The following is a 135,694-nucleotide window of genomic DNA, read 5'->3' as shown; positions in this document are numbered from 1 at the left end:
ATTTAATAATTTATGAAGGACAACATTGAGTTCGGTATTTGACGGAAGTGGATAGGATACGTTCTTATTTCTTTACTATTATTTGAGCTGTGAACTGCCTTTACGATTTTATTATCTCATTGAGACCTTGTCAGTTATTTAAGCTATTCAATAAACGTGGGTTTTTATATGTATTTTGTGATTCCGATTTCTTCCATTTTCCTCTACCAGTGTTAGTTACTTTTTTGTTTATTTTTTTTTTCAAGATCATTGCTGTTGTTTTTCTTGGTCCCTGCTTGACCCACCCATGGTCTGTTGTTTTTATTAATAAATATATAAACAAAATATTGAAGTTAATATCGTCAGGGGCATGTAAACGGACCTAAATAATTTTTCTTTTGCTTTTATCACGTATTAGGGGGTGTACGCTCGTCAGTGACCCTGTGTCTTTCTTGTAGCATAACGAAGCGTAAAATAAGAAAGTATTCTGGTGGTCCACTCCGTAATAAAATCACGTAGGACACGACGGCGCAGTGGCAATGGCTCTCGAAAGCGGCGATCGGTAATGTTACGTGATCACGCGACGTGGTCTGAGATTGTAATTTACTTGCATTACCGGTAAAATACGCTGCTTTGCCGTCTTGGTGGCGTTTTATTTGCTGTCGTTTAACCCGTGCAGCTCGAGAGCACGCTACTCTGCGATTCGTGGCAGCTACGTGACCCACAGACAATGGACAAGGCCTTTTGAATCCATATAAAAATGATAGGTATTTATTTAGATAGCCTTTGAAGAAGCCAGTGTGACAGCCATTCTTTAATTTTAGCTTGGTGTATGTCAATGCATTCCTAAAAGGTTCGGAAAGAAAAGTGTATTTTTTTCCAGGCAATGTGGGGTAACAAATTTTAGCAATTCATTCAAAAGCAACGTGATTTATTCACATGAAAAGTTAGAGCACTCTCGAGCTTGTGATGGTGAAACATTTTTCAAAACAGAATGGCTCTGTTTTAAAAGTATTTTGCTTCGCCGCATTAATTAAAAAAAAAATAAAAACAAGTATATATATATATATATATATTTTTTTTTTACATATGGGTGGGAGCAGCAGAGCGCCCGATGGGCTGACTCCGAGTCTGCGTGATTACTCGAGGGACCAAAATATTGTTGTCGGTGAATTATGCAGCGTAAGCTCTTCCGAAAAATTAATTTCACCTCGCCAGTCAATTCCTTCTATTTTTGTGTTAATCCTCTGAATTGTTTCAAGACGCTTTTGTCCCAGACGTTCGCCATGATCAGTAACTTTATTCCGAGGGAATCGTAGCTTTAGTTCGTGGTTTTTTAAAGTTAGTCTCACTCTCGGACAAAGCACTCTACATGGGTTTGCTCAATTGTATATAAATAGTAGTTTTTAAATTACGGAAGCAGTATTGGAACAAATTTTACAGTTTTGTTTTTTCATGTATTACAACTTTTTAGGTATTTGTAACCTGCCGTAGTGTATCTACGCTCATTTTTGTCACAATTACTTCTACCAGACACAACGTAGTGCATATCGTTCGCATGAAGTCATTCGGTTGAATAGGACACCAAGACATCGCGAGGCATTCAAAGAGTTTTATTCAAGGAAACTGGCCCATGTGTGCTGTTCAGTTCATTCTACGGAAGAACTCCAAGGATTGTAATTCTGTCCAGATAGTTAAGGACATCCTGAAATGTCGGGACTGCAGATGACAAATAGCCAAATATACTCAGTGACAAAAATAAAACGCGAACACGAAGGACCCTACATTTAGGACACTGACCAAGGTGTATGCCCGAAACTGGCACTTGGCAAAATTCGCAGTCTCGAGCCGGAAAATATTCATTTATATTGTTTTCTTTTCTTTTCAATTCAAATAATAGTTTTGAATCAGATGGATGTTTTGGCTCTGATGGATGTTCTTACTCAATGGATGTTTCGACTCGATGGATATTTTGACTCAATGGATGTTTAGACACGGATGGATGTTCTGACTCGATGGATGTTTTGACTCGATGGATGTTTCGACTCGGATGGATGTCTTGACTCGTTGGATGTTCTGACTCTGGTGTCACGTGACCTGTTGGATGTTTTGACTCGATGGATATTCTGACCCAATGGATGTTCTGGCCATAAGCGAAATAAGCACTCTTAGTATCTATAATAACTTTGAGGATAATTCCCTTTCGTTTCTATAAAAAAAGAAAAAGAAACATAAAAAAAACTAGCGATCGCTTGTTCGTGAGAACAGTGTCGCGCTTTTTACCTATTTGGAAATGGTACACAAGTACCTCTCAAATTTCCCCGAACGAAATATCTTGGGTTTGGCTAGAAGTGTTATAAATGTTTATTTCACAATGAACAACAAACAAAAACAGTTGAGATACAAACTTACAAAATCAGGAATGAAATGACACACTCTAGATTCATACAAAAAAGTCAACAGTGGATCGTACAGCAGCAGAAAAAAAAATGTCCCTTTGGGGACATTTTTTCCTACTTTCCACCTCGGACCTTTTTTTTCCGGGGACATATTTTCCGGGGACATTTTTTCCCCGGGGACATTTTTTGCAGAACCCGTTCTCCCCTCTCCCAGAGATGATCCGCGCAGAGTCGTTCTCAGTCATAGCCAGAAGCAGTTGTTCCTGTTGGAGTCAGTAGCGCCCGTTCCTTTGCCTCGGTGCTGGTGTGAAAAAAGGAAGCTCTCCCCAAACCGTGCCGCAAAACGAAGTGATCTTGGTTTCGTCCGATGGTCAAGATGTGGCTGTCGTCCACTGTTACTGTGTTATTTGAGATCTTTCTGAAAAAAAAAAAAAACATTCTTTTTAGATAACGCTACGTACAATATATTGTTCGAATGTTAACACTTGCTAAATCGTATGTCCGTGTCCTGTCCATCGGTAAACACGCTATTTCTGAGCGTGAAAAATGCATTCCTTTCGGCTATCTTCTGTTTTAAGTTATTTTCGACAGTCAAGCGCTTTGTCGTTTGTCACGCGTTTAATCGGGTGGTGCCGTCAAAACTTATCGTAAAAAAGAAAAACAACTAACATTCCAGTCGCATTCGTTTTGTCGCGAAACAACCAAACAAAAATAGTTTAGATTTTCGTGTGTTTTTTTTGTTTTATGAAACGTGGTACAATGCTTTCTCAATGTCCTCGGGAGGATGCATACACCATGAAACGGGAGAAGACGAGAATTTTGCCGCCGGCTCTGTTTGAGACTGCGCCTATCGAAATCACAGTTCACTCAGTTAGGGTTAGCAGGGACGCCGGTGAGAGCCTAGCCTCAAACCCAGTGACTGGGCTTGAAAACGGTTTGTTGCCCCTGGGGTCGAGTGTTTCTTGGAAAGGTGTAAAGACCTTTTCCACAAGCGCGCCGCCATCTTGAATTGTCGTCACTTCCAGTATGGGCGAAAACAATGTTTTGCCGTAGTTACGCCAATTGAAGACATTTAGGATATAAGCGTAACCGTCACACATTCTCGTTTTGTATCCCCTCTATTTTTTTACTAGTTACAGGTTGAAACGTTTTATTATTTTTTCGTCGCCCATACCGGATAGGCCTATTATGTGGCTGGAGACGAGAGTACACGAAAAAGGTCTATATATCATAGCGACCGCGGTGCCGCCGTCCCTACGTCACTTCCGCTCGACGCGGCGTCGCGCGGATCTGGTCGATACTGAGAAAGCCGCGCGGTCGCCTGTGGCGAGCCTAGCGGCGAGCGGCGAGCGCAGCGCGGCCCCCAATTTCACCGCTCATGTGTTCCATGCTTGAGATCTTGGCGCGGCGGGACCACCAGGGAACTTTAGAATAACGTAAGCAGTTTTAGCGCACACCAGCGCTAAATTTAGCGGTTGCGTTTGTGCACGCTACGCAAGAGAGTTTTAGAATAAACTGTCTCCACCGCGACGCAAAAGCCCAAGCATCGCGCGCTTGCAACGCACCAAGATACCGTCAGAATTTTTATTTCACGCGCGAAATGCTGTAACTTGAGAAAAAACAAGATGTTTTGATCTAGAGAGAAAATCACTGATCGGAATGATAATAAAAATGGAAGATTTTCAAAACCTGATACTAGGCCAGGGGTGGGCAAACTGCGCCTCGCAATTGCATGCGGCTGTCTCAGGTTCCAAGTGTTGCTCACAACTTCCTGGTAAGCATGCTCAGGTAAGAAAAGAAAAAGGATATGAAATAAAACAGGTTGCGTTTTGGCAGACTTGTGCCAACATTCCTATACTGCCGTGAGGCACTCCTTTCAACAATGGAGAAGGTAGAATTACAATAACATGCGACCCTGACGTACAAAAACATAACTGAGCTACTCAGAACCCCAACAACATATATCTAAACTTCATGGTGCTTGTTTCACGAATGGGGATGCACAATGAAGTTACTTAATGAGCAATCGCTTTATGAGTGCAATTCGTTGTGGCCGCCAAATGAGCTGAAAGAAAAGAAAAAATAACACTAGCCTGATCATGCTTATAACGACTGCGGAGCACAGAATTCCTGTTCTCAATAAGCTGGGCGAATGCTAGGTGTGTGTGAGATGTCACATGGTATCATAAGGTCACATAAATGGGACGTCAGATGACGTCAAGCTGGGATGCAGCGTCACGGAGTCACATGACCTGATGACATTACGCATTGTCATTCCTTCGTGACAGTTCCTCGTGACAATTCCTCATGATGGTCTCCTCATAAAATTTGCCTAATAAATCAAATTTTGCGTTAAAAACCTCAGACGTCCCCTTTTCACTGTGACTCTTTAATTCAATGGTTCTCTTTTTATTGCTCTTTGTTTAGGTCTATCTGGCCACCCCGGTATTAGACCAATCTGTTGTAAGGAGAGTACGCACATTTTGAACCCAAAAACTTCTAGGCATGTAAACCAGTTCTTGCATGGCCATTAGATGTATCTTTTTTTCTTAGCTGCAATCTACAAACATGACCCTAAAAAATCCTTAGTTTCCACTTGCAGCGACAAGGTCGATTTATTGAAAAAGTATATTAAGTTCACCTTTTTTATGAGGAAAATATTAATGAAATTTAATATGTGACTTTCGCTTGCATATCTTGACATGTAAAAGTTCTTTCTGTCCTGTTGTGAGGGCAAGTGCAGCCCACATTTTATATCAGGAAGGTCATGGCCGTTAACGGGTGAAACGCTTAGTAAGTGTAAAATGACTAATGCACCACTTGTGAGGCGTGAGTGCTGTTGAAGTTCGGTGATTTTGATTCTCGGAGACTGTTCCCTTGCAGCTACAGTGGCGAGTGGTTCTATCTTTTTATAGGCAACTGAACTCACAACTTTTTATTCAGCACCTTTCTTTCTTACCAGAGGCAAGCGCAATGTTGTGAAAAATAATAGTGACAATGAAGAATATCCCTCATTTCACACCTCGCTGCTCACACTTTTAAGTTGTCCTCTCAACACATCAAAATTAGAGTAAGTAGTCTGAAATGTACTACTTGTAAAATATATAATCGAATGCACAGTCGAATAATATACTTATAAACAAAAATAGGGCCAAAGGTTCAACAGTAAGAAGAGCCGTCGGTACACTCAATAGCTGGTTTTCAAGCTCACCCTAATGCTCGAAATGCCACTTCATGATAATTTCCACATTTATTTCTTAAATACGAACAATTTTTTAAAGTTCGCGATAGATGAAAAGTTCCAACTATGACCAAACAATGTTTTGCCGAACAATATATTTTTTTTTTGTAAAGGGGAAAATGTTTGGTGCTGTACAAGAACTGAGTTCTGCATTTTTTCTTCTTGTCACCTCATTGAAGCCTTGCCGAGTATTTTCTTCCTCCCTTTCATATGTATATTCATCATCATCATATCAGCTGTTAACACACAGCCAAGGAGGCAGCCAGCACTTGGCTGTACGGGCTTCTGCCTTTTGGCTGCCTCAGGCACTCGGCTGTGTGAAAGTTGTGCCATTAAACACCTTGAACCTTGAACCTTGAACCTTGAATGCGACGGTTATAGTCATGCATATCTTGAACCATGTGACAGTGTTCAATAAGTAATGCAGTGATGAAGAAGGCAAAGCTGTTGACTTTTAGTTGACATTTACATACTGAGTGTAATTATTGCTCTGGCCTCAAATTTTGTTTCAATCTGCTATATATATTATAATATTCTTCTTCTTCTTATCCGGTTTACAACGTAATTAGAATCAACCATAGAAACATGCAAAACTTATAAATGGTAGCCAAGTTGGTGATTTTCATCCATCAGACCTCTCTCTGATAAAAGTAGCATTTGTGACATGAGGCTAGTGCACCCTCTTTCTGCATTGCTGGAACCTGTCTGGCAATAATTGCATAATAGCAATAACAGGACAGCTACAGTGATCAATAAGATATGAATACAATTGATATATTTCAAATGTGTTCCAATGCTGGAAAACCATAAATTCTTTTACAGTCGATAACTGGTGAACCTTTCATGAAATAACGACTGCGGGAGCTAGGAAGGACGTAGACACTGACCATTAAAAGCTACACACTCGTAAGATTGCCAATGACATGGAGTCGCTAAATATTTCTTCTATTGTGATCAATAACGAAATTCACCCTGAGCCGGGTTTATATTATGAAACCCCTAAGGTGTGGCAATAGCATTGTTTGTAAACCCCCACTACAATATTTCAATAATAATATCTGATGCATTTTCACTTATTGTCAAGCTTTGAGCCATTGCTAAGAAAGTGTTTTTGCCATATCTATGCAATGAATTGGCCAACGGGGCTCTGACAGAAGAACAAATAGCTGAACAGGCAATATCAGGGACAGGAAGGCATGGAGCGAACAACAACAACAAAAAAATACTCAATCCCGTAGTGGTAGCACCATATCTCCATGGGATCACTCACAGGCTAAAAAAGATCGCAGGCCGGCAAGGGGTCCAGGTGAAAAGCTCCGCGCCGAACAAAGGATATTCAATGTGCGGCACGGTAAACGAGAACCAACGTAGGCACCAAGAGGCATGTAACATCGCACACAAAACAAGGTACGCCCAATGTCAAAAAGAAGTCATTAATAACATTCCGTTAACATGTGATTGGTGTTATATTGGGCAGACAGAGCGGTGTATTATTGATAGAACCAAAGAGCATGCGACATCTCTACGAAACTTGACAGCAGCAGGACACCTTGCAGCCCATTGACGCGCATGCCAATGCGAGGCAACGCTGTGCAACGTGAACATCGTGGCGCGACATAAAAATCAACTCGCTCGTGAAATACTGGAAGCCCTAGCCATCGAAGAAAATGGCGAGGACTGCGTTAGTGCCCCTTCCGTTGCACTACACAACTCAAAGAAGATTTTCCTGCGGAGTGACATGAGTTCCGGGAAGAGGTAGAAGAAGAGGAAGACCGCGTAAAGAAGACAGAAGAAAAGGGGTGAGAACATTCCGACAGCAGAAAAGTCAATGCGTTTAAGGAAAACAAATTCCGAATTAAGTGTAAAGATAAAGAAAACCTAAATCAAGTATAAAGGATACAAAAATCTAAGTTAGTGTAAAGAAAAGCAAAACCGGAACCAAGAATTAGCAGAAAAGGAAAAAGAGGCCATTAAATGTTGCTAGTCCAGCGGTACGAATGTTATATTTTGTCTCTGTGTGTTTTTCATGTTCAGCTGCACCATTCACAGGCTATACTCCCATTAACCTCCCAGCACCATCTTCTATGCCAGGAGTATGTTAGAGCCTCAGGGTCATGACCCACTTCATTGACAATTGCTACGCTCAATTTATTCGTAACACAATACGTTATGTCACTAATGAACATACTGAATGCTCTTACAAACTGATTTAATTATTCAAATTCTTCATTAATGCAACTCTTTAAGCAAAGGATCTGCAAGTAGCAAGCCACTAAACGCTAGCTATTACTACTCTTATTGCATGTTGGTTGTTGTGATGATCCGACAGCGATTATAAAACAGAAAAGCAGCATCAATGAACAGATTTTGAGTTTTATTGAATTAAGAAGTATACAGGTAGAAACTGAGAGAGAGGAGGAGATGAGGGTTAGCAGGGATGCCAGAACACCAAGCTCTGGTTGGAATGATTGGTGGATGGACGAAGAGCCAGTTGCCTTTGTCATGAAAACAATAAGTACAGTTTTCCATCTACCCGCTAATCATTTCAACCAGAGCTCAGGGTTCTGACGTACCCACGTGCTCTTGTCTCCTCCCCTTCCTCAGCTTCTACCAGTACAGAACAAACTTTAATGAGCAGTGTTAATTAATGATTGTATTTTCCCCATTCATTTTCTAGTAATTTTTGTCTGAGGATTTCTTGATCTCGCTGGAGAGTAAGGACAGCAATTTCTAATATTTGTCTTTCCATGTCTAGTATTTGTCTCTCTTCAACTGCCTTCGTCTGAGCCACTGGAGAGCAAATTTTTGCCTCAGCTACACGGTTGTAGAAAGCTGTGGCATATGCAGCGGCGGAGCTCCTCTTCACGAACCTGTTGGGTCCCTGTCGAGGCGGGGTCTGCCTGCAGGGCACCGCTCCAGAGGGCATTGGAGTGCTTCCAGAAGGAACTGGAGTCATTGGCGTCTGATCCTGCTGGTCAGTGTCCAGTAATCATAGATACTTTTGCACAATGATACTGCAATAGAATATTCTATCGAACGAACCAGGTTAAGGGATGATGGAAACTGAAGGATTATAATATAGCAGAAATATTATTGGTGAGGCAAAGCGAGCAAAATAATTTAATTCTATTTATATGCAGTAGCGAGCAGGCCATCATGCTGCCACCCTGTTTCTCCTAATGTGAGCAGGTACAGACAACTGCGAGAATGTCAGATTTATCTTCAGGTGCATTTACGCTGCACGTGCTTGCACACTTGGGGCACCAGCCATGATGCAAAGTGCTTAGAATACTGCATAAACTGGCAAGTGCCCATAATTATCATTCGTATTATAAAAACTGTGGTATTTGACCACTTTGAAATAATAGATATTGGTGAAATCTCGTGCTGACAAGAATTGATAGGCCAGACCAAAGAAAGCCAGGCTTCTTATTTAAGTGGAACATGAGGAATAAGCATTAGTAGAGCACCTATTTTCACGACTTGATGTTTCACCTCCAGCTCTCTAATGTGTGCTGCAGTTCCAGACATACAGCTGTTTTAAAAAAATTTTGGCTTGAATTAATTGGTTATAATAATTTAGAATTTTTTTGCACAGTGATATGCGTTACATTTGAGGGTGTTGAACTTTGTGTAAACGTAATGCTGATGATAAACCAAGCAACCTGTTATGAAAACCCCTTTCATTGCCAAGGCAAAGCTTTCTAAGATAATTTTCAGCAGTATAACACTTACTAAAACCATACAAATGTAACATATTCTACGCAATGATTATGTAACAAAAAACATAAAAGGTGATCATTATGTCTTGAAGACTGAAAGTGAAAAAGTTAAAAGAGGAAAAATCCTAGAGGAGGCAAATAAAAGAAAAAGAAGACAGATAGTGATAGGCAGGTTTTTATTTAAATTACTTTCTAATATTTAGTTATGCACAACGTACATGGTGTTAATTTAAACCTTGACAGAAATAAAGCCGGGGACAAATATTTATTTGGGCTCTTCAATGATAGGGCACTCTTGAAGATCTCTACTATTTCATGTTTCAGCATGTTGACAAATATCAAAACTCATAAAAAAAGAAAAAAAGAAAGCATCACACATAGAGGTTATGACAAAGAATATCAGTGATAAAGAAAGCACAAGACACAAGCACTGTGTGCTTTTGTCCCTGCTACTTCTGCAGAGATTTAACCATATGTCTTAAAGGGCAACTCCACTCCATTTTTACAATTTTTGGGTTATGATCTGTTTAGTCAAAGCCGGCGGCCCTGAATCACGAGATCTACTTAGTTTTTCGGTAGTGTGTATAGTTTTGTAGATATCGCGAATCCAAGTATCGTTCCGGCGGCACGGCGAAACCGAAACTACCGGTTGAAGCAGCTTGGCAACACTGATACTAGTGGCGCGTCGTCGGCATGACCTAGTTCTGGTCCCGCGCTTCTCAGCCGACGCGCCGACAACGTCGGCTCAATCGCACGTGGAGTATCAAAACAAAAGGTTAGATGCACATTTTCTTTTTTTACCGCTTCACTTTGTTAATATGCACCAAATGTAGTAAGTTTTAGTGTGTATTTATAAATTTGCCGGCCGAAAAACGAATCCGACTGCTATAAATATGACGCGGTCGGTGCCGGCGCAGCGTGACTGTATTTGTGTTTTGCTCGCGGTCCGAGAGAAAACGAAATAATGGGAGATAGATGGACAGATCTATCCACAAGTGGTCTAAGTTGCTAAGCTAAGGTGCCTTTATGTGCACGCTAGTTAGATCAGCCGCGACCTGCTGCGTCCGGCCGATCGTGCTGGAGCAGCCGGCGGACGGTACGCGAACAGCGACGGCACTGCGTCGTTCTTCAAAGACGCCTGTTTCGTGGAGAAACCCGCAACGGTCAGCAGCCGCAGATCCCGTGTGTAGGTGTCTGACGTAAAGTGCTGGGAGCAGAGCTTCGCGTTGGAGCTCAGAGTCAACGGTCTTCCGAAGTCTATCCGGCGAACGGCACCGACCCACACCTTGTGCCTCTTCCGGTCTCTTGGGAGCTGGTGGAACCGCAGCTCCGGGTTGCGCACCGGGTTGTTGGTGCAACCCAGAGCACTACAAATCTTGCTCGACATCGCGCAACGCGAGTCCGGCAAGTCTCTCCGGCTCCACGACGCGCGCGTGAGCGAGCGGCACCTTTTCGCTCTCTTCCGCGCTGTCGCGGAAGCAATGCTGGAGTTAAAGGAACTGTCTGGAGGCTAATAAAAATAGAGAAACTCAAAATAATGTGGTATACACCTCGTGCCGTCAGCAGAATCGCAGAATGCCACAGGAAACGAAGCGCTCGCGGCGTCCGTACGAGAGCGTAGGACTAGAACTACGTCATTGCCCAGTGTTGCTTCACTAGCTCACCCGGTGCCAGCGTTGCTCACCCGCTTTCGGGCCGCCAACCGAGCCGGGAGAACATTTTTAATATTGGTTTTAATCGGTAATGCGGCGTCGGTTTGACGTAATATTTTGGGTATGACCGTATTTTGACCTCCTAAAGCGATATCAGTCATTTCGATACGGTCGACTTTTTCAGTGGAGTTGCCCTTTAATTAATTCTGTGTTTAGCCACCATATTAAGTCAATGTATAAAATTAAATTTTACTCAGAAAATGTGAGCCTAGGATATCATCCACAGCCATGCCATTGAGCTTGCTAAACAATTCTAATTATTAGAACAAAATAAATTAAACGGGGGGGGGGGGGGGGGGGGGGACACATGTGTGATCTCAGTCTTGATACTTTAGAAAAAGAAATGTGGCCTCGTTGTCGCGTGTTCTCAAGTGTATGTTTATTTGTGACCTGGGGTTCGAGGCTTCGAACTCAGGGTCCCACAGCAGGTAATACTGTTCTGCTGTGATGCCCTCAGTGTCTTCGTGCACTGAACAGCAAATAATAGAAACAAAACTATTAGATACGTGCCAGCGGAGGGCCTTACAAGCTAGAAATGACCAAGGTAGAATTACCTTCAGGGGGCACAATGTCAGAGTCGAAGCGGTTCTGTAGAGGCTCCACCAGCGATCCGATGAAGGCTGTCAACTTTTCGGTTTTTCTGCTAAGAGGCTTTGGGAAGAGTCCCCCACCAGTGGCCTTCATGGCCAGCCAGTTAGCAGCCAAGTCTTTCCGGGCCTTCATATTTATAGTTTCGTAAAAATGTTTCAGTTGATGCACCTCTCGTCTAGCACCCATGACCGGATTGAATTTTAGCGTAATTCGGTCCACTACCCAGTTTTTGGTTTTTTTAGTAATTTGATCGGATGTTTTGCTCTCGACAACGTTCTTAAATTCTTCCACTAGGTCTAATAATGCATCCTTGTCGCGTTCAGTGAAATTTAGAGCCCGGTTACCCGTCGTTACTTGTCTTCGAGTTTGGGAACAGAAGTAAAAACGATTCTAAGTGGCAGTCGTCTGCAAGCATTCATAATAAACCACACGTGGACAAATGTACAGATATTTTGTATTTATTCAAAATTTTCAAGAACGTTTTTGTCATGTTTGCAAAAGACGGTGTTAGAGTTGTTCAATCAAACAATGTTTCATCTGCTAATCATCGAAAAAAAAAAAAAAAAACAGCCAAGAACAACCGCTGGCGCCGACTACCGCGGCAAAAAGTGCTGTTTACATCACGTGATGTTTCCCCGCCAATCGTATTCGTCTCTCTGAGCATTCCCTAAGTCGCTCTGTTTGTCCCTAGAATCCCTACGCAAATCCAGTGTTTAGCTACGGGCCGGTTGCAACGTAGACCCAAGTTAACGTTGCAACCGGAATGTAAACCCGTGCTTATCCAAGCCCTGTTTTGGCGCTAAGCTGACTTAGGATAGAGCCGCTTTGGGTTAAGGTAAGCGACGTTGGTGCGTCCGGCCTTTAATGGCTCAAAAACTCATTTGATGATTTCGCCAACAAAAAAAAAAAAACATTTTTTATCAAAAGCAAAAATCTGCAGTTTTTTCTTTCTTGCTCTAAGCTGTTTAAATTTTGATACAATGAATTCACCCTGCACTTGATTTTCACCACGATCGTCATATGGGATCATATTGTTCTGCCTTTCACATGAGACCAATTATTCCAGGACCATTTTTTTCTACACACGCTTTCAATGCTGCCGAACACAGTGTTACGAATGCATGCTTATTTGCCATGATGCCACTTCCGGCACTCGAACGAGACGGACGGGTTTTCATGAGCTCCGTCGGAGCTGTGAAAACGGCCGCGTTAGGCCTTGGTACGTCTGTTTCTGGAACCGCTGTCGACTGTCAGATAATACGGCCCAACTGCCAACCGGATACGTTATTACCAATGCTGTGTTCAGGCACTGAAACGTAAAAGGACGACCCCACCGAATGCAAGACTTTCGTCAGGAGCTCGAGAGGCTGGATGTGAAGAAGGACCTCGCAAGCGCCGGTTCCACCAGATAAGCCAGGTCTGGATTTTCCGGTTGGACTCGATCGCGGCGAATCAAAGGTTCGTCGCCGCCAAAGAGCTGAACATCAAAAGGGGGCATTGCCTCGTCATCAACTCGGCGAACACAGCCGTGAAGCTGAAGTTTCAGTGGGTCCCGTACTACGTGCCCAACAGCCAGGTGAAGAAGGAACTGGAACGCGACGGCAAGGTCTCCGAGATCACCAGGGACCTCTTCCTGGAAAAATAATTTGAGGCTGTCGAATCCAACTCCCGCAGTGTACGCCTGACCCTCAAGGACGTCTACAGCGTCAACTGCCTCCCGCACGAGATCCGCCTGGAGGTGTGCAAGGTACTACGTGTCGTGGTCCCCGGACGTGCACCTCTCTGCCTTCGCTGTCGCCGTACGGGACACATTTGTCGGGATTGTTCCGCCCCCCGTTGCTCTGAATGCCACCGTTATTGGCATGAGGCAGACGACTGCGTCAAGACCTATGCCTCGATGGCCCGTGACCGCAAGACGGACGAACAAACCGACTAGATGATGGACGACGCCGAAGCGGAGGAGGCGGTCGGTGCTCCCGCCCTGGTCACACAACCGCCGTTCACGACAAGGCAATGATGCATTTTGACCCCGGCACGGGCGATCTTCACGATGTTCCCATTCGATTCGCGACATTATATGTCGCGAATCGAATTAGGACGGGCACTGCGAAGCTCGGAAAGCGTATCGCAGGCCACGTACACCGAGCGGGATTGGCTAGGAGAGCTCGTAGCGTCCTCTTCGTCTGGACGTAAGGTGAAACAGTATTTATTTATTTATTTATTTATTTATTAGAGTACCTACATCGTATAAACGCACTGCGGGTCAGTGCACGGCACAAATCTGCCACGACTGTTGCGTGAGCGTTGGGCCGGGACTCGTGTCCAGTCAGTGAGAACGGGACTCCAAGCCAAACGCTGACGCGGAGGTCGCGAGTGATTTGTGCCCCGCAAGGGACGACCCTAGGTGATGTGGGAAATTTATGTGGAGCGCTAGTTCGTCCGCTTCCTCACAGGGTTTGCGATGATCTAAGAACGCCAAGCACCTAATGGCTGATCAAAACAAAATAGTGGGTAAAGCTCGAGGTTTCTAGCATTGGCGCCTACCCAGAATCCTTCCAGTCAAAGCTAATCAAAGCTCGGCGTCGTTCTGAAGTTACCGCAACCCCTGAGCAACAAGCAGACGACTTGCTCTCCGAATCGGTACGGCCTTTTGTTTAGGTGATGCTGCACAATGGGGAGGACGAAGGACGGCTCGGAAAAAACTCTTGTCAAAAGTAGGCGCCATCGTCTTCCCGCCATTTCTTGATCACGTACCCTGAGCATCTATTGGGCACGAGGGCAGCGTCAGAGTTCGGCGTGAACTCGGATTGAATCAGCGCTTCGTGCCCAAGAAATGGCGACCATCGATGTTGCTCAACGGACTTCTCAAAAGGAAATCTTTTTAAAACTTCAACAAAAGATTGCAAATAACCACTTAAAGGGTGCAGCGATTGACAGCGGGAGCTGTCGCGTTGGCGTTTAGTTGACATGGTTTAAGATATTTACTTTAGCAGCGTTTCCGCTTAGTATAATAGTATAATAGCTGTCGGAGATATGCTTTAGGAGATGGGTGAAAGGAGCTTGCGCAAAACAAGCTAAATGCAGCGGCATAGCAACGCGTAAAGATTACTACAGAACAAGTATGTGATAAATCAGACGCATGGGCCGCATCACGCGGCTTCCCACTCTTCTGATATCTCCGGTTACAGAAATAACTGCTGGAACGCAGCCAGTGCATCGCGCGAGAAAACGGTGGGCTGCAGTGGGCGTCAGTCCTACCTCAACGTCCTGGCTTTGCGGATCTGAAGATCACAGGTGTGTGCCCCATGTACGTAGTTCGAAGTATTTTATGTCTTCTAAGGAAATGTTGGCCTGAAACTACCGAATTCTTCGGCCTATTAGTTGCTCTGTTATATAAGCCGCGCCTCCCTATAAAGGGCGGTTTAAAAAAAATGTATATATCTTTGTAAATGTTGTCCCTCTTTCTACGGTCGGTAGAGTCGCAGCAGCCTACGCCACCACGCTTCAGGCCGCCTTCGAACAGCCAAAAGCAAATTGCAGGGCAGCAGGGCGTCGACGGGAGTCTTGCCGTCCGTATTTTGTTGTAAGTGTTGATGCAGCCTATATCTAACAGAAATAAAGTTTGTACTTACAATAAATAATTTCACGTAAATCGCACCGTCGCATATAATGCCCCAGGAAAGTTTTCGTAAATAAAAAAGCGGCAATGAAATTAAGGTCCACTTGCGCGAACAATGCAAATAAGGGGTAGCTTCCGATCACTACATCCGTTAAGGAACGATGCAAGACACAATACGAGTGAATTGTGCTTTTAACCAAGAAGTAAACATGCTTTATTAGAACTTGCCACATTGCGGAAAATATAAATATCCGCAAACGTGTTGCAGCTTGGCGGACAGCCTCCCCGACTTGCTTTCCAATAGTCAGACAACATTCTGCCCTACTGCCTGGCGAACACGCAAACCCTCTCCTAGTCTAGTTTTGTTGTTCCTTTCGTGTTTAAGAAGCCTTCACTGGTAAGTGATTCTACTATGTTTTTGCGTGTTCGACAGTCTGAATGACTACAGGTTGAGAGCCGCTAGTGGCCACAGGGGAGCACCCTTGGACCCCTTCTGTTTAACTTATACATCAATGATATAGTAAATATAGACGACAGTGCAGATTTTATCGTTTACGCAGACGACACCAGTTTATTCTTTTCAGGAAAAGTTGTCCACCAAGTTTTATGTTCGGCAAATAGCGTTTTGCAGAAGATCAGCAAGTGGACAATCTCAAACTCTCTAGTAATTATTACAGAAAAGACGAAAGCAATACTTTTTCGATCCAAAAATACAGTGTTTTCATCTACTCAAGGGCTTTCTCTCCAAGGACGAAATATTGACTTTGTACAATATGTGAAGGTTCTTGGTGTCATATTTAATGAGAACATGAGCTGGGACGCCGAAGTACAATGCATACCTGGCAGACTTTCAAAGGTTGTGGGCATTATTTATAAATCCCGTCATATATTACCCCTTTCGGTCTTAATTCATCTTTATAACTTCCTCTTTTACTCTTGCTATAATTACTGCTTCCTTGTTTGGGGTAGCACAACGGCTACAAATATGCACCACTTGCACGTTCTCCAGAAGAGAATAATTCGCATTATGTGCAATGCGGAGTTCAACGCTCACACATTAAAACTTTTCAAAAACCATCATATAGTTCCAATTACAGAGCATTATAATTATAAACTTCTAACATATCAAACGTCTGTAAGGCAAAATCAACTTGTTTTTCAATCAATCGCCAATATGAAGCGGAGAGTACCTGCATATGGAGGACGGTCAACGCCTCGCTCGAGAACAGGCTACGGCTTCCAGATGTTGCAGCACTCGTTGCCTAATGTTATAAATAGTACACATAGGCTGGGCACGGACTTGATGGGTTTGAGCAGAAAGGATATTCGTTCATTGTTTCTCTAGTGTTATTTGTGCCCATTCTTGATGGGACCTCCGACCTGCAAAAAATGTTCGTAAAGTACGTCAGATTTGTCTTGTTTTTGTTTTTTGTTTAACGCTGTGTGCTTTGATCCTATATAAACCTTGTTCTACGGGTCACTAGTATGTGAAATAGTTTTTTCTTTTTGCTGATGGGGAGGAGAAACTCTGTCAAGCGACAACAGTCTGCTTTTTTTTCTTCCTCCCCCTCTCCCCTGGAGAAAAACAATAAAGTTGAAGTTGAAGTTGAAGTGACTGAAAGAATAGACCCTATCGAAACGTTCATCAGACAACACTGGCGGTCGCTATTCCTTAGACACGATCGCGCGATGGGATCCGAGTCCCGGTCCAACCCTGTCGCAGTCCACGTTTCCAGTGGATGCTGGGAGCCTATGTGATCAAGCAATGGCGGAAAGGTTTTGGAGTGGACTTTTGAAAATTGTCTATTGCTCCAATAATTGTTTTCCCATAATGTTTTATCAGACTGCTCTTCGCTCGCTGACAGAAGGGGTATACCTATAACAGTAAAAGATTAGTCGACTATACTTTTTGTTTAGCTTCTGCGCGGCATTAGTTCTCTCGTGTTTGAATTTTCAATCACTTATAACATTTGAATGAGATATCCGTTCGCGCTGAAACTTTTTCATCTGGTTCGGACCTCTAGTATTACCTTTGGTCGGAGATTGAGCGTTCGGCGATGCGTAGATTATTTTTGCTAGGAGAAAAAAACCCTGTAATTTTTTGTGGAACACCCGGTACTACCAACAGTCTTCACCGTACAGGGCTGATCAGCTGCGTTAACAGTGTGCTATTTCGAATTTACAACCCTGTAAGCTCAGCAAACGCCATATTAGTTTTATGTCTTGAAACAGCTTCAGATACCTGAAGTCGTGTGTAGATTTTAATTATTAAGACTAACTTTTTACTTTCCTTTCTAAATCGGGAAGTTTAGTATATTTTATAAAGTAACAAGCGCGACATTTCATTAAAAAAAAAAAGAATAATATAGGGCCGTCACAACCTGCTAATCTCACTTAAACGACACTGTGGCCACTTAATCCTGGTTTTATGTGAAGCTTGTAGATAACTTTGATGCAACTTTCCTACATAATTGCCCACTATTCAGGGTTGGCTTTCTCGAAGCGAAATCAATCGGCATTGTCCATGAATCTCAAGAAAACAGATTTCTAAGGTAGTGGCGAGCAAGAGTCCAAACCTATCTTCCCTTCACCCTTAAGCAGGGACTATAGACGCTTTACACACGCGCCAAATTACAGCCGCGATGGCTGACCTTCTCTTGTCTTACCGAGGTGCCGAGACCCTGAAACCGTAGTTGACCATCCTCTACAAAGGCCGATGCTTTAGAAAAGGACACAGTTGAATCTAATATGGCAATAACCTGGCCCGATATGGTAATGATGAAGTGAAATAAACGAAATAAGAGGAAACAAAAACTGAAGGTCAGTTATGGCGGCGTCCATGCACAGCTGCTGCAAAGGGTCTATAAAGCTCCGCATTCAGCGCGAGCATTCTGCCCTTGCTAACACAAGTGTGAACGCGCAGCCACGCGCAACCAAAGCACTGCGGATGCCAGCGAGCTCGCGCTGAAGGCGGAGTTTCAAGTCTCAGTTTAAGGGTGAATGAAGAATGTCTTTACAATGTTTTATCTAGATACTATTTTAGTTGCAACTAACCGACTGCCCCTGGACCAAGTCAACCTAGGCATTACACAGATTGCTGTCAAGGGTTTCTACAATCTAGTGTCTTAAAAAATTTGGATTGAAAAGGCATCTATCAATTAAAAAAAAATAAAAAAACTACCAATCTTTAGTTTTCAAATAGCATCGGTGACAGCTGTCTCTTTTGCCTAACGATTCGATGCTACAAATAAACGGATAACGATCTCTTTGTTCGTAAAGGGGTATTCACACGAGGGAGAAATCCCGGGGATTTCTTCTCGGCACGCGCGCATCACGAGACGAAAACGCGAGGCATTTGCACATCACAAAACCTAACGTTTTCGTCACCGGATGCGCGTGCCGTGGAGAAATCCCCGGGACTTCTCCCTCGTGTGAATACCCCTTTAGAAGCGTCAATATAAAAAAAACGTTATTGTGTTTAAAAATTGATCATTTCTTATTTTTTTATTGAACCTGAACGTTCCGTGCCTGTTGGAACATGTGTTTTACCGGAGCGCTTTCGTGTATCACTTCCGCGGGATGCATGTTAAACACTTCAGACTGGAGGTCTTACTGCACTGCCTACATTTATGATGTTAGCGGACATATGTGACGCCCTTCGGGGCAAACTGGCCTTCCCCGATGTGCCAGTTAACTTTCACGCAACTACTTACTGCAAAAAAAAAAAAGGTGCTCCTTTTTTTTTCGCCGGCGAACTGCAGCCTGTACGTCCTGAGGAGTACACTGACATTTTAAGAGCATGGTCTTCGAAAAAAAAGGATAACGTATTGAAGGTGGATAACATCTGAGTGATATAGCTCTTAGCAGGCACGCTAAACACGAAGCTAAACACGCACTAAAAATGATCGGAAGTAAAAAAAGTAACAAAAAATACGAGCAGGATGGTAGACCCTAAAAGTGGGGTAGAACAAAGTTACAGAACAAAGAAATACAGAAACCAAGTGAGAAAGACTGCGTCAATAACTCGGCTCAAAAATAGGGGAAAGTAAAATCTGCAGACTCAACAAAAAAAAAATGAATGTTATGAAGCAAAAAAAAAAAAAAGTGTCGTTTCTCTAATTGAGTAACCATACTATTATCTAGTTAAAGGATTACTGAAAAAAGATACGAAAATGAAGGACGTAAATATTCCGAGACACAAAACTAAAAATGGGGATGGTAGCCCTTATCTTTGTTTTTACCTTTCCAGTGTTTGCTGGGTGCTTAGCTGAACTTAAAACTATGTGCGTCGCTATCAAAAACACAGTCTTGATCGGGCAAGGAAGGCCTCTTTATAAAGCAGCACCTTACATGTGGTGCCTCTCACATCAGTGTGCGATATTCTTGGGTAGCCATGTTGAGTCATACGTCGATATGCAATATGTAAAGCAATGTTAAGGACAAAGATGGGCCCGCCTGAGATTTAGATTTAGTTTTTCAACCGGTTATTTTTGGCCATAAACTATGTTCAAACAGTAATTTCTTTACACTATGCCAAAATATTTTTGTATCAAATGCCTATAATACTTCTCAGAATACTATCAAGTAGTGGTACTAAAACAACTTTTTTCTTAGGGGGATGGAGGTAGGGGAAGGAGTTCATGGCAGCCCTAGACTCACAGTATGAGTGTGGGGGGCTGGATATATGTATTTCTAAGCCAGTTGTGAATAAAACCTACAAACGTGCGCACAGTTTTGCTTTATTAATCAGGAAGTCTGGGGTAAAGATCCATTCCGCCACGTAATTCACCCGTTCATCGTGCACTTCTTTCGTGTTGTCTGAAGGCCCTTGCACCCCCCCCCCCCCCCCATTTTAGGTTATCTATATACTTACCGCATTTTGGGGGTCCATGCACGAGCTGCATGTCGGTGGCGTCCGCACCATTTATCCGCGCTGCTCTCCTGTTTGGTGTGTAGGCGGTATTGGTTCTAAGATCAAGGGCCCTCCATTCTGCAGGTTTCTTCTAGTCGTCGGGCAAAATCCTGCGACTGGATACCTTGACCCTTTGAAGATGAGACCCACCTTCATATCCGGATTTTCCGACACTCTGGATTGGAGGCCCCTGTACTTCCAAGAGTCCTCCGTTGCGAACATTGTATGCTCCCTGTGTGGCCTGGTTTCGAGAAATGTTGTCAGATTGCCCTGTGAGCACACACTCTGCTCGGAATGTCACGAGGAGTCCCAGAGGCGAGGGAGCACTTGTCCACTGGATGAAGAATCCTTCGCCGACGATAACATTCTTCACCTTGATATCTCGGGAGGTTACATCCTGAACCATACGGTAAATAAATCTAAATAAAGAAGCTGCAGAAATTATAGATATGTTGTTGGAGCTTTACAAGCCCTTCAACACTTGAATATGTTTCTCTTTTTTTTATAGCCAGGACTCCGTGTTTTCGGAGTTTATTTATCGTGAAATTTGGAGGGTGTTTTTCGGACTTTCTTTATTGCCGAATATTCGGAATTTATCGAAGATTATTTTTGTTGGATTCCCAATTTTCTGAAGTAGGTTGTATATATATGCTATGTTCCTAAATTTTAAAAATTGAAAATAAAAATATATTTTAGCTGGCGTGTATAACTCTGCCCCAGATTTATAAGAACGCACGTGTACTACACGGCATTGGCGCCCTTGCCATTAGTAGTACTACCATAAAATCATTAGAAATAGCCCACCTAAAATTGAGAGAAAATTGGGAGTAGATAAGGAGCGGACTAACTTTCGGTGTGCAATCAAGAAACATTTCAAAAGTTTTATAAGTATATAATATGTTTCTGCCAAACTTGTTATCGCGGCAAGGGTGAATGAAGCAAAGATTACTGAACTTCCCAGTCAGCAATGTCATATTAAGATAAATGAACTCCTTGACGCAGTCGTTGGAAAGCTTGTTTTCTCTTCATTCTTTTCTACCGCGTCTCCCTGCGGCTGCGGTGGGTGGATTGATGAAATAGAAGCCTCAGCTGTCCCTCTTATGAAATCTAAAGGCTCGTTCACACAGTTTCGTCGAGTGCGTTGCGCTAGGTTGCGCCGTGCAGCACCGCGCCTCTCGATTGGCTCGTCGTAACTGTCGCCGTAGCAACAGCTCAACGCCAACAGTCTTAAAAAGACGCAAATGATGGCGGTCGCACTCTGACGCAACTGCGTGGATGGGCCTTAAGAGTTTATGACTTTTACGGTTATCAAATCACAACCCTTCCTTCCTTTAAGAAGTTCAACCTGTAAACCAAAGCAGTGGTTTCTGTTGTGGCCCAGAATTACGATGTCCGTCGCCTCTCCTGATGACCGCTGGACATGTGCTGTGACCAATCTTTCTCGTAGAAAACTGAACTTTTTTTTTTTTGTTGTTTGCCTACGTTTTTTTGCATTTTTGGAATAAATCTGAATTCAAGAAACTTTTACCGGCGAGATTTTTTGTTTGTTTCTGGGTTCTTTTCTGAATTGATTTGAAAACGCGCCACCCTTTCTATAGTCCACTTATATTTAATTTAAAAAAAATGCATGCTAAACATTTATTTATTTAAAAAAAAAATATTTTTACATATATTTTCCTAATCGTTTCAAATAATCAATGTGAACAACTCACGTGTTTTCGTAGTTTTGCCTCCGGTCTCCAACTCGGATATTAGCTTCTTGTGCCGTCTTTTCGTTTTCAGGTTATAATTATATAAGAGCTGAACATTTCTTTCTTCTTTTTTTCTCAGGTCGCCTGCGTCAATGCACCCAATGGTTGCGACTTCATAGGTGAAGCTTCCAGACTCGTGGATCACTACAAGCAGTGCTCGTTTCACGTCGTGCCTTGCCCCAGGTGCCAATCACCAGTGCTAAGGAATGAGCTCGTTGGTCACTGTAAAGACGGCTGCAGTTCTGCATCCACTACACCCGTGCCCATTCCGTATTATATTAACGTGAATTATGATCATTTAGAAATTACAAGCAGTGAACTGAAAAGAAAGATGTTCAAGATATCCGAAAATCTCTCTTTTCTTCAAACCAGCCTCAACCAGTGGCTTGAGGAAGTCCGAACATTGGAGAACAACACAAGCAAGGAACTGAAGGACGCAACGCTGAAGATCTCTGACCATCTCTCCGATTTGCACACCAGTGTGGAACAGTGCCGGGAAGATGCGAGGGAAGCAGCCAGAAACAGCAAAGAGCAGTCGGAAGCTCAATCCTCGAGACTTTCCGAGCAGTTGGTCAGAATCGAAACTCAAGGGTTTGCTGCGGCAAACAAAGAACTAAAAGTTGCCATTGAAGACACAATGAAGACGCACATGCAGGAGTTGCGTCCACAATGCGAAGAACTTATGAATGTTACGAAGAGTGTATCCGATTGCGTGCTTGGAATTTGCGGAGCCAAGGAATTTCACTGGTACTTTAAAGGCTGGGAAGACTCCAAAAATAATTTATTAGACGGAGGTGTACAAACAACTGACAGCCCCTTACATTATGTATGTGGCTATAATGTGTGCATCCGTATTTGGTTGGAACGATTTCCGTCTAACACGTATTTAGGGATGGGTATGTGTATCCATCCAGGTGTCAACGATTCAAAGCTGGAATGGCCCTTCAGCAAGACTTACACGCTCGGCGTCATTCATCCCAAAGACAAAGGAAAAAGAAAGATTGATGTAACCGATGCAAGTAAACATTCGGACGAGGAGAGCTTCCAGATGCCAAAACAAGGCGGTAATGTTGGCTTTGGATGCCCGACTTTGAGTACCGCTAGCGAGCTCGAATGCGAAGGGTTTGTTAATGACGATTCACTTCACTGTTTTCTCCAAGTTGAGCCGTAATGTTCTTTTCCGGTAGGTTAATAATTTATTATCGAGAGGAGCAAAAAATGTTGTGCTACCTGGAAAAAACCGCTTACTTGATCCCATTGAATATAAAACAGATAGAACGACTCTTCCTCCTCGTTCTTAAAAAAAAAAAAGAAAAAAAAAACGCGTTTTGAGGACATGACACACCCCTTTTGGTGTATTTGCCTGCAGGAAACAGGAATTTCGTCTGTGCGCACTGTAACTAGCACTGATCATCTCATTGAAGCCACGAGTATAATATAAAAGATAGGACTTCTCTTCACGACAGGCTGCCACAGTAAGCTGGCATCTGAGCGAAGCCCCAGCGTGTATATTATTGCATATTGTATATTAACAAAAAACTCTGCTCAATTTTAGATTTTTTTTTTTAAATATGTATGCACTTTCCTTAGTGAGGGCGAGGGATACCGCAACTGCCATATCAGGATGTAACTCTCTCTAAATCTGTATTAAACTTGTCAAAAATCTATGGCATGCACCAATTCAACGGATTCTGCTACTTTGGCGGGCAACTAGCCTCGCATCGAACACTGCGCTGCCTACGTCACATATATTACAAAATTTGTTGTTTTTTTGTTTTATGCTGAGCTCGGTATTTCATTAAAGTGCGCCTTTGCGAGTGCGTCGGGTGGCGGATATCCCCCTCTAGCCGTCTGCTACGTATATTTCGACGTAGCGTGTGTGTCTCTCCTCTTTCTAGATAACATTGTTTAAGGCAGGGGTCGGCAAACTTTTGCAGTGGCGGGACGAGGCGTCACGAAACCGACACGGAGTGAGCCGGAAGGGAAGTCGCAAGAGTGAAAGGGGAAGGAGGAGGGAAGCGAGTAAAGAAAAAGACACAAAAAAACACAGGCTCGAATTCGCATTAAGGACTGTCTCAAGAACTCCAATGAACCCGCAGAGCTCGATTCCTTGAACGTTGCATTCTTGATTGAGCAGTGATCCCTTGGGTAGCTCTATAAATGCGAATAGAATTCTCGAAACTTTCCAGAGCGCGCACAGGCGGCCCCGTTGCGCGCTCCTGTCGCGGCGCTCTACTGTCTCGAGCGATCCTGTCGGCGCTCTCGTGTTGCGCGCTCTTGAGTTATACAGCAGTGTAAAACATGTGGCAAAAAGGTTAGGCCACGTGAGCGATCGAAAGCGTCGCTTTGGTCGGCCCACCACAATTGGCCGAATGCTGACTATGACGTCAGCAAAGGATGTCTCATCAACGGAAATAAGAGGAATGTAAGAACTTCAATTTTTACGGTGTTGGCAGCGTTGCTTCGAGAGCGCTGTGATTTCAGGCTTTTACTATGCTTATTACAAACACCATCGAACTGTGTTGTTCACAAAGTAATGACGTCACGAAAGGTAACCAAACGAGGGCGCCACCGAAACATCTCGCTGCTAATAGGCGCTTTCAAGAAGCTGTGCATGGGCTCCGCCTTAACCGACCTTCAGTTTGCTTTCTCTCATTTTGTTCACTTCACTTCATCGTTACCACAACAGGATAGGTTATTTCTATTTTATATTCCATTGTGTCCTAATGCCCAGCATTGGCCCCTCTGGAGGCTCGTCTACGTCCTTTTTACTGGCTCGGTATAGACAAGCGACGATAAGCAATGGCGGCTGTAATCTTGCGCGTGTTTAAAGCGTCTGTACTTGAACGATTCTTTCTAGCAGAGCAGGCGCATGTCGGCGGTGAATGATGATTATTCCATTTTACTCGTACTTCGTTTCAGCTTACGTTCAGACGCGACTGACGCGACGTGCTAATGGCACCAATGAATCAACCTCAAAAGCACAGGTCACCATAAATATTCTATTTATCACTGGTTCAGCGATGATAGAACACCTCCAGAAATATGACGTGGTGCTCTTTGACGCTCTTTGATTGGTCCCATCAGCTCGTAGCGTCGGCAGCGTCTGGACTTAGGGCGAAATGAGGTGTAGTCGTCAGCCAACCGTCGGCGCACGCAGCCGATTCCCGACGAGGCGTAGCCTTCCCCGTGGACTCACGAAATCATGGGAGTGAATCGTGACGCACTAAGGGGCAGCGGAGCGGGCGTCATGGCGTCAGTACAGACAAAAGTGAATCGATAGATCAAAGAGCGGGATAAACCTCCTCCATTTCCGATTACTTTAGTTTTCATATAACTACAGAAACGGTGCCAGGGCAACATCCCCCAAAAGATAGCGACCGCTTCGAGTGTTTTTCACTTCGCAGTGAGGCGTGGTACGCGTCAGTCTTATCTCAACTCCTGGCTTTGCAGGTCCCCAGATCGCACGTATATAGTACGTCTGTAGACGCATACCGCATTCCAAGTATTTTATATCTTCTAACAAAGTGTTCGCGTGAAACTATCGCGATCTGCAGTCTAGAAGTCGCACCGTTGTAAAAGCGGCTCCTCTTTGTGCGGTTCGCAGAGTCGCTTGAGCCGCGGACTTATGCTGCAACGCTTCGGACCGCCGAAAGAGCAGGCCCTTGGTGGGGGCTGTGTTGTTCCTACTTTGCTGTTAACGTTGACAAGGCCTACACCTTGCACAGAAAAATGCCGTACTTACAACCACAAAAGAAACGCGTATGATTCGTACGGTTGTATACAACGCAGAAACCAAATTCTTGCAAAAAAAAAAAAAAGGAATCTTATACACCTGACATAACGCTCCACCTATGCGAACATTGCAACAACCGGTAGATTTCGATCACTACATGAGATACGTCCTGAGCAAACATGTAAACACGCACGAATTAAACGTGTTTTTTTAAAGTTGCCACATTGTGGCAACAAATATCGGCTAACCTTTTGTGTGATGTTTCCCAATAGGAGAACCACATTCTGCCGCACAGCATGGCGAACTCAGACATTTCCCGATACTAGCAAAACTTGTTGTTGCGCTAGTTGCCTTATGAAACTGAGTAGACATGTATGCGCAAAAGGAGGGCGAGCACTAATGCCGTCGTCCGTGTCCCCTCCTTCGTGTTCGCCCTTAGTATTCGAGCACACAAGGTTACTCATTGCCCTTATGGTTGGTTAGTTCCTTTCGGGGGGAGGGGGTGAGAATGCTTTACTTGAAAGTGTTTTGAGACACTGGTTTTTAGTTTCGACAGCCTAAACGACTGCGAGGACACCCACCAGTGGCGGAAATCGAATTGACCCACGAAGTTGTCTTCACTTCATATTGTGTCAAAATGATCTTCCCTGATTGACAGATCGGGTATAGCCCAAAAGATTAGTTCACTACTATTTTTATGGCTTCTGTGCTCCATGAATGATTTTTGCGTTTCATTTTGCACACTTATTGTGAAACAAAATGGCAATGATTGTGATACCGACAGACTTCAGTGGCATGCTATTCCTCCACGTTATGTTAGCCTTCTTGGACATGGGCAAGACTCGCACAGGTGGGGAAAGAGGGTGAAAAAAGAAGAGAAAAGGGGTTAAAAGGTGATTTGATCACCAATCTCTGGATGAGTAGGGTCGAATCAGAAGGCTATTTTCTTGAGAGAAACGGACTGTCTTTTGGTATGGAGATCACAAATTGGTCGATGACAGTTGAGACAAGAAGGCGTGGCTGGTCTACGTGGTGGGCCGGTGGGCTAGAGGCGCGTTGCGAGTCCAGTGGCTTGGAGGTACTCAAGAAGAGATTTATATACAAGTTATCTTCTTCGTCGACCTCCGGTGAGAAAAAATATTTCGTTCTTTTGAGTCACAGTTGTGCTGGCACTTAGGATGGTGGTAAAAACAGCACCGTCGAGCTTAATCGTACTGCGGACAAGTTAGGAGGACGTGGTCGAGATCGTTTTTGGACATTGCATCTGGCACAGTTGACTCTACTAGACCTGGAGATCTTGTGAAGTGTGTTTGATGTGTAGGCGCAGTTTGCAGGAACGCGATGGAGTAACGTGGAGTCTGATCTGGTTAGTTTTGACTGAGGAAGCGATGGAGGAGGATCCCCGCTATCGACTTCTGTATGGGGGTTACGCATTCTGGTAATTAATTTGCACAGTTTGCGCGCTTCGAAAAAACGTGGGATGAAAAGACTAGGTTCTTGTTCCTTGTTTGCCTTCGAAGCAAGGGCATCGGCGCGTTCGTTGCCAGGGATACCCATATATTACGGAATCCATTGAAAAGCCAACTGCCACCCTCGCATGCAAAGTTTTTGGGCCTTGTCGGCCACACATTCGGCTAGAAAAGTAGCCTGGTCTAAAGCTTTCAATTTGGACAACGCACTTCGAGAGTCTGAGAGAATAAAGGCCGGTTCACACATGCAGCGAAGCGCTAATGTAGCGCTTCTCACTTGTCGTCCGCTGCTTATTGTCTGCCATGAACAACAGTATTGACGGTGAGATACAAAGCTGGTAAACGCTCCCGTCAGCGCGCGCTTAGCGCGAGGTCAGCGCTACGCTTGTAGCGCTCCGCTAGATGTGTGAACAGGCCTTAACTGTCTCGCAAGGAGTGAGATTGTGAAGCGCGTCTAATGCCGCTGCTAGTGCAGCCAGCTCCGCTGTCGTTGACGTGGTTTCGAAATTGAGGCGGAGTGATGCTTCGATTCCGGCATCGGGAATGATCAATGCCGCTGTAGATGTTGCATTAGTGAGATTCTTTGACCCGTCAGTAAACACTTGGAGCCAACCATTGTACGTGCTTGTCAGTTGGTCAGATACAAGCGACCTTCCGACAGTGGCTGAGCTACAATTCTTCTTCGGGGAATAAGGAAGCGTTTCTCGTACAATTAACAGCGGTTGGGTAATGAAAGGTGCCGGAGGAAAGTAATGGCTATTAGGAGGTCCAATTTGTAAATCAAATTTTTGTACACATCGACCTATTTGCGAATCCGAACGCTCTTTAATGTTGGACAGCAGTGATGTCGCAGATCGTACTCCTTGGCCTCTACGAGTGTCGCCGTATTTCCCGCGAAGAGTGGCAGTCCAAGGCACTGACGGAGGGCAACTCGGTGAAAACGTTCAAGTGTGGTCATTTGATGGGCCCTGATTGTGATGATAGGAAGGCTGTATAATATTCTTGAGACGATAAGGTCACGATAGGGAATCAGAAGTCCTTGAGGAGGCAGTCAAGATTTCTGGCAATGGGAGTGACGAAGCAGTGTTCATAATTTAGTGCACTGCTTTATAAGTCATTTTATCTCGGGTTTCTAGGTAACGTGGTCATCTATTTCCATCCCCAAGTATCGGTACGTTGAGACTCGCTGAATCAGTATTCCTTTGATGGCTGGCGTACTTGCAACTTTGCGGTTTGGATGTCGACCAGCTAGGGTGGTAACAAAGAAAGGCCATTTTCCTAGTAGATAAGTAAGTCCTAATTATTCTAGAGTAGAAGTGCTGTCAAGAACTTTCTGAAGCCTTTTGCCGAAGGTCCTACAGAGTCTGGACTGACCGACACACCAAATTGCCACATCGTCGGCATATATCGTGATGTGAACGGTTGTACTGGACGTTTCTGAGGAGTTTATGCAGGGCGGAAGTTCTGCCGTGGTAAGGTTAAAAAAGCTGTGAAACGATTTTAACGTTGAAAGAATTGGCATCTTCTGCTTTTGGTATTGTTCACCTTGTCACAAATGACAGAAAGCACACTTCCTTTCATCAAAATGTTGCGATTCCGCCGTGTGATAGCGAGGCGAAACTTAAAATATTCCCCGACCTGCAGCCGCGAGCGGCGGCCTTGAGAAACACGCGGTATGACGTCAATGGGGAATCTTGTAGAAATATTACAAGTTGTGCGAATACCTGCTCGACAAAATGTAACTTTTCTATAAATCTTGTCGTTCCAACATATATATATAAATGCGTCAAAAACCTGGTATCATCGACAAAACTTTTATTATACGGAGTTTTAGTGGCGCCATCTATCCTAGATCCACAAAACCGTCAGCTCTATCTGCTACCGCGAACAGCCGCCAGAAGCCGGAGGCGGAGGGGGACAGGGCCGGATGGGTATGGCCGGACCCGGATGAGACTTTCTTCCTTTCACCATATTGTTCGCGCGGCGCCCGCCAGCACGTGGTCACGCGGTCGCGAGCGGATGAGTTCTCGCAGCTCACTCATGGCTCTAAACAGAGAACTTCACCGGAACCCCGGGACTACTGAAGTGACGTCACTGCACACGTGACCCAGAAGACGACGTACGGGTTGAGAGGCGGCAAAAACCTGGATCTTTTTCATTTTTTTCAAATAAAAACTAGGGTATCCAGGCAAGATTTGTTTTCTGTAGTTCACTTCAGAAGTGTCAGGCCTCAACTTCCAGAATTATTTAAGCAAAGCCCTGAAATTTTCGCACAGCTCCGTTAAACATAAACGGGCTCAGTGCACTTCCGTGGGGAACGCCTTGTGTCACCGACCGACGGGTGCTAAGACATTCGGCAACTCTTACTGTTAAGCTGCGGCCAGTGAGGAACGTTGCCGATGTAGTCATATGTTATTCCACCAATTCCGTACCGTGGGATTTGACCCAGAATAGTATGATGTGGCAGGGCATCGAAAGCTTTGCATATATCCAAAAAATATGCTCTAGATTGTTTGGTGGGTTGAACGTGCCTTTTCAAGGCTCGAAACGAGATCATTAATGGCGTCGAAGGTGCACCTGCTTCGTCGGAATCCGCAGAGTTGATCTGGCAGTGCTCCTTTGGATTCAAGCAGCCAGGTAAGTCTTGAAAGTATTAGTCTTTCCATTAATTACTCGACACAGCTGGTGAGAGAAATTGGCCGGTAGGATTTGATCCGATCATCGGGTTTTCCTTCCTTTCTGATGGGAACCACTACAGAGGTGAGCCATGTTGCAGGGATTTTTGCCGTTCTTCATATGTTGTTAATAGACTCCAGTAAGGCCCCTCTATGCGGGAAAGAAAGATTTCTCAGTGCTTGAAACGTTACGCCGCCCGGTCCCGGAACGGTTCGACGGCGCGAGCGTCGGAGGGAAACATCAAGTTAAGTGATGGCGAAGTCACCCTTAGCGAAAAGTCAACCAAAATCAGTAGACTCGAAGTGTACTGAAGTATATACTAAAAGTATACTTTCAGTGCGGTCTTTGTACTGATTGTATACTTTAAGTGTACTTAAAGTATACTTCCAGTAAAAATGGCGGTGGACTGAAAGTATACTCGTCCGTACAAAACTAGTACATGTAGTAGAATCGTAGTGCCCACGTTAAAAATTAGATCAAAATCAGTATACAAGAACTGCATTCAAGTGTACTAAAGGCCTACTTTCTGATGTTGCAGTCGGCGTACTCAAATTATAGTAACGGGTATATATATATATATATATATATATATATATATATATATATATATATATATATATATATATATATATATATATATATATAGTGCGATTTTTAACATCTACACATTAAAAACGCGATAGATAGGCCGATGCCGTTTTCACAGAGTATTTGCGGGGCTCGGCGAACATTAGATGAGTAAGTAAACGTCACAGTACGTCGTCTAATTAACTTTGTTTTTAAATTTACAGTGTAACTGACCATGTTGAACTTTCAATTTTGAATGGGCTATGAATAAACTCTAGCCCAGCTGAAACAATTTGCGAAAAGGTGACGAGTTTTGGGTTATTCATAGCTAAAACTCTGCCTTTCGTCGCCTGATTAAAAACAGCGCGCTGGACAGAGCGCAGGATGTTATGCTTACGAAGTCGCTTCGGACGCACCGTTGGAGGTGTGATGCTGGAGCATCCACCAAAGGCACGTACAAAAGTGTGCAAGTTTGTTCATGCTGAATGCGACAGCACTTTATGAGGTTTGTAACTTCACTGGGAAATTAAATAATGCATGAAACTCCAATATGAGAAGTTCTCGCTAACACAAGCAAACATGCCATCACCGACATGCCATGTCAAAACCGCTAAGTCACTCTCCACTTTCCCCGCCCATGCCGCGCGTATTTCTTGAATTGGGGGAAGAAAGTGCAAAATTTGATAAATAAGTATCTCAAAGCACCTTGCTGTTTCGTGAACAGTTTTGATTGGGTTAGGCTTTAATAATAACTGCCTCTAAAACAGCAATAGTAAAAAAGGTAATTCTACGGATTTTAGTTAATTAGTAAAAATTTTGCCACGGTTATTCCCCCATGTAATGTCCGCCGAGTCGCACGACACAATGAAGACTGAATCAACGTGGCAGTGAGCCCCCTTTTTCTAAAAACCTGGTAATTAAAAAATAGCACCGGGTATAGCTGACATATTGCGACAAAGGGATGCTTCATTTCTCATTTCAGTGCAAACCACGTGGTCCAAAAGTTTCCCGGGGGAACGACCGCCACTGTCAGAGCATACTTACGTCGCAAATGCAACATGAATTACACGCCTTAAAAAACACAAATAGAAAAATTATCTACATTGTACGCCACGGAAAGTAGCGTTACCTAACTTGTCAATAATTATTTTAGCTAGTCATGTCTACTATATTTATCAATTAAAAAGTCTACTTTTAGCGCAAAAATAGCTTTTATTTTCACTGAACTGTATTTGTTATCTTTATTGAAGAATAAAAGTTTACTGTAAAAAACTGTCAGCACTATTCGGAAGCTATAGACGATCGCAATTGCACCAAGTGTTTGATGCTGCTGATGCAAAAGCATGCACATGTCTTTGTTTTCAAAGTGCACCGCCACTTGCGTGCTGCCTCATAGGCCAGTAGACAAATTACGTTTGCAGGATTATCCAGTGTTTTTGCAATGCAGGTCTCAGCGCACTATACGCTGTTTCAGATATCTGCATCCACAGCAAGCAAAAGAACAGGAGGCAAAGGAAACCACGGTCAATAATGGGGACGCAAGATGCTGCACCTTGCATAGTCGCATGCAGCGCAAATCAACTTCTGAACCGCGTAAGCAAAGTGGTGTTATGAATGGAAGCTCGCTCTGAAATTGGCTGGAGAAATCGGCGCCTTCGTGTAAAAACCTCAAGCTTTCACCGAAAGTGTTTCATGGTGTAGATTTATCTTGCAAAACTCTAAGACATCTCAATTCACGTGAAAAGAGATTGACGATTGCAACAACGAACAACACCGTCGATCGAGAGTTCCACACTGTAAAAAATCGACGTAAATTTAACGTGTCTTTCCCTCGTCAAAAAAGACGGGCACGCTCATTGTTTCAAAACACGAGGTTGCCCTCATTATTTATGTGTCGCGAGAGCCGATCCTTCCAGAAAAGCCGAAATCAATCCAAGCGGTGCAAGCATGCACTGCTCAATCAAAATAGCCTTGACGACAAGAGAGAAATAGCTTGAGATAGTTTCGGTTTTACACTGAAAAAGAAAACCGAAAGTTTAGATAAAACCTAAAATAGACTAAATGCTTTGTCAATTTTTTACGAATATTATAAACTGACATTATTTTTTATTAATATATTGATTTGCTTAGTTTTGTCTTAAAAAAAAAAAAAGAACAAAAGGAAGAGACTTTTGAAAACTGCGCAAGACCATCGCTATTGCAATCAGCTTCCGTTCGGCCGCCGTTGGAGTTACGGAGAGTTCGAAAGTCGCTTCCTTTTTATGTTTTAGCCGTTTTAGCGGATATTTTAGATAGCTTACTTACGAATACCGTATTCAATAATAGAAAGCGATTACTGAGAGCTGTGAGACGCAGCGTCGCAAGTGGCGGACAGTCATGGCCGACCGGTGCAAGCTAAGGTGAGGAAGTTTCTTTTTTTTCTGCGAAGTGCGCCGCTGTATCAAACTTAGTCTTGTACCGTATGCTTGCAAAGCTATGCTTGACTCTCACCATGCTCTACCCGGTTTTATTTCGTTATTTGAAAAGAGCGTATTTTCAAAATTTATGGCTCTCTCCGCAGCGTGAAAAAGATTCGCTTGCGGCGGAACCAAGGGCCAGGCGAGGGCCTGTCCTGGGCGCCGTCCCTACGACGGTCGCCCGGCGACGCTTTTGCGGAGCGTTCAAGTACAGTCTGACGGCAGTTCAAGCAATCACAGGTCATGCTAGTTCTGACGTCTGGTTCCAACAGACTCTCGCCAACGATTTGTTTCATGAAGTGGGAGCGAGAAAAACGTTACAAGAGCGAGCAGCATGATTTCTTGTCCGTGCTGATGCCTGTGCCGTAGAGACGGACGATCTCTTTGCGTATGCCGAAGCGGCACGCTTTCCAAGTTTGCGATTGTGTATTGTGAATAAAGTGAGTTTGAATGTCACGTTTTTAGTGGCGGCGAAAGTGACAAAAGGCAGAGCAGTTAGAAAAAGCAAAAGCATGAAAAAATGTTAAAAGTACCTGAATATTCGATGGAGTTGAAAGACTACCAATGTACCAACTCGCCCAGTTCTTCCTTGTCAAAGAATAATAGCCAATACTAATAAATTAAATAAACGCCAACTTTTAACTGGTTAGAAATTTATAATTGATGCAGTACAGCCCTTCCCTGCTCTAGTGCTTTTATGATATCAGATAATGTGTAAATATATAGGATAGTTCATGGCAACCACTTATGTCCGACCCATTATATTGAATGTTTTCTCTAAAAGCTCGAAGTTATATAAAAAAAAGTGCTTATCATAAATTAAGCCGCACTACTGAATGTGTAATAGCGTATGACTTGTATGTGTGTTCTCCGCAAAAGAAAAGGAGGCATTAAAAAAAGGCCTATCATTTTGTTTGCTCTGTGTTAGAGCTTCTTTCAGGTACACGCAAAATGTGGGTGTCTACATCTAAGAAAATGTAATTGACGTTCCCCGCAGGGCTGCAGGCCTGACTCAGTTTGGCTAGCAGGTCGCAACCTATGGGACCTGAAGGGACCTGCATCACAAGAGTAAAAGTGACGTCCGCCCACTGATCTCTATTATGGGTGGCTGGATGATGCTTCGCGCAGACAGGTATGAAGCCACCGTAAGTAAGCAGTCTGTCCCGATAGCGAGCGCTTGACAGGCTTTTCAACTCTCCCGAGTGCTGGTTCGAACAGCGTTCAGGGCGCTGGGTTTTTTCTTGTCATCCCAAGAGAGCCTGCTTGTTGCGGAGTAACAGTGCACCCGGACCCGAGAAGTCTCCTGGGAAGCCATTTGACGTGAACATTTTTAGATTCTATTTTATAAAAAAGTGTGTATGTCCCCCTATTCTTGGGATTTCATCCAGAACTAATTTCTGCAGCGCACTGGCACATGCGGAGAAGCGCACTGAACAAAGCAAATCTATCGCAATGGTGACTCTGTGAGCGCTCTGAAAGGTTAGAATGGCATAAACGACTTTGTATGCGCGAGCTCAATATTTTATTAATTTTATGAAGTGTTAGTGTTGAGAATACTTTCCAGGTACAAAATTTTGCAATCAGGACTAATGTTCAATGCATTCGTATCCATGGGGTTACTTTTTTGCATGACCAATTTTGAGCAATTTCGATAAACTCGCAAAAACTAAGCCTTCGCAAAAATAAGGTTGTTTACAGTAGTACAATTAATCTTAAAACCCAATATCGAATACCGTATTATACTAAACTTCTAAAATACAATTTTATTATTAGCACACAGCCCTGAAATTGGCCATTCTCAGATGTTTTCGTTGTGGCCTTCATCAATCCATGTGCTTAAAATGTAGAAGCTGCAACCTTGAATCTTTTTTTTTTTCTTCTTTATGGTGCCTAAGATTTGAGGTAATAAATGCTGTGCCCTGCAATGAACACTGTTACCTGTAGCATAGCCCTGGGCATGCAAAGAAGGCACACCACCAATGTCTGACATATCAGGCTTTCAGAAACGATATTGTCCGATTTTCCTCACCCTTTTGTGAGGATGTTGTTACTATCTTGCCTTCCTCACATAGTGGTCCTTTGAGCGAATTATGTGATGTTATATCATAGAGTGGCATAGGGTAATTTTCTATTCTCTTTTTACGCAGGATGTAATGGCATACCATCATCACAAAGTAGAGTGTACAGTGAGGCAGGCTCGGAAACTTGAATAAAGTGATAAGTAGGATTTCAATTTCTGTCTTATCAATTACGCGAAGAACACTGATCATAATGTTTGTATGCTACACATACATACTTTCAGTTGAAAAATGCAATGCACCTTTTCTTTATGGCGTTTCTCACAGAGTTTCAGAAGACGCCGGTACGTCATTCTCACGAGGAATAGAGCTGCCAAAGATTTCCTCGTTAATTTCCTGACACATTTTTAAGATTGCATCTCCCGATGGTGGCGCCTCTGCATTATCATCATCAATTGAGTTGTCAACGGCGTTTCTTAACATTTCACGAGAATGGAGCTATATGACATGAAATTTCACAGGTTGGAATACAGCCGTTCAAAGAAACACCTTTGAAAAGTCAGCTTTTTAAATGCAGGCGCCGTTTTTTCTGGTCAATTTGAGACCGTTCTTTCCATTTAGAACACCCGACATGCACGGCTTCCGAGACAACTTGCACCATACTTAAAAAAACACCGGAGGGCTCTGCAGGAGTGAAATCAACTGTCGTTAGCAAGCGTCTTGAGAAAGTGCACAGAATTTTTTTAATGCGCCTGGTTATGTAAATAACTAAGATTAATGAGCTAACCTTTGAAATATTCTTTTAAGGGCCAAGATGTCAATTGTAAAGTTGCAGGGCGCATTGAGAAACACCCAATTAAAGTGTTTGAAACATAATACGTTTTCGTGCTTTTTTCCGACCTTCAAAGAACGCACATTCGCGGCGCGCTCGCACGCCGTGATTGGGGAAGCGAGGTTCACGCGGTATTTTTTTTGTATTTCGCGGGCGTTTTTTTGAATGCTTAGATGGGCCAGTTGGTACATCGTGGGAAAATAAGCGCCAAAAAAACACGGACAAAGAGTAGCGCCCTGTGTCGTTGTCAATCTACTCTTTGTCCGTGTTTTTTTGGCGCTTATTTTCCCACGTTTTTTTGAAGGCTAGGAAAAAGAGCATGCAAAGGGCACCTTGTTGAAAATGGTTTAATTGGGTGTTTCTTAATGAGCTCTACAACTTTCCATTTCACACCTCGGCTTTTAAACGAAGATTTCAAAAGTTAGCTTGTTACTCTTAAATAAATAGGCGCACTAAAACAATTTTGTGCACTTTCACAATAGACTTTCTAACAGCGTACAGTTGGTTTCACTCCCGCAGAACGCTCCGTTTTTTTTTTGTTTTTTTTAAAGTTTGGTGCAAGTTATCTGGGACACTCCGCATATATGTACTGGTAGTGTACATTTAGTACACTAAAAGCATACATGTAGTGTACTAAACGTGCACTTATAGTATGCTAAATGTACACTCGAGGTGCACTTATGGTATACTACATATGTACTTTGGGTGTACTAAAGATATACTATTTTGTTTCATAAAAGTGTGAAACTAATACGATTTCCGTACATACCCTAAGTTCACTATTTGTATACTTTCAGTATACTGATTTTGAACGACTTTTCGCTAAGGGCAAACAGGATACTAGAAAACGCACGACTCCGACAAACCATGAAAATTGAAGCGGGCTTGAAGCGGGCGCGTCCGCTTCAATTTTCACGATTTGTCGGAGTCGTGCGTTTTGTAGTGTCCTGTTTGGACACCCCTTTGCTCTGCATAATCAATCGGCTACACTACAGTGTCATGCCGAATTAGTGTTTAATCGCGCAAAAAATGCAATGCGAGCCGCCCTGGCTGCCCGCTTCATCCAGCCTATCCAGCACATGCCTTAGTGGCGCCCTCTTGAGCCGTCGACACGGACTACGACAGCTCTGAGCGTTTGCTGAGCTCACTACTCCTCCTCTTGTTCACGGCTACTCAAGCCAGGGCCAACGACGTCATGAAGGAGGTTATTTTTTTTCTAGTTTTTGTAATTTTATTTTGCCTATACCTCCTCAAATAAAGCGAGACTCGAAAAAAAAAAAAGTTTCATTAAGTTACTGCGTTCGGTGCGCTCAGGTTCGGTGCAAATTAAAGACCAGTCAAAAAGTCGTTGCAGGACCCCTTTGAAAAGCGAACGAGAAACCTATTTTTGTCACTTTTGATGTAGTAACAAGTAACGGTATTTAGTTACTTCTTGGGGGAAGGTGCACAAAACAAGTTCCCAACCTAGTGCTCCCCCGCTTATGGTCAAGAGGTCCAACGAGTCAAGAGGTCCAATAGCCACGTGACAGCCGAGTCAAGAGGTCCAACGAGTCAAAAGGTCCAATTTGAGTCAAGAGGTCCAACGCGTCAAGAGGTCCAACGAGTCAAAAGGTCCAATTTGTGTCAAGAGGTCCAACGGGTCAAGAGGTCCATCGAGTCACGAGGTCCATCGAGTCAAGAGGTCCAACGCGTCAAGAGGTCCAACGCGTCAAGAGGTCCATCGAGCCTTATTTTTATCTTCTCTGTTTATAATGATATTGCTATTAATGGACGGCTTGTGACGGTTACTGTTTGACCTATTTGAATTATTTTGGAGAATACAAGTACTACGTAGGCTATTGGAGACAAGTAGACAGATACTATTTGCCACAATGTATATGTATTTTCGTGTTAAATAATGGATAGTGCCTGGCGACATATTTTGGACTTGTAGAACTTAATATCTGTGTTCCAGTCTCTTTGTTCTAGGACTTATTTATGCCATTTCTACGGAAGTGTCTCTCAAACTCCCGAGATATAGAATGCAAATGTACCTCAGCATCTCGCGTTTAGCCTTCCCTTTCATGTATCTCAGTAATTGTAATCGCAAGTACTTCCTTGGGTAACTTCGTGCAGTCCCGGGTTCTCGTATGTTTGATTAAAATATGATGCACTACTATTTTATGCTTTAGTTTTTATTCACCGAGTTCACCGATTCATTAAGAGGTAAATAACACAACATGGGAAGAAGCTCAAATATCACTGGAGGGCGTCTTTAAACGAGCCCAAATTATGCCACTCGGCGTCCAATAGAGTGTTGCAAAGGAACGCGAACATTGTCTGCTTGAAACGTTATGGCCGGTGCAAGCTATAGCGGGTTAATTTGGGCCATTGGCTTACTTAAAAGCAGGGAGCAGCCACAAATACTTATAATAGCGATATGAAACTCCTTTACTGCTCTTTATTTTTGAGAATGCTGTAAAATAAACCACAAAACTGAACATTTCATGAATAAGCATTCTTGACACGAATTACCTAACACTTGTTTGTCGATATCATTTACTTTTAGTTGAAATTACGCGACGTGTTAGTCGGTTGGAATTGTAAGATGGTGGGTTACTTGCTCAATCATTTTTAGAAAATTGGGTCGAAGTCGATTGAAGAACTGTTTGTGTCGGAAAGCAGGTCGATCTCTGAAGTCGATAGATCTCTACTGTGTCCAGTGCTAGGCCATGGCGAATGAAAAATTTACTAACTTTACATGCCATGCTGCGCAAGGGCAAACTGTCCCTCCAAGTTCTTCGAAGACCAAGCACTTCAAAATATCAAGGAAGCTATTTTGACGAGACGTGAACAAATTTAAACAATTATTACAACTTTTGAAAATAATGTCACAGAAATAAAAAAAAAATATAAAACTATGTTCAGTTATCCTGACGTCAAACGACGTAATAGTGCTTCAGTGTGATAGTAGACGTCGAAATGGCAAATAACTATAGACATATCTTTCGTATGTGACGAAAGGTGTGTTCAAAATAGTTTTACAATTATTTAGAACCCGGATGTCGAAGGAGTCACGTCCTAAAAAAAAAAGGCATCTCAAATCTTGAAATGTTAAGACCTTGCCGGTTACGTGTTGGATATTCGCGGGGGAGAGCAACACGGGAGATGCAGATTTACGACTTTGTGGTCAGGTCAGGGGTAGAAGAGAGAAGGCACACAGGTCCCCAGCAGACGAATGTTGCTATAAGCTTGACAGTTTATAACAACAATGATTTCCGGTGTTTACAAATCCAGTGCCCAGCACGCGAACCCCACAGCCCAGCGCGCGCGTATCTGTCGCTTCAGAAACCAAGCAAATCACGGGTCATACGCACGAACACTGATTACATCGCCGGCCAGAATCGATGTATCAAAGCCGTGTTCGTGAGATTCCCCTGCCGTGTGGAAGTTTTCACAGCTTAATTTTTTTTCCCGACATTTTTCTTTTCCGTCTTATTTGGGTAGCATCTCTGTTGTCTGCTTTTTTAATGCGTGAGCATTACCTGGCTCAGTCAGCGAAAAAACCGACGGCAAAATCCGTCGTTAAAATCCATGACTTGTCTAACACAATCCAACGTAATAATAATAAAAAAACTCTGGCTACGGGATATTTTTGGTCCCGTGATTTCTCTGGTCACGTGACCTATCTGGTCATGTGGACAAACAAAAAAAAAAGTCTGGTCACGTGACCAAAAAAAAAAAACACTGGTCACGTGACCTCCCTGGTTACGTGAGCACGAAACCATCTCCTGCCTGGTTTCGAACCTAGGCCCTCTTCATCGCGCAACTAGCGCGCTATCTGTTGCGGACACACATCTCGGGAAAAGGTAGTGCTCGCGCATTCTCACACCGTAAGAAAAAGCTTAGGTGCCCTCATAGTTTTTTTTTTTCTCTTTTTTGCCTGTACTTATTTCACACCCCTTGCCTGTACATATTTCCCACCAAGAGATGCAACGGTCAAGCTATCCAATATTGGACCTCTTGACGCGTTGGACCTCTTGACACATCGAGGCACGAGTCAAGAGATCCAATATGGGTCAAGAGATCCAACGCGTCAAGAGGTCCAACGAGTCAAGAGATCCACGGCGAGTCAAGAGGTCCAACGCGTCAGGAGGTCCAACGCGTCAAGAGGTCCAATATTGGACCTCTTGACTCGTTGGACCTTTTGACGCGTTGGACCTCCTGACTCGGAATCGTGCTCCCCCCCCCCCCCCCCCCCGGGCTAGTGACTGTAATTTGCACGACGAGAAAGTGCTCTATAGACGATAAAAACATGCGCGCAAGGTATGTCAACATGAGTAGAGTTATCTTTGAATGAACGCGTTAAAAAAACAAGTAATTATTAAAGACGACAAAAATTGGAAGTGGCTACAGCTTTATAAGGACGACACATTCAAAGTAGCGACCAAAAGAACGCTGATGTAACGCGTTTCTTTGGAATCTCGGCAACGAGTCACGTTTATTTAGCTAATTTTTGATCAAGTCACGAGTAAAGGCTGGTGTAGACATTTGCAACGAGTGCGTTAGCTACGATTCCGTCCGTTGTGACCGGAACGACCGCTCTGCGTCGGGCGTACACACTCCTGCCACAACTGCTACAAGTGCAGCAGGTCTTCAGCACGGCAGCCGCTTCTCCGCCGACGTCAGCTGTTTCCGCGGTGCCTCTAAAAAGAAGGGAAGCCGCTGCCACTGACTGGTTTAACAGAGAATCGACAGAGAGTTATTTTATACCCTCAAGCTTTATTAATTTTAATGTTTCCAGGGTAGGCGCATGCAGGAGAGAATGGATCAAAATAAAAGAAAAGAAAAAGATCCAGTCTTGGTCCATAACGACTGTAACACACGACTTTGCCAAAAGTACAAATCTCGCCACACGCCTTTTCTACGATTAATAAAGACGATGTAATTTTTGCAGCGATATATAGCAACGTCAAAATACGATTTCTTGATCACGTGCACATAGGGCTGACACTCAGTTACTCGAACCGGCGGTTTAGTGAACGCCGATTTTTCATCGAAAGACACCTTAGCGAATAGTCGGCCGGCGAGAAGCGGCGTTTACGGCTTCACATTTTCTTGGTTCACATATTCCTAATGAGCCGCCACAGATTGCCGCTGCGAAACAGTGTGAACGCAGCGCGGGGGGGGGGGGGCAAGCTCTTTGGTACGTTGCTACAACGTCGATTCGCTCAAATGACTCCTCTTTTCTCAAACGTCACTCGCTCATTTGACATGGGCCTATAATCACATGACGTTGCGAGCGTTCCGGCATCCTAACACTACTCACTTTCTTAGGGTGATGAAAACGCGGGAAAAATTTATCCTTCATAGGCGCCTTTATTACCAGTACGCACCCGCAATACCTTGAACTTGGATGCACGCAGGGAGTGCGCAAAATAAAATGAAAAATTGGGCAATGTTTGAGGACACACATGCTAAGAAAGCACCCCTATAGCCGAGGTGAACAAGCACAACGGCACGAGCGTTTCTTCTGTCTTGAAGCTGCCGCCATAACATCGCCGCACGGGTAGATGGATCTTCTCTTCAAGGACGTGCTAGCTTATCATCGGGACGCACGACGAGAATTCACAATCAAGGGTAGCGCTCTACGCGGAACGACGAGCTTCCACCACGTCGACCACGTCGACGATCTCCAGCGACGCCATGTTCTTCAGCGAATAGGAGGAACGGCGACCGGCATGCAACGCGCGCGGCCGAGCTTTTCTCGACCTGTGATTGGTCTGTCGGTGCGTTCGGTCCGTTCGGTACCAATTATGCCGATGACGTTCAGCCCGGCTCAACTCCTTGAGTAGCGAACGAACACGAACAAAACGGCCGTTTGTCGCTTCGTTGACATGGCAACTCGACGTTCCAGCCGGTTGCATACGTTCGTAAGCATATTAGTAGCTCTGAAGAGAAATGTGTGAACGGGCCTTAACGGTATTTAGTTTACTTCAGTAACGTGTCCATGTCTGCATCGAAGTGTTCCTGTATCGAAATGCCTTTTCGACTACAATGCGAGAAGAAGTTAAAGGCACAACTGTAGCACGTTAGCGAAACTCTGGATCTTCGCGTCGTCGTGTAAGCGCCTCTGCTTCGCACTGTCACTTCTCTGGATCTTCGCGACATCTCCGTGTGCGCGTGGCACGGGCGGCCTCTCGTTGGTGGTCAGTGTGGGTGCGAAGCCGGCCGCGAACCGCAGTAACCAGTCCTTCTCTCGGCGCTCGCTCCAGGGACGAAGTACGGCAGGGGACACATGAGGGATGAAAACGGGCGCCGCGCGGCAGTATACACCTTACCAAATAACGCTCCTAGGCCGACGCCATGTTGCTTATGCTGATGCGGCTGGTGCGACTCGCGTGCCCTTTATCAGCTAGAAATTTTCTGCCACTCTCTTGGACTGTGAAACCCCGCTCAGCGCGATTCTCTAGCTATGTTTTGGTGGCTTTGCATTCAACGTTTTCTGACCCCTCTTGAAACTTTCCACTTAATTTTTCTGTTGCATGCTGCGTACACGGGAAAAAAAGTTCCCGAACAAAATGTCCCCGAAAAAAAAAAAAAAAAAGGCCCCAGGTGGGAAGTAGGAAAAAATGTCCCCAAGGGATTTTCTATCTCTGGGTTTCCCTGATCCTCATGGCCTTCGGGCGGTCCGGTCATATGTTATTGGGAAAAAATGCACCGTGCCGCAAGTAGAAAAAAAACGGGCCCAACAATAAAGGAATTATACAATTCCGCGGGGTACACATCGTGACACTGTTAGCGCGAACACGACATCGGCGTATTTTCAAACGATATTTTATCGTGTGCATTGTATCCCCAAATAAGCACTCTCAGTACCTATAAAAACTTTGATGATAATTAACCTTCTGTTTGTATGAATAAAAAAAACTTTAAAAAAACTAGCGATCTCTTGTTCGTGCTAACAGCGTCGCGCTTTTTACCTATTTGGAAATGGTTCGCAAGTACCTCTCAAATTTCCCCAAACACAATATCTTGGTTTTGGAAGTGTTATAAATGTCTAATACATAATGAAAAACAAACAAAAACAGTTGAGATACAATGTTACAAAATCAGGAATGAAATGACACACTCTAGATTCATACACAAAAGTCAAAAGTGAATCTTACAGCAGCAGAAAAAAAATGTCCCTTTGTGGACATTTTTTCCTACTTTCCACTTCGGACCTTTTTTTCCGGGTATATATTTTTCGGGGACATTTTTTCCGGGGACATTTTTTTAACTTTTACAAAAGACATGCTTTCCGGGGACATTTTTTTCCAGAACCCGTTCTCCCCTCTTCCAGAGATGATCCGCGCAGAGTCCTTCTCTGTCAGAGCAAGAAACAGTTGTTCCGGTTGGAGTCAGTCGCGCCCGTTCTTTTGCTTCGGTGCTGCTGTGAAAAAAGGAAGCTCTCCCCAAAGCGTGCCGCAAAACGAAGTGATCTTGGTTCCGTCTGATCGTCAAGATGTGGCTGTCGTCCACTGTTACTGTGTTATTTGAGATCTTTCTGAAGTAAATTCTTCGTAGATAACGCTGGATCGTGTGGTACGTACAATATATTGTTCGAATGTTAACACTTGCTAAATTGTATGTCCGTGTCCTGTCCATCGGTAAACACGCTATTTTTGAGCGTGAAAAATGCATGCCTTTTTTCACGCTCAAACCACAAACCGTGTCAAACGCTTTGTCGTCTGACACGCGGTTAATCGGGTGGTGCCGTCAAAACATATCGTAAAAAAAAACAAACACCAACTAACATTCCAGTCGCATTTGTTCTGTCGCGCAACAACCCAACAAAAATAGTTTAGATTTCCGTGTTTATTTTGCTTTTTTCTTTTTTGAAATGTGGTACAATGCTTTCTCAATGTCTTCGGGAGGGTGCATACACCATGAAACGGCAAAAGACAAGAATTTTGCCGCCGGCAGTGTTTGAGACTGCGCCTATCGAAATCACAGTTCACTCAGTTAGGGTTAGCAGGGACGCCGGTGAGAGCCTAGCCTAAAACCCAGTGACTGGGCTTGAAAACGGTTTGTTGCGCCTGGGGTCGAGTGTTTCTTGGAAAGGTGTATATATCATAGCGACCGCGATGTCGGCGGTCGCCTCGGTGGCTCCGAGGCAAGAGCGCCGGCCTACGGATCCCCAGGTGGCGGGTTCGAATCCCGACCGAGGAGCCCGCAATATGACGGAGGCTTCTTGCGGAGAAGGCGCCGTGTAACCGAGTTTTCGGTTGCACGTCAAAAGATCCCCAGGTGGTCGAAATTAATCCTCAGTCCTCCGCTGAGGCGTGCCAGATGCCCCTCGTAGGTTTGGCACGTAAAACCCCCAAATTTGACTTTTTTTTGGCGATGTCGGCGTCCCTACGTCACTTCCGCTCGGCGCGGCGTCGCTCGGATCTGGTCGATACTGAGAAAGCCGCGCGGTGCGCCTGTGGCGATCCTAGCGGCGAGCGCAGCGCGGCCCCCGCTTTCACCGCTCATGTGTTCCATGCTTGAGACCTTGGCGCGGCGGCACCATCACGGAACTTTAGAATAACGTACGCAATTTTAGCGCACACTAGCGCTAAATTTAGCGCTAGCGTTGGTGCACGCTACGCAAGAGAGTTTTAGAATAGCGTGTCTCCGCAGCGACGCAAAAGCCCAAGCATCTCGCGCTTGCAACACCCACCAAGATACCGTCGCAATTTTTACTTCACGCGAGAAATGCTGTAACTTGAGAAAAAACAATATTTTGGTCTAGAGTAACATTTTAGATTTGTTTAAACATGAGAATACGACGCGAGCGGTCGACCGGTCGTGTCCGCTTGCGTCGCCTCGGCAAGAGAGGTACCTTCGCCGTATACTTTTGCCGAGAGAGAGACAGAAAAGACTTTTATTGACGGAATATAAGAATTCCTTAGAGTGCGGTCCTCGTTGTGGCCTGGTGTCGGCGACCTCCTTAGCCCTTTCCACCAAGACGCTTTGCAGCTCAGGGTCGGAGCTTCGGAGCGAGGTCTCCCACTTATCATGGGATGGGATTGAGGGAAAAGGGTCTTGTGGGCAAGTCCATATTATGCTGGGCAGAGTGGCTTTGTCTCCACAAAGGGTGCATTCCGAGGTAGGGTACGTTAAGGTGAAGATGTGGGTGAGGGTAGCGGGGTTAGGAAAAGTGCGCGTCTGTAGTTGACGTCAACTATGGGCCTGCTGGGCAGACTTGTACGTAGTTGAACTTTTTTTACTCAAGTTACTGTAGTTTAACTACCTTTCTGAGTAGTTTGGTGTCTTTCAATTACATTTTTATTTCGGTAATTAGTACTTTACTTTAATTACTTTTTTGAGTAACTTCTACTCAAATTACAAATTACTTTCGAATTTTAGCGGTTGTTTTGTCTATCAACAAACATTCCTAAACAAAAGATTTAAGATGTTGGAAGATTAGCTGATATTTGCAAAGAGCTTGAGTCGCAGGAAGGGGGGGGGGGGAAGAAAAAAATGGTTTGGAGAGTCCGAAACCCCCAAAATTTTCACGAACCGCCCGAATTGCAACAAACTGCTACGAGGCGCGGGGAGCGAACAGATACGACGCAAGAGAGGCCGAGTAACTGCGGAATTAGCGCCAAAGACTGGTGTTTTTTTTGTGTCCCGAAGCTCAAGGAGACTTGACCCACTGGAAGAAAGGGCTGGTCCCCGCTTCTTCCCAACGTAGAAACTCTCGCCCACCACAGGAGGTGCACACACTGCATCCTTGCTCAAAGGAGGCAACGAAGTGCAGCACCTGCTCCGAAGCTCATCTGATGATCCCGTAGTTTGTGCTCTGCTGAAAGAATCACGTGCTAAAGGGCAACGCAAAGGAGACCTTTTTGCGTTGCCTTTCCTCCCGAAACTTAGAATATGCAGATCTTCAAAGATTCAAAGATCGTTCGAGAAACCTTATAATTCCCCCGACATTTTTATATAAAAATAACTAACAAGCAGTGTTGGGAAGTACGCCAAGTACGTGGTACATAAAGTACTACTGTTTAGAAAACTTGTACTTTACTTGAAGTACATTCTCTGAGCAAGTACTTGTTCTTTCCGAGAAAAGTAAAACTCCCGACTTCAATGCACATTCCCCGAATTCGAAGACAAAAAATGACATATCGTCGTGTGAAAACGCGCTCTTTCGAGACGTCATCTGATCATTTCTCTGAGTGAATTAATGGCGGCAATGAGACCGATACGAATATGTGCCTTATAAGTTGATTGTGTCAAATAGCTCGTCAGCGCGAGTAAAACCACTACACTGTGGCGACTTGACTTTATACAATATTTGCTGCCATTTCCGTAAAAAATTTATGCCCCTCCGATTACCCCAGGAGGCTGGAGCAATGCATACCAGTTAAACAAACACTGTATAGAGTATGAAAGGGCATCATGAAAGATTGTGTTAAAATTACTTTTACTTTACCTTGAAATATATTGTATTTATAGTACGTTACTTCCAGTGTATTGCACCGAGTGCACTTACTACTTTACTTGAAGTACATAACTTCTCATTTACTTTGTACGTTACTTCAAGTACCTTTTAGTTGTACTTTACGCAACACTGTAAACAAGCGAACACTGTCTAAAAAATCAAGCCCAGGCAGTGTTAAAGCTCAAAGTAGAAATAACACAGTTGCACTACATCATTGACTAAACAAACAAGTACAAAGAAATTAGGCACGCAGAAGCAGAACGAGCTATTAAAGCATTTCTGTGAAAAAAAAGTCAATTCATATTTGGCTACCGCAATTTCGCGAACGGAACCAAACCTATGTAGTTTCTTTTTACCGGAAAGAAACATATAAAAGTAACTTCAAAAGTAATTTCTAAAGTAATTCGCTACTTTTTAAGGTAATTAGTAATTTTCTCAATTACTTTTCATTTGAGTAATTTCTACTCTACTCAAAGTACTTTTGAGGTCAGTACTCAGTAACTTAACCTAATTACTTTTATTGAGTAACTTGTACATGTCTGCTGCTGGGTAAGGAACTTGTCGGCTGGGGAATAGGCCTGACTGGAGAGGGGGTAGTGTGTGGTAATTTCTTGGAAGCTGGATGAACTATCCCTGGCGGATCTCGCCCCATGGTAGGGATGGAGGCTAGTCTTTGCCCGGATGGTGTGTCCTCGGGCTTGTTCATGGGCCGCCTCGTTTCCCTCGAGACCAGCGTCCGCGGGTGTCTCCAGACCAGTCTGAGGGGGGTCTGGGGCGGGTTTCTGCCAAGAATTTTGAGCACTAGCTCGGAAATGCGGCCAGCTGCGAAATTTCGAAGGGCGGTTTTAGAATCTGTGATGATCACTGTGGGGTGATCATCGTTTATAATAAAAAAGGGTTGTCAACAGTATGTTCGTCTGGCTCCGACTTTTCTCTGCTCTCGTAGAATCTGGAGACCTGAGTGACTTCCATTGGATTGACTAAGCTTTTGTTTAGGTTCACAGTTATTAATCCATTACTCATCTCAAGCTATTACTAGGGCTAGGCAATTAATCGATTAACCTACCAATTAATCGATTAATGCTGTGATCGCGATTAATTTTTCAACCGGTTAATCCGCAGTAATAATGCGCTGCCTGCGGAGTCCCGCGTGCGGCCAGCGCACGCGGGACTCTGCGGAAACGAGTTGGCCCATTCCACAGCCCGAGGATACACCGTCCGGGCGGGAGGGACCCAGTCTCGAGACCGCGGGGCTCGTTCAGCGCGCGAACGTCTAGTCGCCTTCTATGACATTAGGGAGTTGTAGTAAATCGTTTTTCTCCTCCGCTACGTTATCCCCGAAGAAAACGCCGCAGCTGCGCATGCGCGCCGCCAGCCTTGTCTGCATAGTTCAAGGTCTTGTGGCGGATTGCGGAGCGCTATCCGGGTGCTTAGCGGGCTTCGGGAACGGTCTACTACAATTCCGTATTGCCTCACATTACCGTCTCTCCCGCCGCCTTTACCCTCCTGTGACCCAAGCCCTCTCCCGGGAAGAGAGCGTTATGTGGCGCCAGCTGCAGACACACTCCTTCCCCAGCCCTCTCCTCCTCTCCCGCATCTACCCATCCCTCTGCAATCCCTCCTGCATTCTCTGCAGTGCCATAGCTACTCTCTCCCATTTATTATGGGAGTGTCCTTCTGTCCATCCCTCTCCGTTCCCTCGGAGGAGCGCTGGGACGCTGCGCTACGCAGCTCAGACCCGACCACCCAATAGACTACTTCCATAAAGCCCTACATGCAACACGGCGCGCGTTGCACTCTGGGAACTAGTTGGCCAGCCAGGGAGGAGGGTGGCATGGTTTCGGTTTCGATCGACACGTCGACAAGAGATTATACACAGAGTGTGGGCTATTAACGGCCGTTATCTCATGTTTTCTGGTCCCGAGAGCGTCATTTGTGGTCGCTAAACTAACCTAAACGGCCAGACCTCGAAGCTTTAGACAAGCCCGAGACGTATAGCTTGTCTTAACTCATGCTTGTTGTATTTTTGTACTCGAGCCTTCCTGTTAGCGTTCAAATCGAGGTATGTGGACGAGCCAGTGCTGGGAATCTCGACGCTGCGAAGCTCGGGGATCTTGCTTGTGTACGAATCAACAAGCTGTAGCAACCAATAAGTATGCATGCATCGAGCTCGGGCCTTTACTTTAGTGTTGTTGATCAGAAAGTTTGTTTGTTTCGTGCGTCCACAGACGAAATATCACTTTTTGCAATTCCTGTTTTTCTTAATACGCCTGAGTACGCGAGGTAAAACTCGGAGGCGCCATTGAAAAGCTCAATTTTAACACACTTCTTATCTCTCATCTGTACTGACCCGCAGCACTGCACGAAGTGAGGTCCCTACCCGCTTGCGTTCCATTAATGTTCAACATGGCGTATGCGCATAAAGTTATCCTGCAATCATATAGGCACATTCGCACGCACAGACCGTTTTTAGAAGGCAAAAGTCGAGCACTTGTGTGAAGAATATGTCGCACCGTTCGCCGGGAGTGCGCCGGACGGGCATGAACCCATGCGGTGCGCCAAACGAACGAAAGTATTCAAAGCGCGTTTGTCGGTTGCTAATGGCCATAATATTTGTTATGTGTTTGCTTTCTTCCTGCCTGAGTACGCCGAGATAATTTCAGACACACCGTTGAGGCACAGATCTTGGGCGTCAGTTAAAGTTCGTCCAAAAGGCTTAGCGAGGAGTAGGGGACGCTTGTTAGGGCTTCCGTCGTAGCTCGCCGATCTCAGCGTTTGCGAAAACTTAATCTTCTATCAGCATAAAATTTGAGTGGGATATATATGATGACACGAGGAAGACATCATAGTAACTTTTGTGCAGTAGAGAGGTCGAATTTATTGCGTTTCCTTCAAAGTTCATGCGTCAACGCTGGGCTCAACTTTGATACTCCTGCGAGAATGCGGCTTGCTTTTTGCCCAATGAAGTAACAAGAAGCGGACGTTTGGCAAACAAAATAGGTGAAAGGCTTCAGATGAACAAATTTCAGTTGTTGTTAACTGGTACTAGACGGGATTATTGAAATTGAACTGAAAGATGCGCTCGTGGGGTGAGGTGACTAGCCACGTCTTACTACGGTTGCATACGCACTCATAATATCCGGTGTTTCGGGAACCAAGAAAAGTGCACCGGTCCTCGTTTTGTATCGCTCGAGAATGAGTGTATTGTACGTTCGTGAAAAGTCAGATAATCGAAAACGCAAGCAGCGCGTTCGGTCGCGGCGTGATAGCATGAGATAAAATTGCTCACTCGAAACCGAAACTGAGCGGCCAACTAGTTCCCAGAGTGCACTGCGTGGTATTTCGCCGCGATGGGGCGCGTCGGTTTTGGAAGAAGTCCATTACAGGTGGTCCGTCGGGCTGCCGAGGTCGCCGAGGCCCATGGGCTCTCGGCCACCAGGGCCGGTTTTCTCGAAGCGATGGTAAACCCATTTTGGTAAACCACGGTGCCTAGGAAGGGAAAAGTACCTAGGTACTGTAATAAAAGGCTGGATATAGAACAACAATAATTATTTTTGATTGGGCAATAAGATGCGCCATCTATCGGTGAAACAAGCCAGTCATTTTGTTTATCCTCTTTTTCCGCTGGTTGTCATCGATCTAGTATGGTATTTTAAGTCAAAATATAGTAATGTTGTACTTGAAGACCAATTTATTTGCTTCCGATGGTACGAAGAAATTTTAGCTACTATGCTAGAGTTTGTCGAGGAATATTCGAAAATGTAAGAAACATTTCCTTCTATATGTTTCGCCATAAACAACGCATAACTTTCCCGTGTTTCTTCCAGTCTGGCAACGCCGGTGCTGTAGTCTCGTTTTCGTTCCTTGCGACGCACGTTTCTGCGATTCCTGCTGATCTCAACTGTTTGCCCTCTCTTCCGTTTGCCCAACCGATTCACCGGTGACGAGAAGCTAAGCTTCTCGTCACCGTTGAATTGCTGGCCACCGGGGATATGTAGAAACCTCAATGCTGTCAGCATACTGTCGGCGCACTGTGAACAAAAAAACTGTACAATTTCTCAGCTGTTCACCCGGAACGAAGACTTTATTGAGGATAACCCCCTTTCTCCGCAAAGTAATCGCTGCTCACGAGTTGGCGTGCATAGTGTAACAAATTAAACGTCTTAGTATGAATATGTACCAACACTCGTTCGCAAAACATTTTTTTTTACTCACCATAAAAACACTTGCAAGGCTTATGTACCGTCATATGTCTTGGATCCCGGACTGCTGAAGAGTGATGCGTTCGCGGAATGCTGCCGTCGGTTAGTTTAGTAGTCCCTCTGAACTATCGCTTTGCTTGACGTGCGAATAGGTTGATGGTGAGTCATTAAGATAACAGCCAGATCGAAATGAATGTTCAGCAGAACCAAGCAGAACTATTAGCCCTCATTAAGCGACGCCGCGGCCATTTTGCTTCTAGGTACTGCTCCTCCCTCGGCGCCCCTGCTTTCCCAGTCACGTGACCTGGAATTTTCCTTTCTAGGGACAATAGTTAACTTTAACCCACGGTTCGCGTTCGAGAAAAAGGGCCCAGGTGGGGCTGACTCTCGAAGGAGCGCGGGCATAACCGCCTCCACCTCTGTAAATAAATAAAGTTATTTCCATCCGTCCAACCGGTTAATCTGTACAATTTTGACGAATCAAAAGAAAGTAAAAATGAAATGCTTTCACCACGCAGAGGTGGACGAGTAAACCTGTATGAAGGGCAAACTTTAGGGAAACGTTTAACCTGATGTAAACTTTAGGGGTAATATTTTCAACTCAAGACAAATGCAGAAGGTTTCAAGCGTCTCGGCCACTTCAATGCCGTGCGAGTGTCCGTTTAGTGCGCCATAGACTATTGTAAATATTCAAAGGAAATCGCACTATTACCAGACAGTATAAATGAACTTCTTGGCCTCATCTGGGAATGCGAGTGTCCTTCAAGTGTTCTCAACTACACACCAAGTTTGATTTAGAATCGAATTCTATATTGCACCGTTTATCACAAATATAGCAGCATAAAAAAAAAATTGGCTTTTAAGAACATTGTGCATGAAAATGAACGAGACCGAATAATCAATTAAAAGGCGGCGATTAATCGGGTTAAAATTTTAATCGATGTCCAGCCCTAGTTATAACTTTCTTTAGAAACTGGGTTGTTGTTGGTTTAAATCTAGTCCTGTGCCACTTTAGCACGAAAAGCATTCTGCTCCTGTGACACAAAAAGGGGTGAGGAAGAAACATCAATATAAAACAACATGCCTCTATAGGTACCGCCAGGGAAGGCACAACCGATGGCATATTTTATAATAAACAATGAAAACCGTTTACAACTCCCTGTAACACCGAATTAGAGCGCAGCTCTTGAGGAGGAGGAGGAAAGGGTACTGAGGGTCACGTGTTCTGGGGGGGGTCACGTGACCCGTCGAGGTCACGACGTTGGTGGTGTCACGTGACCCCCTCGTGACCTAGGGGAAGGTGTCACGTGACCTGGGGGTGTCACGTGACCTCGGGGGCGGTCACGTGACGTGGGGGGTCACGTGACCCCCCAGATAACTTTCCCCGATAGATTTAGCGGGTAATTTTTTCGGCTAGATTTAGCGGAGAATTTTTTTCCGCTAGCTTTAGCGGGGAAGTTTTTCCGCTAGATTTAGCGGGGAAAATTTTCCGCTAGGTTTAGCGGAGAAATTTTTCCGCTAGATCTAGCGGGGAAGTTTTCCCGCTAGATTTAACGGGGAAAATTTTCCGCTAGTTATAGCGGGGAAATTGTTTCGCTAGATGTAGCGGGTAAATTTTTCCGCTAGATTTAACGGAGAAATTTTTCCGCTAGATTTAGCGGGGAAATATTTCCGCTAGATTTAGCGGGTAAAGTTTTCCGCTAGGTTTAGCGGGGAAATTTTTCCGCTAGATTTAACGGGGAAATTTGTCCGCTAAATTTAGCGGGGAAATTTACCCATAATGCACCGCGCGGTTACGCCGACGGCGACGCCGCTCAAGCAGGATACGGGCGCTTAAGAGCTGCGCTCTAAAAATAGGGTGGCCGTCCACCAATCTTGTCACAGAAACCGCACAATTAATTTTTTTCATCACACGTTTTATGCTTAAATACTCCATCATAACTTCTGAAAGTTGTCTGCGGAATTGCCAGGTCTCCTAATTCTCTGTGTCATTCGGTAGTTATGGTTGATAGCAGCTCACACGCACTTTAGGTAGCCAGGTATTCTGGCTATGAAGGGCCTTCCGGAGCATGCATCGCTCTCAACGGCATGTCGACCATCTCCGGAGTGCTCAATGAATTGTACCTGAAAGTGTGATGAATATTGCCGAGCGCGCAGCGGGGCCAAGTAGGCAGCGCGGCCGTGGCTGCTTCCCACGCGCGATTCCCGGGGGTGACGCGTCTTTCATTTATTCTTGCAATTTAATGTTCTGGCACATTCGAGAACTCTGTTGCTTCTTCAAGGTACGAATGTTCTAGTCGCCGAAATTTCTAGGTCGATTGTTCCAGATACCAACGCGTGCACATAAGGGGCTCCGCGTGGCGATACGAAATCAGTTTCGCGTCAGCGTTCGAGCCTGCTGCTTCGCCGCCTTCGACGGTCGCGACTCTCTGTTTTTATCTCTTTTCCTTTTTTATTTTTAGGCACAAGTTCGCCCAATTAAACATTTCAGCTTCCCCAGTTATTCTTTGTTCCATTACCTCTTTATTCGTGACAATATTGAAGTATAAAGATATGCAATTTCTGATCAGCTCGCTAAGCCTTCATAAATCTGATGATCACACAGTGCTTCACCTCATTCAATAGCATCTTGCAGAATGGGCGAAAAGTAAAGTGATTGGTCACGCATGGGCAGAAGGGTCCTGTCTAACTGTTGGCCAATTGAGATTGGAGCTGCGCCCCGGGTTAGCAAGATAATAAAAAATCTCTGAATACTTTAGGAACTAACTTTATATGTTGTAGTTTTAGGTGCCAGGGCACCATCTACCTGGATATTAGCAAAGAGTGGAAAAATGAAAAGCTGCTCATTTTTAGCGTTTTGTTTAGTGCACTTTATTGCAATACAGAGATGCTTTGTGGGGAAACTAAGGTCATGACTGTCTTTGCTCTGTAGACTGTCATTTTTGTTAGCATATGGAGCTTTAACCGTCTGGTTAATGCCCCTTATTCGCTGTAGATAAATAAGGATAACTAACTCATCATTTTGCAAAGAAAGCAAGAAAATGCTGTTCAAAATTTTCTTTTTCTGACTTTGTTGAGCATACTTTATACGTGGGTGCTTTGTGAAGAAACTAACGGCATGGCTTCTCCTTGATTGTAACTGTAGTTTAAGGTGACATAAAGTGTAGTCCTGCTTTTTCCGAATATCAATTGAGGCTAGAAAAGCTATAAATTATCTAATTTTATGAGAACCAAAATTATAAGTTTTGTATTAGTGCTTTGGCCCCACTTTTTTTCCTAAGGTTATTAAAAGATTCCTGCTAGTGGCACAATATACATGACATCAGTTCAAACTCAAAAAAAAAAAAATTCACTGATCGGGATGATAGTAAAAATGGAAGATTTTTAAAGCATAATACTAGGCCAGGGGTGGCCAAACTGCGCCTCGCAACCGCATGCGGCTGTCTCAGGTTCCAAGTGTTGCTCATAACTTCCTGGTAAGCATGCTCAGGTAAGAAGAAATACAGGTATCAAATAAAACAGGTTGCGTTTTGGCAGACTTGTGCCAACATTCCTATACTGCCGTGAGGCACTCTTTTCAACAATGGAGAAGGTAAAATTACAATAACATGCGACCCTGACGTACAAAAACATAACTGAGCTACTCAGAGCCCCAACAACATATATCTAAACTTCATGGTGCTTTTTCGCGAATGGGGATGCACAATGAAGTTACTTAATGAGCAGTCGCTTTATGAGTGCAATTCGTTATGGCCGCCAACTGAGCTGAAAGAAAAGAAAAAAAAATAACACTAGCCTGATCATGCTTATAACGACTGCGGAGCACAGAATCCCTGTTCTCAAAAAGCTGGGCACAAGCTAGGTGTGTGTGAGATGTCACATGGTATCATAAGGTCACATGAATGGGACGTCAGATGACGTCAAGATGGGATGCAGCGTCACGGAGTCACATGACCTCATGACATTACGCGGTGTCAGTCCTTCGTGACAGTTCCTCGTGACGATTCCTCATAATGGTCTCCTCATAAAATATGCCTAATAAAACAAATTTTGCGTTAAAAAACTCACACGTCCCCTTTTCACTGTGGCTCTTTAATTAAATTGTTCTATTTTTATGGCTCTTTGTTTATGTCTGTCTGGCCACCCCGATATTAGACCAATCTGTTGTAAGGAGAGTACGCACATTTTGAACCCAAAATCTTCTAGGCATGTAAGCCTGTTCTTGCATGGCTATTAGATGTATCTTTTTTTCCTAGCTGGAATCTTCAAACATGACCCTTAAAAATCCTTAGATTTCACTTGCAGTGACAAGGTCGATTTTTTGAAAAAGTATATTAAGTTCACCTTTTTTATGAAGAAAATATTAGGGCAATTGAATATGAGACTTTGACTTGCATATCTTGGCATATAAAAGTTGTTTTGCTGAGGCCTCAAATTGCTGAGGCCTCAAATTTTTTTCATTCTGCTATATATAATGTCACGAATGACAATTGATGAGGCGATGATAACTGAAGAGACTAAATGTTTAATGGGCAACTTGTGCCTAAAACAAAAAGGAAAGGGAAGAAAACAGCAGAGCGTCGCGGGCGTCGATGTCGGCGAAATCGCAGGATCGAGCGCTGGGGCGAGACTGACTCGACAAGGTCGCGGGCGGCCTCTTATCTAGAGTGAGTCACTATCTCGAAGATTCGGCGGAGAAGGTTCGAGCGTAGCGCTCTGTGGGCGAGAATGAACACGCGCTTTCTTGAACAACAAAAGCATGGACAAACGATAGAATTTATGTCTAGAGCGAGAATAAACAAGAACCTTCAACAAGTCCGTGGCCATGCGCGCGGCAATATTATAATATTTTGCTTTTTCTTACCTTGTATACATCGTTATTAGAATCAACTATCGAAACATGCGAAACTTATAAATAGTAGCCAAGTAATGATTTTCGTCCATCATACCTTTCTCTGATAAAAGTAGCATTTGCGACATGAGGCTAGTGCACCCTCTTCCTGCATTGCTGGAACCTATCTTCCAATAATAGTATAATAACAATAACAGGACAGCTAGAGTGATCAATAAAATATGTTTACAATAGATCTGAGCAAATGATCGATTAACCTACCGATTAATCGATTAATGCTTTAATCGCGATTAAATTTTTTAACTGGTTAATCGGTAAAATTTAGACGAACCAAAAAAAACTCAAAATTAAACACTTCCATAACGCAGACGTGGACGAATACGCCTGTACGAAGGATGACCTTTAGGTCAAATTTTAGAACAAGGTAAACTGTACAGGGGCGATATTTTTATAGCATCCGATTAAGTACAGAGGTTACGTATGTCCCCGGCCATTTGAACGTAGTTCGAGTGTCTGTTTAGCGCAGTAGAGATTATTGTGAACAATGAAAGGAAGCCGCTCATTCTAGAGAATATCAACGAACATCTTTGCCTCACGCGGCAAAATTAATATTTAGCGAAAGGTCTCTGATACTCTTCTTAACTACATATCGAGATTAATTCATAATCTAAGTTGTACATTGCACCGTTTATCACAGATTCATCAAAAAAAAAAAAGACTTTTTTTAATATTTTGCAATGAAATAAACGAGACCGATTAATCGATTAATTAATCAATTAAAGGGTGGCGATTAATCGGGGTGGCGATTAATCGGGTTAAAACTTTTAATCGACGCCCAGCCCTAGTTTACAATTGATATATTTTACTCTGAGCCGGGTTTCTATTATGACGCCCCACCGGTGTGGCAATGACATATTTTGTAAACCCCACTACAATATTTCAAGAATAATATCTGATGCCTATGCATTTCCACTTATTGGCAGGATTTGAGCCATTGCTAAAAAAGTGTTTTTGCGATATCTATGCAATGAATCGGCCAACTGGGCTCTGACAGAAGCACAAATAGCTGAGCAGGCAATGTCAGGATGAAAAAATGGCTATACTCCCATTAACCCCACAGCCCCACATTCTATGCTCTAAGTATGTTAGAGCCTCAGGGTCATGACCCACTTCATTGACAATTGCTGCGCTCAATTTGTTCGTAACACAATACCTTATGTCACTAATGAACATACTGAATGCTTTTACGAACTGACTGTTTTGGATTTACGAACTGACTGTTTTGGATTTGCAAGTAACAAGCCACTAAACCCTAGCTATTGCTAATTTTATTGCATGTTGGTTGTTGTGATGATCCGACAGCGATTATATAACAGAAAAGCAGCATCAATGAACAGATTTTGAGTTTTACTGCATTAAGAAGTATACAGGTAGAAACTGAGAGAGAGGAGGAGATGAGAGCAAGCGGGGATACCAGAACACCAAGCTCTGATTAGAATGATTGGTGGATGGACGCAGAGCCCTTTGTCTCTACTCCTGTTTGAAAGCGAGCGCAGAACACCAGATGCCGGTGTTTCGCATTCGAATGCATGCAAACAATAAGTACAGTTTTGGATCTACCCACTAATCATTCCAACCAGAGCTCAGGGTTCTAACGTACCCAGGTGCTCTTATCTCCTTCCCTTCTTAAGCTTCTACCATTACAGAACAAACTTTAATAAGCAGTGTTAATTACTGATTGAATTTTTCCCATTATTTTTGTAGTAGTTTCAGTGTGAGGATCTCTTGATCTCGCTGGAGAGTAAGCACACCAATTTCTAATATTTGTCTTTCCATGCCTAGCATTGGTCTCTTCTCAACTGCCTTTGTCCTCAACTGCATCAGCGGAGCTCCTTTTCACGAACCTATTGGGTCCCTGTCGAGGCTGGGTCTCCCTGCAGGGCACCGCTCTAGAGGGCACTGGACTGCTTCCAGAAGGAACTGGAGTCATTGGCGTCTGATCCTGCTGGTCACTGTCCTGAAATCATGGATGCTTTTTCACAATGGTACTGCAATAAAATATTCTATCGAACGAACCAGGTTAAGGGATGATGGAAACTGAAGGATTATAATATAGCAAAAATATTATTGCTGAGGCAAAGCGAGCAAAATAATTTTATTCTATTTATATGCAGTAGCGAACAGGCCATCATGCCGCCACCGTGTTTCTCCTTATATGAGCAGGTACACACAACTGCAAGAATGTCAGATTTATCTTCACGTGCATAGACGCTGCACGTGCTTGCACACTTGGGGCACCAGCCATGATGCAATGTGCTTGGAATACTGCGTAAACTAGCAAGTGCCAAAATTATCATTCGTATTATAAAAACAGTGGTATATGGGCAGTTTGAAATAATAGATATTGGTGAAATCTGGTGCTGTCGAGAAGTGATAGGCCAGACCGAAGAAAGCCAGGCTTGTTATTTAGGTGAAAGATGAGGAATAAGCATTAGGAGAGCACCTATTTTCACGACTTGGTGTTTCACTTCGAGGTCTCTAATATGCGCTGCAGTTGCAGACACACAGCTGTTTAAAAAAAATTGACTTGAATTAATTGGTTATAATAATTTAGTTACAATTGTCTATTTGCACAGTGATATACGTTACATATGAGGGTGTTAAACTTTGCGCAAACGTAATGCTGATAATAAACCAAGCAAACAGTTATAAAATCCATCCATTACCAAGGAAAAGGCTTTCTAAGACAATTTTCAGCAGTATAAAACAGTAAAACCAAACAAATATAACTTATTCCACACAATCATTATGTGACGAAAAATATAGAAGGTGATCATTATGTCTTAAAGACAGAAAGTTATAAAGGTAACGCAGGAAAAAATCCTACAGGAGGCAAATAAAAGAAGAAGACATATAATGACAGGCGTGTTTTTATTTAAATTACTTCCTAATATTGAGTTATGCACAATATACATAGTGTTAATTTAAACCATATGGTTACCTTGACAGAAATAGAGCCAGGGACAAATATTTATTTGGGCTCTTCAATGATAGGGCCCTCCTGAAGATCTCTACTATTTAATGTTTCAGCATGTTTGAAAAATATCAAAATTCATAATAAAGAAAAAGAAAAAAAAAGCAGCACACATAGAGGTTATGACAAAGAATATCAGTGATAAAGAAAACACAATACACAAGCACTGTGTGCTTTTGTCCCTGCTACGTTTGCCCAGATTTACCCATATGTCTTAATTTATTCTGTGTATAGCCACATATTAAGCCATTGTATAAAGTTAAATTTTACTTAGAAAATGTGAGCCTAGGATATCATCCTGTGGAGTTGCAGTGGCTTACTTTCTAAACTCCACAGCCTTGCCATTCAGCTTGCTAAAGCAATTGTGATTATTAGAACAAAATAATTAAAAAGGGGGGGGGATACATGTGTAATTTCAGTCTTAATGCTTTAGAGAAAAAAATGCAGCTTCGTTGTCGTGTGTTCTCACGTATATGTTTACTTGTGAACTGGGGTGCGAGACTTCGAACTCAGGGTCCCACGGTAGGTAATACTGTTCTGTTGTGATGCCCTTTGTGTCTTCCTGCACTGGACAGAAAATAATAGAAACAAAACTATTAGATACGTTCCAGCGGAGGGCCTTACGAGCTAGAAATGACCACGGTAGAATTACCTTCAGAGGGCGCAGCGTCAGAGTCGAAGCGGTTCGGTAGAGGCTCCAGCGGCGATCCGATGAAGGCTGTCGACCTTTCTGTTGTTCTGCTACGAGACTTTGGGCAGAGTCCCCCACTAGTGGCACTCCCGGCCAGCCAGTTAGCGGTCAAGTCTTTCCGGGCCTTCATCTCTATATTTTCGTAAAAATGTTTCAGTTGATGGACCTCTCGTCTAGCACCCATGACCGGATTAAATTTTAGCGCAATTCGGTCCCATACCCAGTTTTGGTTTTCGTAGTAATCTGATCGGTTGCTTTGCTCTCGACAATGTTCTTAACTTCTTCCACTAAGTCTAATAATGGATCCTTCTCGCGTTCAGTGAAATTTGGAGCCCGGTTACGCGTCGTTCCTTCATTTCGAGTTCGGGAACAGAAGTGAATAACGTTGTCCTAGGTGATTACGATATCATTTCTTTAAGTGAAACTTGGTTAAATAGCCCATTTGCATCCCTGGACTATTTCCCTCCCGAATACACAGTGTTTCGTCGGGATCACGATAACGAAAAACTTTCCGTTAAATTCGGTGGTCGAGTGCTAATAGCAGTTAAGAAACATTTACCGGCTATTCGTCGGTTCGATCTCGAGTTCGATTGCGAGTCCGTTTGGATTGAAATACGTCTTCGTGATAACAATAGCTTACTTGTAGGCACTTTTTATTTTCCTCCTAAGGTAGACGGGTCTAAGTTTTCGGACCAATTAGATATGATAGGGGATAAATTGGATGTGGATCAACATCGTATACTCATACTTGGCGATTTGAATATTCCTGAAATAAACTGGAATTTGGTACATCCTGCACTTTCTGCTCAGAGTGAATCATTTAAAGCGAATGCCCTTTTTTGATTTGTTATCCTTCTCGGATTTACCCAAATGAACGGTCTTCATAACTCAGCAGGACATGTGCTCGATCTGACCTTAGCCAACTTTCCTATCGACAGCCTGATGACTGTTTCCAATCCGCTTGTTTTACCGGATGTTTGGCACGTCCCTTTTTCTGTTTCCTTTAGGATTTCTTTGGGGAAAGTAAAGCACAAGAAACCGTGAGTCGCTTGCTTTCTCAAGAGGCGATTACTTTAGCCTTTATCAACATTTAGATAATGCAGATTCGGCTTCCATATATAGTATGACAGATGTAAATCGTGCCGTTGAAGTGTTCACAAACTATATCGTAGATGCACTTGAAAGGTTCGTTCCCGAAAAGCGTCCTTACACAAGTCGTTATCCGCACTGGTACTCCAAGGAGCTTAGATCAGCTCTAAGAAAAAAATTGCATTACCATAGAAAATATAAGGTTGCGAATTCCGCTCTTTGGTACCTAAAAGTTTCTGAGTCGCGTGCGCTAGCTAAGACATTGTTGAAGCGCGATAAAATATTACACCATGAGTCAGTAGAGCGCAGCTTAAATCGTGACCCAATGCTTTTCTGGCGATATGTAAAGGATCGCACAACTACAACTTCGTCATCAATAAACAAAGCTGACTCTTAGGTGATATGCTGTCTGAGCCCGAAGATGTTTCAAATGCATTCGCGAGTTATTTTTCTTCGGTTTATTCTTGCGGCCAAACTGGACTGCCTGTGCATGGCGTCAGCGATAATGCCAGTGATCACCTGTCAATTCTATCTTTTGAAATTACTGATATTGAACTTGCTATCAGGAAACTGAAGCCAAAGTTATCAGTTGCATTTGACGGCATTCCAAGCTTCATCTTTAAAGGATGCTCCCCTATTTTTGCTCCCGTCTTAACGCATATTTTTAACTTGTCGTTGCAGAGCCTTACATTTCCTTCCCTGTGGAAGTACTCTATTACTGTAGCATTACATAAGAATAGCAAAACGGATGACGTAAAAAATGACAGACCTGTGTCGTTACTATCTCCTTTTGCTAAGGTCTATGAAATTGTTTTATTTGAGCGCATTTCAAACTTTTTTAAGCATAAGATAAGCCCTTCACAACACGGCTTCATGCGTGGAAGGTCTGTTCAGACAAATCTGGTGCCTTTTTTAAATTTTGTTTCGCCTACTGTGTGTCAACGTGGACAGGTAGACGTTGTATATTTTGATCTGTCTAAGGCTTTTGACCTAGTAGACCATTCGCTCCTTGTACACAAACTAGAATCGTACGGCGTGAGTACCTCCCTTTGTTCCCTGTTACTAGATTATTTGTCTAATAGACACAATTTTGTTCGTGTTCTTGGACATCACTCCCGGCCTTAAGTTTCTTCTTCGGGTGTGCCGCAAGGCTCCGTACTTGGGCCGATCTTTTTCAATGTTTTTATTGATGATTTCAGCTCGATTGTTCGCAATTCGGTCGTCTTGCAATATGCAGATGATGTCAAGCTGTTTAGGCAGATCATATCCTTGCAAGACTGTGAAAAACGTATAGAGGATGTTAGGCGTGTGTGAAATTGGTGTCGTCCGAACATGCTAACCCTCAATCCTTCTAAAACCGTTATTATGTCTTTGTCTAGAAAGGTAGAAAAAATTAAATTTTGTTACCATATTGGCATTGATCCTCTGCGAAGAGTCGAGTGCACGCGTGATCTTGGTGTACATATAGACTCTTCGTTATACTTTACTGTACATGTTAACAACCTTATAAATGCCTCTTTGCGTAAGCTGGGGGTGTAATTTCTAGAATCACGCGTGAGTTCTCCACATCAACCTGTATTCTTCAGTTATATTTCTCGTTAATCCGGACCAAGTTGGAGTTTTCCTCTGTAGTCTGGAATTGTATTAGTACTACGAGCGAAGAGATGATTGAAAATGTTTAAAAGCGTTTTTTTTTCGAATATTTTACGATCGTTACATTGGTCGTACTGTTTATTATTCTTATTTAAGACTCTTGGAACGATGCAAATGCCCTACTTTTAGTTCCAGACGGTGTGAGCGCGATCTCGTTTTCTTGTATAAATGTATTCATGGATTAATTGATTGCCCAGATCTCACAACTGCTATTAAGATTCACGTTTCACGTTCAATCCAGCGTTTAGCTACGGGCGCGTCTGTAAACCCGAGTTAAGGTTTGAACCGGAATGTAAACCCGTGCTTATCCAAGCTCAGTATTGGGCGCTAAGCCGACTTAGGAAAGAGCCGCTCTGGGTTAAGGTAAGCGACGTTGGTGCAGCCGGCCTTTAATGACTCAAAAACGTATTTGATGATTTCGCAACGAAAAATTCTTTTAGCAAGAACAAAAATCTGCAGTTTTTTTTTACTCGAAGCTGTTGAGATTGTTATACAATGAATTCGCCCTGTGCTTGATTTTCACCACGATCGTCATATGGGATCATTTTTTTCTGCCTTTCACATAAGACCAATTGTTCCAGGACCATTTTCTTCTACACCCGCTTTCAATGCTGCAGAACAAAGTGCTGCGAATGTATCCTTATTAGCCATGATGCCACTTCCGGCACTCGAACCAGACGGACGGGTTTCATGAGCTCCGTCGGAGCGGTGAAAACGGCCGCGTTAGGCCTTGGTACGTCTGTTTCTGGAACCGCTGTCGACTGTCAGATCATACGGCCCCAACTGCCAATCGGATACGTTATTACCAATTCTGTGTTCATGCACTGAAACGTAAAAGGACGACCCCAACGAATGCGAGACTTTCGTCAGGAGCTCGAGAGGCTGGATGTGATGAAGGACCTGGCAAGCGCCGGTCCCCAAGAGATGAACCACGTCTGGATTATCCGGTTGCACTCGCTCGCGGCGAATCAAAGGTTCGTCGACGCCAATGAGCTGACCATCAAATTAGGAAGTTGCCTCGTTATCAACCCGGCGAACACAGCCGTGAAACTGAAGCTTCAGTGGGTCCAGTACGACGTGCCCAACAGCCAGGTGAAGAAGGAACTGGGACTCGACGGCAAGGCCTCCATGATCACCAGGGACCTCTTCCGGGAGAAATGATTTGAGGCTGTCGAATCCAACACCTGCAGTGTGCGCCTGACCCTGAAGGACGAGTACATCGTCAACTGCCTCCCGCACGAGATCCGCCTGGACGGGTGCAAGGTACGTGTCCTGGTCCCCGGAGCTCCACCGCTCTGCCTTTGCTGTCGCCGTACGGGACACATTCGCCGGGATTGTATCGCCCCACCGTTGCTCTGAATACCACCCAGGGAGGGGCAAAGTACATGCAAATATGTATCGAAATACAAATACGAAATGCTTCGTCAAAAATGTATTTAATTACAAGTCTAATTACATTTCCAAAAAAGTATTGAAATACAAGATACAAATACAAGCAAATGTATTTGGTCTCCTCCAAATACTTTTTCAAATACATTCTTCAAAATTTGCGTCAGCGACTTCAGGGTACCTGGAACGGGATTCTGGGTACCTCATTGTAATTTTGCATCGCACACTCGGGAGTTAGTGCGCGAGGCTCTAGTAACGTAATAGAAATATAATCACAAAAAAAAAAAAAAAAAATGTGATCTGCTTGGACGTAATAGGCGAAAAAAGTACAGAGCTTCAAGCTGCTTTTTTTGTCGATCACATTTTGGTATAGACCAACAAAGAACCTAGTCGACCAAGACGCGCAGCACTAGCTAGAGAATGTTTTGTTGTTGCAACTCGCACCAGTTACGAAAATCTGGACGACCCGCCATTTAGAATGTTCCAGGCAAAAATATGTATGGAAATTAGGCTGAAAAGCATCACAAGTTGTCACAGGCACTTCTTTAACCAGTCTGCCTATGAACGTCGATTTAGTCCCTATTCTTGCCCTAGACTAGCACCGTAATCACAAAGTCACTAAACACTTGTGCTTGATTGGGGGACACTGCACTCGATGCAGAACATAGTTTTCTTTCTGCTCTGGACAGTGACAATGAATTTGAGGGATGTATTTTCGCCCACAAAATTGTATTTAATTACAATTGTATTTGAAATACCCCCGTTTTAGTATTTAAATACACACGTCAAATACATTACCCAATTTGTAAAATACAAATGCAAAATACATAAAGTATTTGAAATACGTATTTTAAATACTTGTATTTGAAATACTGCCCATCCCTGATACCACCCTTATTGGCATGAGGCAGAGGACAGCGTCAAGACGTATGCCTCGATGGCACTTGACCGCAAGACGGATGAACAAACCGACTACATGATGGACGACGCCGAAGCGGAGGAGGCGGTTTCTGCTACCACCCTGGTCGCACTACCGCTATTCGCGAAAGGTATTGATGAATTTTGCCCCCGGCACGCGCGATCTTCACGACGTTCCCATTCGATTCGCGACATTAAATGTCGCGAATCGAATGGGGACGGGCACAGCGACGCGCCGAAAACGTATCACAGGCCACGTCTACCGAGCGGGATTGGCTAGGAGAGCTCGTAGTGTCCTCGTCGTCCGAACGTAAGGTGAAACAGTATATACGGACCGCGGGCCAGTGCGCGCCACAAAGTTGCGACGAGTGCTGCGTGAGCGTTGGGTCGGGACTTGTGTCCAATCCGTGAGAACGGGACTCCAAGCCAAACGCTGACGCGAAGGTCGCGAGTGATTTGTGCCCCGCAAGGGACGACCCTAGGTGATGTGGGAAATTTATGTGTAGCGCAAGTTCGTCCGCTTCTTGCACAGGGTTTGCGATGATGTAAGAACGCCAAGCTCTTATTGGCTGATCGAAACAAAATAGTGGGTAAACCTCCAGGTTTCTAACATTGGCGCCTACCCAGTATCCTTCCAGTCAAAGCTAATCAAAGCTCGGCGTCGTTCTGAAGTTACCGCAACCCCTGAGCAACAAGCAGACGACTTGCTCTCCGCATCGGTACGGCCTTTTGTTTAGGTGATGCTGCACAATGGGGAGGACGAAGGACGGTTCGGAAAAGACTCTTTTCAAAAGTCGCCGCCATTGTCTGCCCGCCATTGCTTGATCACGTACCCTGAGCATCTATTGGACACGAGGGCAGCGTCAGAGTTCGGCGTAAACTCGGATTGAATCCGCGCTTCGTGCCCAAGAGGTGGCGAACATCGATGTTGGTCAATGGACTTTTGAAAAGAAAAGCTTTTTAAAAGTTCAACAACAGATATCAAACGACCACTTAAAGGGTGCAGCGATTGACAGCGGGAGCTGTCGCGTTGGCGTTTAGTCCACGTGGTTTAAGATATTTATTTTAGCAGCGTTTCCGCTTAGTATAACAGTATAATAGCTGTAAGAGATATGCTTTAGGAGATGTGTGAAAGGAGCTTGCGCAGAAAAAGGTAAATACAGTGGGATTACAACGCGTATAGATTATCCCAGAGCAAGTAGGTGATAAATCAGACGTATGGGCCGCATCACGCGGCTTCCCACTCTTCTGATATCGCCGGTTACAGAAATAACTGCTGGAACGCAGCCAGTGCATCGCGCGAGATAAAGGTGGGCTGCAGTGAGCGTCAGTCCTATCTCAACGTCCTGGCTTTGCGGATCTCATGATCGCAGGTATGTACTCCACGTACGTAGTTCGAAGTATTTTATGTCTTCTAAAAAAATGTTGGCATGAAACTGCGGTATTCTTCGGCCTATTAGTTGCTCCGTTCCATAAGCCGCACCTCCCTATAAAGGGCTGTTAAAAAAAATATTGATATATCTTTGTAAACAGACTGCTCTTTGTAGGGTCGGCAGAGTCCCAGCAGCCTATGCCACCACGCTTCAGGCCGCCTTCGGACAGCCAAAAGCAAATTGCAGGGCGCAGACGGGAGTTTTGCCGTCCGTATTTTGTTGTAAGTAATCATGCAGCCTATATGTAGCAGAAATAAGTTTTGTAATACAAAGAATAAATGCACGCCGGATATGATACACCAACAAAGACTTCGTCAATAAAAACGGCAATGAAGTTAAGGTTTACTTGCGCGAACGATGCAAATGAGGGGTAGTTGCCGATCACTACATCCGTTGTGCCTTAAGGAACGATGCGATACACAATGCTAGTGAATTTTGCTTTCAACCAAGAACTAAACTTGCTTTATTAGAACTTGACACATTGCGGCAAACATAAATAACCGCAAACGTGTTGCAGCCTGGCGGACAGCCACACCGACTTGCTTTCCTATAGTCAGACAACATTCTGCCTAACTGCCTGGCGAACACGCAAACACTCTCCTAGTCTAGCTTTGTTGTTCCTTACGTGTTTAGGAAGCCTTCACTGGTAAGTGATTCTGCCATGTTTTTGTGTCTTCGACAGTCTGAATGACTACAGGTTGAGAGCCGCTAGGGACAGTGACTGAAAGAATAGACACTATCGAAACGTTCATCAGGCAACATTGGCGGTCGCTATTCCTTAGACACGAATCTCGCGATGGGATCCAACCCTGTAGCAGTCCATGTGCCCAATGCATGCTGGGAGCCTATGTGATCAAGCAATGGCGGAAAGGTGTTGGCGTGGACTTTTGAAAATAGTGTATTCTCCCAATAATTGTTTTCAACTTAATATTTTATCAGGCTGCTCTTCGCTTGTTGACAGAAGGGATATACACATAACAATAAAAGATTAGTCCGCTACTGTTTGTATAGCCTCTGCGCGGCATTGGTTCTCTCGTGTTTGAATTTTGAATCACCTATAAGATTTGAATAAGATATTCGTTCTTGCTAAAACTTTGGCATCTGGTTTGGACCTCTAGTACTACCTTTGGTCAGAAATTGAGAGTTCGGCCATGCGTAGAATATTTTTGCTAGGAGAAAAAACCCTGTAATTTTTTTTTTGTGGAACACCCTGTACTACCAACAGACTTCACCGTACAGTGGTGATCACCTCCGTTAACAGTATGCTATTTCGAATTTGCAACCCTGGAGGCTCAACATACACCATATTAGTTTTATGTCTTGAAACAGCTTCAGATGCCTGAAGTCGTGTGTACATTTCAATTATTAAAACTAACTTTTCACTTTCCTTTTCTAACCCATAAAGTTCACTATTTTTTATAAAGTAACAAGTGTGTCATTTTATTTAAAAGAATAAAGAAGAATATTGGGCCATCAAAACCAGCAAATCTCACTTGAACGACAATGTGGCCACTTAATCCTCGTTATATGTGAAACTTGTAGATAACTTGAACGCAACTTTCCTACATCATTTCCCACTATTCAGGGTTGGCTTCCTCGAACCGAAATCAATCGACATTGTCTATGCATCTCAAGGAAACAGATTTCTAAGGTAGTGGCGAGCGAGAGTCTAAACCTATCTTCCCTTCACCCTTAAGCAGAGACTATAAAGCTCCGCCTTCAGCGCGAGCTTTCTGCCCTTGGTGACACAAGTGTGAACGCGCAGCCACGCGCAACTAAAGCACTGCGGAAGCCAGCGAGTTCGCGCTAAAGGCGGAGTTTCAAGTCTCAGTTTAAGGGTGAATGAAGAATGTCTTAACAATGTTTTATCTAGATACTATTTTAGAGTCAGCTAACTGAATTTCCCCGGACCAAGTCAACCTAGGCATTACACAGACAGCTGTCAAGGTTTTCTACAATCTAGTGTCTTAAAACATTTAGATCGAATAGGCATCAGTCAGCTTAAAAAAATAAGAAGAAAAACAGAAACGACCTATCATTAGTTTTAAAATAGTATCCGTAATAGTTGTCTCTTTTGCCTTACAATTTGATGCTAAAAATAAACACATAACGATCTCTTTGTACGTAAGAAGTGTCAATATAAGAAAAGCGTTATTGTGCCTCAAAATTGATTATTTTTTTATTTTTTTTATAGAACTTGGATATTCCGTGCCTGTTTTAATTGGGACGAGTATCGTACAGGAGCGCTTTCGTGTATCACTTCAGCGGGATGCACGTTAAACACTTCAGATTGGAGGTCTTACTGCACTGCTTACATTTAGGATGTTAGCGGACAGATCTGACGCCCTTTGGGGCAAGCTTACCTTGCCCGATGTGCGAGTTAATTTTCACTCAACAACTTGCGGCGAAAAAAAGTTGCACGATGGTAGACCCTAAAACTGGGGTAGAACAAAGTTACAGCACAAAGAAATACAGGAACCAAGTGAGAAAGACAGAGTCAATAACTTGGCTCAAAAATAGGGAAAAAAAATTTGCAGGCACAGTGCACATTTGTGAGACCTAACAAAAGAAAATTTATGTTATACGGCAAAACAACAAAAAAATGGCGTTTCTATAATTGAGTGTCCATACTATTATCCGCTTAAAGGATTACTCAAGGAAGATACGAAAATGAAGGACGTAAATATTCTGAGACTCATAACTAGGAATGGGGATGATAACCCTTATCTTTATTTGTACTATTCAGTGTCTGCTGGGTGCTTAGCTGAACTTCAAAAACTATGTGCATGGTTATGAAAGACACAGTCTTGATCGGGCAAGGAAGGCATTTTTATGAAGCAGCATGTTACGGTCGTGCCTCTCACATCAGTGTGCAATAATCTTGGGTAGCCATGTTGAGTCATACGTTACTATGCAATATGTAAAGCAATGTTAACGACAAAGATGGGCCCGCCTGAGGTTTAGATATAACTTTGGAACCAGATATTGCCATAAATTATGCCATAAATTATGGCATAATTTATGCCATAAATTTGGCCATAAATTATGTTCAAACAGTAATTTCTTTACACTATGCCAATATATTTTTGTATCAAATACCTATAATATATTCAATATAAAGTTGTGCGGTGTGCAGTTCCAGTCATCACAACATATTGTATTACACCCTTTTCACTCTCTGAGAATACTATCAAGTAGTAGTACTAAACACGTTTTTTCTTAGGGGGATGGAGGTAGGGGAAGGAGTTCATGGCAGACTCGCAGTATGAGTGTGGGGGGATGTATATGTGCATTTCGAAGCCAGCTTCGTGAATAAAACCTACAAACGTCCGTACAGTTTTGCGTTATTAATCAGGAAGTCTGGGTTAAAGATCCAATCCGCCACGTAAGTCACTCATTCATCATGCACTTCTTCCGTGTTGTCTCAAGGCCCTTGCAGCCCCATTTTAGGTTATCCATACTTACCGCATGTTGGGGGTTCATGCACGAGCTGCATGTCGGTGGCGTCCCCACCATTTATCCGCGCTGCTCTTTTTTTTGGTGTGTAGGCGGTACTGGTTCTAAGATCAAGGGCCCTCCATTCTGCAGGTTTCTTCTGGTCGTGGGGCGATATCCTGACTGGACACCTTGACCCTTTGAAGATGAGATTCATCTTCATATCCGGATTTTTCGACACTTTGGATTGGAGGCCCCTGTACTTCCAAGAGTCCTCCGTTGCGCACATTGTATGCTCCCTGTGCGGTGTGGTGTCGAGAAATGTTGTCAGATTGCCCTGTGAGCACACACTCTGCTCGGAATGTCACGAGGATTCCAAGAGGCGAGGGAGTACTTGTCCACTGGATAAAGAATCCTTCGCCGACGATAACATTCTTCACCTTGATATCTCGGGAGGTTACATCCTGAACCATACGGTAAGTAAATCTAAATAAAGAAGCTGCAGAAATTATAGATATATGGTTGGAGCTTTACAAGCTCTTGAAACACTGGAATATTTTTTCTCGATTTTTATAGCCAGGACTTCGTGTTTTCGGAGTTGATTTATCGTGAAATTTGGAGGGTGTCTTTCGGACTTTCTTTATTGCCGAATATTCGGAATTTATGGGAGTTTATTTTTGTGTGATTCCCAATTTTCTAAAGAAGATAGTGTATATTTGCTATGTTCCTAAATTTTAAAAATTGAAAATAAAAATATACATTAGCTGGCTGGTATAACTCTGCCCTAGATATATAAAAACGCACCTGTACCACGCGACATTGTCGCCCTCTCCATTAGTAGTACTACCATAAAATCATAAGAAATAGCCCACCTAAAACTGAAATAAAATTTGGAGCAAATAAGGAGTGGGCTAACTTTCGGTGTGCAATCAAGAAACGTTTAAGAAATTTTATAATTATATAATATGTTTCTGTCAAACTTGTTATGGTGGTAAGGGTGAATGAAGCAAAGATTACTGAACTTCCCAGTCAACAATGTCATATTGAGATAAACGAACTCCTTGACGCTGTCGTTGGAAAGCTTGTTTTCTCTTCATCCTTTTCTACCGCTTCTCCCTGCGGCTGCGGTGGGTGGAGTGGTGAAATAGAAGCCCCAGCTGTCCCTCTTATGGAATTTGAAGGCTCGTTCACACAGTTCCGTCGACTGCGTTGCTCTGCGTTGCGCCATGCAGCACAGCGCCTCTCCATTGGCTCGTCGTAAGTGTCGCCGTAGCCACAGCTCCACGCCAACAGTCTTAAAAACACGCAAATGGTTGCGGTCGCACTCAGACGCAAATGTGTGAATGAGCCTTAAGAGTTTATGACTTTCACGGTTATCAAATCATAACCCTCCCTTCCTTTAAGAAGTTGAATCTGTAAACCAAAACAGTGGTTTCTGCCGTGGCCCAGAATTACAATACCCCGGTGTCCTGAAGGAACCCTGAAGGAATAAACGGTGAACCTTCTTCGATCAATATTACAAGATTTTGAAGGAATCTGAGAAGTCCTCTCGTGCCTCTCATGATGACTGCTGAACCTGTGCTGTGACCAAACTTACTTTTAGACAACTGAACTTTTTTTTTGTTGGTCATCGTTCTTCTTGAATTTTTTTAATAAATCTGAGTTCAAGAAACTTTTACCGGCGAGCTTTTATTTTTTTTTCTGAATTTTTTTTTGATTTGTTTGAAAACACGCCACCCTCTCTATAGCCCAGTCATATTTAATTTAAAAAAAAGAATTTTAAACGTTTATTTATTTAAAAAAAAATATTTTTACATATATTTTCCTAATCGTTTCAAATAATCAATGTGAACAACTCACATATTTTCGGAGATTTGCCTCCGGTCTCCAACTCGGATATTCGCTTGTTGTGCCGTCTTTTCGTTTTCAGGTTATAATTATATAAAGGCTGAACCTTTCTTTCGTTTCTTTTTTTCGCAGGTAGCCTGCTTCAATGCACCCAATGGTTGCGACTTCATAGGTCAAGCTTCCAGACTCGTGGATCACTACAAGCAGTGCTCCTTTCACGTCGTGCCTTGCCCCAGGTGCCAATCACCAGTGCTAAGGACTGAGCTCGTGGGTCACTATAAAGACGGCTGCAGTTCTGCGTCCACTACACCCGTGCCCATTCCGTATTATATAAATGTGAACTATGATCATTTAGAAATTACAAGCAGTGAACGGAAAAGAGAGATGCTCAAGATATCCGAGGATCTTTCTCGTCTTCAGACTAGCCTCAACCAGTGGCTTGAGGAAGTCCGAACGTTGGAGAAAAACACAAACAAGGAACTGAAGGACGCAACGCTGAAGATCTCTGACCATCTCTCCGGTCTGCACACCAGTGTGGAACAGTCCCGGGAAGATGCGAGGGAAGCAGCCAGAAACACCAAAGAGCAGTTGGAATCTCAATCGTCGAGACTTTCAAAGAAGTTGGTCAGAATCGGAACTCAAGGTTTTGCTGCAGCCAAGAAAGAACTGAAACTTGCCATTGAAGACACAGTGAAGACGCACCTGGCTCAGGAGTTACGTGTACAATACGTAGAACTTATGAATGTTACGAAGAGTATATCCAATTGTGTGCTTGGATTTTGCGGAGCCAAGGATTTTCACTGGTACTTGAAAGGCTGGGAAGACTTAAAAAAGAATGCTTCAGACGTACAGCTTACGAACATTGACAGCCCCATACATTATGTATGTGGCTATAATGTGTGCATCCGTATTCGGTTGGAAGGATTACTGGGGCAGACGCTTTTAAAGTTGTTTATATGTATCCATCCAGGTGTCAACGATTCAAAGCTGGAATGGCCCTTCAGCAAGACTTACACGCTCGGTGTCATTCATCCCAAAGACAAAGCAAAAAGAAAAATTCTTCAAGTCGATGCAAGTAAACATTCGGACAAGGCGAGCTTCCAGATGCCAAAACAAGGCGGTAATGTTGGCTTACGAACAGTGACTTGGAGTACCGCTGACGAGCTCGAATGCGAAGGGTTTGTTATTGGGGATTCGCTGCACTGCTTTCTCCAATTTGAGCCGTAATGTTCTTTTCCGGTAGGTTAATGATTTATTATCGAGGGGAGCAAAAAATGTTCTGCTGCCTGGAAAAAAATCGCTTACCTGATCCAAATAAACATAAAACGGATGGAACGACTCATTCTCCTCGTTCGTCAAAAAAAAAAAAAAAAAAAAAAAAAAAACGCGTCCCGAGTACGCGACACGCCCCTTTTGGTGTATTTACCTGCAGGAAACAGGAATTCCTTTTGTGCGCACTGTAACTAGCACTGATAATCTCATCGCAGCTACAAGTATAACATAAAATATGGGACTTCTCTTCACGACAGGCTGCCACAGTAAGCCGGCATCCAAACGAAGCCGGAGCGAGTACATTATTGCATGTTGTATATTAACATAAAACTCCGCTCAATTGTAGATATTTTTTTTTTAAGTATGCACTTTCCTTAGTGAGGCCGAGGAATGCCGCAACTGCCATATTAGGATGTAACTCTCTCTAAATCTGTATTAAACTTGTCAAAAATCTACGGCGTGCACCAATTCAACGGATTCTGCTACTTTGGCGGGCAACAAGCCTCTCATCGAACACTGCGCTGCCTACGTCACATATATTACGAAATTCGTTGTTTTCTTGTTTTATGCTGAGCTCGGTATTTCATTAAAAGGAACATTTGCGAGTGCGCGGGTGGCGGATATCCCCCTCTAGCCGTCTGCTACGTAGATTTCGACGTAGCACCCTGTATCTCTCCCCTCTCTAGATAACATTGTTTAAGGCAGAGGTCGGCAAACCTTTGCAGTGGCGGGCAGAGGCGTCACAAAACCGACACGGAGTGAGCTGGAAGGGAAGTCGCAAGAGTGAAAGGGAAAGGGGGAGGCAAACGAGTAAAGAAAAAGATGCAAAAAGCACTGGCCCGAATTCGCATTAAGGACTGTCCCAAGAATTCTGATGAACCCGCAGAGCTCGACCCAATGAACGTTGCATTCTTGATTGAGCAGTGACCACTTGGGTAGCTCTATAAACGCGAATAGAATTCTCGAAACTTTCCAGAGCGCGCACAGGCGGTCTCGTTGCGCGCTCATGTCGCGGCGCTCTGGTGTCTCGAGCGCTCCTGTCGGCGCTCTCGTGTTGTGCGCTCTTGAGTTAAACAGCAATGTAAAACACGTGGAAAAAAGGTTAGTATGTATCTGTCCAATAGACAATTGCAAGCACGGCGCCCGACTAGTGTCCATGCGTGCGTGCATCTGCAGAGTGCGCGTGAACAAAGCTTTTGGCAAGCTTCCAATTGCACCCACTTTCCCGCACGAGCAGAGGCATGGCGGTCCCCAGATGCCCCGTTTGCAGAAGCCTATGGGCGCTTTTAAGAAGCTGTGCACGGGCACAGCCAGAACCGGCCTTCAGTTTGCTTCTTCTCATTTCGTTTACTTCACTTCATCGTTACCACAACAGGATAGGTTATTTCCATTTTATATTCCATTGTGTCCAACTGCCCAGTATTGGTCTCCCTGGAGGCTTGTCTACGTCCTTTTTACTGGCTCGGTATAGACAAGCGACGATAAGCAATGGCGGCTGTAAACTTGGGCGTGTTTAAAGCGTCTGTACTTAAACGATTCTTTCTAACAGAGCAGGCGCATGTCGGCGGTGAATGATGATTAGTCCATTATACTCGTACTTCGTTTCAGCTTAAGATCCGATGCGACCGATGCGAGGTGCTAATAGTACAAAGGAATCAACCTCAAAAGCACGGATCACCATAAATTTTCTCTTTATCATTGGTTCCGCGATTATAGAACCCGTTCAGGAATAAGACGTGGTGCTGTTTTCACGCTCTCTGATTCGTCCCATCAGCTCGTAGCGTCGGCAGCGTCTGGACTTAGGGTGAAACGAGGTGTAGTCCGCAGCCAACCGTCGGCGCACGCAGCCGATTCCCGACGAGGCGTAGCTTTCCCCGTGGACTCACGACATCACGGGAGGTAATCATGACCAGTCTTGGGTAAGTTACTTTTAAAAAGTAATTCGTTACAGTTACAGTTACTTTCAGAAAAAAGTAGTGATGTTACCGTTACAGTTACCGCAACAAAAGAGTAACTCGTTACAGTTACAGTTACTTTTAAGAAGTAACGACGTTACTTTTCAGTTACTTTTGTATAACAAAAAAAAAATTTAGGAAAAACTAGAAAACGCTTTTCACCAAGTTCTATTGCATAAAATTAAAAAGTATGCTTCTTACTTTATATTGTAACTTAGCAGCAGTTGCTTCTCGAAATTAGTGTCTAAGTTTCCCTTGTTTGATAAGGAACACGTCCCTGCCCTTGTTGAACAGCCGCTCATCTGGCGCGCTGGATGGGACTGCTGTGTTGTGTCGCAGGAACAGGCTTTAGATTGCCGGGCAGACGTTGAGGCAATAGAATGTCGTTTCCTGCTGTGAAGTTGTTAGTAACCGCCTACGCCACAGCAAAATACTCTCTGTACGGCGGCCACGGTAGTCCTTCTTTGTTGTCATCAACATTCATATCCTTGGCAGCACAGGCATATTGCTGGCTCGTTGATGGTTGCGCTGGGTTCATGGAGTCCCTGGACATATTTCAGTTTGTACCCGGCGAGCCAGAAACAAACCCCGCGTAAACAATAGTAACTTTTGCCTCGACTGCTGACACTACGCCGGAGTAGTTCCGCAAATCAAAATACAAAAAATTCGCAGTGTCCTTCGCGTGTATTGTTGTTTCACGGTTAATTCACACGATTAAAAGCGTTTGCGCAGAAAAAAAAAAAAAAACGCAACAGAGATAGGGCTTCAAGATACTATGATGAAATAGACTACTTCCATAAAGCCCTGCATGCAACACGGCGCGCGTTGCACTCTGGGAACTAGTTGGCCAGGGAGGAGGGTGGCATGGTTTCGGTTTCGATCGACACGTCGACAAGAGATTGTTTTCTGGTCCCGAGAGCGTCATTTGTGGTCTCTAAACTAACCTAAATGGCCAGACCTCGAAGCTTTAGCACAAGCCCGAGACGTATAGCTTGTCTTAACACATGTTTGTTGTATTTTTGTACTTGAGCATTTCTGTTAGCGTTTCGAGGTATGTGAACGAGCCAGTGCTGGTAATGTCGACGCTGCGAAGCTTGGGGATCTTGCTTATTTACGAATCAACAAAGTGTAGTAACCAATAAGTATGCATACATCGAGATCGCGCCTTTACATTAGTGTTGTTAATCAGGAGCTTTGTTTGTTTCGTCCGTCCATAGACGAAATATTACTTTTTGCAATTACTGTTTTCTTAATACGCCCGAGTACGCGAGGTAAAACTCGGAGGCGCCATTGAAATGCTCAATTATAACACTTCTTATCTCTTACCTGTACTGACCCGCAGCACTGCACGAAGCGAAGTCCCCACCCACTTGCATTTTACTAATATTCAACATCGCGTATGCGCGTAAACTTATCCTGCAATCGTATAGGCACATTCGCACATACAAACCGTTTTAAGAAAGCAAAAGTCGAGCACTTGTGTGAAAAATGTTGCACCATTCGCCAGAAGTACGCCGGACGGGCATGAACTCCTATGCGGCATGCGCCAAGCGAACGAAATTATTCAAAGTGCATTTGACGGTTGCTAATGGCCATAATATTTGTTATGCGTTTGCTTTCTTCCTGCCTGAGTATGCCGCGATAATTTCAGACACACCGTTCAGACACAGATCTTGGGCGTCAGTAAAAGCTCGTCCAAAAAGGCTTAGCGAGGAGTATAGGGGGCTTGTTAGGGCCTCCGTCGTAGCTAGCCGATCTCAACGTTTGTGAAAACTTAATCTTCTATCAGCATAAAATTTGAGTGGGAGATAAATGATGACACGAGGAAGACATCATAGTAACTTTGGTAGAGTAGTGCGGTCGAATTTATTGCGTTTCCTTAAACGTTCATGCGTCAACGCTGGGCTCAACTTTGATACTCCTGTGAGGATGCGGCTTGCTTTTCGCCCAATGAAGTAACAAGAAGCGGACGTTTGGCAAACAAAATACGTGTAATGCTCCAGGTGCTCCGGGTGACCGAATTTCACTTGTAGTTCACTGGTACCAGACTGGATTATTGAAATTGAACAAAAAGGTGAGGTGACTAAGCCACGTCTTACTACGTTTGCATACGCACTCATAATATCCGGTGTTTCGGGAACCAAGGAAAGTGCCCCGGCCTTCGTTTTGTATCGCTCGAGAATGAGCGTATTGCACATTCGTAAAAAAGTCAGATAATCGAAAACGCAAGCAGCGCGTTCGTTCGCGGCGTTATAGCATGAGATGAATCTGCTCAGTCGAAACCGAAACTGAGTGGCCAACTAGTTCCCAGAGTGCACTGCGTGGTATTTCGCCGCGATGGGGCGCGTCGGTTTTGGAAGAAGTCCATTGTTCAGTCACAAAGTACAAGAGCGTGCGTAAAGATATTTTTTTCATAAAATCTACACGTGGCTATATTCGGGTCGTGACTCGCGAGAAAGAACGTATTCACAAGTTTGTGCAAAAATAACTTGACACTCGAAATGTCGGAAGAGACAATTTGGAAAGCGCAAATAATTTTAAATTGTACTCGTTCAGTGGTATATTATTTATAAAAAAACTGGAAAGTAACGAGAAAGTAACGTCGTTACTTTCATCGTTACCTCAGAAACAGTAATAGAACTACAGTTACAAGTTACATTTTTAAAAAGTAACTCGTTACAGTTACAAGTTACCAAAAAAGTAACGAAGTTACAGTAACGCGTTACTAGTAACGCGTTACTACCCAAGACTGATCATGACACATGGTAGCGGAGCGGGCGTATGGCGTCAGTGCTACAGACAAATTTAAATTGATAGATCAAAGAGCGCGATAAACCTCCTCTCTTTCCGATTACTTTAGTTTCCATATGAGCGGCTTCTAAGAATCCAAGTGTGCTTAGAATTCAGGCCCTTACATTCACCCACAAAAGAAGCAGAACTCACGAAAACTTTCCATTAAGACATTTTCGTGACACACGCTACCCCAAGAAATTTAAACTTGTCTCGATAATTCCGATAAACCGGGAGAGCACAAAAGTGTGTGGTCTATGGCGCGCATCTGAAACCACCCAAAGCTTTCCACTATCGAGCATGGCAAATCGCAACGCGCGCATAATACACGGATGACAATTTTTCTATTCCCCTGGTCTCTAAGAATGATCAAGGGAAGTCTGATTTTTTTGTTTGCAAAACAAAAACATGTAGCGGCAAAATAAAAACAAAAAAAAAACAAACGAACAGACGTAAGTAACGAGGCGGAGAAATATCAGAACTACCAATCGAATCATCTGACTTTTTTTGTTGTTGTCACATCTCCGGTCTCAAACAAAACTACAGGAACGGTGTCAGGGCACCATCAGCCAAAAGATATCGACCGCTTTGAGTGTTTTTCACTTCGCAGTGAGGCGTGGTATGCGCCTGTCTTATCTCAACTCCTGGCTTTGCAGGTCCCACGATCTCATGTATACATGGTACGTCTGTGGACGCATACGGCATTCCAATTATTTTTTTGTTTTTAACAAAGTGTTCGCGTGAAACTATTTTAATTTGCGGTGTATGAGTCGCGCACCGTTGTAAAAGCGGCTCCTCTTTGTACGATCAGCAGAGTCGCTTCAGCCGCGGACCTATGCTGCAGCGCATCGAAGCGCCTTCGGACCGCCAAAAGAGCGGGCCCTTGGTGGGGGCTCTGCCGTTCCTATTTTGTTGTTAACGTTGACAAAGCCTACACCTTGCACAGATAAATGCCGTACTTACAACCACAAAAGATACGCGTATGATTCGTACGGTTGTATACAACGCAGGGACCAAATTCAGAAAAAAATAGAGTCTTATACACCTGACATAACCGTCCACCTATGCGAACATTGCGAAAACCGGTAGATTTCGATCACTACATGAGATATGTCCTGAGCAAGCATGTAAACATGTACGAATTAAACGTGTTTCCCGAGAACTTGCCACATTGTGGCAACAAATATCGGCTAACCTTTTGTCGCCTGATGTTTCCCAATAGTAGAACCACATTCTGCCGCACAGAATGGCGAACTCGGAAACATTGCCCGATACTAGCAAAACGTGTTGTTGGGCGAGTTGGCTTACGAAACTGAGTAAACATGTATGCGCAAAATGAGGGCGAACACAAATGCGCTCGTCCTTGTCCCCTTCTTCGTGTTCGTCCTTTGTGTTCGAGCATACAAGGTTATAGCTGTTTTGCTACTTATGAGCTATAATTACGATATTTCCATGTGGGATCGTCCTCGTATACTTTTCCACAGTACCAGCATGTTGGCGTAATCATTCTGTAATAGCATTTTGTCGAACCCACCAACAGTAAATGATATGGCAACCCAGGAGCGGGGGAAGACGTAACGGACTACACAAAGCTTTCTGTTGTCCGTCCGTTTTCCCCCGCTGTTAGGTTACCATGTCAGAATTGAACAAGCTCGCGCCTGCACAGTTGCTTTAGTTTCAAGGAAACGATCGGCACGGCGCTCCACAAGTTCTGATTACAGATCGCGGATCATTGTTCATGGCTCACCTGACCCAAGAAATCCTCCGACTCAGTCACACCAGCCATCGTGGTACAACTGCGTACCACCCGCAGACCAACGGGCTGACGGAGCGACTCAACAAGACAATCGCCGACATGATCTCTATGTACGTCGACGTAGAGCACAAGACATGAGACGAGGTGTTTCCCTACGTCACGTTCGCCTACAATACGGCGGTTCAAGAGACCAATAGTTCACACCATTCCAGCTGGTACATGGTCGGAAAGTAACGACCAGGCTGGACGCGATGCTGTCCTATGAGCCAGCTGACAGTGAGAGCAACGACTCCCAGGTGGTTGCTCAACGAGCCGAAGACGTCCATCAGCTCGCTCGATTCCTGATTCAATACCAGCAACGCGTCGACGCGGGCCTCTGCAACCTTCGTTGCAGGGACGTCCACTTCCAGCTTGTAGACAGGGTGTCGGTGTGGACGCCCATCCGTCGCCGCGGCCTCAGTGAGAAATTGCTGAAACGGTACTTTGGACCATACAAGGTACTTCGTCGCCTCGGGAGCTGAACTACGAGGTGATGCCCGACGCAGAAAGAACATCATCACGCCGCCCACCATGCCCTGAAGTCCTCCACGTCTTTCGTCTAAAGCCGTACTATACGCTCGATAGGACTGTGGACCTTATGTGTGCCGAAAGACTGCTTGGTTTGCCGTTTCTTTTTATGTGCTTTGTTTTGTTTTGCGCTGCATCGGGGCGATGCACTTTTTAAAGGGGGGAGTAATGCCGTGCGCGGAGCTGGCCAACAAGGCAACGCAGCCATGGCCTAACGGTTATCGTGCTTGCTTCCCACGCGAAGAGACAAGGTTCGATTCCTGGGGGTTTATTCTTGCAATTTAATGTCCTGGTACATTCGAGAGCTCTGTTGCTTCTTCGAGGTACGAATGTTATAGTCGCTGAAATTTCTAGGTCGATTGTTCCAGATACCAACGCGTGTACACGAGGGGCTCCGCGTGCCGATCCGAAGCCAGTTTCGCCTCGGCGTTCAATCCTGCTGCTTCCCCGCCTTCGACGTCCGCGACGCTCTGTTGTTATCTTTTTTTTTTTTCTTTTTCTTTTTTTTTGGGGGGGGGGGGGGGGGGGTGGGGGGGGGGGGGGTGGGGCACAAGTTCGCCCCAAGAAACATTTCAGCTTCCCCAGTTTTTCTTTGTTCCATTACCTCTTCATTCGTGACAATATTGAAGTATAAAGGTATGTGATTTCTGATCAGCTCACTAAGTGTTAATAGATCTGATGATCACACAGTGCTTCACCTCATTCAATGGCATCTTGCTGCCGACTGAATGGGCGAAAGGTAAAGTGATTGTTCACGCATGGGCAGAGGGGTCCCGTCTGACTGTCGGCCAATTGAGATCGGAGCTGCGTCCCGGGTAAACAAGACAATAAAAATCACTAAATACTTTAGGAACTAACTTTATAAGTTGTAGTTTTAGGTGCCTGGGCACTATCTACCTGGATATAAGCAAAAAGTGGAAAGATGAAAAGCTGCTCATGTTGATCATATTGTTTAGTGGACTTCATTACAATACAGAGATGCTTTGTGGGGAAACTAATGTCATTACTATCTCTACATTGTAGACTGTCATTTTTGATAACATAAGGGGCACTAACCGTCTGGTTAGTGCCCCTTATTCGTTGTAGATAAATAAGGATAACTAACTCCTCATTTTGCAAAGAAAGCAAGAAAATGCTGTTTAGAGTTTTTTTTTTTTTTTGACTTTGTTGAGCTTACTTTATTGCAATACAGGGGTGATGTGTGGGGAAACTAACGGCATAGCTACCCTTTGATTGTACTAAAGTGTAGCCCTGCTTTTTCCAACTGTCAATTGAAGCTAGAAAAGCTAAAAATTATTTTATTTTTATGAGAACAAAAATGATAAGCTTTGTATTTGTGCTTTGGTCCCACTTTTTTCCTCAGATAAATCACAGATTCCTGCTCAGCGGCACAATATACATAACATCAGTTCAAACTCAAAAAAGAATATCACTGATTGGGATGACAATAAGAATGGAAGATTTTCAATGCATAATAATAGGCCAGGAGTGGCTAAACTGCGCCTCGCAACCGGATGCGGCTGTCTCAGGTCCCAAGTGTTGCTCACAACTTCCTGGTAAGCACGCTCAGGTAAGAAAGAAAAAAGCTATGAGATAAAACAGTTTTCGTTTTGGCAGACTTGTGCCAACATGCCTATACTGCCGTGAGGCACTCTTTTCAGCAATGGAGGAGGTAAAATTACAATAACATGCGACCCTGACGTACAAAAACCTAACTGAGCTACTCAATTCCCACCAACATATATCTAAACTTTATGGTGCTTATTTCACGAATGGGGATGCACAATGAAGTTACTTAATGAGCAGTCGCTTTATGAGTGCAATTCGTTGTGGCCGCCAACTGAGCTGAAAGAAAAGAAAAAGAAAATAACACCAGCCTGATCATGCTTATAACGACTGCAGAGCACATAATCCCTGTTCTCAATGAGTTGGGCACAAGCTAGGTGTGTGTGAGATGTCACATGGTATCATAAGGTCACATGAATGGGACGTCAGATGACGTCAAGCTGGGATTCAGCGTCACGGAGTCACATGATCTCATCACATTACGCAATGTCATTCCTTCGTGACAGTTCCTCGTGACGATTCCTCATGGTGGTCTCCTCATAAAATTTGCCTAATAAAACAAAACTCACACGTCCCCTTTTCACAGTGACTCTTTAATTAAATGGTTCTCTTTTTATTTCTCTTTGTTTATGTCTGTCTGGCCACCCCGGTATTAGACCAATCTGTTGTAAGGAGAGTACGCACATTTTGAACCCAAAAACTTCTAGGCATGTAAGCCTGTTCTTGCATGGCCATTAGATGTATCTTTTTTTCTTAGCTGGAATCTACAAACATGACCCTAAAAAATCCTTAGTTTCCACTTGCAGTGACAAGGTCGATTTATTGAAAAAGTATATTAAGTTCACCTTTTTTATGAAAAAAATATTAGGGCAATTGAATATGAGACTTTCACTTGCATATCTTGGCATGTAAAAGTTGTTTCTGTCCTGTTGTGAGGGCATGTGCAGCCCACATTTTATATCAGGAAGGTCATGGCTGTCAACGGGTGAAACACTTAGTAAGTGTAAAATGAATAATGCACCACTTGTGAGGCGTGAGTGCTGTTGAAGTTCGGTGATTTTGATCCTTGGAGACTGTACCCCCTTGCAGCTAAAGTGGAGAGTGGCTGTACCTTTTTATAGCCAACTGACCTCACAACTTATTCAGTACCTTTATTTCTTACCAAATGCAAGTGCAATGTTGTGAAAAATAATAGTAATAATAAGAACATATCCCTCATTTCTCACCTCGCTGCTCACACTTTTCAGTTGTCGTCTCAACACATCAAAATAAGAAGTAAATAGTATGAAATGTACTACTTGTAAAATATATAATCACAAACACAGTCGAATAATATACTTATAGACAAAAAAAGGGCCAAGGGTTCAGAACTTTTAATTTTAACAGTAAGAAGGGCCGTCGGTACACTCAATAGCTGGTTTTCAATGGTAATTTCCACATTTATTTCTTAAATACAAACAATTTCTAAAGTTCGCGATAGGTGAAATGTTCCAACTGTGACCAAAAAATGTTTTGCCGAACAATATATATATAATTTTTGTAAAGTGGAAACATGTTTGGTGCTCTACAAGAACTGAGTTCTGCATCTTTGCTTCTTGTCACCTCATTGAAGATTTGGCTTTCCCGAGTATGTTGAATGCGACGGTTACAGTCAGGCATATCTTTAACCATGTGACAGTGTTTAATAGGTAATGCAGTGATGAACAAGGCAAAGTTTTTGACTTTTAGTTGACATTTACATAGTGAGTGTAATTATTGCTGTGGCCTCAAATTTTGTTTCATTCTGCTATATATATTGTCACAAATGACAATTGATGAGGCGATGATAACTGAAGAAACCAAAAGTTTAATGGGGCGAACTTGTGCACAAAACAAAAAGGAAAGAGAAGAAAACCGCAGAGCGTCGCGGTCGTCGATGTAGGCGAAATCGCAGGATCGAGCGCTGGGGCGAGACTGACTCGACAAGGTCGCGGGCGGCCTCTTATCTAGAGTGAGTCACTATCTCGAAGATTCGGCGGAGAAGGTTCGAGCGGTAGAGCGCTCGGGGCGAGAATGAACACGCGCTTTTTAGAACAACAAAAAGCAGGGATAAACGATAGAAGCTATGTCCAGAGCGAGAATAAACGAGAACCTTAAAAACGTCCGTGACCATGCGCGCGGCAATATTATAATGTTCTTCTTTTTCTTACCTAGTATACAACGTAATTAGAATCAACTATAGAAACACGCAAAACTTATAAATGGTAGCCAAGTTGATGATTTTCGTCCATCATACCTTTCTCGGATAAAAGTAGCATTTGTGACATGAGGCTAGTGCACCCTCTTTCTGCATTGCTGGGACCTGTCTCCCAATAATTGCATAATAACAATAACAGGGCAGCAACAGGGATCAATAAAATATGAATACAATTGATATATTTCAAATGTGTTCCAATGCTCGAAAACCATAAACTCTTTTACAGTCACTAACTGGTGAACCTTTCTTGAAATAATGACTGAGGGAGCTAGGAAGGTCATGAATACTGACCATTAACAGCTACACCACTCATAAGATTGCCAATGGCATGGAGTCTCTAAATATTTGTCTTCTAATGGAATTAATAACGACATTTACTCTGAGCTGGGTTTCTATTATGACGCCCCCCCCGGTGTGGCAATGACATTGTTTGTAAACCCCACTACACTATTTCAATAATAATATCTGATGCCTATGCATTTTCACTTATTGACGGGATTTGAGCCATTGCTAAGAAATTGTTTTTGCCATATTTATACTGGGCTCTGACGGAAGAACAAATAGCTGAGCAGGCAATGTCAGGATGAAAAAAATGGCTATACTCCCATTAACCTCGGAGTCCCACCTTCCAGGCTGTAAGTATGTTAGGGCCTCAGGGTCATGACCCACTTCATCGACAATTGCTACGCTCAATTTTTTCGTAACATTATACCTTATGTCACTAATGAGCATACTGAATGCTTTTACAAACTGATTTGATTATTCAAATTCTCCATTACTCCATTACTTGAAGATCTCTACCGTTTCATGTTTCAGCATGTTTGACAAATATAAAAACTGATAGTAAGAAAAAAAGAAAAAAGAAAGCATCACACATGGAGGTTATGACAAAGAATATCAGTGATAAAGAAAGCACAAGACACAAGCACTGTGTGCTTTTGTCCCTGCTACTTCTGCAGAAATTTTACCATATGTCTTAATTAATTCTGTGTATAGCCACCATGTTAAGTCATTGTAGAAAATTAAATTTTACTTAGAAAATGTGAGCCTAGGATATCATCCTATGGAGTTTGTCTAGCTTACTTTGTAAATTTCACAGCCTTGCCATTGAGCTTGGTAAAGTAATTCTAATTATTAGAACAAAATAAATAAAAAAAAAGGGGGGGGGAATACATGCGTAATTTCAGTCTTAATACTTTAGAAAAAAAATGCGGGCCTCGTTGTCGTGTGTTCTCAAGAATATGTTTACTTGTGAACTGGGGTTCGAGACTTCGAACTCGGGGTCCCACGGCAGGTAATACTGTTCTGTTGTGATGCCCTGAGTGTCTTCGTTCACTGGGCAGCAAATAATAGAAACAAAACTATTAGATACGTGCCACCGGAGGGGCATACAAGCTAGAAATGACCAAGGTAGAATTACCTTCAATTGGCACAGCGTCAAAGTCGAGGCGGTTCGGTAGAGGCTCCAGCAGCGGTCCGATGAAGGCTGTCAACTTTTCGGTGGTTGTGCTAAGAGGCTTTGGGCAGAGTCCCCCACCAGTGGCCCTCACGGCCAGCCAGTTAGCAGCCAAGTCTTTCCGGGCCTTCATATTTATAGTTTCGTAAAAATGTTTCAGTTGATGCACCTCTCGTCTAGCACCCATGACCGGATTAAATTTTAGCGGAATTCGGTCCCCTACCCAGTTTTTGGTTTTTGTAGTTATCTGATCGGATATTTTGCTCTCGACAATGTTCTTAAATTCTTCCACTAGGTCTAATAATGCATCCTTGTCGCGCTCAGTGAAATTTAGAGCCCGGCTACGCGTAGTTCCTTCTCTTCGAGTTTGGGAACAGAAGTAAAAACGATTCTCAGTGGCAGTCGTCTGCAAGCATTCATAATAAACCACACGTGGACAAATGTACAGATATTTTGTATTTATTTAAAATTTTCAAGAACGTTTTTGTCATGTTTGCAAAAGTCGGTGTTAGAGTTGTTCAATCAAACAATGTTTCATCTGCTAATCATCGAAAAAAAAAAAAAAAACAGCCAAGACAACCGCCGGCGCCGACTTCCGCGGCGAGAAGTGTTGTTTGCATCGCGTGATGTCTCTCCGCCAATCGTATTCGACCCTCTGAGCGTTCCCTAATTCGCTCTGTTTCTCTCTAGAATCCCTACGCAAATCCAGCGTTTAGCTACGGGCCGGTTGCAACGTAGACCCAAGTTAACGTTGCAACCGTAATGTAAACCCGTGCTTATCCAAGCCCGGTTTTGGCGCTAAGCTGACTTAGGATAGAGCCGCTTTGGGTTAAGGTAAGCGACGTTGGTGCGTCCGGCCTTTAATGGCTCAAAAACTCATTTGCTGATTTCGCAACAAAAAAAAAAAACATTTTTTAGCAAAAGCAAAAATCTGCAGTTTTTTCTTTCTTGCTCTAAGCTGTTTAAATTTTGATACAATGAATTCACCCTGTACTTGATTTTCACCACGATCGTCATATGGGATCATATTGTTCTGCCTTTCACATGAGACCAATTTTTCCAGGACCATTTTCTTCTACACACGCTTTCAATGCTGCCGAACAGTGTTACGAATGTATGCTTGTTTGCCATGATGCCACTTCCGGCACTCGAACGAGACGGACGGGTCTTCATGAGCTCCGTCGGAGCGGTGAAAACGGCCGCGTTAGGCCTTGGTACATCTGTTTCTGGAACCGCTGTCGACTGTCAGATAATACGGCCCAACTGCCAACCGGATACGTTATTACCAATGCTGTGTTCAGGCACTGAAACGTAAAAGGACGACCCCACCGAATGCAAGACTTTCGTCAGGAGCTCGAGAGGCTGGATGTGACGAAGGACCTGGCAAGCGCCGGTTCCACCAGATAAGCCAGGTCTGGATTTTCCGGTTGGACTCGATCGCGGCGAATCAAAGGTTCGTCGCCGCCAAAGAGCTGAACATTTAAAGGGGGCATTGCCTCGTCATCAACTCGGCGAACACAGCCGTGAAGCTGAGGTTTCACTGGGTCCCGTACTACGTGCCCAACAGCCAGGTGAAGAAGGAACCGGAACGCGACGGCAAGGTCTCCGAGATCACCAGGGACCTCTTCCGGGAGAAATAATTTGAGGCTGTCGAATCCATCTCCCGCAGTGTACGCCTCACCCTCAAGGACGTCTACATCGTCAACTGCCTCCCGCACGAGATCCGCTTGGAGGGGTGCAAGGTACGTGTCGTGGTCCCCGGACGTGCACCGCTCTGCCTTCGCTGTCGCCGTACGGGACACATTTGTGGGGATTGTTCCGCCCCCCGTTGCTCTGAATGCCACCGTTATTGGCATGAGGCAGACGACTGCGTCAGGACCTATGCCTCGATGGCCCGTGACCGCAAGACGGACGAACAAACCGACTCCATGATGGACGACGCCGAAGCGGAGGAGGCGGTTGGTGCTCCCGCCCTGGTCGCACTACCGCTGTTCGCGATAAGGGAATGACGCATTTTGACACCGGCACGGGTGATCTTCACGATGTTCCCATTCGATTCGCGACATTAAATGTTGCGAATCGAATGAGGACGGGCACAGCGACGCGCGGAAAGCGTATCGCAGGCCACGTACACCGAGCGGGATTGACTAGGAGAGCTCGTAGCGTCCTCTTCGTCCGGACGTAAGGTGAAACAGTATTTATTTATTTATTTATTTATTTATTAGAGTACCTACATCGTATAAACGCACTGCGGGCCAGTGCACGGCACAAATCTACCACGACTGTTGCGTGAGCATTGGGCCGGGACTCGTGTCCACTCAGTGAGAACGGGACTCCAAGCCAAACGCTGACGCGGAGGTCGCGAGTGACTTGTGCCCCGCAAGGGACGACCCTATAGGTGATGTGGGAAATTTATGTGGAGCGCTAGTTCGTCCGCTTCCTCACAGGGTTTCAGATGATCTAAGAACGCCAAGCTCTTATTGGCTGATCGAAACAAAATACTGGGTAAACCTCGAGGTTTCTAGCATTGGCGCCTACCCAGTATCCTTCCAGTCAAAGCTAATCAAAGCTCGGCGTCGTTCTGAAGTTACCGCAACCCCTGAGCAACAAGCAGACGACTTGTTCTCCGAATCGGTACGGCCTTTTGTTTAGGTGATGCTGCACAATGGGGAGGACGAAGGACGGTTCGGAAAAAACTCTTGTCAAAAGTAGGCGCCATCGTCTGCCCGCCATTTCTTGATCACGTACCCTGAGCATCTATTGGACACGAGGGCAGCGTCAGAGTTCGGCGTGAACTCGGATTGAATCAGCGCTTCGTGCCCAAGAAATGGCGACCATCGATGTTGCTCAACGGACTTCTGAAAAGGAAATCTTTTTAAAAATTCAACAAAAGATTGCAAACAACCACTTAAAGGGTGCAGCGATTGACAGCGGGAGCTGTCGCGTTGGCGTTTAGTTGACAGGGTTTAAGATATTTACTTTAGCAGCGTTTCCGCTTAGTATAATAGTATTATAGCTGTCGGAGATATGCTTTAGGAGATGGGTGAAAGGAGCTTGCGCAAAACAAGCTAAATGCAGCGGCATAGGAACGCGTATAGATTACTACAGAACAAGTATGTGATAAATCAGACGCATGGGCCGCATCACGCGGCTTCCCACTGTTCCGATATCGCCGGTTACAGAAATAACTGCTGGAACGCAGCCAGTGCATCGCGCGAGAAAACGGTGGGCTGCAGTGGGCGTCAGTCCTATCTCAACGTCCTGGCTTTGCGGATCTGAAGATCACAGGTGTGTGCCCCATGTACGTAGTTCGAAGTATTTTATGTCTTCTAAGGAAATGTTGGCCTGAAACTACCGGATTCTTCGGCCTATTAGTTGCTCTGTTATATAAGCCGCGCCTCCCGATAAAAGGCGGTTTAAAAAAAATGTATATATCTTTGTAAATGTTGTCCCTCCTTCTACGGTCGGTGGAGTCGCAGCAGCCTACGCCACCACGCTTCAGGCCGCCTTCGGACAGCCAAAAGCAAAATGCAGGGGAGCAGGGCGTCGACGGGAGTCTTGCCGTCCGTATTTTGTTGTAAGTGTTGATGCAGCCTATATCTAGCAGAAATAAGGTTTGTACTTACAAAAAATAAATGCACGTAAATCGCACCGTCGCATATAATGCCCCAGGAAAGTTTTCGTAAATAAAAAAGCGGCAACGAAGTTAAGGTCCACTTGCGCGAACAATGCAAATAAGGGGTAGTTTCCGATCACTACATTCGTTATGTCTTAAGGAACGATGCTAGACACAATTCGAGTGAATTTTGCTTTTAACCAAGAAGTAAACATGCTTTATTAGAACTTTCCACATTGCGGAAAATAAAAATATCCGCAAACGTGTTGCAGCCTGGCGGACAGCCTCACCGACTTATTTTCGAATAGTCAGACAACATTCTGCCCCACTGCCTGGCGAACACGCAAACCCTCTCCTAGTCTAGCTTTGTTGTTCCTTTCGTGTTTAAGAAGCCTTCACTGGTAAGTGGTTCTACTATGTTTTTGTGTGTTCGACAGTCTGATTGACTACAGGTTGAGAGCCGCTAGTGGCCACAGGGGAGCATACTTGGACCCCTTCTGTTTAGCTTATACATCAATGATATGGCAAATATAGACGACAGTGCAGATTTTATCATTTACGCAGACGACACCAGTTTATTCTTTTCGGGAAAAGTTGTCCACCAAGTTTTATGTTCGACAAATAGCGTTTTGCAGAAGATCAGTAAGTGGACAATCTCAAGCTCTCTAGTAATTAATATAGATAAGACGAAAGCAATACTTTTTCGATCCAAAAATACAGTGTTTTCATCTACTCAAGGGCTTTCTCTCCAAGGACGAAATATTGACTTTGTACAATATGTGAAGGTTCTTGGTGTGATAGTTAACGAGTACATGAGCTGGGACGCCGAAGTACAATGCATAGCTGGCAGACTTTCAAAGGTTGTGGGCATTATTTATAAATCCCGTCATATATTACCCCTTTCGGTTTTAATTCTTCTTTATAACTTCCTCTTTTACTCTTGCTATAATTACTGCTTCCTTGTTTGGGGTAGCACAACGGCTACAAATATGCATCACTTGCACGTTCTCCAGAAGAGAATAATTCGAATTATGTGCTATGCGGAGTTCAACGCTCACACATTACAACTTTTCAAAAACCTTCATATAGTCCCAATTACAGAGCATTATAATTATAAACTTCTAACATATCACACGTCTGTAAGGCAAAATCAACTTTGTTTTTCTCTCAATCGCCAATATGAAGCGGAGAGTGCCTGCATATGGAGGCCGTTGTGTTGACGCATGGTCAACGCCTCGCTCGAGAACAGGCTACGGCCTCCAGATGTTGCAGCACTCGTTGCCTAATGTTATAAATAGTACACATAGACTGGGCACGGACTTGATGGGTTTGAGCAGAAAGGATATTCTTTCATTGTTTCTGTAGTGTTATTTGTGCCTATTCTTGATGCGACCTCCGACCTGCAAAAAATGTTCGTAAAGTACGTCAGATTTTTCTTGTTTTTATTTTTTGTCTAATGCTGTGTGTTTTGATCCTATGTAAACCTTGTTCTACGGGTCACTAGTATGTGAAATAGTTTTCTCTCGTTGCTGGTGGGGAGGAGAAACTCCGTCAAGCGCTAACAGTCTGCTTTTTTTTTCTTCCTCCCCCTCTCCCCTGGAGAAAAACAATAAAGTTGAAGTTGAAGTGACTGAAAGAATAGACCCTATCGAAACGTTCATCAGGCAACATTGGCAGTCGCTATTCCTTAGACACGCTCGCGCGATGGGATCCGAGCCCCGGTCCAACCCTGTCGCAGTCCACGTTTCCAGTGGATGCTCGGAGCCTATGTGACCAAGCAATGGCGGAAAGGTTTTGGCGTGGACTTTTGAAAACTGTCTATTGCTCCAATAATTGTTTTCCCATAATGTTTTATCAGACTGCTCTTCGCTCGCTGACAGAAGGGGTATACCCATAACAGTAAAAGATTAGTCGACTATACTTTTTGTTTAGCTTCTGCGCGGCATTGGTTCTCTCGTGTTTGAATTTTCAGTCGCTTATAACATTTGAATGAGATATCCGTTCGCGCTCAAACTTTTTCATCTGGTTCGGACCTCTAGTACTACCTTTGGTCGTAGATTGAGCGTTCGGCGATGCGTAGATTATTTTTGCTAGCAGAAAAAACCCTGTAATTTTTTTGTGGAACACCCGGTACTACCAACAGACTTCCTCGTACAGTGGTCATCAGCTGCGTTAACAGTGTGCTATTTCGAATTTGCAACCCTGTAAGCTCAGCAAACGCCATATTAGTTTTATGTCTTGAAACAGCTTCAGATGCCTGAAGTCGTGTGTAGATTTTAATTATTAAGACTAACTTTTTACTTTCCTTTCTAACTCATGAAGTTCAGTATTTTTTAAAAAGTAACAAGTGTGACATTTCATTAAAAAAAAATAATATAGGGCCATCACAACCTGCAAATCTCACTTGAACGACACTGTGGCCACTTAATCCTGGTTTTATGTGAAGCTTGAAGATAACTTTGATGCAACTTTCCTACATAATTGCCCACTTCAGGGTTGGCTTTCTCGAAGCGAAATCAAGCGGCATTGTCTATGAATCTTAAGAAAACAGATTTCTAAGGTAGTGGCGAGCGAGAGTCCAAACCTATCTTCCCTTCACCCTTAAGCAGAGACTATAAAGCTCTGCATTCAGCGCGAGCTTTCTGCCCTTGCTAACACAAGTGTGAACGCGCAGCCATGCGCAACCAAAGCACTGCGGAAGCCAGCGAGCTCGCGCTGAAGGTGGAGTTTCAAGTCTCAGTTTAACGGTGAATGAAGAATGTCTTGACAATGTTTTATCTAGATATTATTTCAGTTGCAACTAACCGACTGCCCCTGGACCTAGTCAACCTAGGCATTACACAGATTGCTGTCAAGGTTTTCTACAATCTAGTGTCTTAAAAAATTTCGATCGAATAGGCATCAGTCAGTTTAAAAAAGAAAAAGAAAAAAAAAAACTACCTATCTGTAGTTTTCAAATAGCATCGGTGACAGCTGTCTCTTATGCCTAAGAATTTGATGCTAAAAATCAACCCATAACGATCTCCTTGTACGTAAGAAGCGTCAATATCAGAAAAGCGTTATTGTGCCTCAAAATTGTTCATTTTTTAATTTTTTTATAGAATTGGAACGAGTGTCGTACCGGAGCGCTTTCGTGTTTCACTTCAGCGGGATGCATGTTAAACACATCAGAGTGGAGGTCTTACTGCACTGCCTACATTTATGATGTTAGCGGACATATGTGACGCCCTTCGGGGCAAACTGGCCTTCCCCGATGTGCCAGTTAACTTTCACGCAACAACTTACGGCGAAAAAAAGATGCTCCCTTTTTTTTTCGCAGGCGAACTGCAGCGTGTACGTCCTCAGGACTACAGTGACGTTTTAAGAGCATGGTCTTGGAAGAAAAAGGATAACCTATTGAAGGTGGATAACATCTCAGTGATATAGCTTTTAGCAGGCACGCTAGACGCGAAGCTAACGACTCACAAAAAATGATCGGAAGTAAAAAAAGTAACAAAAAATACGAGCTCGATGTTAGACCCTAAAACTGGGGTAGAACAAAGTTACAAAACAAAGAAATACAGAAACCAAGTGAGAAAGACAGCGCGCAATAACTCTGCTCAAAAATAGGGGAAAGAAAAATTTGCAGGCACAGTGCACATTTGTGAGACTCAGCAAAAGAAAATTATTCTTATGAGGCAAAAAAAAAAATTGTGGCGTTTCTATAATTGAGTAGCCATACTATTATCTGGTTAAAAGATTACTGAAGGAAGATACGAAAATGATGGACGTAAATATTATGAGACACAAAACTAAAAATGGGGATGATAGCCCTTATCTTTATTTGTACCTTTTCAGTGTCTGCTGGGTGCTTAGCTGAACTTCAAAAACTATGTGCATCGCTATCAAAGACATCGTCTTGATCGGGCAAGGAAGGCCTCTTAATGAAGCAGCACCTTACCTGTCGTGCCTCTCACATCAGTGTGCGATATTCTTGGGTAGCCATGTTGAGTCATACGTCGCTATGCAATATGTAAAGCAATGTTAAGGACCAAGATGGGCCCGCCTGAGATTTAGATATAGTTTTTGAACCGGTTGATTTTGGCCATAAATTAAGTTCAAACAGTAATTTCTTTACACTATGCCAAAATATTTTTGTATCAAATGCCTATAATATTTCTCAGAATACTATCAAGTAGTGGTACTAAAAAAAACGTTTTTTCTTAGGGGGATGGAGGTAGGGGAAGGAGTTCATGGCAGCCCTAGACTCACAGTATGGGGGTGGGGGCTGGATATATGTATTTCTAAAGCGCGAGACACATGGACGGCAGATTCGTCCGATCCGACGTCCGATCCGACAGTCCGAACGCCGCTCCGAATCGCCGCACGCAACAGTTTGAGACACACGCTTCCGACCTTGCACGCGACACGACGATCCGTTCGGCTCCGCCCAGGAGATCCAAGCACTTCAGCGGAGGTCCGCGTTCATAGATCTCTGGTCCCAGATTGACGGTTCAGCTCGCACGAGCGAAGTTTGGAACTTGTTCTCGCTAGCGCGTGCCTTCTTTGCCGGGGCCATCTTTCTGGAATGGGTCAGCGGGATCCACGCGTCCGCCTTCCCGTCGCCCGTCCCGTTTTCTTGTTCGTCCCGCCATACCCAGTACGTCATCATGACGTTCGCGCTAGCTGTGCTGTCATTGGCTAGACGCATCCGACAATCCGTCCGCCGTGCGAATCTATCTGGCGCGTTGGACGCACGTCGGATCGCCGATCCGACGTCTGATGCGACCAAATTTTTCGGATCAGGCAGTCGTACTGCCGGATCGGACGTCGGATCGGATGGATTTTTCGCGCATGTGTCTCGCGCTTAAGCCAGTTGTGAATAAAACCTACAAACGTGCGCACAGTTTTGCTTTATTGATAAGAAAGTCCGGGGTAAAGATCCATTCCGCCATGTAATTCACCCGTTCATCATGCACGTCTTTCGTGTTGTCTAAAGACCCTTGCAGCCCCCCCCCCCCCCCCCCTTCCCCCATTTTAGGTTATTTATATACTTACCGCATTTTGGGGGTCCATGCACGAGCTGCATGTCGGTGGCGTCCGCACCATTTATCCGCGCTGCTTTTCTGTCCGGTGTGTAGGCGGTATTGGTTCTAAGATCAAGGGCCCTCCATTCTGCAGGTTTCGTCTGGTCGTCGGGCGATATCCTGACTGGATACCTTGACCCTTTGAAGATGAGACCCACCTTCATATCCGGATTTTCCGACACTCTGGATTGGAGGCCCCTGTACTTCCAAGAGTCTTCCGTTGCGAACATTGTATGCTCCCTGTGTGGCCTGGTTTCGAGAAATGTTGTCACATTGCCCTGTGACCACACACTCTGCTCGGAATGTCACGAGGAGTCCCAGAGGCGAGGGAGTAGTTGTCCACTGGATGAAGAATCCTTCGCCGACGATAACATTCTTCACCTTGATATCTCGGGAGGTTACATCCTGAACCATACGGTAAGTGAATCTAAATAAATGAGGCGGTAGAAATTATATATATATATTGTTGGAGCGTTACAAGCTCTTCAACACTTGAATATTTTTTCTCGTTTTTTATAGCCAGGACTTCGTGTTTTCGGATTTTATTTATCGTGAAATTTGGAGGGCGTTTTTCGTACTTTCTTTATTGCCGAATATTCGGAATTTATCGAAGATTATTTTTGTTGGATTCCCAATTTTCTGAAGTAGGTAGTATATATATGCTATGTTCCTAAATTTTAAAAATTGAAAATAAAAATATATATGGCTGGCGGGTATAACTCTGCCATAGATTTATAAAAACGCACGTGTACCGCGCGACATTGGCGCCCTTGCCATTAGTAGTACTACCATAATATCATAAGAATTATATCAAGAAACATTTCAAAAGCTTTATAAGTATATAATATGTTTCTGCCAAACTTGCTATCGCGGCAAGGGGGAATGAAGCAAAGATTACTGAACTTCCCAGTCAGCAATGTCATATTAAGATAAATGAACTCCTTGACGCAGTCGTAGGAAAGCTTGTTTTCTCTTCATCCTTTTCTACCGCTTCTCCCTGCGGCTGCGGTGGGTGGAGTGGTGAAATAGAAGCCTCAGCTGTCCCTCTTATGAAATCTAAAGGCTCGTTCACACAATTGCGCTGAGTGCGTAGCAACAGCTCAACGCCAACAGTCTTAAAAAAGACGCAAATGATGGCGGTCGCACTCCGACGCAACTGCGTGGATGGGCCTTAAGAGTTTATGACTTTTACGGTTATCAAATCACAACCCTTCCTTCCTTTAAGAAGTTCAACCTGTAAACCAAAGCAGTGATTTCTGTCGTGGCCCAAAATTACGATGTCCGTCGCCTCTCCTGATGACCGCTGGACATGTGCTGTGACCAATCTTTCTCGTAGAAAATTGAACTTTTTTTTTTGTTGTTTGCCTACGTTTTTTTTAATTTTTGGAATAAATCTGAATGCAAGAAACTTTTACCGGCGAGATTTTTTTGTTTGTTTCTGGGTTCTTTTCTGAATTTATTTGAAAACGCGCCACCCTTTCTATAGTCCACTCATATTTAATTTTTTAAAAAATGCATGCTAAACATTTATTTATTTTCTAAAAAAATATTTTTACATATATTTTCCTAATCGTTTCAAATAATCAATGTGAACAACTCACGTGTTTTCGTAGTTTTGCCTTCGGTCTCCAACTCGGATATTAGCTTCTTGTGCCGTCTTTTCGTTTTCAGGTTATAATTAAATAAGAGCTGAACATTTCTTTCTTTTTTTTTTTTTTCTCAGGTCGCCTGCGTCAATGCACCCAATGGTTGCGACTTCATAGGTCAAGCTTCCAGACTCGTGGATCACTACAAGCAGTGCTCGTTTCACGTCGTGCCTTGCCCCAGGTGCCAATCATCAGTGCTAAGGACTGAGCTCGTGGGTCACTGTAAAGGCGGCTGCAGTTCTGCATCCACTACACCCGTGCCCATTCCGTATTATATTAATGTGAATTATGATCATTTAGAAATTACAAGCAGTGAACTGAAAAGAAAGATGTTCAAGATATCTGAAAATCTCTCTTTTCTTCAAACCAGCCTCAACCAGTGGCTTGAGGAAGTCCGAACATTGGACAACAACAGAAGCAAGGAACTGAAGGACGCAACGCTCAAGATCTCTGACCATCTCTCCGGTCTGCACACTAGTGTGGAAAAGTGCAGAGAAGATGCGAGGGAAGCGGCCAGAAACACCAAAGAGCAGTTGGAAGCTCAATCCTCGAGACTTTCCGAGCAGTTGGTCAGAATCGAAACTCAAGGTTTTGCTGCAGCAAACAAAGATCTAAAAGTTTCCATTGAAGACACAATGAAGACGCACATGCAGGAGTTGCGTCCACAATGCAAAGAACTTATGAATGTTACGAAGAGTGTATCCGATTGCGTGCTTGGAATTTGCGGAGCCAAGGAATTTCACTGGTACTTTAAAGGCTGGGAAGACTTAAAACAGAAGGCATTAGAGACAAGTTTGCTAACTGCCAGCCCCTTCCAGTATGTATGTGGATATAATGTGTGCCTCCGTATCATATTGGCGAAAGAAATGGGGCAGACGATATTAGGGTTGTATATGCGTATCCATCCAGGTGTCAACGATTCAAAGCTGGAATGGCCCTTCAGCAAGACTTACACGCTCGGTGTCATTCATCCGAAAGACAAAGCAAAAAGAAAGATTTATGTAACCGATGCAAGTAAACATTCGGAGTGCTGGTGGTTTCACATGCCAATACAAGGCGGTAATACTGGCTTTGGATGCCCGAATTTGAGTACCGCTAGCGAGCTCGAATGGGAAGGGTTTGTTAATGACGATTCACTTCACTTTTTTCTCCAAGTTGAGCCGTAATGTTCTTTTCCGGTAGGTTAATAATTCATTATCGAGAGGAGCAAAAAATGTTCTGCTACCTGGAAAAAACCGCTTACTTGATCCCATTGAATATAAAACAGATAGAACGACTCTTCCTCCTCGTTCTTAAAAAAAGAAAAAAAAACAAAAAAAAAAAACGCGTTTTGAGGACATGACACACCCCTTTTGGTGTATTTGCCTGCAGAAAACAGGAATTTCGTCTGTGCGCACTGTAACTAGCACTGATCATCTCATTGCAGCCACGAGTATAATATAAAAGGACTTTTCTTCACGACAGGCTGCCACAGTAAGCTGGCATCTGAGCGAAGCCCCAGCGTGTATAATATTGCATATTGTATATTAACAAAAAAGTGAAAGCCGTTTACAACTCCCTGTAACGCCGAATTGGAGCGCAGCTCTTGAGGAGGAGGAGGGAAGGGTACTGAGGGGAGGGTATATGCCTCCTCCTCCCTCGTGATCATGCCTGCTAGTCCTCCTCCCCCCTCCTCCTCCTCCACCCCCTCCCTCTCCTTCACCGCCTAAAACAACGAATTAAGCATTACGTGACTACCCCCTCCCCTCCCCCCCCAGATCACGTGACTCCGGGGGGTGACTCCCCTCCCCCCGCCGAAGTCACGTGACGCCCCGCCCAAGGTCATGTGACCCCCTCCCCCCGAGGTCACGTGACCCCCCGGACCTCTGCCCTCCTCCTCCTCCCCCTCCTCCTCCTCGCCCCCAAGGTCATGTGACCCCCTCCCCCCGAGGTTACGTGACCCCTCCCGCACCATACTAGACAATGAGGGGAGGATGAGGAGAAGGAGGCGGGAGGAGGAGGAGGGGGAAGAGGAGGAGGGGGAAGAGGAGGAGGGGAAGAGGAGGAGGGGAGGAGGAGGGGGAGGAGGAGGAGGGGAGGGGCGCGGTTACGCCGACGCCGACGGCGACGCCGACGCCAACGCCGACGCCGACGCCGACGCCGACGCCGACGCCGCTCAGGCTGGGAACGGGCCCCTAAGAGCTGCGCTCTAAAAACTCCGCTCAATTTTAGATTTTTTTTTTAAATATGCACTTTCCTTAGTGGGGGCGAGGGATGCCGCAACTGCCATATCAGGATGTAACTCTCTCTAAATCTGTATTAAAACTTGTCAAAAATCTATGGCATGCACCAATTCAACGGATTCTGCTACTTTGGCGGGCAACAAGCCTCGCATCGAACACTGCGCTGCCTACGCCACATATATTACAAAATTTGTTGTTTTTTGTTTTATGCTGACTTCGGTATTTCATTAAAGGGCGCCTTTGCGAGTGCGTCGGGTGGCGGATATCCCCCTCTAGCCGTCTGCTACGTATATTTCGACGTAGCGTGTGTGTCTCTCCTCTCTCTAGATAACATTGTTCAAGGCAGGGGTCGGCAAACTTTCGCAGTGGCGGGACGAGGCGTCACGAAACCGACACGGAGTGAGCCGGAAGGGAAGTCTGAAGAGTGAAAGGGGAAGGAGGAGGGAAGCGAGTAAAGAAAAAGACACAAAAAAACAAAGGCTCGTATTCGCATTAAGGACTGTCTCAAGAATTCCAATGAACCTGCAGAGTGACCCCTTGGGTAGCTCTATAAATGCGAATAGAATTCTCGAAACTTTCCAGAGCGCGCACAGGCGGTCTCGTTGCGCGCTCCTGTCGCGGAGCTCTACTGTCTCGAGCGCTCCTGTCGGCGGTCTCTTGTTGCGCGCTCTTGAGTTATACAGCAATGTAAAACATGTCGCAAAAAGGTTAGGCCACGTGAGCGATCGAAAGCGTCGCTTTGGTCGGCCCACCACAATTGGCCGAATTCTGACTATGACGTCAGCAAAGGATGTCTCATCAACGGAAATAAGAGGAATGTAAGAACTTCAATTTTTACGGTGTTGGCAGCGTTGCTTCGAGAGCGCTGTGATTTCAGGCTTTTACAATGCTTATTACAAACACCATCGAACTGTGTTGTTCACAAGGTAATGACGTCACGAAACGTAACCAAACGAGGGCGCCACCAAAACATCTCGCCGCTAATAGGCGCTTTCAAGAAGCTGTGCATGGGCTCCGCCTTAACCGACCTTCAATTTGCTTTCTCTCATTTCGTTCACTTCACTTCATCGTTACCACAACAGGATAGGTTATTTCTATTTTATATTCCATTGTGTCCTAATGCCCAGCTTTGGCCTCTCTGGAGGCTCGTCTACGTCCTTTTTACTGGCTCGGTATAGACAAGCGACGGTAAGCAATGGCGGCTGTAATCTTGCGTATGTTTAAAGCGTCTGTGCTTGAACGATTCTTTCTAGCAGAGCAGGCGCATGTCGGCGGTGAATGATGATTATTCCATTTTACTCGTACTTCGCTTCAGCTTACGTTCAGACGCGACTGACGCGACGTGCTAATGGCACCAATGAATCAACCTCAAAAGCACAGGTCACCATAAATATTCTATTTATCACTGGTTCAGCGATGATAGAACACGTTCAGAAATATGACGTGGTGCTCTTTGACGCTCTTTGATTGGTCCCATCAGCTCGTAGCGTCGGCAGCGTCTGGACTTAGGGCGAAATGAGGTGTAGTCGTCAGCCAACCGTCGGCGCACGCAGCCGATTCCCGGAGAGGCGTAGCTTTCCCCGTGGACTCACGAAATCATGGGAGTGAATCATGACGCACTAAGGGGCAGCGGAGAAGGTGTCATGGCGTCAGTACTACAGACCAAAGTGAATCAATAGATCAAAGAGCGGGATAAACCTCCTCCATTTCCGATTACTTTAGTTTTCATATAACTACAGAAACGGTGCCAGGGCAACATCCCCCAAAAGATAGCGACCGCTTCGAGTGTTTTTCACTTCGCAGTGAGGCGTGGTACGCGTCAGTCTTATCTCAACTCCTGGCTTTGCAGGTCCCCAGATCGCACGTATATAGTACGTCTGTAGACGCATACCGCATTCCAAGTATTTTATATCTTCTAACAAAGTGTTCGCGTGAAACTATCGCGATCTGCAGTCTAGAAGTCGCACCGTTGTAAAAGCGGCTCCTCTTTGTGCGGTTCGCGGAGTCGCTTGAGCCGCGGACGTATGCTGCAACGCTTCAGACCGGCGAAAGAGCAGGCCCTTGGTGGGGGCTGTGTTGTTCCTACTTTGCTGTTAACGTTGACAAAGCCTACACCTTGCACAGAAAAATGCCGTACTTACAACCTCAAAAGAAACGCGTATGATTCGTACGGTTGTATACAACGCAGGGACCAAATTCTGGCAAAAAAAAGGAGTCTTTTACACCTGACATAACGCTCCACCTATGCGAACATTGCAAAAACCGGTAGATTTCGATCACTACATGAGATACGTCCTGAGCAAACATGTAAACACGCACGAATTAAACGTGTTTTTTTAAAGTTGCCACATTGTGGACAAATATCGGCTAACCTTTTGTGTGATGTTTCTCAATAGGAGAACCACATTCTGCCGCACAGCATGGCGAACTCAGACATTTCCCGATACTAGCAAAACGTGTTGTTGCGCTAGTTGCCTTATGAAACTGAGTAGACATGTATGAGCAAAAGGAGGGCGAGCACTAATGCCGTCGTCCGTGTCCCCTCCTTCGTGTTCGCCCTCTGTATTCGAGCACACAAGGTTACTCATTGCCCTTATGGTTGGTTAGTTCCTTTCAGGGGGAGGGGGTGAGAATGCTTTACTTGAAAGTGTTTTGAGACATTGGTTTTTAATTTCGACAGCCTAAACGACTGCGAGGACACCCACCAGTGGCTGAAATAGAATTGACCCACGAAGTGTTTTTCACTTCATATTGTGTCAAAATGATCTTCGCTGATTGACAGATCGGGTATAGCCCAAAAGATTAGTTCACTACTATTTTTATGGCTTCTGTGCTCCATGAATGATTTTTGCGTTTCATTTTGCACACTTATTGTGAAACAAAATGGCAATGATTGTGATACCGACAGACTTCAGTGGCATGCTATTCCTCCACGTTATGTTAGCCTTCTTGGACATGGGCAAGACTCGCACAGGTGGGGAAAGAGGGTGAAAAAAGAAGAGAAAAGGGGTTAAAAGGTGATTTGATCACCAATCTCTGGATGAGTAGGGTCGAATCAGGAGGCTATTTTCTTGAGAGAAACGGACTGTCTTTTGGTATGGAGATCACAAATTGGTCGATGACAGTTGAGACAAGAAGGCGTGGCTGGTCTACGTGGTGGGCCGGTGGGCTAGAGGCGCGTTGCGAGTCCAGTGGCTTGGAGGTACTCAAGAAGAGATTTATATACAAGTTATCTTCTTCGTCGACCTCCGGTGAGAAAAAATATTTCGTTCTTTTGAGTCACAGTTGTGCTGGCACTTAGGATGGTGGTAAAAACAGCACCGTCGAGCTTAATCGTACTGCGGACAAGTTAGGAGGACGTCGTCGAGATCGTTTTTGGACATTGCATCTGGCACAGTTGACTGTACTAGACCTGGAGATCTTGTGAAGTGTCTTTGATATGTAGGCGCAGTTTGCAGGAACGCGATGGAGTAACGTGGAGTCTGATCTGGTTAGTTTTGACTGAGGAAGCGATGGAGGAGGATTCCCGCTATCGACTTCTGTGTGGGGGTGACGCATTCTGGTAATTAATTTGCACAGTTTGCGCGCTTCGAAATAACGTGGGATGAAAAGACTAGGTTCTTCTTCCTTGTTTGCCTTCGAAGCAAGGGCATCGGCGCGTTCGTTGCCAGGGATACCCATATATTACGGAATCCATTGAAAAGCCAACTGCCACCCTCGCATGCAAAGTTTTCGGGCCTTGTCGGCCACACATTCGGCTAGAAAAGTAGCCTGGTCTAAAGCTTTCAATTTGGACAACGCACTTCGAGGGTCTGAGAGAATAAAGGCCGGTTCACACATGCAGCGAAGCGCTAATGTAGCGCTTCTCCCTTGTCGTCCGCTGCTTATTGTCTGCCATGAACAACAGTATTGACGGTGAGATACAAAGCTGGTAAACGCTCCCGTCAGCGCGCGCTTAGCGCGAGGTCAGCGCTACGCTTGTAGCGCTCCGCTAGATGTGTGAACAGGCCTTAACTGTCTCGCAAGGAGTGAGATTGTGAAGCGCGTCTAATGCCGCTGCTAGTGCAGCCAGCTCCGCTGTCGTTGACGTGGTTTCGAAATTGAGGCGGAGTGATGCTTCGATTCCGGCATCGGGAATGATCAATGCCGCTGTAGATGTTGCATTAGTGAGATTCTTTGACCCGTCAGTAAACACTTGGAGCCAACCATTGTACGTGCTTGTCAGTTGGTCAGATACAAGCGACCTTCCAACAGTGGCTGAGCTACAATTCTTCTTCGGGGAATAAGGAAGCGTTTCTCGTACAATTGACAGCGGTTGGGTAATGAAAGGTGCCGGAGGAAAGTAATGGCTATTAGGAGGTCCAATTTGTAAATCAAATTTTTGTACAGATCGACCTATCTGCGAATCCGAACGCTCTTTAATGTTGGACAGCAGTGATGTCGCAGATCGTACTCCTTGGCCTCTACGAGTGTCGCCGTATTTCCCGCGAAGAGTGGCAGTCCAAGGCACTGACGGAGGGCAACTCGGTGAAAACGTTCAAGTGTGTTCATTTGATGGGCCCTGATTGTGATGATAGGAAGGCTGTATAATATTCTTGAGAGGATAAGGTCACGATAGGGAATCAGAAGTCCTTGAGGAGGCAGTCAAGATTTCTGGCAATGGGAGTGACGAAGCAGTGTTCATAATTTAGTGCACTGCTTTATAAGTCATTTTATCTCGGGTTTCTAGGTAACGTGGTCATCTATTTCCATCCCCAAGTATCGGTACGTTGAGACTCGCTGAATCAGTATTCCTTTGATAGCTGGCGTACTTGCAACTTTGCGGTTTGGATGTCGACCAGCTAGGGCGGTAACAAAGAAAGGCCATTTTCCTAGTAGATAAAGTAAGTCCTAATTATTCTAGAGTAGAAGTGCTGTCAAGAACTTTCTGAAGCCTTTTGCCGATGGTCCTACAGAGCCTGGACTGACCGACACACCAAATTGCCACATCGTCGGCATATATCGTGATGTGAACGGTTGTACTGGACGTTTCTGAGGAGTTTATGCAGGGCGGAAGTTCAGCCGTGGTAAGGTTAAAAAAGCTGTGAAACGATTTTAACGTTGAAAGAATTGGCATCTTCTGCTTTTGGTATTGTTCACCTTGTCACAAATGACAGAAAGCACACTTCCTTTCATCAAAATGTTGCGATTCCGCCGTGTGGTAGCGAGGCGAAACTTAGAATATTCCCCGACCTGGAGCCGCGAGCGGCGGCTTTGAGAAACACGCGGTATGACGTCAATGGGGAATCTTGTAGAAATATTACAAGTTGTGCGAATACCTGCTCGACAAAATGTAACTTTTCTATAAATCTTGTCGTTCCAACATATATATATAAATGCGTCAAAAACCTGGTATCATCGACAAAACTTTTATTATACGGAGTTTTAGTGGCGCCATCTATCCTAGATCCACAAAACCGTCAGCTCTATCTGCTACCGCGAACAGCCGCCAGAAGCCGGAGGCGGAGGGGGACAGGGCCGGATGGGTATGGCCGGACCCGGATGAGACTTTCTTCCTTTCACCATATTGTTCGCGCGGCGCCCGCCAGCACGTGGTCACGCGGTCGCGAGCGGATGAGTTCTCGCAGCTCACTCATGGCTCTAAACAGAGAACTTCACCGGAACCCCGCGACTACTGAAGTGACGTCACTGCGCACGTGATTCAGAAGACGACGTACGGGTTGAGAGGCGGCAAAAACCTGGATCTTTTTCATTTTTTTTAAATAAAAACTAGGGTATCCAGGCAAGATTTGTTTTCTGTAGTTCACTTCAGAAGTGTCAGGCCTCAACTTCCAGAATTATTTAAGCAAAGCCCTGAAATTTTCGCAAAGCTCCTTTAAACATAAACGGGCTCAGTGCACTTCCGTGGGGAACGCCTTGTGTCACCGACCGACGGGTGCTAAGACATTCGGCAACTCTTACTGTTAAGCTGCGGCCAGTGAGGAACGTTGCCGATGTAGTCATATGTCATTCCGCCAATTCCGTACCGTGGGATTTGACCTAGAATAGTGTGATGTGGCAGGGCATTGAAAGCTTTGCATATATCCAAAAAATATGCTCTAGATTGTTTGGTGGGTTGAACGTGCCTTTTCAAGGCTCGAAACGAGATCATTAATGGCGTCGAAGGTGCACCTGCTTCGTCGGAATCCGCACAGTTGATCTGGCAGTGCTGCTTTGGATTCAAGCAGCCAGGTAAGTCTCGAAAGTATTAGTCTTTCCATTAATTACTCGACGCAGCTGGTGAGAGAAATTGGCCGGTAGGATTTGATCCGATCATCGGGTTTTCCTTGCTTTCTGATGGGAACCACTACAGAGGTGAGCCATGTTGCAGGGATTTTAGCCGTTCTTCATATGTTGTTAATAGACTCCAGTAAGGCCCCTCTATGCGGGAAAGAAAGATTTCTCAGTTGCTTGAAACGTTACGCCGCCCGGTCCCGGAACGGTTCGACGGCGCGAGCGTCGGAGGGAAACATCAAGTTAAGTGATGGCGAAGTCACCCTTAGCGAAAAGTCGGCCAAAATCAGTAGACTCGAAGTGTACTGAAGTATACTAAAAGTATACTTTCAGTGCGGTCTTTGTACTGATTGCATACTTTAAGTGTACTTAAAGTATACTTCCAGTAAAAATGGCGGTGGACTGAAAGTATACTCGTCCGTACAAAACTAGTACATGTAGTAGAATCGTAGTGGCCACGTTAAAAATTAGATCAAAATCAGTATACAAGAACTGCACTCAAGTGTACTAAAGGCCTACTTTCCGTGCTTGCAGTCGGCGTACTCAAATTATAGTAACGGGTATATATATATATATATATATATATAGTGCGATTGTTAACATCAACACATTAAAAACGCGATAGATAGGCCGATGCCGTTTTCACAGAGTATTTGCGGGGCTCGGCGAACATTAGATGAGTAAGTAAACGTCACAGTACGTTGTCTAATTAACTTTTTTTTTTTTAATTTACAGTGTAATTGACCATGTTGAACTTTCAATTTTGAAGGGGCTATGAATAAACTCTAGCCCAGCTGAAACAATTTGCGAAAAGGCTACGAGTTTTGGGTTATTCATAGCTAAAACTCTGCCTTTCGTCGCCTGATTAAAAACAGCGCGCTGGACAGAGCGCAGGATGTTATGCTTATGAAGTCGCTTCGGACGCACCGTTGGAGGTGTGATGCTGGAGCATCCACCAAAGGCACGTACAAAAGTGTGCAAGTTTGTTCATGCTGAATGCGACAGCACTTTATGAGGTTTGTAACTTCACTGGGAAATTAAATAATATATGAAACTCCAATATGAGAAGTTCTCGCTAACACAAGCAAACATGATATCAACGACATGCCATGTCAAAACCGCTAAGTCACTCTCCACTTTCCCCGCCTATGCCGCGCGTGGTTCTTGAATTGGGGAAAGAAAGTGCAAAATTTGATAAATAAGTATCTCAAAGCACCTTGCTGTTTCGTGAACAGTTTTGATTGGGTTAGGCTTTAATAATGACTGCCTCTAAAACAGCAATAGTAAAAAAGGTAATTATACGGATTTTAGTTAATTAGTAAAAATTTTGCCACGGTTATTCACCCATGTAATGTCCGCCGAGTCGCACGACACAATGAAGACTGAATCACCGTGGCAGTGAGCCCCCTTTTTCTAAAAACCTGGTAATTAAAAAATAGGACCGGGTATAGCTGACATATTGCGACAAAGGGATGCTTCATTTCTCATTTCAGTGCAAACCACGTGGTCCAAAAGTTTCCCGGGGGAACGACCGCCACTGTCAGAGCATACTTACGTCGCAAATGCAACATGAATTACACGCCTTAAGAAACACAAATATAAAAATTATCTACATTGTACGCCACGGAAAGTAGCGTTACCTAACTTGTCAATAATTATTTTAGCTAGTCATCTTTACTATATTTATCAATTAAAAAGTCTACATTTAGTGCAAAAATAGCTTTTATTTTCACTGAACTGTATTTGTTATCTTTATTGAAGAATAAAAGTTTACTGTAAAAAACTGTTAGCACTATTCGGAAGCTATAGGCGATCGCAATTGCACCAAGTGTTTGATGCTGCTGATGCAAAAGCATGCACATGTCTTTGTTTTCAAAGTGCACCGCCACTTGCGTGCTGCCTCATAGGCTAGTAGACAAATTACGTTTGCAGGATTATCCAGTGTTTTTGCAATGCAGGTCTCAGCGCACTATACGCTGTTTCAGATATCTGCATCCACAGCAAGCAAAAGGACAGGAGGGAAAGGAAACCACGGCCAATAATGGGGACGGAAGATGCTGCACCTTGCATAGTCGCATGCAGCGCAAATCAACTTCTGAACCGCGTAAGCAAAGTGGTGTTATGAATAGAAGCTCGCTCTAAAATTGGCTGGAGAAATCGGCGCCTTGGTGTAACAACCTCAAGCTTTCACCGAAAGTGTTTCATGGTGTAGATTTATCTTGCAAAACTCTAAGACATCTCAATTCACGTGAAAAGAGATTGACAATTGCAACAACGAACAACACCGTCGATCGAGAGTTCCACACTGTAAAAAATCGACGTAAATTTAACGTGTCTTTCCCTCGTCAAAAAAGACGGGCACGCTTATTGTTTCAAAACACGAGGTTGCCCTCATTATTTATGTGTCGCGAGAGCCGATCCTTCCAGAAAAGCCGAAATCAATCCAAGCGGTGCAAGCATGCACTGCTCAATCAAAATAGCCTTGACGACAAGAGAGAAATAGCTTGAGATAGTTTCGGTTTTACACTGAAAAAGAAAACCGAAAGTTTAGATAAAACCTAAGACAGACTAAACGCTTTGTCAATTTTTTACGAATATTATAAACGGACATTATTTTTTATTAATATATTGATTTGCTTAGTTTTGTCTACAACACAAAAAACAAAAAAAAAAAAAAAAAAAAAGAACAAAAGGAAGGGACTTTTGAAAACTGCGCAAGACCATCGCTATTGCAATCAGCTTCCGTTCGGCCGCCGTTGGAGTTCCGGAGAGTTCGAAAGTCGCTTCCTTTTTACGTTTTAGCCGTTTTGGCGGATATTTTAGATAGCTTACTTACGAATACCGTATTCAATAATAGAAAGCGATTACTGAGAGCTGTGAGACGCAGCGTCGCAAGTGGCGGACAGTCATGGCCGACCGGTGCAAGGTAAGGTGAGGAAGTTTCTTTTTTTTCTGCGAAGTGCGCCGCTGTATCAAACTTAGTCTTGTACCGTATGCTTGCTAAGCTATGCTTGACTCTCACCATGCTCTACCCGGTTTTATTTCGTTATTTGAAAAGAGCGTATTTTCAAAATTTATGGCTCTCTCCGCAGCGTGAAAAAGATTCGCTTGCGGCGGAACCAAGGGCCAGGCGAGGGCCTGTCCTGGGCGCCGTCCCTACGACGGTCGCCCGACGACGCTTTTGCGGAGCGTTCAAGTACAGTCTGACGGCAGTTCAAGCAATCACAGGTCATGCTAGTTCTGACGTGTGGTTCCAACAGTCTCTCGCCAACGATTTGTTTCATGAAGCGGGAGCGAGAAAAACGTTACAAGAGCGAGCAGCATGATTTCTTGCCCGTGCTGATGCCTGTGCCGTAGAGACGGACGATCTCTTTGCGTATGCCGAAGCGGCACGCTTTCCAAGTTTGCGATTGTGTATTGTGAATAAAGTGAGTTTGGATGTCACGTTTTTAGTGGCGGCGAAAGCCGCTACAAAAGGCCGAGCAGTTAGAAAAAGCAAAAGCATGAAAAAATGTTAAAAGTACCTGAATATACGATGGAGTTGAGACTACCAACGTACCAACTCGCGCAGTTCCTCTTTGTCAAAGAATAATAGCCAATACTAATAAATTAAATAAACGCCAACTTTTAACTGGTTAGAAATTTATAATTGATGCAGTACAGCCCTTCCCTGCTCTAGTGCTTTTATGATATCAGATAATGTGTAAATATATAGGATAGTTCATAGCAACCATTTATGTCCGACCCATTATATTGAATGTTTTCTCTAAAAGCTCGAAGGTATATAAAAAAAAGTGCTTATCATAAATTAAGCCGCACCACTGAATGTGTAATAGCGTATGACTTGTATGTGTGTTCTCAGCAAAAGAAAATGAGGCATTAAAAAAAGGCCTATCATTTTGTTTGCTCTGTGTTAGAGCTTCTTTCAGGTACACGCAAAATGTGGGTGTCTACATCTAAGAAAGTGTAATTGACGTTCCCCGCAGGGCTGCAGGCCTGACTCAGTTGGACTAGCAGGTTGCAACTTATGGGACCTGAAGGGACCTGCATCACAAGAGTAAAAGTGACGTCCGCCCACTGATCTCTATTATGGGTGGCTGGATGATGCTTCGCGCAGACAGGTATGAAGCCACCGTAAGTAAGCAGTCTGTCCCGATAGCGAGCGCTTGACAGGCTTTTCAACTCTCCTGAGTGCTGGTTCGAACAGCGTTCAGGGCGCTGGGTTTTTTCTTGTCATCCCAAGAGAGCCTGCTTGTTGCGGAGTAACAGTGCATCCGGACCCGAGAAGTCTCCTGGGAAGCCATTTGACGTGAACATTTTTAGATTCTATTTTATCAAAAAGTGTGTATGTCCCCCTATTCTTGGGATTTCATCCAGAACTAATTTCTGCAGCGCACTGGCACATGCGGAGAAGCGCACTGAACAAAGCAAATCTATCGCAATGGTGACTCTGTGAGCGCTCTGAAAGGTTTGAATGGCATAAACGACTTTGTTTGCGCGAGCTCAATATTTTATTAATTTTATGAAATGTTGGTGTTGAGAATACTTTCCAGGTACAAAATTTTGCAATCAGGAATAATGTTCAATGCATTCGTATCCATGGGGTTACTTTTTTGCATGACCAATTTTGAGCAATTTCGATAAACTCGCAAAAACTAAGCCTTCGCGAAAATTAGGTTGTTTACAGTAGTACAATTAATCTTGAAACCCAATATCGAATACCGTATTATACTAAACTTCTAAAATACAATTTTATTATTAGCACGCAGCCCTGAAATTGGCCATTCTCAGATGTTTTCGTTGTGGCCTTCATCAATCCATGTGCTTAAAATGTAGAAGCTGCAACCTTGAATCTTTTTTTTTCTTCTTTATGGTGCCTAAGATTTGAGGTAATAAATGTTGTGCCCTGCAATGAACACTGTTACCTGTAGCATAGCCCTGGGCATGCAAAGAAGGCACACCACCAATGTCTGACATATCAGGCTTTCAGAAACGATATTGTCCGATTTTCCTCACCCTTTTGTGAGGATGTTGTTACTATCTTGCCTTCCTCACATAGTGGTCCTTTGAGCGAATTATGTAGTGGCATAGGGTAATTTTCTATTCTCTTTTTACGCAGGATGTAATGGCATACCATCATCACAAAGTAGAGTGTACAGTGAGGCAGGCTCGGAAACTTGAATAAAGTGATAAGTAGGATTTCAATTTCTGTCTTATCAATTACGCGAAGAACACTGATCATAATGTTTGTATGCTACACATACATACTTTCAGTTGAAAAATGCAATGCACCTTTTCTTTATGGCGTTTCTCACACAGTTTCAGAGGACGCCGGTACGTCATTCTCACGAGGAATAGAGCTGCCAAAGATTTCCTCGTTAATTTCCTGACTCATTTTTAAGAGTGCATCTCCCGATGGTGGCGCCTCTGCAATATCATCATCAATTGAGTTGTCAACGGCGTTTCTTAACATTTCACGAGAATGGAGCTATATGACATGAAATTTCACAGGTTGGAATACAGCCGTTCAAAGAAACACCTTTGAAAAGTCAGCTTTTTATATGCAGGCGCCGTTTTTTCTGGTCAATTTGAGACCGTTCTTTCCATTTAGAACACCCGACATACACGGCTTCCGAGACAACTTGCACCATACTTAAAAAAACACCTGAGGGCTCTGCAGGAGTGAAATCAACTGTCGTTAGCAAGCGTCTTGAGAAAGTGCACAGAATTTTTTTAATGCGCCTGGTTATGTAAATAACTAAGATTAATGAGCTAACCTTTGAAATATTCTTTAAAGGGCCAAGATGTCAATTGTAAAGTTGCAGGGCGCATTGAGAAACACCCAATTAAAGTGTTTGAAACATAATACGTTTTCGTGCTTTTTTCCGACCTTCAAAGAACGCACATTCGCGGCGCGCTCGCACGCCGTGATTGGGGAAGCGAGGTTCACGCGGTATTTTTTTTGTATTTCGCGGGCGTTTTTTTGAAGGCTAGGAAAAAGAGCATGCAAAGGGCACCTTGTTGAAAATGGTTTAATTGGGTGTTTCTTAATGCGCTCTACAACTTTCCATTTCACACCTCGGCTTTTAAACGAAGATTTCAAAAGTTAGCTTGTTACTCTTAAATAAATAGGCGCACTAAAACAATTTTGTGCACTTTCACAATAGACTTTCTAACAGCGTACAGTTGGTTTCACTCCCGCAGAACGCTCCGTTTTTTTTTGTTTTTTTTTAAAGTTTGGTGCAAGTTATCTGGGACACTCCGCATATATGTACTGGTAGGGTACATTTAGTACACTAAAAGCATACATGTAGTGTACTAAACGTGCACCTATAGTATGCTAAAAGTACACTCGAGGTGCACTTATGGTATACTACATATGTACAGTCGGGGACAAAAGTCTCCAGAACACGCGAGCTGCGGCTGAAACGCATTGCTCTGCCATCTGCCGGCGGGTCGCCTGGTTTCGAGATCACACAAAAGCACATGCGCGTCCTACTCTGTCTGCAAACATGTGCGTTTTCTCGCTCTTCTGCGGCACAGCGCCTAACTCGGAATCGGGCGCGTGGTACTGCCTCGGAGATAGCGCTGGCGGCTTACGAGCGACTGCTACACATTCCGAAACACGAGATACCGCCTGGGGCATTGCGCCACATTTCGCCGTGTCAGCGCACCTTGCTTTATAACCAGTTGATTTTATCGCTCAGTTGAGCTGCCGTGACTTCTTGCTTTATAGGTGCCACGTCAGTAAGCGCTATCTCCGAGGCGGTACCCCGCACCCGATTCCGAGTTAGGCGCCGCGCCGCCGAAGAGCGGGAAAGCGCACATGTTGGCACGCACAGTAGGACGCGTATGCGCTTTTCTGTGATCTCAAAACCAGGCGACCCGCCGGCAGATGGCAGAACAATGCGTTTCAGTCGCAGCTCGCGTGTCCTGGAGACTTTTGTCCCCGACTGTACTTTGGGTGTACTAAAGATATACTATTTTGTTTCATAAAAGTGTGAAACTAGTACGATTTCAGTACATACCCTAAGTTCACTATTAGTATACTTTCAGTATACTGATTTTGAACGACTTTTCGCTAAGGGCAAACAGGAGACTACAAAACGCACGACTCCGACAAACCATGAAAATTGAAGCGGGCTTGAAGCGGGCGCGTCCGCTTCAATTTTCACGATTTGTCGGAGTCGTGCGTTTTGTAGTGTCCTGTTTGGACACCCCTTTACTCTGCATAATCAATCGGCTACACTACAGTGTCATGCCGAATTAGTGTTTAATCGCGCAACAAATGCAATGCGAGCCGCCCTGGCTGCCCGCTTCATCCAGCCTATCCAGCACATGCTTTAGTGCTCTTGAGCCGTCGGCACGGAGTACGACACCTCTGAGCGTTTGCTGAGCTCACTACTCCTCCTCTTGTTCACGGCTACTCAAGCCAGGGCCAACGACGTCATGAAGGAGGTTATTTTTTTTTCTAGTTTTTGTAATTTTAATTTGCATACCTCCTCAAATAAAGCGAGATTCGAAAAAAAAAAAAAGTTTCATTAAGTTACTCCGTTCGGTGCGCTCAGGTTCGGTGCAAATTAAAAACCAGTCAAAAAGTCGTTGCAGGACCCCTTTGAAAAGCGAACGAGAAACCTATTTTTGTCAATTTTGATGAAGTAACAAGTAACGGTATTTAGTTACTTCTTGGGGGAAGGTGCGCAAAACAAGTTCCCAACCTAATGCTCCCCCCCCCCCCCCCCCCCCCCCCCCGGGGCCCGTGACTGTAATTTGCACGACGAGAAAATGCTGTATAGACCATAAAAACATGCGCGCAAGGTATGTCAATATGAGTAGAGTTATCTTTGAATGAACGCGTTAAAAAAACAAGTAATTATTAAAGACGACAAAAATTGGGAGTGGCTACCCTTAGCGAAAAGTCGTTCAAAATCAGTATACTGAAAGTATACTAATAGTGAACTTAGGGTATGTACTGAAATCGTACTAGTTTCACACTTTTATGAAACAAAATAGTATGCCTTTAGTACACCCCAAGTACACATGTAGTATACCATAAGTGCACCTCGAGTGTACTTTTAGCATACTATAAGTGCTCGTCTAGTGCACTACATGTGTGCTTTTAGTGTACTAAATGTACACTACCAGTACATATATGCGGAGTGTCCCAAATAACTTGCACCAAACTTTAAAAAAAAAACAAAAAAAAAAACGGAGCGTTCTGCGGGAGTGAAACCAACTGTACGCTGTTAGAAAGTCTCTTGCGAAAGTGCACGAAATTGTTTTAGTGCGCCTATTTATTTAATTAAGAGTAACAAGCTAACTTTTGAAATCTTCGTTTAAAAGCCGGGGTGTTAAATCGAAAGTTGTAGAGCGCATTAACAAACACCCAATTAAACCATTTTCAACAAGGTGCACTTTGCATGCTCCTTTTTCCTAGCCTTCAAAAAGACGCCCGCGAAATACAAAAAAAAAAAAAAATACCCCGTGACAACTCGCTTCCCCAATCACGGCGTGCGAGCGCGCCGCGAATATGCGTTCTTTGAAGGCAGGAAAAAAGCACGAAAACGTATTATGTTTCAAACACTTTAATTGGGTGTTTCTTAATGCGCCCTGCAACTTTACAATTGATATCTTGGCCCTTAAAAGAATATTTGAACGGTTAGCTTTTTAACCTTAGTTATTTACATAACCAGGCGTATTAAAAAAATCTGTGCACTTTCTGAGGACACTTGCTAACGACAGTTGATTTCACTCCTGAAAAGTCCTCCGGTGTTTTTTTTAAGTATGGTGCAAGTTATCTGCATGGGGACGCAGTGTATGTCGGGCGTTCTGAATGGAAAGAACGGTCTCAAACTGACCAGAAAAATCGGCGCCTGCATTTAAAAAGCTGACTTTTCAAGTTGAGACGTCGCCTCCTTGTGGCCTCTTTTCTTCTCGTCCCTTTTCCGAAATACCCCAGTCTCGGGTTAAACAAAACTATGGTTGACTTTTAAAAGGTGATTCTTTCAACAGCTGTATTCCAACCTGTGAAATTTCATGTCATATGGCTCCATTCTCGTGAAATGTTAAGAAACGCCGTTGACAACTCAATTGATGATGATAATGCAGAGGCGCTACCATCGGGAGATGCACTCTTAAAAACGAGTCAGCAAATTAATGAGGAAATCTTTGGCAGCTCTATTCCTCGTGAGAATGACGTACCGGCGTCTTCTGAAACTGTGTGAGAAAAGCCATAAAGAAGAGGTGCACTGCATTTTTCAACTGAAAGTATGTATGTGTAGCATACAAACATTATGATCAGTGTTCTTCGCGTAATTGATAGCACAGAAATTGAAATCCTACTTATCACTTTATTCAAGTTTCCCAGCCTGCCTCACTGTACACTCTCCTTTGTGATGATGGTATGCCATTACATCCTGCGTAAAAAAGAAGAAAAAATTACCCTATGCCACTCTATGATATAACGGCACACAAATCGCTCAAAGGACCACTATGTGAGGAAGGCAAGATAGTAACAACTTAATCCTGACAAAAGGGCGAGGAAAATCAGACAATATCGTTTCTGAAAACCTGATACCTGAAAGAAGCTCTAACACAGAGCAAACAAAATGATTGGCATTTTTTAATGCCTCATTTTCTTTTGCTATGAACACACATACAAGTCATGCGCTATTACACATTCAGTGGTCCGGCTTAATTTATGATAAGCACTTTCTTTTATATAACTTCGAGCTTTTAGAGAAAAGATTCAATATAATGAGTCGGACATAGATGGTTGCTATGAACTATCCTATATATTTACACATTATCTGATATCATAAAAGCACTAGAGCGGGGTAGGGCTGTACTGCATTAATTATAAATTTCTAACCAATCAAAAGTTGGCATTTATTTAATTTATTAGTATTGGCTATTATTCTTTGACAAAAAATAACTGGGCGAGTTGGTACGTTGGTAGTCTCTCAACTCCATCGAATATTCAGGTCCTTTTAACATTTTTTCATGCTTTTGCTTTTTCTAACTGCTCTGACTTTTGTAGCGGCTTTCGCCGCCACTAAACAACGTGACATCCAAACTCACTTTATTCACAACACACAATCGCAAACTTGGGAAGCGTGCCGCTTCAGCATAAGCAAAGAGATCGTCCGTCTCTACGGCACAGGCATCAGCACGGGCAAGAAATCGTGCTGCTCGCTCTTGTAACGTTTTTCTCGCTCCCGCTTTATGAAACAAATCGTTGGCGAGAGACTGTTGGGACCACACGTCAGAACTAGCATGACCTGTGATTGCTTGAACTGCCGTCAGACTGTACTTGAACGCTCCGCAAAAGCGTCGTCGGGCGACCGTCGTAGGGACGGCGCTCAGGACAGGTCTCGGCTGGCCCTCGGATCCGCCGCACGCGAATCTTTCTCACTCTGCGGAGAGAGCCATAAATTTTGAAGATACGCTCTTTTCAAATAACGAAATAAAACCGGGTAGAGCATAGTGAGAGTCAAGCATAGCTTAGCAAGCACACGGTACAAGGCAAAGTTTGAAACAGCGGCGCACTTCGCAGAAACAAAAGGAACTTCCTCACCTTCGCTTGCACCAGTCGGCCATGACTGTCCGCCACTTGCGACGCTGCGTCTCACAGCTCTCAGTAATCGCTCGCTATTATTGAACATGGTATTCGTAAGTAAGCTGTCTAAAATATCCGCTAAAACGTAAAAAGGAAGCGATGCTCGAAACCTCCGGAATTACAACGGCGGCCGAACGGAAGCTGATTGCAATAGCGATGGTCTTACGCAGTTTTCAAAAGTCACTCAGAGTCACTTCTTTTTGTACTTTTTTTTTTAAGACACAACTAAGCAAATTAATATATTAATAATAATAATGTCCATTTTATTATATTCGTAAAAGATTAACAAAACGTTTAGTCTATCTTAGGTTTTATCTAAACTTTCGGTTTTCTTTTTCAGTGTAAAACCGAAACTATCTCAAGCAATTTCTCCCTTGTCGCCAAGGCTATTCTGATTCATCAGCGCATGGTTGCACCGCTGGGATTTCGGCTTTTCTGGAAGGATCGGCTCTCGCGGCACATAAATAATGAGGGCAACCTCGCGTTTTGAAACAATGAGCGTGCCCGTCTTTTTGACGAGGGAAAGACACGTTAAATTTACGTCGATTTTTCACAGTGTGGAACTCTCGATCGACGATGTTGTTCGTTGTTGCAATTGTATATCTCTTTTCACGTGAACTGAGATGTCTTAGAGTTTTCCAAGATAAATCTACACCATGAAACACTTTCGGTGAAAGTTTGAGGTTGTTACATAAAGGCGCCAATTTCTCCAGCCAATTTCAGAGCGAGCTTCCATTCATAAGACCACTTCGCTTACGCGGTTCAGAAGTTCATTTGCGCTGCATGCGACCATGCAAGGTGGAGCATCTTATGTCCTCATTATTAGCCGTAGTTTATTTTGCCTCCTGTCCTTTTGATTGCTGTGGATGCAGATATCTGAAACAGCCTATAGTGCGCTGAGATCTGCATTACATAAACACCGGATTATCCTGCAAACGTAATTTGTCCACTAGCCTATGAGGCAGCACGCAAGTGGCGGTGCACTTTGAAAACAAAGTCATGTGCATGCTTTTTCATCAGCAGCATTAAACACTTGGTGCGATTGCCCTCAATCGCCTAGCTTCCGAATAGTGCTAACAGTTTTTTTTTACAGTAAACTTTTATTCTTCAATAAAGGTAACAAATAGAGCTCAGGGAAAATAAAAGCAATCTTTGCAATAAAAGTAGACTGTTCAATTGATAAATATAGTAGAAATGACTAGCTAAATTAATTATTGAGAAGTTAGATAACGCTACTCTCCGTGGCGTACAATCTAGCTAATTTTTCTATTTGTGCTTTTTTTAGGCGTAAGTCCATGTTGCATTTGCGACGTAATTATGCTCTGACAGTGCCGGTCGTTTCCCCGGGGAACTTTTGGACCACGTGGTCTTCAGTGAAATGAGAAATGAAGCATCCCTTTGTCACATTATGTCAGCTATTTTTTAATCAACTGGTTTCAGGAAAATTGGGGGCTCATGTCAATGTTGATGCACTGTTCATGTGTGTCGTGCGACTCGGCGGTCATCACATGGGTGAATAACGGTGGCAACATTTTTTTTAAGTAATTAAATTTCGTAAATTTACTTTTTTTTTTATTAATGCTGTTTTAGAGGCAGTTGTTATTAGAGCCTAACACAATCAAAACTATTCACGAAACAGCAAGGGGCTTTAAGATATTTATTTATCAAATTTCGCACTTTTTCCCTCGATTCAAGAACCACGCGTGGCAGGGGCGGGCAAAGTGGAGAGTGACTTAGCGGTTTTGACATGGCATATCGGTGATGGCATGTTTGTTTCTGTTAGCGAGAACGTCTCATACTGAAGTTGTATGCATTATTTAATTTTCTAGTGAAGTTACAACCCTCATAACGTGCTGTCGCATTCAGCCTGAACGAAGTTGCACTCTTTTGACAGTGTGCCTTTGGTGGATGCTCCAGCATCATACTTCCAACGGTTCGATTGAAGAGAATACGTAAGAATAGCATCCTGCGCTCCGTCCAGCGCGCTGTTTTAAAATTGAGAATTCAGCATGGTCAATTACACTGTCAATTAAAAAAGCTAATTAGACAACGTACTGTGACGTTTATTTACTCATCTAATGTCCGCCGAGCCCCACAAATATTACGTGAAAACGGCATCGGCCTGTCTATCGCGTTTTTAGTGTGTTGATGTTAAAAATCGCACTATATATATATATATGTATATATATATACCCGTTATTATAATTTGAGTACACCGGCTGCAAGCACTGAAAGTAGACCTTTAGTATACTTAAGTGCACTTTCTGTATACTGATTTTGAACTACTTTTTACCGCGGGCACTACGATTCTACTACATGTACTAGTTTTGTACGGACGAGTATACTTTCAGTCCACCGCCATTTTTACTGGAGGTATACTTTAAGTACACTTAAAGTATACAATCAGTACCAAGACCGCACTGAAAGTATACTTTTAGTATACTTTAGTACACTTCGAGTGTACTGATTTTGAACGACTTTTCGCTAAGGGTACAGCTTTATAAGGACGACACATTCAAAGTAGCGACCAAAAGAACGCTGATGTAACGTGTTTCTTTGGAATCTCGGCAACGAGTCACGTTTATTTAGCTAATTTTTGAGCAAGTCACGAGTAAAGGCTGGTGTAGACATTTGCAACGAGTGCGTTAGCTACGATTCCGTCCGTTGTGACCGGAACGACCGCTCTGTGTCGGGTGTACACACTCCTGCCACAACTGCTACAAGTGCAGCAGGTCCTCAGCACGGCAGCCGCTTCTCCGCCGAAGTCAGCTGTTTCCGCGGTGCCTCTAAAAAGAAGGGAAGCCGCTGCCACTGACTGGTTTAAAAGAGAATCGACAGAGAGTTTTTTTATACCCTCAAGCTTTATTAATTTTAATGTTTCCAGGGTAGGCGCACGCAGGAGAGAATGGATCAAAATAAAAGAAAAGAAAAAGATCCAGTACGGCTGTCTTGGTCCATAACGACTTTAACACACGACTTTGCCAAAAGTACAAATCTCGCCACACGCCTTTTCTACGATTAATAAAGACGATGTAATTTTTGCAGCGATATATAGCAACGTCGAAATACGATTTCTTGATCACGTGCACATAGGGCTGACACTCAGTTACTTGAACCGGCGGTTTAGCGAACGCCGATTTTTCATCGAAAGACACCTTAGCGAATAGTCGGCCGGCGAGAAGCGGCGTTTACGGCTTCACATTTTCTTGGTTCACATATTCCTAATGAGCCTCCACCAGAGTGTCGAACCGATATTTTTATCGGTTCGGATCGGGTTCGGGTTCACGGCTTTCGGTTCAGTTCCGGTTCAGTTCCGGGGCGCAAAAAATAACGGTTCAAACCGGTTCGAACCGGTTCGAACCGGTTTGAACCGCTAAATTGATAATATATTTTCCGCGTTGTTCTGTCAATATGCACTATTTAGGCCGTGAAACTAACTGCTGTAAACGATCTGATTTTTGCGAGGACTTATTTTTGAGAATTTCGCGAGTCGCCTACAATCCGCGAAAAATGGGTCCCCGAAGAATTTCGGTAAAATGTAAACAGATTGAAATTTATATTGAGATTCCACCGCGTCGAGAAAATTACAACCCGCGAATTATTCCGAAACTTCAGCTTTGACTTAAATCGCGAAATATTGAGCCCACGAAAAATAAGTCGTTTACACTATATAGTTTTCTTTTTTTTTTATCGTTTGTTCAATCCAGTTTTATTTTCAGGTACAAAAATTATAAAATTCTGTTATTTATACCTACACAACAAGAAAGGGAAATCTACATTGACATACAAAACGTCGTGTTTATACGACTCAACATCCCTTCGTTTGCCAGAGTCACATATACATTGTACCTGAATCGAAATGTTTTCGCGAAGTGAAGTAGTTTGCCTAAAATACCCGTGATTGGTACAACTTTGTATCGCAGTATTAGATGTTGATTCGTGGTTTTGCCCTTGAACTAAGGAATTCATTACAGGGAATAAAATCATGAAATGGGCAGTTCGTCGCCATATACACCATAAAATGTGTTTTATGAAATACGTTTCACAATATATATATGATGACGAGACGACTGAACTCAAGGCAATATAATTTTCAAGATGTCACGAAAGTCACGGGACAAGTCCTTCCAGTCTATATTTTATAGAAACACTAAGCGACAATCGCAATGCTTGTTTTTCTAACTAGCATTGTTTGCTCTCAGCAGCATGATGCGGGCGACGAATCATGCGAAAAGGAGTGGCTGAAATTGTTCACTCTAACCTATGAGCACCTTCGTACTGAGATTGAATCTGACCTAAAACAGTGCTTACCCATGTGAACATTTTATTGGATAAACTGGCATAGCCTGGTTCTTAAGGTTTGCTCGACAAAATGCCGGTCAATTTAATTAGCAAATAAGCATCACCCTCGCTAATTGATAATTTTTGTTAAATAGAACAAAGTGGGATTTCATGCTCTACTCAATTTGGAGGCTACTTAATTGGACACTTTCTGAGAGTTTAAGTGTGCAATCGTCATATTTCCACCATTCGTTCCAGTAAAAAAAGGCGATAATAAAAACACATAAAAAACGCGATAATAAACTTCTATATATTTGAGAAGTTATATATGCGTGAGGAACACATGTAGTTATTTAAATTAGCTTTAAAATAAAATAAAAAAGCATTATTTAAAGCTTTTCCCATTCACCTATAACGTGTCTATTGAGGATAAAAGCGCCGGAAAAGATTTGCAGAACATCTTTCAGATAACTTAAAGGTGCATTTACTTATATATCTTTGAGGTGACGATCTTCTATTTATGCTGCCAAATCTTTAGACAGGAATTAAGTATATTTTTATTATCATCGATAAATTGGACTTTATGAAGTTCACATAACCGCCTGAGACCGACACGAAAGGACGATACTCGAAAATACACCAGCTGTTGAGTCTTCGGTAACGTGCTTTTGTTAGCTGTTTTGCAGTGTAAAATACTGGGTTGCAGGGTATGCCAAAAAACACTTTGGTCACATGATATATCGGAAGGCAAATACACGAAATGTGCAGAAATAAGGAGATGACACGCAATTTTTTCGAAATAATCCCTTACACAACGCTTTACTGCAAAAAGAAATGCATAGAAATGCATAAAATGATATTCCTAATTAAACATAGATTCCGCGCAGGGCAAGCGAAGATTTTTAGAATCCTAATATAGATCACTTTTGGGCATCAGCTTGCCTCAGCTCGAAACGTGGCGAGATACTACCTCGGGAGGCTAATGTTATCTTAGGTTTTACGTGCACTTGTTTCGGGACCTTACTTCACGACTCTGTTCTTTGTCAGTCATGTACTGCAACATTTCATTAGGCTGCCGTATATCATCGCGAGACTGCTATAAATACTACACAACTTTACACCTTGGACGTCTACTGCTAGTGTTGCGAACGTCGCACTTCACCAGAAAGCTGAAGTATTTAACATGGTTTGCACGTGACGTTATCTCAATAGATACTGGTTGTCATTGCGAGTTGTTCTAGCTGAGAAAATCAAATCCGATGGGGCAAAATGCACGCTGCAAAAGTTTTGCGCTCAGTGCAAGCTATGTATTTGAGAGGCACACATTTTTCTTGTAGGTGCATCGTCGTTAGGCACGGCGCGAGTATCTGGCACGGCGAAAACGTGCTTTCTGGCAAGAGTGTTTTTACAAATAAAAGTTGTACCAACTACCCATCTGTCACTATCGTTTCCAAACCACGCTTTCTGGTCCGCGCCGAAAATGCGGGTCAGAGGAATCTTTACGACATAGTGCTTTAAAACTACCCCCCTCCCCACTCCCTTTCTTTTTTTAGTTGCTCCTCAAGATACTTTTTATTCCTCAGGGATTCCATACTCCGTATTGAGTGGTGTTCACTCGACAATTATATTTGTGTCACTTGTTAACAGTAATTCTTCCTTGCTTTTACTTTGCACGAAAACTGTGAAGGTTAAACAAAATACAGGGCGGTCGAAACTTGGAGAACTTGAGAACGACACACATGTGAGACTTAGAGCGGCTGCCAACGTTCGGCTATCCCCGTGAGGCCACTACGATCTTTCTTTTTAGGTATCCCTCCCGTACACACTAATAGTTCCATGTAACGTCGGACTAATACGTCACATTTACACCCTTTAACACTTCTATTCTCGGTACAACTTTCTGAGGCAGTTCAGCAATAACGAAAACACGCTTGGGAGCCTCAATGGTGTGCATACATGTAAAATGGGTCGTGCAGCATTTTTTTTTTACCTTAAGTTCCATAAATACCGCTATCCATTAGTTTGCCCCTCCGCGAAATGGCAGACAGTCGAAAGAAAGAAATGAGACAGCTTTCCCCTAATCAACTCGCAATTAGAACTATCAGCCACGTGATCTGATCCTAATATATGCACCGTCAGTGTTTATCATAGTCATACGCAGGGTTTTCAAAGCAGAGAGCATGGGCTAATCTTCAGGTATAGTTTTAGTTCGGCTATAATGGGGCCCCAACCCCACTAAAGCGACAAACAGAAACAAACGACAGCGGCTAGCCTTAAACCAGAGAATTTCGCGATTTGACAGGCTTTGTAGAATAAAGAAGGCTATGCTCAAACACGAGTATCCTGCGCACGATGGTACCATTTGCAGGCTTGTAAACACTCGTGCAAACTTCGCGAGCACCGAACAACTCAAAGCCGTATAAAGGTACCATCGCGAACATGCTGCATGTATCTGAGGCTTGTCGCTTTCGTTTGTTTCTGTTTCTAGCTCTTGTGGGACTCGGGCCCATCATAATTTTTGAGTTGAACACAAGCCGTTACCCGAATGTTTGGCGATACTGGTTGTCATGAACCAGAGCATTCGACTCGGGATCATGACAATCGAATACATCATGGTGTCACGTGACTCTCAGTGCGAAGTTGTGATGTCATGTGACGTCACGGTATCAACAACGTTAATAGATCTAGCGACGTTCTCAATTTGAATCGACTTAAGAGGGGGCGCACCTCAGAGCCCCATAGAGAATACATGAGGTTTTTCACCAAATTAAAAACATTCTCACATAATAACGGCTGCGCGGATCTTCTTGAAAATTTCGGCTTTAAAGACATTGAGTCATTATCGAAACACTAAGCGCAACAAATGTTTCATCATAAATTTAATTATATTCTTTAAAAAATTATGAAAATGGTCAAAATCGGCTAATTCGGCACTCTTGCGTTCGGAGCGAATTCACAAAATTATCTAAATTCAAACATAAGAAGTATTGCGCTAAATGTCTTCTAGATTTATTACGGAATCGAATAATATTCAAATTATTCATGTAAGTCGATTCGTTCCGTAACTACAGCAAATATAAAGAACCAAGGTGCCGGTGCTTGTTTTCGTCGTTTTTAAGGTACCTCTCTCTCCCGTGCGGTGGCGCTCGCTGTCCACGAAATGCGAAATCGTCCGTTCGGAGATCGGCCGGATCGGCACTGTGCGAGGTGTTCTTCCGCGGCCGTATTCCGAGCCCGTATCCTGTTTCATTCTGCACGCCGAGGCGTCAGTGTGCGTGTCTTGCTTTCCTGGTTCTCGCTGGGTAGGTCTCCGTGTTTTCGCAAGTGGCAAATTCACCTTACAGCTATGGGTCGAAGACAACCGTCATGTGGCAAGCGGACCGCGAGGTGTTCCACAACCTCGCGGTCCGTCAACGCGTTGTGCTTGTTTCTACTTTTTTTTTCTTTTAAAAACGGGCTTTTTTTTTGACGCAAAGGTTTATTTTATTGTTATCCTTCACACAAACGTCCTTCGGCCTTGGGGTCGTGGAAATCGGGGATGAGGCGTGCACAGAGTAGATCGTTGTTTACTTCCTTTTTATTTTTCACGGACGTCCTGTGACCTCCGTACGGTTCGTGGTCACCGCAATCTAACGCGGGGAAAAACGGGTCGCCTGCTCTGTAGTCAGGGTATTCCTAGGGGAGGGTGATAACTCGCTGTTCTTCTGGAAATTCACATATCACCCAAAAAGGTGACATGGGTAATGATTACGGTATGTTTTTTCCGGTGTTTATTTTTGAGCGAAAATCGGTGCATGTTTTTCGGTGCTTATTTTTTAATCACCAGTGTATTATGGGTTGAACGTCTTGTGATGACGCTAAAAAGCGTTGATAACCAAAGAAAATGCGATTGGACAAGAACATTTCAAATTTCCAATTCTATTCACATATCCATTACGCTCTTCTCGTGGGAGCTTCTATCCTGACGAAAAATGCCTAAGTCATTGAGCTGTGAACGCGTACTCAGTGTACAATCTTTCGGCCTAGAGAGGTATTGCGCACACTCGAACGCGCTTCACAGCCCAGTAGACGAAGTTGGTGGCACCCTGAAGGCGAGTTTTTGAATGGTCTGTAGTAGGCAAAAGAAACAAATAACAATCAACGGATATCAGCTCTTCAAGCGAAGAGGCGCGTTTCTAAGGTCAATGGTTCCCGGACGGCACTAATGTTGTTGGCGTTGTCGTAAGATGACGTCAGTTCATACGAACTGACGTCATCTTACGTGATCACGAGACACAAACACGTCATCTTACATGATCTCGTTACACGAAATGACGTCATCTTACGTGATCACGCAGCACGAAATGACGCCATCTTACGTGACCACGTAACACGTCATCTTGTAAGTCAACCTCTCCCCACAGCAACGCGCTCCGCGCTTTCCGGGCCCGTGCAGTGCTGTAGTCGAAAGCAAGCTCCCTATGGCAAGCGAAAGCTTCTGAAGTCTCACATTGAGAATACTCGCAAGCGACCGTCTGTGGAAGCTTCGCAAGTTGAGGTTTTTGTTGAGATCGAGCCATCGTGTTCCATTAACTATAGTTGAAGTTATCGTTCAATAAAGCTCTAAAAAATATGAATGTAGTTGGTGTAGACATCAAGATCTAATCAGAAATGCGGTTTGACTTCGTTTAATTAACGTGTATATACAAGTGTAGAAAAATATGAGTTATTTGTGCAGAGGTGTTTAAAAAAGTGTTTATTATTCGAAAAAGGACTTTGGGAGAAGGATGTGTTCAGATTTTTCTTCATGAGCGCAAATATACCTGACGCAATAAATAGTGACGATTTCATCGTCCCAGTGGTGAGCAGGTGATTTCTTGCTCGAAACAATGATGCCATTTCATAAACCAAGTTCTGTGACATATGCTTTTCCAATGTCTGGTCACAATTTTGTAAACCTTTCAGTCCAAACGAGTATACTTCTGTTTGTTTTTGTTAGCTTAGGAGGGGGTCACAGTCACAGAGCCTATCTTTTTGTCTTCCTCTAGGACAGACGTACAGAGTTATACCGCAACAAGCATCTGTAGAGCACACAGAGCTATCGCTCTCCTGTTGGCGGTACAGTAGCAGACGACACAACGCAGCTCCGTAGTCTATCGAGGGCATGGCTAGCCGCGGCCCGTATTGCGACCGTTCAGACTAGGGAAATGGTTTTGAAGAACCGAGAAATGGTATCTTGTGTACAATAATCACATGTCGTTAGTATACTAGTATTCTACTTGCTAAGCCAAATAAATATTTGCAGCTTGTGAGAATATGTTTGCGTGACGATTTACCGTTCACACTCCTGACGGATGTTAGCGAATCCTTCATGTTCGTGGCTCGCAGTCATCGGTACCCCCTCGGAGTGACTTCACCATATATATTTTTTTCTTGCTTGCAGGACATCATAAAAATCACAAACACGCGAGAAAAAAAAAATCTTATGAGTACGCGTGATTTTGAGCTTCGCAGCTCTAAAGATGCCCGGTAAATGTCGTCCAGCTTGGGAAGAAACTAATCCTTTTTGTTGGAGTTTGACTATCGTATGCTGGCAGCTCGTTTCCGGTCTGTTTTGTCTATACTCCGTTTCACCGTAATTTGGCAACCCTTAGTCAGAGCTGCTGTGAGGGAATCACAGTCGCGGAGCAAAGCACGTGACTGCTACTTTTAGGAGCAGTACTATGGCGCCTGCAGCGCGTCTCCGACTGGTGTGTTTAGCGTCTTATGCTGGCCATACATCAAAAGTGGTCCCGAAGTGCAACCAATGACGTCACAGAAGACGGAGTGTCACGCTGTTGCATCTCGCGATCCTGGCAATTCATCGTAGAAATGCTGGCGAAAACCACGAGGGAACACGAGTGTCGCTGTCGTCATGGCGTCCCAACGAAAAGCAATTATACAATTTCGACGTTTTTGTAATTCGGTAATTTAAATTACTGTATACAATTTTGAAGAAAATAAAGACATCATAACCAAATAAGAACTTCCGTGCTAAAACATGCAGTGCGAAGTGAAGACAACTACTATCTTTTTTTTTTTTTTCTTGATGTCCACAAAGAAAAGGCTATGCAGCATCGATCCTACCGTTTTTTTGTTGTTGCTTTTTTCGCACATTATGTGATGTCCTCTAACACGAAAGTACCGACGTAAAAGCGCTGTAGAGACGATATAAAAACAAAAATTTAAGTGAATCGAGCTTTGTAGTGGAACGGAAAAAAATAAATGATTAACGACTTTTTACGGTAAACACTTCACCTCTAAGTAGAACTTCAAAAAAGTGACGGTTACGCGCTTTCATGCCCATTTCAACAAAGTTGGGAGAACGATGTATTGCATCTTGTGAATAGACATGTGGAGCAGCATGTTTATGTTAGAGGCATTGTGTGTAATCGCTGCGCAGTACCTGCCAAAAGAAGATATTATTTGGGCACAGTCTCAACCGTTTCCGTCTGTGTGTGCTACGAATACAGCAACTCTTTTCGTAGAAGAAGTGATGAGGAAATGGCGTGCCCTTGATGATACGATTGTGATTATGAAATAAAATTTTTAATCAGCCAATAATTGCGACCTGTCCGGTCGCCTGGAACCCCGACAACAACTATCGTTCTCTGGAAAGTTCATTCTAATATTTACACGTTTTGTGGAGTTCATCGAGCGAATAAGAATGTTCCAACAATGAGCTAAACCTACACGAGTTCCCGAATCCAACACGGCGCTTTTGAATTTTAGCGCCGTACATAGTTCTGCGAACAGTGTATACTTCTGTGCAAATATTCGTCTAACAGTTTTGCAACGTTGGAAAGCATCGGAATGATTCAGAATCACTGCGGAGTTGATACTCGGGAAGATAAGACGGGCACTTGGGAGAAACGGACCGTGGCATTTGAGACAGGGGCACAACCGGGGGACAAACGTGCTACAATCGCATACCCTTCCAAGGTCATCGCTTGGGCGACCGCGCGCGCGCCCAAGAAACCTTTCTTTTCTTCTTTTTAGGGGTGGTGGGGGGCGGGGGGGGGGGGGGGGGGAGGGGTGTAGGCGCTGATTGTCTTCCTCCTTTGTGGCTTTTGACAGACGCACAACGAGACTGGCAGAACAAGCGCATGATTCATTTCTTTCGATGGAGGCGTTCTGTCTGTGTATGCGAACATGATTTTTTTCCTCTTTTAGTAGTTAGTTGTTCTTGCCTTGACTCGGGTCCCAGTGGGCGCGTTGTCGTTGTATGCCCACTATTTTTTTTTTTTTTTTTAGTGTATGGTAGTTTTGCGTTGATGGGGTATCAAGGTAGACAAAAAGAAAAAAAAATGAAATAGCGCCTCGACAAAAAAAAAAAAGTTGTTGCGATCAGGAACGTTTTCAAATCGATTTTAGGAGCCTGCAGTGTTACCACAGGTGCAGGATTGAGAGCGTAACCCACGCACTTGAAGAGAAGGGGAAGCTCTCGTCTTGTTGGAACTCTCTTTTATGGGTTTCCACGTCGCGATTGTCCTTCAAAATCAACTGTCATATATTTCTCGCTCTTGGCTTCCAAGTACTGGAAGCCACGACTCGAGCCACAATAGTTTTGCGAAATCAAGGTTTCGCTGAAATGGATAACTCTCACGTACAGTTCGACGCGCAATACCTTTGCCGTATTAACTCGCGAGAGATGCTCCCAACACGGCTGAGTATGGCGGTGCTCCATACCTAACATCTAAATTTTGTTGCCTTACCTGTTACTATTTCGCGCCCATTTTGAGCCATATCAAAATGAAAGCGCATGATGAAATAAAAATGACACTCGTTTTCCGCTCGATGGAAATTTCACGCCAGCTCGCTGTCTTTGCTGGTACCTTGAGCGTTTCCCAGCGATGCGGAGAGTTAAAAAGAAAAAAGAAAACACGTACGATGGCGTCCTGTGCACACTCATTACTTCTATAACACTGAGCCACCTCGTATCCTTTTGTTTTTCTTTCATGGTACTAATTTCTTTCTGCGCATTACGGCTGTTACGACGCTAAGTCTGTCTGCCCTTCGAATTTGAACTTAGGCTCAGATCAGGGACGAACCAGTTTAAATCAGGAAAATATAATTAACACTGTAGCAAAGTAAATCTATCATATCGATCGGAAATAAGATTTGGTACATTCCATCTGAACACATATTGTGCACAGCGAATGCAATAGCGAGTCAGCGTGCAAAACGCCGCCACACTGAGCTACCATAACATCTCAGCGATTTTTGCATAGCACCGAGCACGGAAAAGAGAAAACAGTTATTCATTCACATAAACGAAGCAAATTTATTTAAAGCCCGGACACTCCGTACGACCAATCTAGCTAAGGTTATCAATAGACTCGACCATGTCATTTGTCGAAACAGATAAAAGACGTTGGCAAAAATGATTAGACTGAATAAGTGAATCTAACGCACGTATTTTACCAACCGACGGTCACGCGCCTTCAATACCCTTTCCAATTGTCATTGCGCACCTTGGACACACTTTGGGGAGCAATGCATATTTACATCGCCGCCCGAGGTCTCCATTGAACGTGTAGTGCTGACCCAAATAAAATGCTAACCTGACTCTCAATCGCTCACCGCAAAGGACGATTTCGAACAGGCGGTACTGTAGGTCACTTGAGATAAAAAAAAAAAACAAAAAAAAACAAGCTATAGAAACGAGCGTCGTAAAAAAGGGGACCGGCATTTTTATTCCTACCTCCGAACAGAAACGAGCGCCACCCACTGCATCACACAGCGCAGAGGCCGGACTCGGCCACCGCGCGTACATACCAAGCGCGCGCGAGGGAGGGAGAAACTTCCTCCGCGGACCGCCGGGAGAACACGGCACATTTCGGGATCTATTTCACGCAGCGGATAACGCGGGCCTTTTCACACCTCGATACTGGCGCCATCTAGAAGTTGCGCGTTCAACCACGTTTCGAACCGCGCGCCATCTGGTGGCTGAAACGGACGAATAAATAGAGGTACCGCGCCCTCTTAACGCAGTGAGTCACGTGACGTCACGGGGTCACGTGATGTGACATTACTTGACAGCATGTCTTGACATCATGACGTCACGTGAGGATGTGACACATGGCTAGTCATAGTGCCAATAAGAAAGCGCCGCAAAAAACCAGGATTTATTATACATTGCAATTCTGTATATGACGATTTGATCAATACGCAGAGGAATACACGTGCCACTTTTTTATTCCCAAATAATAAATTTGTAATACTAACAAAAAAAAATACCGTGAACCGTTTTGAACCGGTTACCGTTATATTTTTTTCCGGTTCAGTTCCGGTTCAGTTCCGGTTCAGTTCCAAGATGGCGGCGAAGATTTCGGTTCGGTTCAGTTCCGGTTCGGCTAAAAATAACGGTTCTGTTCCGGTTTTCGGTTCGGTTCGGTTCCGGTTCGACACCCTGGCCTCCACAGATTGCCGCCGCGAAGCAGTGTGAACGCAGCGCGGGGGGGGGGGGGGGGGGGGGGGCGAGCTCTTTGGTACGTTGCTACAACGTCGATTCGCTCAAATGACTCCTCTTTTCTCAAACGTCACTCGCTCATTTGACATGGGCTTATAATCACATGACGTTGAGAGCGTTGAGGCATGCTAACACTACTCACTTTCTTAGGGTGATGAAAACGCGGGAAAAATTTATCCTTCATAGTTGCCTTTAATACCAGTACGCACCCGCAATACCTTGAACTTGGATGCACGCATGGAGTGCGCAAAATAAAATGAAAAATTGGGCAATGTTTGAGGACACACATGCTAAGAAAGCACCCCTATAGCCGAGGTGAACAAGCACAACGGCACGAGCGTTTCTTCTGTCTTGAGGCTGCCGCCATGACATCGCCGCACGAGTAGATGGATCTTCTCTTCAAGGACGTGCTAGATTGTCATCGGGACGCACGACGAGAATTCACAATCAAGGATAGCGCTCTACGCGGAACGACGAGCTTCCACCACGTCGACCACGTCGACGATCTCCAGCGACGCCATGTTCTTCAGCAGATAGGAGGAACAGCGACCGGCATGCAACGCGCGCAGCCGAGCTTTTCTCGACCTGTGATTGGTCTGTCGGTGCGTTCGGTCCGTTCGGTACCAAACATGCCGATGACGTTCAGCCCGGCTCAACTCCTTGAGTAGCGACCGAACACGAACAAAACGGCCGTTTGTCGCTTCGTTGACATGGCAACTCGACGTTCCAACCGGTTGCATACGTTCGTAAGCATATTAGTAGCTCTGAAGAGAAATGTGTGAACGGGCCTTAACGGTATTTAGTTTAATTCAGTAACGTGTCCATGTCTGCATCGAAGCGTTCCTGTATCGAAATGACTTTTCGACTACAATGCGAGAAGAAGTTAAAGGGACAACTGTAGCACGTTAGCGAAACTCAGGATCTTCGCGTCGTCGTGTAAGCGCCTCTGCTTCGCACTGTCACATCTCTGGATCTTCGCGACATCTCCGTGTGCGCGTGGCACGGGCGGCCTCTCGTTGGTGGTCAGTGTGGGTGCGAAGCCGGTCACGAACCGCAGTAACCAGTCCTTCTCTCGGCGCTCGCTCCAGGGACGAAGTACGGCAGGGGACACATGAGGGATGAAAATGGGCGCCGCGCGGCAGTATACACCTTACCAAATAACGCTCCTAGGCCGACGCCATGTTGCTGATGCTGATGCGGCTGGTGCGACTCGCGTGCCCTTTATCAGCTAGAAATTTTCTGCCACTCTCTTGGACTGTGAAATCCCGCTCAGCGCGATTCTCTAACTATGTTTTGGCGGCTTTGCATTCAACGTTTTCTGGCCCCGCTTGAAACTTTCCACTTAATTTTTCTGTTGCATGCTGCGTACACGGAAAAAAAAGTTCCCGGACAAAATGTCCCCGAAAAAAAAAAAAAAAGGCCCCAGGTGGGAAGTAGGAAAAAATGTCGCCAAGGGATTTTCTATCTCTGGGTTTCCCTGATCCTCATGGCCTTCGGGCGGTCCGGTCATATGTTATTGGGAAAAAATGCACCGTGCCGCAAGTAGAAAAAAAATGGGCCCAACAATAAAGGAATTATGCAATTCCGCGAGGTACAGATCGCGACACTGTTAGCGCGAACACGACATCGGCGTATTTTCAAACGAAATTTTATCGTTTGCATTGTATCCCCAAATAAGCACTCTCAGTACCTATAAAAACTTTGATGATAATTAACCTTCTGTTTGTATAAATAAAAAAAACTTAAAAAAAACTAGCGATCTCTTGTTCGTGCTAACAGCGTCGCGCTTTTTACCTATTTGGAAATGGTTCGCAAGTACCTCTCAAATTTCCCGAAACACAATATCTTGGTTTTTGAAGTGTTATAAATGTCTAATACATAATGAAAAACAAACAAAAACAGTTGAGATACAATGTTACAAAATCAGGAATGAAATGACACACTCTAGATTCATACACAAAAGTCAAAAGTGAACCGTACAGCAGCAGAAAAAAAATGTCCCTTTGTGGACATTTTTTCCTACTTTCCACTTCGGACCTTTTTTTTCCGGGTACATATTTTTCGGGGACATTTTTTCCGGGGGACATTTTTCCAAAAGACGTGCTTTCCGGGGATATTTTTTTCCAGAACCCGTTCTCCCCTCTCCCAGAGATGATCCGCGCAGAGTCCTTCTCTGTCAGAGCAAGAAACAGTTGTTCCGGTTGGAGTCAGTCGCGCCCGTTCTTTTGCTTCGGTGCTGCTGTGAAAAAAGGAAGCTCTCCCCAAAGCGTGCCGCAAAACGAAGTGATCTTGGTTCCGTCCGATCGTCAAGATGTGGCTGTCGTCCAATGTTACTGTGTTATTTGAGATCTTTCTGAAATAAATTCTTCGTAGATAACGCTGGATCGTGTGGTACGTACAATATATTGTTCGAATGTTAACACTTGCTAAATTGTATGTCCGTGTCCTGTGCATCGGTAAACACGCTATTTTTGAGCGTGAAAAATGCATGCCTTTTTTCACGCTCAAACCACAAAGCGTGTCAAACGCTTTGTCGTCTGACACGCGGTTAATCGGGTGGTGCCGTCAAAACATATCCTAAAAAAAAACAAAAAAAAAAAAAAAACGAACATTCCAGTCGCATTTGTTCTGCCGCGCAACAACCCAACAAAAATAGTTTAGATTTTCGTGTTTATTTTTCTTTTTTCTTTTTTGAAATGTGGTACAATGCTTTCTCAATGTCCTCGGGAAGGTGCATACACCATGAAACGGCAAAAGACAAGAATTTTGCCGCCGGCAGTATTTGAGACTGCGCCTACGCAGGTTGCGCCTATCGAAATCACAGTTCACTCAGTTAGGGTTAACAGGGACGCCGGTGAGAGCCTAGCCTAAAACCCAGTGACTGGGCTTGAAAACGGTTTGTTGCGCCTGGGGTCGAGTGTTTCTTGGAAAGGTGTATATATCATAGCGACCGCGATGTCGGCAGTCGCCTCGGTGGCTCCGAGGCAAGAGCGCCGGTGTAGGACGCCGATCTCACTACCCCTCCGCTTCGACTACGGTAGTGGTTATGGCGTACGCCAAAATCAGTACCGTAGTCGTTTCGGCGTACGCCATAGTCAATACCATAGTCTTTTTCGCATACCCCAAACACACTATCCTTACGCCAAATTCAATACCTTGAATGACGTCGGTTCAGCAGGGGTTGAGCCAATCCGTATTTCGCTAAAACTGGCGGAAGTAACTTTCTGCAGCAAAATACCCTGATTGTTTGTTGTTGTTTGTATGAGCAGCGGAACGCGCGCGGAAGGCGTTGTTAATTTTGATTACCGTTGATACGGCTGACGGCGCACAGAGCTGAAGGGCACAAGCAAGGAAGCTTGGAGTGATTCTGTGTCAATGTGATTTGACGTCGCTTCTTTCTGTTTCTTCAATCATGGTGCAAACGCAGGTGCCCGACTCCCGAACGATTCGAAGGCAAGAGTGGTAGCCCGCCTATCCGCTGGTCTTTCAATCGCATGCCCTGTCGTCATTTTGGGCACAGCGGAAGAAAATAAGACGCTCACTATTTTAAATAGCGTGCGATCGGCCTGTCTAGGTTTTGGCGACACCGTTTCAGGCTGTAGATGAGAAGATTTAGCCACTACAGTACGACTGCTAGCCTGGGGTCTGTGCCTCACAACAGATCGAATCGGGTGGTGGTGTGGATCCCTGGCAGTGGGACCTTTCGCGGTACGAGTTGCGGAGCACTAACACGCTCGACCTCCGATACCCCCTTGGGTCGCAGCGCTTGCTGAAAGAAGTTTTGGATCGTTTTACGCAGATTTTGCAGTGCGTACGAGACGCACAACAGCTACGTACTACGTCCTAGATGCCCAAACTGAGGATCGCTACTTGTGCGCGGCTCTCGTGATCTGGGGAACAGCCATGAAAATGTTGCATTAAGAAGTACGAAAAAGTAATATTATAAAAATAGAGTATTTAAAACTGGCTTGCATTGTCACTGAACATATGAAAATAAAACTGATTAGGAATGCCAATCAGATCGGGTGGGAATGTGATATAGATCTTTAAATAGGCTCGGATGGTATCGGATTATGTGCGAAGTTGCGTCGGAACAGGTGGGCAGGGTTGCTAGATTCTCCATCCCCCACATAATTCAAACTCGTTGCCCCCCATCCCTGTTCCTATATTCTTCCAATGTGGCAGGTCTTTTTTTTTGTGTGTGTGTGTGTGTGTGTGTGTTTAGAGCTTTCAGTTTTCTATACTTCATCTCCCCTTAGCATGGACTGTTAGCCAGATTCTACAAGTGTGAGCTAATTGCTTTACCATGGCGGTTGCACGAGTGCTCATTCACTGCAAGCGCTGTGAAGGCAGTCGAGGCCATACCATCTTGTGCTTGCGCAGCCTTTGCGGTTTGAGGTCCTTTGTTCTTTATTTTTGTGTCTGGGTTTCATGTTCTTTTTGTTTCTTGTTTCGTGTGCTGAATATGGTTGGAAGTTATGTTTCGCCTAGTAGTAGGATCTTTTGTAAAAACATCGGTTTGAGAGTAAATGGTTCTAGTACCTTCTTTCTTTTCCTTCTGGCCGAGCAATGAACCTTTTGTAGAAACATTGGTTTGAGAGTAAACGGTTCTAGTACCTTCTTTCTTTTCCTGCTGGCCGAGCAGAGAGGGAAAATGGTTTCTTCGTGCTCGTGCCGACTTCGGGACAGAAGATAACCCACGATGGGGACAAAGGCAAGTTTGGGGAAACCGTATCTAGGTCACAGCGGCTCAATGGGCAAACAGGATGTGTCTCACGTTTTGCGTGTGGAACAGGTTGCGTGTGGAACAGGCGCACCAGGCAACATCCTGTTTGCCTGGTGCGCGCATTGTTTTCTAGCCATTTATTCTCTATCCCAGTCGCGTGTCTAGGTGGCAGCACGTATTCGCCAAAGGGTGGATTGTGAAGGAGGTTTGGACGTGTATATAAGGCGGTGTTTGTTGAATAAACTTCAACCTGTGTCCGAGACTTCAATGTTCATTTCATTTTTATTTTTATTTTCCTAAGTCTCGGGTTTACTATGTTTGTCATTCACCAGCTCGCCTGTGTTTTCTCCCTTTCTTCACTGAATAATGTACTGGTCAAGAATTATCTGGTCTTACCCAAAGTCGAAGGGAGACCAATGAAGTTTGAGGTAGACACAGTAGCTTACCACCTTGACCAGGGCAAGACCCTATAGATGACGCGTTGCTGACACATGAGGAAGTTCTTGACCCAGGGATGAGCAGGCACAAAGAACCCTCGGTGAACCTGGATCTGAAAAAAGATGAAGCACTGCGCTTTTTGAAGGCCAGCCCTGTTCCTTTTGCAATGTGTACCGCAGTGGAGGCAGAACTCCGGATGCTCCAAAGCTAAGGCATAATCGAGCCAACACAACACTGAACGCGGTTGAAAAACTGGCGGTAAATCTGATGCGGGCTGTAACAGATTTTGTGGTGAGCGTGTCTGGAGGCACCACTTTTTCAACACTGGACCCCACTAATAATAATAATAACAATAATAATTTTTATTTGCACGAGAAAGTTTGCCCACTCAGCGGCGTGCGAGGCTAGACAGAAAGGTTAGTACCCTTACGCATGTGCGCCTGCTAGCCCGCCACTGAGTAGGTAAAAACATAAACAAACTGTAGTCGTAAGTACAAGATAACACATATACACGTATGGAAACAATGAATAATCATAACCCAGAGGGGAAGATAAGAAAACTCGCTGTGCCCCAACCCACCGCCACGCAGACCACGGCAGAGGCCCCAGCCACAAGGCATTCCACTAGCTGTGTGTGACAGTGGAGACAGCAGATATGCTCACCATGAACACCATCAAAGGACGACACAGAGTGAAAAGGATGCTCTTGAAAATTTCGGCTGCCGCGGCAATTTTCAAGCTCTGCAAGGAGACAGTCCTAGCAGGAAAACTTATCATGAAATTTTACCTGGGTAATGTTGTTGTGACGATCTGGATCGGTCATCAAGATAAATGGGCACCGTGCTCAAGAAAGACATGTCAACGTCATCAGCTACCATGCCAAAACTACTACTTTTATTTCGATCATGAGCGCTCGCACGAGCCGCTTCAGAGCGATGTCTCTTTTGCAGCTCGTCACGTGCCAAGGGTTTTAAGTGTCGACCTGATATCACGCTGCCACGCAACAAACACTGAACAAACATTAAACAAATACTGCGTCGAGCAATATGCACATGATTAAATAATGATATACATACGACGTGATAAATGAGAAAAAAAACATAAAGTTTACAAAGTTCAGTCCCCAGGTAGAGGCTGCACAAATTTGACGACCGGCTTCAGTTTCTCCACATGCACTACATCGCGGCCAGTACCGTCCACGAGTTCAAGCTCGTAGTTCACGGGAGAGAGCCGGCTCACAATTTGGCGAGGGCCAGTAAATCATACACTGTTAGCGAAAATGTAATATTTCGCCTGTTTACACCCCATTTTCACTCGTTAGCATATTTTTACACGCTCTGCTAGTGATAAATCGTCAAAAAATTACTTGGGGTAGTAAAAATTGGTGTTTCGGTTTCGGTTTACACGACTAGGCGTGTAAGCAACACTGAAAACACCCCAGCCCAACACCCCAAAACGTCGAGCGCCATGTTGCTTCTGCCTTGAAGCGGTACGGCGGACGTAGCAGCCGAAGGTGAGTGTTTGATTTTTTTTATCAAGTTTGTATAGAATGTAGCACGTCTCACATTTTTATTACATGACATTCAAGAACGTTAGATTTGCTTTGAGCAAGCCGGCTCAGGCGTTAAGCCCGATTCACATAACCGGCGTTTAGCCACCCCGTCGATTGGAAACGACTCGACTGCTCGCCGGTTCTTTTGCGCGAGCTTTCGCTCGGGCGCTGTGAACCCTATGAACTGTGGTGCTCAAAGCTAGCACAATTAGGCACGGCTAGCGTCCCGGTGGAAGCTGCAGAGAGCGGAAACCGAAGACACCGTCGCATAAGAGTGGCGAAGCCGCGATCCTGCGCTGATCGTTGTCCCGCCGCTCTCTCCGGCAATATCGACACTTCGCTGCTGGGTGTCTCGTATTTCGACGTTTTAGAGAAACTTGGCATTGGCAAGCGCGAGGAGTCTCTATATCGTTTTCTCCGTCGCCTGCATGGAGGAAACACGGTGGCGATAGAAACATATGCTCATGCAGTCAGTCAACTTGGAGAATCCCCCTGTTCCCTCAATCCTATCGCATTCTTTGACTGCGTTTGTGACAACAACGTTTCCCCAGTGTGAAAGCTTTCAGTCACAACGGGCTGCAAACTGGGTTGTGCATTGCATGTAGCCCTGAGGGAATTCTTCGCCGGAGACACCAGCACATTAGTTTCATTGGTAAGGTGACCGGCCACTAACGTGTTTGGCAAATGAAGCGATCACGGGTAAGTAGAAATGCAAACAATGTTGAATGAATATTAAGGTGGTTGTAGCCAGAGCCTGCCAGTTGAAATCAACCTTTAACAATATAGTCTGCGGTAACTTCTTTTTGCACTTAGGATTGCAATTTTAAACACAAAGCCACTCCACATAGCTGTCGAAAATCGTGTAAACAACAGAAGTCATCGTCCCCGGTTCGGATGAGCGAAGCCTTAGCTTGATGAAAAGAATGGCGGTCTATACTTCTTGGTTGTTTCAATCACAACCTCGCACAGCTGAACAGACAAACAAATCAAGGAAATATATCCCGCGCTGCCTTGCAAATCACAGCACACAAGCAGGGTACATAGCAGAGCACAAAACACTGGCAATGAGCACACGGAGGCATGCAGCTTCCTTTCTTTTTCCCTCGGCGAATGATTGGTTTGCTGCAGCATTCTGTAAGCACGTCGACATTCAAAAGTTGAGCCTGATCTGTCTTGCAGTGCCTTGCGGAACGGCAAGTATCGCCCACCATTCCACAAGGCACTGCAGGACTCGCAAATGTGTGAACAGTGCTTTGCAATAAAGGCCATGATCGGGCAGCAGGTGCCCATCTAAAGACATTTAATATTGATTGGCATTGAACTAACCTTTGGGCTTCATCACGTAGCAAGCATGGGTGAGGTATAATTCAAGAACATTTAATGTTCGACGAGTTTAATACGTTGTGGTGCTTTCCCATCTGTTTCGGTGTCACGGAGTGGGGTTCAAATTAATAAAAATAATTCAATGATCCACTCTGAGAATAAACGAGA

The 135,694-nt window shown here is 44.1% G+C and overlaps 2 protein-coding genes and 1 pseudogene across 3 annotated transcripts; all 3 read left to right on the top strand.

The window, feature by feature from the left end:
• The first annotated feature begins 14,890 nt into the window (after positions 1-14,890).
• Positions 14,891-72,003, top strand: LOC121836060 (TNF receptor-associated factor 6-like). Its single transcript, XM_042290711.1, has 3 exons — positions 14,891-14,951; positions 68,983-69,305; positions 70,810-72,003. Exons 2-3 carry the CDS (start codon positions 69,036-69,038, stop codon positions 71,902-71,904), a joined length of 1,365 nt encoding a protein of 454 aa, XP_042146645.1. The 5' UTR covers positions 14,891-14,951; positions 68,983-69,035; the 3' UTR covers positions 71,905-72,003.
• Positions 19,933-35,018, top strand: LOC115312219 (TNF receptor-associated factor 5-like). 2 transcript variants are annotated; one of them, XM_042290710.1, is made up of 3 exons: positions 19,933-20,584; positions 22,006-22,109; positions 34,978-35,018. In XM_042290710.1, the coding sequence occupies exons 1-3, from the start codon at positions 20,153-20,155 to the stop codon at positions 34,982-34,984; spliced, it is 543 nt and encodes a 180-aa protein (XP_042146644.1). In that variant the 5' UTR covers positions 19,933-20,152; the 3' UTR covers positions 34,985-35,018. The 2 variants fall into 2 exon arrangements, with proteins under 2 accessions (XP_042146644.1, XP_042146643.1); XM_042290709.1 differs by lacking the exon at positions 34,978-35,018 and having other exon boundaries at positions 22,006-23,611.
• Positions 72,004-87,500: 15,497 nt separating the features above from the next.
• On the top strand, positions 87,501-95,765 carry LOC120836207 (annotated as a pseudogene).
• Positions 95,766-135,694: the final 39,929 nt, after the last annotated feature.

Source organism: Ixodes scapularis, unplaced genomic scaffold (assembly GCF_016920785.2).
Source record: "Ixodes scapularis isolate PalLabHiFi unplaced genomic scaffold, ASM1692078v2 PGA_scaffold1__304_contigs__length_218370807, whole genome shotgun sequence".
In the NCBI taxonomy this organism is placed as follows: Eukaryota; Metazoa; Arthropoda; class Arachnida; order Ixodida; family Ixodidae; genus Ixodes; species Ixodes scapularis.
The sequence above is the reverse complement of the archived record's forward strand: the minus strand, read 5'-3'. Positions and strand labels throughout refer to the sequence as shown.

Bases quoted from the DNA above. Each gene is read 5' to 3' on its own strand.
- LOC115312219 (XM_042290709.1), top strand. From the start codon at position 20,153: ATGCACGAGCTGCATGTCGGTGGCGTCCGCACCATTTATCCGCGCTGC. The intron at 20,585-22,005 runs GTAAATAAATCT...TTTTTTTCTCAG, and splicing joins GTTACATCCTGAACCATACG to GTCGCCTGCGTCAATGCACC.
- LOC121836060 (XM_042290711.1), top strand. From the start codon at position 69,036: ATGAGATTCATCTTCATATCCGGATTTTTCGACACTTTGGATTGGAGG. The intron at 69,306-70,809 runs GTAAGTAAATCT...TTTTTTTCGCAG, and splicing joins GTTACATCCTGAACCATACG to GTAGCCTGCTTCAATGCACC.